The sequence below is a fragment of the Mercenaria mercenaria genome, chromosome 10 (assembly GCF_021730395.1).
Source record: "Mercenaria mercenaria strain notata chromosome 10, MADL_Memer_1, whole genome shotgun sequence".
Classification (NCBI taxonomy): Eukaryota; Metazoa; Mollusca; class Bivalvia; order Venerida; family Veneridae; genus Mercenaria; species Mercenaria mercenaria.
Window position 1 is genome coordinate 71,222,210 of NC_069370.1, and position 126,249 is coordinate 71,348,458.

The 126,249-nt window shown below is 35.6% G+C and overlaps 1 protein-coding gene across 10 annotated transcripts; it reads left to right on the plus strand.

The window, feature by feature from the left end:
- Positions 1-6,922: 6,922 nt before the first annotated feature.
- On the plus strand, positions 6,923-114,334 carry LOC123560650 (serine/arginine repetitive matrix protein 2-like). 10 transcript variants are annotated; one of them, XM_053553319.1, is made up of 21 exons: positions 7,004-7,028; positions 14,692-14,781; positions 58,037-58,174; positions 60,610-60,703; positions 61,951-62,051; positions 62,947-63,031; positions 68,975-69,196; positions 69,697-69,789; positions 70,620-70,742; positions 75,673-75,750; positions 80,305-80,401; positions 84,333-84,482; positions 85,278-85,380; positions 86,041-86,185; positions 86,743-86,927; positions 89,624-89,766; positions 92,089-92,281; positions 93,133-93,248; positions 95,203-95,379; positions 100,425-100,577; positions 101,811-114,334. In XM_053553319.1, exons 3-21 carry the CDS (start codon positions 58,074-58,076, stop codon positions 108,293-108,295), a joined length of 8,844 nt encoding a protein of 2,947 aa, XP_053409294.1. In that variant the 5' UTR covers positions 7,004-7,028; positions 14,692-14,781; positions 58,037-58,073; the 3' UTR covers positions 108,296-114,334. The 10 variants fall into 10 exon arrangements, with proteins under 10 accessions (XP_053409299.1, XP_053409294.1, XP_053409301.1 ...); XM_053553324.1 differs by lacking the exon at positions 58,037-58,174 and having other exon boundaries at positions 6,923-7,028; XM_053553321.1 differs by lacking the exons at positions 7,004-7,028; positions 14,692-14,781 and adding an exon at positions 21,123-21,512.
- The last annotated feature ends 11,915 nt before the right edge of the window (positions 114,335-126,249 follow it).

A 126,249-nucleotide genomic window follows, 5' to 3' on the forward strand; every position in this document is an offset into this window, starting at 1 on the left:
CAGTTAAAATGTGATACAGGGCAATACACAGTACATATATTTGCAATACAACAGTACAACCATTGACGCTGTTTATCATCGATTTTTTCCGTCATTTGAACATTTACACAGCTGAAATTTTGCAACATGTTTTCTTTGTTACGTAAACTAAATAAACATACGATTCAGAATTTTTTTTCACAAGACAAAATTTGTGACAATATCGGGAGAAATGTGGGCCCCGACCTGAATTATCAGATGATAAAAGTTGCCATTTTTTTACAAATTTTAGCGTTCCCTTCATGAGATTGACTCATTTTACCTTGTGAGAGCATATACACAGTATCTAGTTATTAGAAGTAATGCTCTTTTCTTCTATAGTGGTATAATACAATAGTAAATAGCTGTTTTACTTACCTTGTTGACGAAAAATAAACACGTTTTCGGAAAATACCTTATCACTGGCACTATCCGGTGTACGCATCCTCACCGTGTATATGTAATTAGAAGTAATTGAAATGTAACTGTCAGTTTCACCCCTATATTCCATTGTAATTAATCAAATTACAGTCAAATGTAATTGAAAAAAAAAACTCCCAATTACATTTTATATTCAATTAATCAGGCAGGAAATGTAATTAAATTCAATAATGTTTTGTTTTTAATCACCCCAGGTCTCTCTAGACCAGATCGGTTCAATAAACCGTAACTCAAAGCCAAAACGGTAAACTTCAGTTCATAAGCGAACAGAAACACTCACCTTAGTGATGCAAAAGTATGCTTTACTCTGACGATTATATCCTATTTGGCCTAGTTGTGAAATTCTAAAATATGGAAAGTAAAGACATTAATCTTTTCTCATTTGTTACCATCCTTGCACTGTAAACTAACTGCTGCATTATATAAACCTGATATGTACATGATCAACACGACATGAGGTAACAGTGTCGATCTTTGCGATCACATGTATAGCAATGTTCTTAAAAAATAAATGAATTTTAAATGAGGTAAATAAAGTCATAGGACTTATTTTGATAATTGATTTATCAGATTGTCTGTTATCACGCTTAATGTGTTCAAGGCACTGTTCTTTTCATTTAATTGGCTTAAACGATGATAAGGTCCTTTGAAGAAACTAATTAATTGAAGAGTAAGGGGTGTGTGTGTGGTGGGGGTGGGGGGAACAATTATGCAATTAACTGGATGAAAACAATCATTTTGTCTTTGAATGTCTGTTATATTAGCGTGATTACTGTTACTTATTGTTGACAAATTATCAACATTTATCTACTTTTTGCATGGTGATCTAGTAATCATACATTTTTACATCGCAATTGATGGTTTATAGATCTGATACAAATATTGTTCTTGGAGGATAAAATTTCATATTATATTTATAACCTTCAACATTAAAAACTGGAAGCAGATTCGAGAGTGGTTCAGATAAGCTTAAGCTTTCATCACAGTCGAGCTAAAATATATTAGTATAAACTGAACTAACATTGAAATTTGTATATTTCAAACTCTTTTACGATTGCTACTGATTTGATTTTTATACACTAGTACCAATTATTGTGATAGACCTAGACCATTTTTGCGAAAAGTATCACATCATCCGAAATGCATCAAGCGCTACCATGTCGCGGGGACTTGATCTGTTCAAGGCACTGTTCCTTTGCATTCAATTGGCTTAAACGTACCACAAAATATCCATGCAAGGGTGGAGTGGAATGCCATAATAATACTTACATAATAGGTAGTCCTGTCAAAAGATTTAGTCTTGTTTACGTAAACGAATGTGTGTCTATGGGTTTAGATTCAGTGTCATATACACAATTCTTTGAAATAGTTTCGACAATGGAATTACAGTTGTTGATTTGTGACATGTTTTAACTTTGAGCATATGTACTTTTTACATCACTGTCAATGTAGTCTTGAACATTTTGATGGGACATTTAACCTGCTTCCGTACACAGAAATAATTACACAGATATTGAACAATAATTATATAAATCCATTTTTATGGACATAACTACGATGGATTTTTGCAAAAGATGATTTTGACATTTTAAGACATAACATTGGTTATTTTCAATTTACAAAATGATTAAATCATTCGACGCCTTAAAACAGCAGGAGTAATAAAATCTGTAACAAGAACCATGCATTCAACTTGGTTTAATTGAATTTATTCATGTCAGGAAATGTGCCTTTACGCCCCGGTCTACACTTTTGGCCAAATGCAACAAAGACCATTGATCAACATCATAACAGCTCCCAAAATAACAATTTAAGGTAGTTCTGCACGTTTGATAAACCGGAAGTGATGGCGTAACGTCATTTATCCGGAAAACGTAGAATAGATTTGGCATATGGAAATGAAAATCAGTTTATGAATTCAATGCAACCTGTGAATAAATTTATTAAATCGTAACAGTCTCTATCTTTGTAAAGTTGAAATATGATATTAAAACATCTGGCACGTTAAATAATTCAAAATAATGTCTTAAAATTAGCTTCAAATAGGCGGTTCACTTTTATCATGGCTAAATATCTCAGAAATAAGCACACGGACTTATATATTTTATTTCACTATGTTATAGGTCATATGTTTATATACGACTGTGAGAAGTTTTATTAAAATCTACATTGTGGAAAATTTTCTATTCGGGAAAATGTTATGAGAGTTGCTATTTTCCCATAGACTCCCATTATGAAAATTTGCGTGAGGTCCAAATTTTTCAAATCAGTCTAGCAAAAAATCAAGCACACGACCCTATCATTTCTATTTGCTGAATTTTCTAGGTATATTCTGAAGTTTTGCAAAATCAGAGTTTAATCAAATTCTATATTGTAGAAAAAAATTCGATCCAAACGTGCAGAACTACCTTAATCAAAATCAGTTCACGTTTTTAAAATCATAGAAATACCCACTGATCTCTTACCTTCTAGACCGGGGCAGGTTCGGAGCTGGTCCACATCCCAAGTATTTGTGTTTACACCCCTAACACCAGATCACAGCTTCACTCTCAGTATAAGCTCAGTGAGACATTCTACGGCCACGTAACTGATGTTTTTATAGTAATTAAAAATAATCTGGCACTACGACCGGCTAGAGAAGAAATCTGTTGTACATAGAATAACTGAATGGACACAATGATCCATGATGAGTAGAAAAACTAAGTATGGACCACCATACGACATTATCGCCATACGGCACTTAATTAAAGACTGTTGTGTGATAATTACTAAAATCTAAGTCTCATCTTGACGGGTACAATGATGAATGAATTATAAGCACACCTTAGAAATTTCAATATCATTGTTAAATTTGTTAATGAAGTGATATACCACCACTGGTGTTGCTCTTCGGCTATTTTCGGCATTCCAACTATTTTCCAACTTCTTAAAATATTTCGTCAGTTGAAACACATTTGAAATTCAAGTTCTTCCACACAGTCAGTTGTTGTTTTTGTGCACCCCCACCTCCCCACCACACACAAAAAAAGATAGTTTAGAGTAACCCTTAACCGTACGTCTGTCCCAGCAAACGAGAGAACATTTGTTGTGTACTGAGGACAATAGGTAACGGTAAATTCTATATTTTCCATAGTGCTTATTGGGTACTTTCTGTCGCTTGTTGGGTACTTTTTATCAAAAGAAAGAACAACAAAGGTCCGTTCGTAAGAACGTCCGTTCGTCCGTCCGTCCAAATTTGTATCGTGCACATCTCAAAATTATTTGATCCAGTGTCATCAAACCTCACAGGACTGTCATTCAGCATGAGAGATTGTGCACTTGGTGTTTTAATTGTGATTTCTCACAGCCACACCAGAGTTATGGCCCTAAACTTAGTCAAAAGTATGCATAAAAGGGCCTCAAAGTTTATGAAGCATATATATTAAAAAGTATTTGACCCAGTATAGGAATATTATTCAGCGTGTAGAGTTGGGCACCTGTGTTTTTGTTAGAGATTTCACTCCGCCAGACTTAGAGATATGACCCTTGATTTAGTAAAAAATCTGTATAGAAATTTGTGTCGCACGTATCTTAAAACTTATTGGACCTAACGTCGGATATTATTCAGCATGTGAAGTTGTGCACCTGGGGTGTTGTTTGCGATTTCTATTGGTCAGACGAGAGTTCTGGTCCTTGATTTAGTAAAAAAAATGCATAAAGTGCATGCAAGCTTGTAGCATGTATCTCAAAAAGTATTTGACTTAGGGTCGCAAAACATGAGATGATTATTATATAGCATGTAAAGTTGTGCACCTGAGGTTTTGTTTGAGGTTTCACTCCGCCAGACCAGAGTTATGACCTTTGACGTAGTAAAAAATATGCATAAAGTTTGTGTCGCACGTATCTTAAAACTTATTGGACCTAAGGTCATGAAACATAAGCGGAATTTTATTTAGCCTGAGAATTTATGCACCTGAATTTTGTTATGGATTTCACTCTGCAGCACCAGAGTTATGGTTCTTGACTTAGTCCAAATATGCATTAAGGGCATGCAAGTTTTTGTCCCATATATCTCAAAGATTTTATGACTTGCAGTCATAAAACATTAGAGGATTGTTATATAGCATGCGAAGTTGTGCACCTTGTGTTATGTTTGAGATTTCACTCAGTCAGACTAAAGTTAAGATCCTTGACACAAAACACATAAAGTGCTTAAAAGTCTGTGTTAAATAGTTCACCTAGAGTAATGAAACCATGTACAATGACAGGAAGTGGGGGCACCAGTGTTATATGGACACACATTTAGTTTTCGTTGACATTATTCAGGTAGTAATAATGATTTTGACCCACTTTCATCCTAAGCAGTCTCGTACTCTTTGCATTATGTCAGTATCGAAGATTTTTCTAAGAAACAGTCTCATGGAAAACGTTTTCATTTTCATATATACTAGCTATAGGTATTATCTCTGTGATAGCTGTAAAACACAGTTTAGTTTTTTAAAAGGAAAGGCAATGTTGTTTTGATGTTAATTTCATCTGCTAGAATTTCTTTAATTATTTAAAGAAGTGAAAGAATTTTCAAAATTGACTTAAAAATGAGAAAGTTATGAGCATTTAAATATTTGATTATAAATGGCGACCATTTTGTTTCCATGGCAACAAAAATCAAAATGGCGGATTTAATAAATTTTAGACACATATTTGAACTGTATTTACTTATTTCTGTAAAATAATTTCTGTATTTTTTCCAGCTATAATGAAAGAAATTACCATGTTTTACATCTTACACGCAAGAAACATATAAAATCAATCTATTTAAAAGGTTATTTGCTAAATAAAGAATTCAGCAGTGTGTAAATGACGTCATAAACACACAAAATGGCTGCCTCCATGACCAACAATTTTCTTAAAGTTTTAAACTGCCATATCTTTTATAATAGTGGTCCGATTTTGAAAAAACTTTTCAGCGTTATGAAAGGCTTGAGGATGGCTTTCATATGGAAATAACTTATTGTCAGGATTTCCTTGTCCTTTAAGTTCCTTTCTACTACCATTTGAAAACATAGTTTTGACTCATTATTTTATCCGACTGTCAACTACTAATTTTTATTGATATCTATTTATTTGTTCTTTTTACGATTGTATCATTATCATAGTATGTTTATTCCCTATTTGCTTAGCAGGGGAGTAACCATGTCAGTAATTTATATCTACTGTAACAGGGTTACTTCCCTTGCGTTTTATGCCAAAACAGCCGCTTTTAAGAAATAACACTATTTAATAATTTATGCACGATGAGCGTTTATACGTTGAGCGTAATGATTTGACGAGGGCGCAGCCCGAGTGAAATTATTTGTACGACGTATTACCGCCCGAGTGTATAAATAGTGTTAAAACACTCTTTTTGCTATAAATTATTTCGATTAAAATATCGTAGCGCTCTTTCTTGGTCGCAACAAAAACTTTCACGTCACCGCACGTTAACGTGACGTCATTCTAGCGTAAGTGTGTTTTAACAGAGACAAGTATATTAGAATGTTTGTTAAGCTAATGTTATTTGTTATATGTAATATCCGACGTTAAATAAAGTTTCTTGTATCTTGTATCTAAGTCACAAGAATACCAGACAAAGTGTGGAATATAGTAGATTCTAGTACCGACACGTTCTAACTCAGAAGTTTGCACAAGTTTGCGATCCAATGGTCAAAACTTGAATGATATTATTATTAAAATCCTATAATTATTATAATTTTGAAAATAAATGAAATTGTTTGCAAAGTGAAGTAGCGTTAATAGACGGTGAAAGACTAGTTTTAAAGTTCTATTCTAACATGGCTCAATTTGATTGCCAGTTAACCAATTCAAGCTCTGTATATTCTGCGATTTATAAACAACCGGCTGATGCATTGACCGGTGAGAGAGCATTATGACGTCAGACCCCCCCCCCCTCCCCCTGGAAAATCCTAAAGAAATGAAAGAAGAGAAGAAGGGAAAAAAAGGTTTTTCGAAAAGGCAATATATCAGGACCGCATTCTACCACTTTATTTCTACCACTTTATGGCCAACATCGACAAATTGATAATACTGCATTCAAAGTGTTACATACTGCTACATACGACCCCGGCGTAATTCATATTTATGTTAATTATCTCAAAGAAACAAAGAATTTTACCTTTGAGAAAACTTAGTTTTATTATTTTTTCCCAAATTTAACATGTGAGCTCATATAAATGTGAAAATAAGGGGTATATTATATATAAAATTGCAGTGTCCCGTGAGACCAAGATTCAGGCATGCTCTATTCACTGTTTAGTCAGTAAACTTTCTGTGAACACCCCTTCGAATGTCAAATGGTACTGTCAAAACTGAATGACAAACCAGTCCATTTTAGCAGGGCTGGTCGTGATGATGACAAAATTAATTTAACGTTGTAGTCGTAAGTACCTTAGTTTATCACGTGATCAACATTTGGTTCAACTTGGATAGATAGGTACGTTTTACTTGGAACCTAAAATGGAAATCTTTGTTGACAAAAAGTAGGAATTTACATCTTGATTTCTGAAAGAATAAGTCTGACTTTACGAAGAAAGGTAAAGAAGAGCTAAAGTAATAATTTCTGTTATATTCAACCCAACTTCTAACCAGATTGCTTTCTGAATTGAAATTTGGTGCAGCATGCACTGCAGGTTGCAGTCTGTGATGAATAAATTCGATAACTGACTCATTCTGTTTAGAGTTAAGGAGTGAATTCTGCTTAAGTTACCGGCCTCAGACTAAGTCAGTATCTCAGATTTATTTATGTTGCCTGTGATTGGCTTGCACCCTGGTAATCCTGGCTGCCATACCATAACATAACTGACACTATTTTTATATTCTGATGTTGCGTCCATTACATTACGGCATAACCCCATTTGTTTACCTAACCATGTCGCACCACAACATGGGCGCACAGACTCTCGCGTGAAACTGATGACATCCAGGGCCAACACTGGGCTGCAAAAGTTTGAGCCACTTTTAATTGATCAGTTGCAAGTTTTGGTGCAGGTAGTCCAAATAATAGGACATTTCGGGACAGCATGATAACTTAAATTGACTGTCGTAGTCTCCATCACGTCCAAACTTATTCTGCATATTTCTGTTAGGAAATCCCCTATTAAAATCTGGGAACGTTTTCTGGTACATGTAATGATTACATCTCTGATAATGAATTTATGTTGACATTAAAGCATAAACTTGCAGTGTTCGAAATTCACGGTAGTCCGACAGCCCGTGGCTACCAAATTTCAGCTCAGGCTACCGATTTTCCACAGATACAAGCCCGACTGGGCTACCGAATTTTCCTCATTTGTTTAAAAAAAACATGCTAATTAAACGAGTACTGCATTGTGATTTTCCAGACTGAGAAACGCTTATGGAATTATTGGTTTTTGCACTCTTACTTGTTGACAATCAAACACAGTGCCAAAGACGTAACCACAGCTCTAATTGGCTGAATACAATCACCTCTAGCGTAACGGATAATTTGATTAGCTTTCACACTTCTCGCGAAAATCTCACAAGTACCTGCAGTAGGTGGAGCTTAAATTATGCTATCAGCGTGTGTGTAATGTGTATTCAGCACTCGGTATTACATCTTACAAATTGTCAACAGTCCGAGTTGCAGTAATTGGCGAGTGCGGATCCTTAAAATTGGGCATAACAGTTTAGATTTCGTTTTAGCAAGGAGTGTTATGTCCGATGCTTTTGGACTCTGACGATGTTGATCTGGACTGGAGTGTTTCGAGTTAAAATTTTTCAAAAACATGGCAAACATGTATGTCTTTTTTATTACTTCAAACATGCATAGAGATGTCTGTAAAACAAAATGTTATATGGTGCAAAATTATGTATTTTAAGGTGTTATAGTTCGGGCTAGTGAAATTGATGTCGGGCTTGGAAAATTTTTAATCTGGTAGCCCGAACGGGCTATTGGATTCAAATCTGAATTTCGTACACTGAACTTGCCTCGCTGACATTTTATGAATGTATATTTTGTGTTTTATTTCTGTAATTTAGTATCATATCGGCAGTCTGCTGTTATTCAAACGGTGTCAGGATAGATATCTCTGAGCACCGAAGATTTAAGTGTCTTATTTAAAATTATGGATTAAATTCAACCCATATGAAGTTTCTACATGAATATTAATGTTTAATTTATAAAAGCAGTTTAGTCTGACCAGTAATATATTACAGGGCTTGAGTTAGGGAGCGACTTGAGCGAAATAGTCGCTTTGTAGCTCCCCACTTCGCTTTAATCTAACATCAAAGCAAAATTCAAGTTGCCCGATTTTTTTTATCCACGCTCCAATTATCCGCTATCGGCCTGTTGACATTTGACTGGAATACACGATGGCATAATTTAAGCTCCGCCTACTTCAGATTACGGAGAAGTGCTAAGGTGACACTTGTTTTGATAATAAACAGAGCAGCAGGGATTTATATTACATAAGCTTACACATTCTTTTTTGACCATTAGAAAGTATCTTACCGTGTTTGGCTCCAGTAATTTCCTTAAATCCACTTAATTTTACTCCTATTTTTCAAAACCCAAACTTTAGAAACACAATAATATCACTGACACTTTCTGTGACTAAAATAACGTAACTGAAATTTACCCAGATTTTTGACACCTGCCATCAGAAACTGGGTTAAACCTGTTTGACAACTGTTTTCTTTTAATGTGTGCCGACACCAGCCTATCAAAGAGACACCAGCAGATCAAAGACAGCCCTTTTTTTATAAATTTGGGGAAGGGTACCAGGTCCCTTTTGGAGGGGAAAGGGGGGGTCCCAGTTAGGTGTCTGCGCAAAATGTTTTTTGATTTTATTTATACTTTGTGGTAACATACCTACATGTATTGTTGTTACTAGTTTTGACTTACTTCTACAGACGGATTGACGGACGGACGCGCGGACAAATGCAAATCTATATGCCCCCACCACTCTTGGTGGCACAATTAAGATAGTAATAGACAATCTGAGGCCATTTCCTAACAACTGCACAATTTTTGTAGTGTTGCTTCGAATATTTATTTATCCCACCCACTTTTTCCCAGTTTGAGAGTGTACCACTCAACCAATACTAATCAGAATATACTGACATACTGTCATTTTAATGTTTATTTAGTTTGCAATATCTGCTGAAAATAACACCTTAATATCTCAACTAATGAAAAATGTTTTAGCTTTTTGGTAAAGTTCGTCCATTGAAAATCAGTAAATTTGATTAGACCACTTTGTGGCTCTGTGATTAAAAAAGCATTCAGTACAATTTAAAATGCAACATGTTGCGTGAATGTCCATTGCATAGTTATTTTATCATGAAAGTTTCAGGTAAAAAGTTAGAACCATTTTTAAAAGAATAACAGAAATTGTGTTCCTGGCTGGTCACATGTCAGATTACCCCACCCACTTTAAATGTGAATATCTATAGAAGTAAGTAAAAACTGGTAACAATAATACTTGTTAATGAAACTTAATACATGTAGGTATATTACCACAAAATATTAATAAAATCAAAAAACATTTTGCGCAGACACCTAACTGGGACCCCCCCTTTACGTCGCGAAATCATTGGAGGAATATATTTGCTGAAAAGTTGTTAAAATCAGGACTGAAAATCAAAACTAATTTTTTTTTTTTGCATGGGGAATTTTTGGCCAGGGTGGGGAAAAAAGTATACTTTTTAGATTGGGGAATGGGGCCGAATTTCAGCCCTAAAATCAGCATAAAAAAAGGCCTGAAAGAAGATGTGTATTCCGTGTGATGTCATAGTGATGTCACTGCTATTGACATGTATTTAATTCACATACTTGTTATTTAAAGTGACTGACTTTGAGCGTTGAGTGAATAATTTTTTTTCTGCTGATATGGAATTAACTTTTTTTAATTATATTCATATTTAAAGGGTTTTCTTGGTTTGGACAATAATTGCAGCTTGAAAAAAAACTTGAATTTGCAGTTTAATCACATTAGATTCACAAGGTTAAAAATGATAAGAAAACAGAATCACTGACATTTTCAGTGAATTTGTTATTTACTTTAAATTAATAGACTTTGTAAACAAAGACAGGGAATAATAAAAATAGTAACGTTATATTAAGCATATTTAGTTCCTTTTTCAGCTTGCATGTCATGGTGCTAAAATCTTTCCACGTTTTCCCTAAAATCTCGCCACTTCTCCCTAAAATCTCTCCACTTCTCCCTAATCTTACCTGAGAGAGAAGTGACTTCTCCCTAAACTCATAGCCTAGCTTAAGCCCTGTATTATGACTTTTTTATTTTTTAAAGTCTTCGTTTTCCTAACAGTAAAATGCAGATACGAGTAAGGCTTAGAGGGATGATAACTATAAAATATCAGATCATAAAATAAGTCATCCCGATAAGCCAGATGAGTAAGTGCACCCCTATTCTCTTCCGGACTACATTACGTGAACTGGAACAATTTTTTGACAATAACGTGTTCGGTGTACTCAGGATTATCTGTGTATTCGCTTTATTACCTTTTGGCAATTTTCGTGTAAAGAAAAAATAAAATCTAATTTTACCAAAGTTTTAATTGGTCAAAACTGCCCAAATTTCTCTTACATGTTTCTTAGAGTATGAACTTACTAACTGGTAGTACCAGTGAAATATTACTTACACAGAATCTTTTATATTTGCCCTTTTAGCAGCTGGCGAACAGCAAAGACAGCGAGCTTTGTCCAAATTTAAGCAATCATTTTACAAGTTTCGAGAGGATTTCAATTGAATGGAAATTACAGTTACAAACTAAATACCTTTCAGCATCACACGAAGTCTTTAGCATTCACTGTCAATCAGTATAATGACTAAGATCGACTGTCATTCATTCATTCCAATGATTCATAGACATAGTCTGTTGTTTACATTTTTAAACGTAACAGGTGCACTTGTAAAAACCACTATATTTTGAAAAATCGAAGTATGCAAAGAGCTCAGGTACAGTCTCTAAACAATGCTCAGGTGAGCTTAAAAGGTAAAGACAGAATAGATGAATACTTTATTTATTAAAACATTTGGTCTTTTCTTAAACTGGTCACAGTCCTTACATTTGCCAGTCATAGTCGTTCTCATATTTTATGTTAAATTACTTCTCTTCATATTTATAGCATGGTTACCATTTCCTGCTGCCGAATGTAATACAGCCAGATATTCAACAGAGAGCAATCTATAAATGAAAGATCTCTGACTAGGAAATACGAGTATATAAAAAATAAACATTATCTGACTAGTAGCTAGTCTAATCTTTTCTGGGATACAAGAATGCACAGTACATTTCATCTCAATTTTGCATGTCACTATTGTTCTCAGCGTCCCAGGATTCACTTGTATCGTCAGTTTTTATGCCCCCGAAGGGAGACATATTAGATTTCAACTGTCCATCCGTTTGTTAGTTTGTTCGTCACAACGTTAACTTTTTGCATGAAGGCACTTTACTCGCGAACCGCTGCACCCAGGACCTTCAAACTTCACATGTTGATAGTACTTATTGAGTACACGACCCCTACTGACTTTGGGGTCACCAAGTCAAGGTCACCAGGTCAAAGGTCAAGGCACTGCGGGGGCATTTGTCACCATTAGTGACAGCTCTTGTTCTTTTTACCCCTACACTAAACAATGTTTGCTGATCCGGCATTGTAGCAAAATTTGGAACTAACTCTTTGCAATTTTGCAGAGAAATAATCATGGTAAGACCACATCGACAGCATCGTAAAATTACTCAAAGATTCATAACTAAGACTTTTCTAAAATGTTAAATTTTGCCAAGTAGTAAGTATGTGAGAAAACAATCGAAGTTACTTCAAACAGTTTATAAATCACCTATGCAAACACGCAGACAGTCACATGTAATTGCGTAGATCATACATATGCTGTCCTGTCTCACATTGTACTTGTAGTGCAAATGGGCAACGCTGATTGGCTATACATGACTATTGATGACAAGCAGGTAACTCCACATATAGTGGACGCAACTTGACCCCGATGGTTGACCTTTATATTATAATACATAATGAGGCACAGCCTATTATTGAAAAGGAGTGTACGTAACACACGATCTGCACGAGAAAAAGGAAATAAAAGTTTGTGTAAATATGAATTACTGTATTGGAAAGTTTGAACTGATCAAATGTAAGTGTATATACTTTGAAACTGCATTATATACAAACTAATTCCATATAAATATGTACAGCTACCCTAAGCACCCTTGATTTCTATAATGAAATAATCGATATGAATAATCAGCCTAAGGTCAACCATCGCGGTCAAGTTGCGACTACTATACTAATATTGAAACCTTGTTTGTAAACAATTGATTATGAAGTTTGCATCCCACTGCAGAATCTTGCGTTTAGGGACTTAATCGCGCTTATACCAGGACCAATTATGTGTACTGGGACGCAGAATGAACCCTTCTAGCAGTTCATTTCTGAAATATTTTTTAAATGGCCCTCCTTTTTTCTTACCAAGGGGACATGTGTCCCCACTGTTTTTTATCCATGACAGAACACTGCACATAATATGTATTGGTAGCTCACCTGAACTTTGTTCAGGGTGAGCAGTTGGTGTATATAAATAACTTATTAGAAGTGCATGATTTGGTGTCCATCATCCTACGTCTGTCGTTCTGTGTCAACATTTTTACTTACACATCTTCTCCTCTGACACTACTGACCAGAATTACACCAAACGTGGTATGTAGCATCCTAGCAGGGACCATTGTCAAATTTGTTCAAATGGTTTCACTTGGTCCCTTTTAAGGGCTACTAGAGTTAAAAATAGAAAAAACAACTTTGATCAACTTTTTTCCTAAAACCACTGGTCTGTAGTATCACTGCATGGACCTTTCTCAAATTTGTTCAGTTAATTTAACTTTGTGCTTATAGAGACGGCCAAAGCCAAAAAAAGAAAAACTTCTGATTGAACGGCATCTTCCCGTGAACTACTTCATGGGTCTTCATGGAACTTGATCTGTAGCCTTCTTGTATGCACACATTTGTTCAAATGGTTCAGTTTGGCTGCTTATAGGGGCTGCCATAGTAAAAAAAGGAAAAATCTTTAAATAATTTTTAATGAACTGCATAATGAATGTTCACCAAACTTAGTCAGAAGCATGGTCTAAAAGTTATGGTCCTCCACAGATGAGTGACCTCTTGGAAAAGTTTTTGTTGGAAATGTATTGAACAAAAAAAAATTGTTTAAAACAAATATTTTCCCAACCTCCCTAAAAAGCCCTAAACAGCATTGTTTTTTTGGAGAGGGACAAAGATATATTTGTTGGTCTACATGACAGGTATACATTGTATACCTGTTTACTATAAACCAGATCACCTTCTTGTCGCTAATTATTTATCTTTAGATAGGGGTGTAATGATATGCTAGTCTCACGATACAATACATATCAGGATAAATATGCAACGATACGATACATATCACGATACAAATTGGGTACCATCAGTAAGCATTCATGTGGCAAAATGAAAAAACAAATTCAATGTTTCTACACTTGGAAAGTACTTGAAATTTTGTTTAAATGTTAAATAAACTGTTATAAATGATATATTTGTTTAGTTACTATCTTTAACACTAATAATAAAAGTTTTCATTCAGTCTTTCTACTTTTCACTGTATCGTTCTGTATCGTGAAACAGGCCTGCGATACGATACACGTATCGCCAGACTAATGTATCGTGATACAGTGAATTTCGATATATATCGTTACACCCTTATCTTTAGACATCATTTCATGTATAATTACTGAAAAATGAACATTATAACCTCGACTAGCAGTTTTTCTCAATACAGCTATAGGTAAAATGTGTGTTACAGTTATCACAAAAATCTTAATATCAAAGTTACAAAATGTTTATAATACGATTACCGAAGTAATAGAAAATATTAATTTTCAGTCATTGCTCTGCTAAACCTGGAAATGAATAGTGTGAAATGGACATACTAGAATTTCCAAAAATTTAAACCAGACATCAGTTGATATTAGATAGTGCAAAAAAATTTATGTATCATTTTTGTTTAAGTAGATATTTTGTTGTGTATGAAAAGGATTAATTAATCATTGCAGATGACATGTCCAGCACCGGCCCTTTCACAGGGTAATTTTGATACATAGTAGTGATATTTCTTATTGTTCTTGTTCTGTATTTAATTTTTGTCTACTTTAGTACCTTTTATATTTTAGAGTATTAAAAAGAGCGCTAAGCTGAAAAGAACATGTGACGAAACAGAGGTTGAAGTTTACGTAGGGCAACATGGCGAGCTGTGCTAGAAGGTAAACGAAAATAAATAGTGATTACAGTATTTAAATGATAGTTATAATAAGATAATTTAGAAATAGTCTCAAGTCTGTCAGTATATAAATGATCTGGCCAAAGACTTTTATTTTACTTCCAAACACTTTGCAGCATAGACTTTAAAAAAGTGAGTAGCAAATAATTATTTATTAAATAGTCTTGTGTTATTGAAATAAAAATGCTTCAACTTACAGAGAACAAAGGGAGATAACTGCTGGAACATTTTTCCAATATTTCAGTTGTGGGATAAAGTGTTAATACTTATACCACTGAAAAAGCATTCATTTAGGAAATGCTTTATGCAAAACAACATGTATGATACCTGTAATGGTAGCCTTATGGTCACTGGACTGATAAGCCCAGCATGATATATATCCTCTCCCTCTCTGTGAGCACTGATAATTAGCTGGTTATTCGCTTCAGTTACTGATTTATAGAGGGTGGGAGTTTTTTCACCTTGTACTTTTTGCTGCTATAGTTATGTCTAAGGAAATATGTTCTGGATATATGTTTGCTAGTGGAGGCAGTTCTAAACTTAAATAGTCAGTTGGGATTTTCTGCTTGAGGACATTTAGGTCAATGAACCTTTTCTGTGATGTAATAGTATTTAATTAATAATATGAATTTTATTCTGATAAAGTGAAGGTTAGAATCTTTTTTGCACTTTAATATATATGAAGATGTACATGTAACAGGATGACGCAGTTTTAAAGATCTGTGTATTAAACCAGAATTCATATTTGAAAATATGAACATTTATACATAGTTTCTGTGTAAAGGTAAAATTAAGATGTATATGTGTATAAAAAATACTGTGCAGTTAAGTTTAAAATATAGTGAAAATTTGATAATTTGGTTTCATCTGCCAATATCTTCACAGTGGAAAAGGTCACTATAATATATACAAAAAAATGTAAAATGATTATCATGAACATGCAGCCTCTGTCACTTGAATATAACATGACAGAATAAAATTAAAGTTAGTACTTGTCTAATACATGTATATATATAGGTAAGCTCTGAGTAAGTAAACTACCACTATAAAAAAAACTGGAAGTTTTTTTTAACAAATGTTTTATAATTGTGACTGTAGGTCTGTTCAAACACAGTTACAAGTAGTTTGTATATTTAGTCAAATTAAATACAGTTGATGATGTTTTTCTCACTTTAAGTTAGTGTCTAAAAACTATTTTAGTGAAATATCAAGGGGGGTATTCGATCTACTCCTTACCACCGAAACAAAATGGCGGCCAAAACTGAAAATGTGAGTTTTTCTTACTTTTTTTCTTTTTCAAGGATATCTAGACAATAACACATGTCTATCAACCTGCTCCACTGTTTTCTCTATCAACCGGTACCTTTCACTTTGGAAACAGTGCTGTAATTTGTCTGGAATGCTGGTCATGAGATTCGAATCGATGGAAAATCCTCCGTTAAACACGGGATAAGGAATAGTGCGATTAGCAAAAATGGTCTTTTTTCCTAATATACCGCAGGTTGTAAGCTATTTTTCTGACTGAGAGGAATATTTCCACATACTTATCTAATACTGTTCGTTTTGTGCAGATCACAGTTCGTATTTTCAAAAAAACACAATTTTTGTCCGATGGTAAGGAACAGTGTGCGAAATCAGAGGATAAGGTGCAGTGCAATTTTTTTAAACGGATTTTACAGTTTTCTTTCATCGTTTCTGAGATAACCAGTTGACATTTCTCTACCATGTAATAACTGAAGGGGTCGGATTGTGGAGTAGAACAGTAACATAATCCCTGAATGAACATATTACCAGACAAGATATGTCAGTAGGTAAGCACACTTTTTCAGTGATTGTCGATTAAACAAAACTGTTGTTCTCTGTTCTTCGTGGTGTCTTATATCACTTTTGGCCTAGATATTTGGCCAATCAAACATTTTATAGGAACTTATATTTGGCCATTCAAATGCTAAATAGGTAGGGAGCAAATGTAACCGATGTTTCCATTGGTTAAATATACAAAGCAACCAATTTCCTCTTCAGAAGATATACTACAAAGTTTGATTTCCACTTCAGAAGCTTTTCACGAAATATAAACAAGAACGATTCTTCTGGAAATTACAAATCGGTTAGGTCTCTTGGTAGACTTTTATGATTATTCATGACGGCCAAGAACCGTTGCTTTTTATTTCACAATCTCATTTGCATATTTAAAGTGAAACTCTGACCATCTTACTGTAATTCGTGTAGTATAATACTAGTAGCAATTTTCAGTTGCTGTGCATTTCCATGTGTAAAATGAATGATATTTCCGCATAAGTATTTGGTTGTCGTGCTTTTGAAATATATAAACCAGGCATTCGGAACAGGACAATGCTCTATTCTGTATGCTAAAACATACTAGTACGGTAATCCAATCTCATTTGAAAGACTTCCAAGTAGGATGTCTCGTTATCAGCCTGCATGAAAAAAGTGAAAAATGTTAACATTTTCATAAACATGGCTATAATTATGGGGACTCGGATTCAGTCTTCATTTAAAAATGCAAAAGGAATTATTCACCCAAAATCACTAGTGACGCGCATGTGTATGTTACTGTTTACTATCTTATTCACAAATCAATAGAAGAGTAATTTGTCTCCATGTCATATAGCACTAAGCTTGTTTGATTTTTATACCGAATCTTTGACTGTTACCTTTGTCTGTTAGTAATTTATGAAGCTTCAAACTACCGTAAACAATACATACGTTACTGTCGCCAGCTCATTTTTATGTTTAATGAACGTTCTTGTAGTTAAAATTCATCAGTAGTCAACGAAATCACATATTTTTATGACGTAACATAGGAAGTTATTTTATAATCAAACATAGATACAAATTTTTCCGGACTCCTTTGGTATCAGTCATCATTTAAAATGATGCCAAAGAATATGATAATGTGTTTGCCGTTTCTGGGTAGAATAAACATTCACACATGTCTGTTTGTAAATTATATAACTATTATGCTTGCTCATTCATGCTGTTAATTCGGGTTACATTTTATACCATATCAGCGTGGAAAACCTTGCCCAAAAACGTATATAACAGATTGATACATCCGTTACCGTATTGTAGAAATATCACAATTTAATTCATTTTTTAATGCTCTTAAAGACGAAGATCATTGTCATATCTGATAGCTGATTACCCTTTAGGCAACAAATATCTATCTATGAATATTTTTTATGAGCATCAAAGAAGGAAATGATACATACGTGATCGATACATACGTTACTGAAATATTTAAAACTAACTCCTACGTCAGCATACGTCAACAGTGACGCAGGGTTTCATGTTTACAAGCTTTTTAGGTCGCCAACTATTGATTTTGATAACCTTTTATCACGTACACATTGTAAACAAATTCAGTTTTGAGAATTCTATGCTATAGATATGATAAGAGAATAATATCACACCGTAATAAATTTTCATATCTAATAATTTTTAAATATAGAATATGTTTATTATTTTCAAATGAAATCATTACATGTATATTAATGTATATAAAAGTAAAGATACAGTGTTTACGAGTGATACATACGTATCCAATAGTAACGTATGTATAATTTCAAATAAAAAAACATTTCTTTTTTTGTGGCATTCATAATGTAGTAATACAATAATTTGAATATCATGCTCAGAATATACAGGATATGAATAGATAGGAAAGTATTTTCGCATTATGTTCAAAACGGGTGCCATTATTTATCTCCAAAGTTGATTTGACAATGTAATTCAAATTCCATTTGATCTGTAATTCATTTACATCAATACTAATGCTTCAATTCAGTCGTACAGGATGGATTTTATATCGTTTCGTAGAATTTTGACAATTACATAACGCAGATTCTTACTTTTGTACAGCAGGAGGTTACATGCCAGTGTAATTGTGCGGTAACGTATGTATTTGCTTTGAAAAAAAGCTATTTGTTATCGCGATATTGTTTATTCTTCTTTTCTGCAATTCACATGATATGCATAACTGCCTTGATAGTGATTAAACATCTTAAAACATTTCCTTTATTATAGTTTTGGACCAATATACTAGAAATTTAGGACGTACATAAATTTCAGGGCAGTATCATAGATGATTGAATTCAAATGAGAATACACTATTGCCCATAAACAGTAATACAAAATTTAATGTGATCGAAACATATTCAAAGGGCATATAAAAGATTTTATTGAATTAACGAAAAGTGGTATCGGTAAATACATTGTATATGCATAATTTACTTAACTGGTACATACGTTACCTTGAGCATACTCATCGATTTTGTGTTATGTATGATGAAAATATGATAGAATGTTCTCAAAGTTGTTAGAATGACTGTAAATATTCCAGGACTTTTCCTTCAGACAAAACTATTGTTTGTATTACGTTTAAATTACATAGAAAAAAAAAGAAAAAACTGGTTTAGTTCACTCTGAATGTTTAAATAAAATTTGATTTCAATTCATCTTGTTAGTTTGATATACGAAGCCGGAAAAAATAAATGCAGTTTGTATAATCAGTATGTAGCTAAAATGCTGGTATATTTTCAGCTATTCTACTAAACATACCGACACAGTCAACCGCGCAACTGTTCCCGAAAACAGTTTGTTTTTTAAACACTGGTGTAGTCACGTATGTATTTTGAAAACCCTCAAGGAAAAAGTGGTGATGTTTTTTAATGTATCATAACTTTCTTCAGAGAAAATTTTCATGGTTGTTTTTTTTTTTTGTGTTTAATCTAGGTATCTTTTATTTTGGAAATGAAAACACCTCACTTGTATACCTCATTTTTTTCCAGATTTTTTACGACCTATATGCGCCTAATTTGTAATTTTGGGTGAATTACTTCCCCAAAAAAGCTTTTAAAATGTTTGAATTATTATATACCATTAGGAGAAAGGCTTCTGGAAAATAAGGTTTAGTCCTTTTCATAAATAGATGTCAGCAGTAGTGTTTTCAAATCATAATAGTAAGATTTAGATTCGTTTATTTATAAAGCTTATGGAACTAGATGTGTTGATAAACGTATTTTATGATACTGCTTTCACCCCTGAAATTAACATGTATGCTTTAACACATAGTTGGAACTCCAAAAACATTAGAAGCATAAGCACCACTTGCCAAAACACAAATGTAAAAGCACATAGTGTAAACACTCCTATACCAAAAAGAAATTTACAGATAGTTAAATGTTGGCAAGGGATACTATATTAAATACTTGCTAAACTTTTGGCTTTCAGTACATCACGTGTCTGATAGACAGGCGGATACCTTTTAAATCTTACTACATTGAGCAAGAGATAGTTATAAATGATCCCCAAAATATTATTTTAACAGAATTTTACTTGATTGTCTCTGAAAAGAGCGAAGGAAAAAGTCGCTTGAAGAAGTGAACTGCACCTTATCCTCTTATTTTCGTACACTGTTCCTTACCATCAGACAAAAAACTGTGTAATTTAAAATTACGACTTATAATCGGCTCCAGACTAACCATGAAGGAAATATATATTGATTATTTACTTCTAATCAAAAAAATAGCTCACAGCTGTTTGAATAATTAGGAAAAAAGACCATTTTTGCTAATCGCACTATTCCTTATCCCGTGTTTAACGGAGGATTTTGCATCGATTCAAATCCCATGACCAGCATTCCAGACAAATTACAGCACTGTTTCCAAAGTTAAAGGTACCGATAGATAGAGAAAACAGTGGAGCAGGTTGATAGCCATGTGTAATGGTCTAGAAATCCTTAAAAAAGATAAAAAGTAAGAAAAACTCACATTTTCAGTTTTGGCCGCCATTTTGTTTCGGAGGTAAAGAGTAGATCGAATACCCCCCTTGAATATGCCTGTAGGATATGCACAGACTTGTTAGTATTAATGTAGACTTATGTTTCATGTACTGTGTTCACTTGTATCGAAAATCTCAAACCTCTCAAATAGAAGAAATTCTTTTAAATTATAAAAATAATGCTCAAGGCAAAATCATTTTTTACCAGTTTTTTGAACTACTTGAATTAAGTAGTTAAAGTTGTGGAAGTACTTGTCTTGGAACATAGAAAATCTTAAAACATAGTAAAAGTAAACAATAGCAATGGTTTGGCACAAATTGTTTGGAGAACAGACACTAAGCAGCTGGTCTGGAATCCAGAAATTTATATATACAGTCTATTTATTGAGTCGAAATGAATTTGTGTAACATTTTCTTGTCAAGTGGATAGTTTTTTTTCCTCTTTGGTTACAGTAGAAACTTGAGAATTTTTTTCTTTTGTCAGAGTCATTGTTTGATGTCATGTGTTTATTGAGGCCAACGACAGAAAGCCTTATGTCAAAGTAAAGTTTCGGAATTGATAGTTTATTTCGGAAATAACTGAAAGAAGATGTTCCTATTGTATTGGTTTGTTATGAAAGTTTGAAAGTGTTTTGCAAGTTTCAAGGAAATTAAATCACTTTTTTCTGCCTGGTATTGGAGCAGGAAGGAGACGGAAATCAATATTAACGATTAATACCAGTTTCGATAGATCAGCCCATGATATTGCAGAGGTATTGATAATTATTGCACTTTAACAAGCTGTTTTTGCCTCAAGGAAATATTGTGGAGATTTTAATTACAAACATTGTACATGAAAAACTGAAAACTGAAATTTTGTTTGAAAATTTATTGAGCGCTAACTCTATCGGACGTTAAACTATGATGATACAGGTAAGTTTATTATGTTTCTGTCTAATGTTTATTGAATTGATATGCAACGATAGTTTGAAATATTCAACTCAGGGGTTAAGTTTCCCATTAAATTGATACAGCTATTATACATATGAATCTGCAGATCTTCTATTTAAACTGACTTCTAATGGACTGTCATAGTAAAGTTCTTACTGTATGTTTAATAATATGTGATATTACTGTCATAGTTTAGTTTTCACTATGCATGCAATGGGTTTAATTGTTTATAATACTGTAAAATCATTTAATTTCATGGGCACGAAATTTTGTGGTTTTGGTGAAAACGGCAATTTTATGGTGATATGAATTTGTGGATTTCAACTTTTGAACAAAAAAATGAATAGGAACTTGTTCATTGGGATTAAATTTTGTGGATTAACTCAACCACGAAATCCAGGAAAATTAATCCCCCACGAATATTAATGATTTCACAGTAAAATGACATTAAATTCTTATTGAAATCTATTGAAAGAACCATACCTTGCTCACACAAAGAGCAGCATGCATAATTTATGAGCATAATCAAAAGTTGGTTATAAAGTTAGTGGTTTAGTCATTGTTACCTTTGGAAAAAAGTAATATGCATTTTGGAAAAAAAAATGAAGGAAATTTATCATAGTGCCAAAATCAAGGTAAAATATTTCTACAAGGTCAGAGAAAAAAACTGACCACAAATCTGTTTAGCATTATCAAGTGTTAATGTTGCTCTGTGTGTTGTCCATCCATCAATCACACTTCCTTGTGCGGAGTTAATGCCAAAAGTGCTAAAGAAATTTCAATGAAACTTGGAACATAGATATAGATATATCAACGGGAGGCAGTGCAGTGCCTACTTTTTCATGAATTTTGTACAAGTTCATACTGACAGAGGAGACTTGATTAATGTATAGGTGTAGACAATAGTTTGGAGTAGTGGAATTAGGGAAGCTTAATGTTTGCATATTATCAGTTATGTTCTGAACAATAACATTTAGGGTAGAAATGTTTGGTATGTTTAAGAATAAAGAAATCAATTATTGATGGAGCCCATTCATCTTTATCAGTCAAGCTGTTTTATGATCAATCAATACCTGTGCATTAGCAGATTTTTAACTTCAAATGAACCCAGAGATAAGGCTGACAGATTCTTTGTTTGGCCAGTCTGATTTCAGATAAAAAAATTACATTGGCATTGAGTCACAGGGTAAGACTACCTCTGCACATAGGTGCATGAATTAAAACATTTAAGTAAAATTTATTGCTTAAAACAAGAGCATACTTTGAACTCTGAGGGGATACAGAAAAAAGTTATAAAATGACAGGTTGTCAGTAATGTCAAGAAGGGCTCATTGTAGTCTCAAAAATATTTGTAGAAAAAAAAAATTAATTTGGTGATATATGATTCTGATTTCAAGTATGCATGACACCCTGCCAAGCCCAACTAACTATCAATAGCTGTCAAGTGTGGGGCCCTTTGCTAAGTTATATCTCATACTAATAAATTATGTGATGTGAAGTAATTTCTTCAAAATAATCTGACCATATCAAAATCTCATGTCCAGAGTTATTCATCCTCTAGCTTTCATGTTACACTAAATTGATACGTTTATTATAGTTTTGCAAAGTTCTAAGAATGAAAGAAGCCTGGCCAATTTCTTTTTGTATTTTCACTAGCAAGGGTAGTGCGTAGAAAACACTTTTCCAGAAATACTTAAATTTCTTGGTAAATCGGGGTGTTTACATGCCTGGATTCCAATTTCTCACTTTCTTCTCTTTTCCTCCATTGATCTTAACTGCTGGAGAGATTCCAGTAATTAACCAGCCATTCATCATAACTAGCATGCATGTTTTTCACTTGTGGTTTCCTATATCTGTTTAGTAGGATAGGTGTTCAAAGTCTAAGTTATATTCAATCTCTAAGACTTTCACATGCAGCAGTTGTTACTTTTCTTATTAGAATACATGGATATGGCTGATCAGCCAGCAAGTGGTTTTTCGTAAGAAAAAAATCTATTTCAGACGGTTTTTATATGAGGCATTTAGTTACCCATTTATATTGGGTGATATTGAATTAATACACATACCTACATCATTATATCTGCACAGTCACATTTAACTAATATTATTAAGCAATGGTGATTGAGGTTCTTACATGAAAGAACTCTACAGCACACTCAAGCCAGGTTTGAAGTGATGGGCAAGCTGTTCACAGTTAACCACTCAGACACTGGAACTACCAGCTTAAATTTCCAGGTCTCTTGTAAGCAGACTTTAATCTCAAAGAGTAAAAGTAATCACATAAATTTCAAAGTTTGATGGTAAAAACAAAGTCAATTTTCCTAACTGGCTGTGATTCATGGAGGGAAGTTGTATGTTATATGTGGATAAAAAATTCCTCTATTAAATCTAGGACCAGAAGCTCTGCAAGCTTGTGGATCGACCGGTACTGACAATTAGCCATTCCCTTGAGATTATGTATTTTCATTTGTTTGTTGTTTCGGCATTTCTGGCTACAACAGTAGGTGGGGGAGCAATGGTTTTCATAACAAAAAAAGAAATGTAGGTTATATTATACCAGATTTATACAGCGCCCTTTTCATGATAAACACGTTCAAAGGCACTTTACATAGCACAGAGGCAGCCACTCGGGTGCCAAATTCATCCTCTACTAGTACAGACAGAGCAATTTGACCAGAGGGACAGAGTGAGACAAAGTCCCCAGAACAGAGAGAAATCCTTTTAGATACAGACCTGTCTGGTTAACTTAGCCTAGCTCTTTGCAAATAGACAGTCTGCCGTGGTTCTTTAACTTGCCCAGTGTATAGCACTGATACATGCAAAGCTGTCTTTCCAGGGAAAAACCATGCAGTACTGGCCTGTAGGTAATGAGAAATGTAATGTAATGGAAAATATTAATTGTCATTAGGGGTTCACTACCTTTAACTAAGTAGATATTTGTTGAAGTTGAACATTTTGTTATTCAAGGATCCCCCTCTTGTGATGATTTCCCTCTAGTATAATGTTTGACTGAGCTGACCACAGAGATTGACCATTTACCATGACCTGAGTGGACACAATTGAAAAATTCATTGTTTCACATTATTAGGGACAGAATGTGACTGTGAATATATCATTGATATCAGTCAGCATGCTGTATAGTGTATGTGACATTTTCTCTGAAATTAATCACTGCACATTGTTGATTTCAGACCAAAATCTTGTCATCCAGTTTATTTTTGTGTATCAGATGTGATTAATTTGAGAGAAAGTAGAAAATCGGATATAAATATTTGATTACTTTTAGAGAAAACCATTTTTTTTTTGCTGAATATTTGATTTCTCTGTTATGTTTTATACACCTACACACACGCTGGTACTTTACCTCTAGGGGCCACATGAATCAGAATTGAACTGTATTGTCTAGAATACAGAACTAGCGTTGTTGTAAGACTGGGAATAATTTTTTATTAGCACATTCATTGTCAGGATTTCTTTAAGTCATCGTGCTGTTGTGCTGTATACTGGTGATAAGTTGCGGAAATACATTGTAACTTGCTTGTGATACGTGATACATGCAGGAAGTTCACGTTTGTGGTCTAGTGTGTGGCCTTATGTCTCTTTGAGTTGAAGCTTTTGAAAGAAACACATTAGCATTTTTAAGTTCAGCCATGAGTGCAGATATAGTAAGTGTAAAAAGAAATGGTAGACTGATGTGGAGGAGGATTGAACAGCAGTAAACAGTTGAGCATTAGTCCATCCGCCCTAAAGCATTTGGTGGTAAACTCTGTAAGGATAATGATTTTAACAACAGCAGCTGTAACTGCAACTACAACAGCAATTCCTACATGAGTAAACCCTGTGGATTGGTGGAAACTTTAATAATGCCTTTAGAATACATTGTCTTTATTGTAAAACTTCACTGTCCCCTGATCTGTAATATTAAACAAAGTAACTTTTGTAGTGGCATGGTCTTTAGTGTGTTATTTCAGTGTAACAATGTTATTAACATGTAAGAAAATCTGTAGTACTTTTTCGTGCGTTGAAATGTGTCCTGAAGATAGTAAGTTATAATTAGTAAACTCATTAGGAATGTTACTGTTTTTATATCAAAAAAGTATTAAAGCATCAATCCGGTAATTTCCTGTTTTGCGGAAGCTGAAATTGGTTCGAGGTTTTGAGCGACACTTGAACAGTTTGATGGGCTTTGTTGTGACTGAATGACAAACAGCTTGAAAAAACAACAACAACAAGGGCAACTTATAAGTGGTTAACTTTGAAGTTAGTGTGGATTGAGTGAAAATATATATATAACATATACTGATATTGTTCCAAATATATAATATTAAGAGAATGTCCATTGGATTTCTGAATGATTGTTTTCCGAAGAAAGATCCTATAGAGGAGATTGAAGACGCTGAACTTGAGAGCAGTGACAGGTACACTTTTTTCAGCATTTTTCAGGACAAATAGAATTATTAAGAATTATGTAATATCAAGGCCATGATTCTTTGGGTATTTTATATGCTGTGCAAATGAGAAGGTCATAGATGGCTGTTAGATACAGTCATACTGTATGCAGTAAATATGGTGACTTTTCTGAACACACTACATTATTTTTCAGTGGTTCACAACTTTGTTATGGAAATGAAGGATGAATATTCTGAAACATGTGCTAAGTGTCTAGTTATACTATAAACTGGTTGATTGTGAACAAGTTCAACATCTTATATTAATCACTAGATTGTCTTTTCATTCCTCATCCCCTCAAGGTTTAAGAGAGAAAAGAAGCCAGATTCTCTTTTAATGCTGAGTGGTAAGCAAGGGAGTCACTGCATGCAGCTAGGTACCATTTTTCATGTCTTTGGTATAATGTGGCCAGGGAGCGAACCTACAACCTTTCATACATGAAACCAGGCTACCTACATGCACCAAGTCTTTGGAACATTAGTTCTTTGATACTTGACAAACTTGTATAGAACAGTTTAAGGCAGAATTTAGGGCTGATCATATTAAATATACATGTATTTGAACTATATTATAAACTAAAAGTACAGCAGGTTTGTTACTAAAAATGCAGCCTGCTGATTAGTATTCGTAACACTATTTTTTTTTACATTACAATAAACATTTATTTTTAAAATCATGATAACCACGTAATGGCCTTTGTTACTTTTTTCCAAGAGGGCGGCCCTAATGTATTTTATCTTCATTTATATCAAAAACTGTATAATAAATTGTTTGATTTGGTAAGTTTTTATGTATGAATAATCAGGGGAAATTGAAGTGCAGGATTGTATGAGTGTGTACAGAATTTTGTTGTTTCATATGTAAAAATTGGATCATATAATGAATTTATTCAAATATTTTTCCTTGTTTTTGTTTTTGTGGTTCACATAAGAATTCATGGGAATTGATCTTTATGATTTAAAGGTAAATAATATTTCTGCTCAAGTTTTCAATCTTTCATTGTAATAAATATATGATGTACTGAAATGTTACAAGGCGACATTTATCTGATTTATATGACTCCTCGTAGGTGGGGGAGACATATTGTTTTTGCCTTTGCCGTCTGTTTGTCTGTCCGTCCACATTAAGCTTGTCAGGCTTTCACAGGACAAACTGCTGGCCGGATTTCGACAAAACTTCACAGGAGTGATCAGTATCAAGCCTAGTTGTGCATATTGCAGACATGTTCCACATCGCTGCACAAAATGGCCGCCAGAGCTAAAGGTATACATAGGGGGGAGACATGTTTTTGTGACAAAAACACCTTCTAGTTGTATTATCAGTTTAGTTATAATCATTCACACTTGGACTCTCAGAAACTTACTCTTCTGTATTTCTCCTCCGAGTTTCTTGAATCATTAAAGATTTTAGCAAAGGGAAATAAGATTAATATAATTACTATTGAAGAGTCAATGTATTGTGAAAACTGTTTATAACATTATGTCAGCTTCCCAGCTGGGCATCAGGACTGGTGTCCCTCGGGAATTTTTTGAGGGCTGACTCCCGAGTAGAACCACTGACATGCCACAAGCTAGCAGGACTGCTTGCTCACATGATGACCCAGCCATTGCTCCAATACACAGATTTCAGGCTTTACCAGAATCAACTGTGTTTTCACCACCTTGAGCCTGTTATAATGTGCAGCATACTGTACCTGGCAAACCTGGCATTTAAGTTTGTGAAGCTAAAAAAGTGGAACATTTGTTTGAGGTGCAACATGACTTTTACAATAAGTCAGTTCAGTTAAAGAGTTTGTTTTTTTTTTCTGTGTGTTACTTATTTAAATGAACTCAGTTTAGAGGGGGAAGCATTATGTGTTTCCTTCAAGGGAATGGTGGTAGCATTTCAGTATGCTCATAATAAGTATTTCATGTAATTATGCACAACGTGAGAACTTTGTGGCTGGGAGTTAGGAAATGGCTACTTGTTATTATCGAGTATGACTGGCGACGATATTTCCTTTGTGTTTGTTAAGGTATAAAGTGATAGTGATCAGTTTTAAACTGCAGCTGAGGTGCAGTGCTGGGGTCATATCTTAATTCAGTATTATTCTGCAATAAGTTTATAACCTAAGTAGCTTGGAAGAAAAAAATGAAAAGTTCTGTGAATTGTTATGCTCAAACAAACAGTTATTACTTTACCAGTCAACTAATGAAGTTTGTGCTTAGCTATTTATAGACTATATTTGTATTAATAAGATAATTGTCCAAGTAAGTGGTTGTAAGTTTTGTCTGGAAAAGGGAATCGGTATGTTTTTAAGCGTTTCATTCTCTTAGGATTTCATTCCCAAAATTATAACATAATTATTTTGGTTTGGCCAGACTTTATACATTTTTGCACTTCAAATCTTCCAAAGGAATTTAAAAAAAAATCCAGTCCATAGTATCATAAAAAACATGAGTATTGCATTCTACATGTGTTTCTGAAATTATAACTTGAGGAAAATATTGAAGTAATATAATGCTATCTTTTTCAGGGAAATAGAAAAGTGTGTCATTTGTTTACATTTCTATTCCATTTTGCATTGAAATTTGCATTTCTCCTACAGAATTTATGAATTTTTGTTTGCATAGCCTGTAATCAGTGATCAATAAAAGCTTTACAATGCATGTTTCAACTCATCTGCACCAGGAAATTATTTGAAAAACCAATATTTTAGCAGGTTAAAGGTTGTTAATCAGATTTTGGGCAAGTTACAGATCTGTCAGAAACTTTAATATCTAATCATGTTCATTTAGCCCTTCATACAAGTTAGAGTTTTTAAATTTTTTATTTTCCTGTCAAGGTTAAAGGCTTATAATGCCTTTGTTTCAAATGAGGCTGCCACTTTTTCCATTATGATTGTAAAATATATTAATTTCTTGTTAAATTCTATTTCCAGTAATCAGATTTGCGACAGGTTTGAAACTGATGAATATAGTAGAATTTAAATTGAATCTACTGTTTTTTATTACCTCCCTTTATGGCTCTAACTGTAAAAGTACATGTTCAATATTAAAAGTAGCACTTTTCTAACCATGTAATTATGCATAACATCTATTTAGATAGCTGTTTCATCTGTTTTAAACATATAATTTAAAGCCTTATGGAACTTTAACTTATTTGTTTGATAAACATACATTGCTAAAGAAATTACAAATGTATAAAGATATAAGACCCACTGTATACAGTTTTAAAATTTGTATGATATCTATCAAATGCATATTTAAAACTAGAAATTTTATTGAAATAAAAAGAAATATTCAGTATTTTGAATATTTTAATAGTAAAGGGAGGTAATAGCAAAATTTGTAAAACATACATTGTAATTGGGAACTGTATGTAATGGATATTTTTGTTCCTTTTAAATAAATCTCTAACTAAAAATTACTGAAAGTGAAAAAAGGTTTTTATAATAATGCTTATATGTGATTGACCACCTTGAACCCAAAGTATGCAAAAACCAATATTTCTATCCTGCAGTTTAAAGTGATAGTCAATCAGATGATATAACACAAAAAGATAGAACTATTGATTATGAATGTTAGCAATGGTAGTGAGTAATTCTTGTAATCTCACACTGTCATGTTGGAGCTGACGGTCTTTGTCACCTGCTGAGAGCCATGATCAGGTATTTTTCTGGTGATCCTTGCATAGAAATAATTGATCCTTTTGTTTATAAATGCTTGCTTCTTTTGACATTGATATTGTAACAGATGATTTTTCATATTGATCCGTTTTTCTTTATAATAGAAATGCTAAAGACATGGTTTGTGTATGCTTGGGTAGCTTGAATGTTGTCATTGTTGAGGTTAGTCTTTGGTTGGTAACTGGCCTGTTGTGCACAGGGGTTTCCTTGCATTGACATGTATTGACTGTAGGTCTACATGCATGATTGAAAGCATGTGTCATGTTCCGAATGGTCAGTGCATGATCATGTCTGTGTGTTCCTTGACAGACCATGACTGGTAGGGAAGGCTGTGACTACAGATGTTGTTGCAAGGAAATGTTAATTTTGTTATAATATATAATTTTCTGTGATGAAAAAAAGACATTTTGTGTTGATTTTAAAGAAGTGTTACACATTCACTTCACTAAATGACTGCTTAATGAATTTCTGACGAGTAAAGAATTATGGAGTTGCTACCATCTCTTGCCCCAGGTTTTCTGACCATGCAGCTCTTGACCAGCAGTTTAGGAGTTAGATATTTTTATCCCTCAGTAACGCCTCTTTGCCTTACTTATGCTTTCTGTGCATGTAACAGTGTTCAGTGAATTACCAAAATATTATGGTGAAATAGATCTTGTATTTTTACATATATTAGTGAAAAATGTCAAATGTATTTTTCTCTGAAAAGAAACTATAAAAGGGGTAAATTTAGTCAAAACATGAAATAAAAAGAAAATTTGTTTGTTTTACAGGTAAGATCAAAATATATTTCACTCATGAACGCCATATTTACCTAAGATGCTTGTGTATAATGCACAGTTTTTTATCCCCGGGACCACCCTCAAATCTTTGGTGCGTATTATACACAGGTACAGATGATTTTCCTGCTTCAAAACAAGTTTGTTACGATTTTCGCCTTTCCAATAAAGGGAAACTACTCACTGCACTAACTGTCTAGGCAAAAAACTACAATTATTGCCGTTGCGTTCAGTAATAGATGAGTAGTTAATTTTTCCTTACACAAAAATTTAATCATATTTTGAAGAAAGAAATATCAAAAATCGTAAATATTAAGATCAATTTTTATCTTTAACCGAGATCAAACTGTAAACAACAAAACACACAAGGCGTCACGCTAATTGCTGATAATTACTGGCCATTTGATCTATAACGTTGAAACAGCAAATATAACAATATTTTATTGGTTTTATTTTCAACAAAACAAAAATCGTTCCTCTCTTGACCACGGCGGTAATTTATTACTGCTGTCGATGTAAACTCAACTTCCGTTTTCTATACTGCAAAATTGACCTAAATTATTTTTTTTCCAGGATTTTGGGCGAAAATCAGGGGTGTGTATTATACACGGGTGTGCATTATGCATGGGTATCTAACGTACACTTGTGGCTGGTGGCTCATGAAAATATTTATCTGATGTTCACTGGTGAAAGATATTCAATCTCAGACTGAACAAACAAAATAATATCCTCTATATATTATTTCAGTTATCAAAATGGATTTTTTCATTTCTCATCTATTCCCAAAACTGTTTACTTTATTTCAACTTTCTGACCTTCACAGAATATATTTATATTCTTCTTTAATAACTGTGTCAGACTTTCCAGAGAATTTGTTCTAGTCAGTTGTAATTACAAAAAGGAAGTCATCAATAACGGAAAGTGTGGAGGATGGTATCCTAACAGTTTAGGATGGTGAGATATTCCCTACAGAGAACCTCTTCGTAAAAAATCAATGTCCGACTTCTTTTGCCTTTTCAAGAGGAAAATGAAGTGTGACTCAGTTACGAATATTTGACAGTATCATAATGTACGGACACTGATGCATGCAGCGTAATGCATGTTTAACGCTGAATGTCTTCTGGTATAACAAGGGATGATTTAAGACGATAGTCATTCATCGTGAATATTTGTGGAATTTCGAACTGTTTTCATATTGATTCCAGTGCCATAAATGGAATAAAAGAGAATTCATAATGGGATTTTTCAAGGAGATATTTAAAAGAATTCTTGTTAAAATTTGTGAAACAAATTAACAAATTGTCAGAATAAATGGTACTATTCAACGTTGCTGATTAAATGCAAAGGAATTTTACTCACTGATTTTCAAGATATTGCACAATGCATATTTACCACAATTAAAACAGTGAAAAAATGTATAAAATGGAAACATGGGTTAAGTTCAGAAATGGGACATATGATAATATTTAATAGTGTTGGAGTAAGTAGAATGCAGCATGAAAATACAGTGTAATGATTAATTCAGAAAAGATATACGTCTGATTGTCTGGTAAGGTATCAGGGATAGATCAATACAGATATAGAAAATTGTTGGAAGTCAGATACTGCTGTTGGTCAAACATCTCGTAAAACACGTTTTTATACCGTATTTAGTTACCTACAGTGTGTGTATGTGTTTGTGAATGCCTTTTTCTTGATAACTATAAAACTAATATAGGTTGTGATAGTAAATAATTTGAATTGATAGAAAAAAGCAGGTGGGATATCAGATTTTGCGCTCTTCGTAAACTGAGTTGCTCAAATACTCTTTCATGGAGTTTTAAACTGTTCACTCTTAATCCTAAATGTCACCAGTTGTTATGAAGTTAATTGCGATTATTCAGAGAATTAATTGATCAATAATATATCAGATGACGGTAATAGTTTCCGCTGGATTTACTTGGAAATAATTCCATGAATTTTTCACAGGCTAAGATCGTCAGATAAGTTACTTTAATAAGCCTTTGGCTGTTACACCGTAATCAGTATTAATAGTGATGATATGTACATATATGGATTTAGTTAAAATGGGAGCGCTTTTATTTCCATTCTGCAATAATGTGAGGTGAGTATTTCTATTTTTCTCTTATTTAATGACGTATTGTTGTATTAAATCATTTTGCTGGGGAAGTGTATGAGGTGTATGGGAATTGTGAAGTATGCAAAGATGAGAGTTGTATGAGAAACCTCTACAACAGCAGCCATTCTCATGTGCCCACAATCATGTGGGAGATACTTCAGTGTCTTAATATGCCAGTTCAGTTATCTCCGGACACCAAACCCAATCAACTGCCTGATATTGTCATGGTCATCTTTGCAGCATGACGGGTGAACACATACTTGGTACAGACATCAATTTTTTGGGCCAGAACAAAATGCAGCTTGACTGTGAAACATACTAATTCTCATTTTAAGACTGCTGGAAAAACGGCCCTTATGTGTCCGTCTTAACAAACATACATGAAGACACCTTGAAGGTTGCAACAAAATGTATAGAGTATTAATATAATCATTTTCGACTTTGGTCAATAAAGAATCATTGCTGTTGAAACAGTATACTGTCAGATGCTTCTTACACAAGCACAATAGCTGTCTTTTGAAGCTGTTTTCATTACCTTTGCAATATCCGGCGTAACATATTGTTCAGCCATAAACTATTGGTGACACATGTTGCAGAAAGAAATACTAGTGCCATCAATAAATATTGTACATGCATCATTGTCGTCTGCATTATTTGCCATGCCAAGTTTAGTTGTTTTTTTGTCCAGCTGAATTATTTATTGTCTTTCCTTAAAATGTTGGGATGAGATAATGCAGTGGAAGATAAATAAAGTGATCAAGGGGCAATAACTCTGAAAAATTATCAGACCAGAACAGGAAATGTTGCCATTTCCACGGACTCTTGATTTTAGCAGTGATACAGATGAAGTGTTTTTGGGTCAATTCAGATGATTTTCAATGAAGTTGTTAATTTTGATTAATTTTTTCTGACATTGTCTTAACAACTGTGTTAGCCGTGAAATGTAATTTTGTAGTTCTTTGATGCCCTTTTGATAATATAAGATATAAAAGCTTGCAATATCGTTTTCTTCTTGTCAAATATTGATGAAATTCAGTGCATCTTGTCATCTGTATGATTGTGGTTACACTCTATAGCTGTGGTTACACTGTATGATTGTGTTTACACTGTATGGTTGTAGTTACACTGTATGATTGTGGTTACACTGTAGTTACACTGTATGATTGTGGTTACACTGTAGTTACACTGTATGGTTGTGGTCTGTATGATTGTGGTTACACTGTATAGTTGTGGTTACACTGTGTGATTGTGGTTACACTATGATTTTGGTTACACTGTATGATTTTGGTTACACTGTATGATTGTGTTTACACTGTATAGTTGTGGATACACTGTATGATTGTGTTTACACTGTGTGATTGTGCTTACACTGTATGATTGTGGTTACACATGTATGATTGTGGTTACACTGTATGATTGTGGTTACACTGTATAGTTGTAGATACACTGTATGACTGTGTTTACACTGTGTGATTGTGCTTACACTGTATGATTGTGTATACATATGTATGATTGTGGTTACACTGTATGATTGTGTTTACACTGTATAGTTGTGGATACACTGTGTGATTGTGCTTACACATGTATGATTGTGGTTACACTGTATGATTGTCTTTACACTGTATAGTGCCGCTACACTGTATGATTGTCTTTACACTGTGTGATTGTGCTAACACAGTATGATTGTGGTTACACATGTATGATCGTGGTTACACTGTATAGTTGTGGTTACACTGTAGAATTGCAGTTATACTGTATGATTGTGGTTACACTGTATAGTTGTGGATACACTGTGTGATTGTGCTTACACTGTACGATTGTGGTTACACATGTATAATTGTGGTTACACTGTATAGTTGTGGTTACACTGTATAATTGCAGTTACACATGTATGATTGTGGTTACTCTATATGATTGTGGTTATACTGTATGATTGTGGTTACACTGTATAGTTGTGGTTACACTGTATGATTGCAGTCACACTGTATGATTGTGGTTAACATGTATGATTGTGGTTACTTTATATGATTGTTGTTACACTGTATGGTTGTGCTTACACATGTATGATTGTTGTTACACTGTATGATTGTGGTTACTCTGTATGGTTGTGGTTACACTGTATAACTACTGTTACACTGTATGACTGTGGTTACACTATATGATTGTGGTTACACTGTATGATAATGGTTACACTGTATGGTTGTGGTTACACTGTATGATAATGGTTACACTGTATGGTTGTGATTACACTGTATGATAATGGTTACACTGTATGATTGTAGTTACATTGTATGATAATGGTTACACTGTGTGATTGTGGTTACACTGTATGATCATGGTTACACTATGATTGTAGTCACACTGTACTATTGTGGTGATGCTGTATGGTTGTGGTTACACTGTATATTTTTGGTTGCACTGTATAACTGTCATTACACTGTATGATTGTGGTTACACTGTATGATCACTGTATAGTTTTGGTTACACTGTATGATTGTGGTTACACATGTCATGTATGATTGTGGTTACACTGTATGATTGTGGTTACACTGTATTATTGTGGTTAGAGAAGAGACACCTGAACAGATGCTGATTATTACTGACACTTAAAACATAAATATTATTGTAATATACTGACTGTACATTATCAGACAGAGTTCATCAGGTGGCTGGAGCCTATCTACTGGGGCATGATTCATACCTGGTCAGTCTATAATTAATGAGGCATGATCATTTGATATTGGCTGCTGGTACTGGCTGCCATATTGAAATACAGAATGGTCTGAACAGTTCGTTTCTACCTGCCTTATTGACAATGAATGTGAATTATTTACGTTATTCATACCGGAGAAGAATAGGTGTTATTTATTATGCTGAAATTTTAGACAGTTGGAATTTTAGATGCTTATGCTTGCATGTATTCACATTACTGTTTTTTCCTGTTTATTGAACACTTTGATTCATTATGATTAGTGTGGAAGTTAAATTTCTTCAATCCTACCAAAGCTGATCACCCTCCACATTCATTGCGTGTTTGGAATTATTATTTTCTTGTTGAGAAGTCATTAGCAGTGTGATATTATCAATTAATAAACCTTTTGCTTTTAACAGTAAAATGAACATAGATGTTGTATGTTTCATAAAACCTGGTCCAAAGATTATAAAACTGAATTATGACATCAATCATCAGGAGATCCAGCATCTGATTGGTTGTTTCAGAGCACAGATTTTGAAATTAACCAATGGCAAGGCTACAGTCTCAGGCTGGTCTCCACATTCAGCTTTATAAGTTATGACCCATATCTATTAACATTTGCAGGCCACTTCACAAAAAATAATATATACTTTGTTCTACTATATTTTGTCCTGCCTTCTTTATTAGCTGAATATAGAGAGTGCAGATTTATGGAGCAGTAGATTTTGAGTTTGTTCCCCTGATGAGGCATATATTCTCTTTGACGATTTGATAAAGGACATTGTGTCTCTAATCATATGTCTTCCATCTCTGGTTCTTGTGGAAAAGCTGACAGTTACTTGCAGAGTAAAGGTTACTTTCCATCAACTTGAGTAAACAATTTCTTTAGCACTTAGTATTCTCAGTCTTCTGTTGACCATTGCCCTATGAGTGCCTGCTTTTACGTTACTAAAATACTTTGGAGAAACCGCACAAAACCACCCACAAAAAACAAACAAACTTTCCTTCAACTGGCAAAGCATTTCTCTAACTAACAACCTACTGTTTAACAACCACAACTGACCATTGTCCTCTGAGGCTTACATTTCCAGGATGCCTTGAATGATTGGTATAATTACAGCAGTTTGGACAGTTTATTCAATACTTATAAAAGTACTGGCGGCCAGAAGTCTTTTTCTGTTTTATAACTTCCTGGTGTTGTTTTTTGGGGGAAAGAAACAATAGCTGTTTGAAGCCTTTTATTACATTATTTTAAACCTCATGGGAGCTATTACTTTCTTATTTATGGTGATTGGTTCTGCTTTCTTGTATATTAAAAAGCTTTTAGAGGTTTTTTCTTTCCTCTCCTCGGCACAAGAGCTCATACTTTTCAAATGACGGAATAAACTTAGTTCAATTGATCTATGATAGATTATGTATGTTGACTATATATCTGAGAAATTACTTAAATAATTTCGTACTTTTATTATTTATTTATTTATTTTTCTTTAAATACTTAGAAATATACTCAGAAATGTAAGTTTTCTTGCGCCATTAAAGTTAATAGAGCACAGATTGCTGTGGTTACATGACTTTGAATAGTGTTGACCATACCAATAAAATCTGTAAAAACCTATGTCAGAATATTTTAAGATCTTGGATTTGTAAGTAATTACTGTGTAAAATTGGAGATAAAAGATCTCTATTTTCAATACTTGGTGGCTTATAATTTATAATATCACAATTCTCATTGTTATGTAAATATTATGTTACATCAAACGGCAGGTTTCTAATGGAAGGGAAATGCTTCTTGTTTTCTTCGACAGCTTGCAATCTTAGTTATTACATGCAAGACAATTGTCTCGTTTCTAAATGATACTAAGCTCTTTTCGGCATTCCATAAATAGATATAATTAGACTAGAAAGAATTTATGACGGAATCATAATGCCCTGGAATGAGTTTGTCAGTCCGGGAGTCTACTGTAATTCTGATTAATCGATATGGATCATTTTTATGTGGATTTTAGTATTGTTTATATTGTCCACTGTTTAATTGAGCAATTCACTGAGAGCCACTTTTATTCCTTATGTCCAGATGTGCCCCCATATAAACTATTGATGTTTATGATGAAAATCTGATGAGAAGATCAATGTCTTATAACTTGCTGCCAGAATTCTAGTTTTGTGAATTATTTTTGTATTTGGGCTATTTTATGTATTGGTAAGTAGATATAAATTTTGAAAGATTCAGTTTTAAAAATAATATAGATGGCTGATTTTATAGGCTGGTGTCAACCCAAGAATGCCCTCAGTAGAACTGAAAAAGAATGAAGTATATGCGAAGGGAGATAATACAGTGATAGCATTTTCCTTCTGTACGCTAGTTTGTTTTATACTGTGCAAGGAATTTTATTGAAACTGCACAAATGTTAAGCATGGTTTAAATTAGTCAAAAGAATCTCTGCTTCAAGGCACTTAAATTAATCCCTGAATCCACTGGTAAAGGAATTCCATTTGGAGTGCATACGATGTTTCTTGTGCTTGACCTGCATCATTCTGTCACTACCAGTTAGATCTTCATTCTGTACCAGTTAAATCATTCCTTCATTTCAAACTTACATACTGTTGTATTTAAAATTGTAACATGGTAGTAACCTGTTACTCATTAGTCTTCCATCTTACAATTGCCAACTGAAGTGGTCACATTTACTATAGCTGTATGAAACATGATACATTTATAACTATAAAGGGCTACTTAATTAGACATAGGACACCTGCCCATAATCAATTGTCATCTTGCTGTATTTGTCACTTTTTGTAAATTTATGATATATTATATTACCAAATCATTTTAACAATATTTTTGTTGTGTGATACCTTGTTAAAGTTGTTTCTGCACCTATACAAGAAAGACAGTGACTGTATATTAGCATTTATTAAAAAATAAAATGCTGTAACAACAATTATAGTGCAGTGGATTGTGTTGAAAGTCCATCTAGTTAGCTCCAGCAAAATCTTCTGTTGAAGTCTTACTATCAATATTTTTTGAGCCCCATTCTCCACTCCAAAAAGGATGTTTTCATCCACCATGACATTAATTCTCCTCAATTTGTTGTTTTTACGGTTTTCAATGAAGTACATATTTACTTATTTGTTCTGTACCTTGTCACCCCCAACACTATATTAAGTTTTCAGTTATACAATGAGCCCCCTTTTCTATTTTTACTTTTAAAAATTATTTTAATCTTTTATTTTCATGTTATTATGTTTCTCAGTATTGTTTCTTTAACTCAGCCATCTCCCACCCACCAAACAGTCCACACTCAAAAATACATGCCGAAAAATACCTCCCCTCTTTCAGAAACTTTTCATTTTGTTGTCCCCTGACAACTCTTGTTTTATGTACCACATTGTCCACTGAAGATGTTGGCTAAAATGTTACAATATTGCATTTTATTTAATTCCTGATTTTGTTACTATTGTTTTATGTAATTACTGGTCCTGGGGAATATTACCCTGTTGAAATTGACGGTTTATTACCATGGTATTTCATGGTTTACCATAGTAGTTCATGGTCATGAGACAATGGTTTACCATGGTTGACCATGGCTGTGATAATTGGCACCACAGTCATAAAACATGATATCAGAACATGGTCAAAAACCATGTTCAACCATGGTTGTGGACCACAGTCAACCATGGTCGGCCAAGGTCCACAGCCATGGTCAACCGTGGTGATTACTGACTATCAAAAAAGTATAACTATGAATTTGAAAAGGTGAAAATACATGACAGTTGCAGTCTGTATCTATTTTTGCAAGTCAGTCATTTATTTGTCATATCCTTTCTGCAGCCTTAACGTAATAAAACGTATTAGCGTCTGATAGCCCTTTCACGCTTCCGTAGAATCAACATTTATTACACAAAATTTATTTTGAAAGTATTTCTGAAATGTCTAGGTCTGCAGCTCTCAAATACAGTTATATCTTGCATCCGAGGCAATATTATACTGACACTCTCAGACAACATCAAAAACGAACTATTGAACGATTTGATGAAGTTCCAAAATTATCAATGTACCCTTGGTCCGTTACAGAACCCTATGGGATTTGTGTTTATCCCGAGCTCAAAGATCTTTTCGTAGATGAAAAGCTGACATGCCATACTAAAGCCCAGGTAATTTCAATTCATAAGAAAGTGCTGAAAATTGACTCTCCAATAGCAAAAAAAAAAAAAAAAGAAAAGAAGTCCGCGCGCAATTACATTTAGACGGGATGACCCCTGCGCGTGACCCCTGACAATCTACAAATCAAAATACGGCTTTTGTTTGCAAGTTTAGCATTTCTACTTTCATTTTCTTTACTTCTGGAAATAGCTGAAGGTCGAGTAATGTCATTTTCATGTTGTCAAAAACATATATATGCCTGGCGAGATTGAATAAATATGTGCTGGCCGTCCTAAGGATATTGCTAAGATGACAACACTATAAAATTTTACCTTTGAATCTGTCTATAAATGCAGGAAAACTATTCTATAACTCGGAAAACTTTATGAGCCAAAATGCAGTCAGGCGTCTTTCAAGTGCATTGTAAAACTTGATTAGTGTGAAAATTACTAACATGACCTTGGTAGTCTATGGTCAGCCGTGGTTGAAAAAGGCCATGGTCAAACTGGTGATTGTCTTTTCTGACCATGGTCGTCCATGGCCAATCTTATCTCCCATGGTTGACATGGCCGACCATGCTCCTGACCATGTTTTCACCACATGGTATTTGATGGTTGACCATGTTAAAACATGGTCATATATCAAAAACCGATGTGACCATGGTCAACCATGGTCATCATTTCGCCAGGATATTCTTAGTTCAAACTGCACTTATCATCTGCTATAATACATTGTTAATGTTTGCCTGTAGAAAATTGTAAGCTGAAAATAAACAACAAAAACAACAAAATGTTTGCAGCCATAATAAGTAACATTTTATAGTCCAATACTTCCTAGGATAGAAAATTTTGATTCATATCCAGCTCAGAAACTATTAAATTTTTTCTTTTGAAAAATGAAAATAATCTGGCTGCCGTAAGCAATTGGTTACAATAGGTAGATATGTAGTTATGACAGTGTATGAACTTGTTTACCTACTTACTCATATATAATATACAATCTCAGGCTCTTTATGATTGGCTACAATATATTATCACAGCTACATTGTAGGATTTATTTACATTGTTTATAACATAGCTGGATGTACATACATGCATTTTTTGTCTTGTTACAGTTTTATGGATATATTTATATATGATAACATTTGGAGTAAAACGTAAACAAAAAGGAATTAAGTGTTAGAGATTGTAAAATATCAAAATGAACTGGATTTAACCGATTAGCAACATATGTGAATTGTATGTCACAACGGAAGGAAGTGGTTTATGCGGATAATTTGGATGTTAAGTGTTTGTGGATTTAGCTAGGATATTAAAGTATAGGGCCTGGTGTGTTTTCTTAGGAGAACTATGAAAACCAGGTACATATAATTCTTGTGTAATATTGTTATATTTGCTTTACTGATAAGCCCGTTAGGCTGATTGTTATTAATGTCAGAAACTCTGTTTTGAAATGATACATTTTTGTTGTTTGTACTGTTTCTAGTGTTTTAAGTATGGAATTCCTAGTTAATAAAATATAGAATATAGTTCAGTGTTTTGGGGTGTGTGGATATACTAGATTATAGTATTGCATTAAAATTTGAAGTAGAAAAAACACACACACACAACACTTGGGAATAAGTATTTTCAAGTATTTGGAATTACTGTGTTTAAATTTAGTGTTTAATACAAGAAGAAAATGTTATATAACAGCAAAAAATGTTGTTTTAAACTGTTAGAAAAAACATTAGCATTTTGAGTGGGAGAATAGTCAGTTAAAATATATTTACAGGTTTTTGACAGTCTAATATGTCTGTCCATCCATCAGTCAGAAATACCTTGTCTCTCAGATCAATATATTTAGGTGAAACTTTACACAAATATTGAACATGATTAAAAGGTTTGTTGTGCTCAAGAGTGAGGTCTCTACCTCCAAAGTCAAGGTCACTGGTAAGTATCCTAAGCCAGAAGTTGAATCGATGACATCACTTCCTGTTGTTTTTTGGTGACGGGTACAAAATATATATCATCAACCCTGCAGTAATTGGCAATGAGCACCATAGATTAGTTGGTCTTAGTACCTGGTTTCAGTTCACCTGCAACAGTACAGTTAAAATGATTCTGACTGATTGAATGTGATTGTTACAGGGATTTTATGATGTTTGCATGATTATGTAGATAATGGTGATACAACAACAATCATGCCAATCTCTCCTCATGATAGATAGCTGTGCAAGTTTTCAGCTGTAGAAACTAACTTTACAACTGCATCAAGTTGAATATTGAATTCATTTCAATTTTGCAAGGTTTAGAAAGTTACATTCCATATCTAAATAACACTTGTCATCTTTTTCTGTTGACAATTGTCCCTGTAAGAAATTAGCTCATATTGTTTCAGACTGCTGATAGCTCAGGAGTACTTGGCTGCATAGTTTTCATAAATGTTACTGAGCACATATTGTCAAGTGGAAAGGCCCAGAAATAAAGAACATACTTCACAAATACCAGATTTTACAGTACTTAGTAATTTTTTTTTCAGAAATGTATAGCAGAAACCAGCCTGTTCTGTTTTATGGTTGACAACCCCAATTTTATTTAAGCTTAAAACTCTCCCTTCAGTAAATAAAATCTGAAAAGTAGATCCCTCGGAAGCACCGAGAACAAGGCAAATAGTGAAAATTGCAGACTCGGTTTGATTGAGTCTGTTCATGAGCAGTAATGGAAAATGCAACACTGCCCATGCCCCCCAGCACTGGCCCAAGCAGGACTCAATCTTCAAATCTAAATGATTAAGTTGAAATCGATGATCCCGAAGGACAAGAAAATATAGGCAAAAGTAAACCAAACTTACTTAAAGTCATGGTATTGGGATTGCCCTAGTAACTAGCTTACTTGATATGTAGGAGAAAAAAGCATTCCAATTTTCTTTCTATCTGCCTGAATAGAACATACAAGCACTTGTTTAATTAGGTTTTGCTGCTATTTCCCTTACGAAAAGCCTTCCCTATTGTCAGTGTATGGTCAGTTTATGTCCAGTGTGTCAGGGATCGAATTTAACTTTTTTTTCCACTAGCAATTTTTTGCTAGTGCCATTTTTTTCCACTAGCAAAATGGTTAATTCCACTAGCAATTATTTAGAGGTTGTTTGCTCACTAAATTGTATAACCTAAAGTGATATTTTTTGTTGTTTTATGTACAGCTCTGCTGTTGTGTTTACTGACTGACTTGAAAGTAAACTATAAAAACCTCTAATGTTTTTGTTATTTATTCATACAAACTTATCCACTGTCTATTACATGAAAATTTCTAACAATAAAGCCACAAGGTACCAGTGTAACGTTTCTACTTATATTGTCATCATTTTCTTTTGTTTCATACAAAAGTTTTATATTTAGCTCGGATTCCCATTTTTTTACAGTTTTGACAGATGCCGTGGGGTTAGACCGGGACTTTGTGGTTTGAGCGGTACGAACCAAAGTACTCGTCGTCGAAACGGCCGATGTTGCTTTAGGTTCTTTTGGGTCACTCCCCTTGCTTTCACTGTCATTGTCAGCCTCCGCGGGCCTTTTTCTCCCGAAGAAACTAGTTATTTTATTCATTTTCCATCCATGTTGCGAACCACGGGAGCAAATCGTAAACAAATATCGTATAGACGCTTACTTAAATATCCGATAATTACATTTGTATAAAACGACAAGCGTCTACAATCGGTCACGTGGTTATCGGTAAAATTACCCTAAAGTAGTTTTAAAAAGCACAAAGGACAGTTTGAGCGAATGCGTTGATTTTCGGACGCGGTCGCAAAAATATTCGAGTGCCATTATTTTCTACTCGCATTTTTTGATTCTTACTCGAATTTCGCGAGTTAGCGACCGTTAAATTCGATCCCTGTGTGTTTCCAGTGAATAATACTCTTAAATCCAGTTACTTGCCAGCCTATTTCCAGAGCTGACAATAAACTGACCCAGTGTGTTGCCACTGAATAACCATCATGTGTCCATGTACTTGTCAGCTAATTTCCAGATCTGAAAACCAGCTGTACAATTTAACTTCCAGTCTGCTGTCAGTTTATATACAGTTTGTTGTCAGTGATGTTTGTAATGACCTTTTAACAAAATTTCATTGATTTTTCATATAAAATTATTTGAAGGAGCTAAATTATATAGATGTATCTGGAAATAAAACACTGACAACAAACTGGTATGCAATGCCAATCTGGCAACACACTGGATACACAACTGACAACAAGCGGCTTTTTGGACTTTCCAGTCTGTTGTCCTTGTATTGTCAGTGCGCAGCCAGTCAACTGGAAACATTTTTCTGTCAACACACTGGCATATTGCCAGTGTGTTGTCATTGTATTGTCAGTGTAAAGTCAGTCACAACATGCCGGGCTCTCTAACATGGACAAGAGAAACACTTTAGCAAACTGGAATTATTATTTAAAGTTTTAACTAAATTCCTTCATGCAGTACAAAGTTATGAGCACTTATACATTAGTGTGGCAGATGGACTAGTTTTGTTTGTTTGTTTCTGGTTTAACGTCGTTTTTCAACAGTATTTCAGTAATGTAACAGGGGGAAGTTAACCTAACCAGTGTTCCAGGATTCTGTACCAGTACAAACCTGTTCCCCACAAGTAACTGCCAACTTCCCCACATGAATCAGAGGTGGAGGACTAATGATTTCTAACACAATGTCGTTTATCAAATAGTCAGGGAGAACATAAGCCCCGTCCGAAGATCGAACTCGCGACCCCATGATCCGTAGATCGACGCTCTACCTACTGAGCAAAAGATGGACTAGTATCCCAATATATCGCTTGCTTACTCAGTATTACTAATCTTATTTATTTCCCCCTAGGAAAATTGTCTTTATTACCATTGTATTGTCATAGCACTGTCAGTGTATGGGAAGTTTGTTTCCAGTTTAGTGTCAGTATATATTTTTCTCTATTTATCTTTATTAATGTTTAATATGAATTTTAATGTGACTTAAAACCTTCATTTGCTTGTGACTCAATTTTAATTACAATTAAGATTTGCAATATTTCAGTTATCAATAACATAATATTGAAACCAAAGGAAATTATGGTAAATTTGCAACTTTAATTTTACAGGGTAGCAAAAATACATGACTTCTGAATTTTCTATATCTGTTTAGCACAAATACTTGTTGCGGACAGAATCTGTGTTACAATGAAAACAATAACTGTAAAATGATGAAAAAGTACCTTTACAATGTGCCCATCAGTGCTGGAAAACTATTGAAAACTGAAAATAATTTTGGAGGGAAAAATGCAATACTCGGCCATTTTGATAAGGTGTCTTGTAATATTTGTTTTGCTGTGAAAATTGCTAAGATGGGTATATTGCCAGTGTATTGTCAGTGTGTAGCCAGTGCATTGCCAGAATCTGCTCTCAGAGTAAATTTATATCCATTGTACTGTCAGACAGACAGAAAATTCATACAATATTGTCACTTATGTAATTTATATCTCAACTATTCAAAGAATAGCCGAGTTATTGGACATGCCCGTATGTTTTTTTTTTTAGAAAATTATGGCCTTTTTTCGACTTAGAAGGTTAAAGTTTTGTATGTAAGCTGGTATCTCAGTACTCACTTATGGGAATGGATTGAAACTAATTACACGTTTGTTCACTGTCATGATCTGACATGCACTAAGCAGGTCCTATAACTTTTTTTTTTCAAAATTATGCCCCTTTTTCCACATAGCATTTTTTGCTTAAGTTTTTGTATGTAAGCTGGTACTCACTAATAGAAATGGATTGAAACTTCACACACTTGTCCACTGCCATAAGCTGATATGCACTGTGCAGGTTCCATAATCCTGTTTTGCAGTTTTACAAGATTATTCCTCTTTTCCGACTTTTGTCTTCATTCAATTGACAAGGCTGTTGAGGCATTGCTGTCCTCCAACAGCTCTTGTTTACAATTCCAGTGTGTTGCCATATCAATTTGATTATAGAAATTATGTTTTTTATTTCCAGTTCCTTGCCATTTTCCTGCCAGATTTCTTCCAGACACTGGAAACAAGCTGACAATATTGTCAGTGTGTTTACATGCTGATTGTTATGAGCCAGTTTATTGTCATATAGTTTGCAGGTTATTCCCAGAAACTGGAAATAATATGGAAATAGTGTCCATGTTATTTTCAGATAGACTTTTTTTCTTGGAAGTTTGTTCCCCTGTAGGAGTCAGATTATTTCCAGTTACCTTTTTTTTTTGACAGACTGTTACCAGATCATTGACAGTTACCTTGCAGCTTAATGCCAGCTTGTTTCCATATTTCATTTTCGTAAGGGCTAATTGGATGTTTCTGACACATGAGAAACCAATTTTAAAGCTCTACTGTTATGTAAGCTTACACAATGGGAAGCTGGGGAGATTGTAAGGGAGCTAATTAAGCTTTATGGTGTTTGCTCAAGTTGTTTCTCAGAGCTTCTGAAAATTTATGCCCATAAATTTCCTAGATATTGCAACTGCTGGATAAATTATGTACATACATTATTTTATATCCTTGTTTTTTTATGCCCCCGAAGGGAGGCATATTAGTTTTCAACTGTCTGTCTGTTTGTTTGTTAGTTTGTTCATTAGTTCGTTCGTTCGTCACGTTAACTTTTTGCATGAAGGCACTTTACTCGCGAACCACTGCACCCAGGACCTTCAAACTTCACATGCTAATAGTACTTATTGAGTACACGACCCCTGTTGACATTAGGGTCACCAGGTCAAAGGTCAAGGCGCTGCAGGGGTGGGGGGGCATTTGTCACCATTAGTGACAGCTCTTGTTTGCTCATAATGTTACTGTAAGGTGACTGAAACTTAATCAGTTGTAAAAATATTTAATTGATGCATTGTTTAGGACCAAACACAAAAATATATTTTGTTGCATGCAACAATATCATTGTTAAATGATTTTTAGACAGTTTAAACAATTTTTGTTACAATTTTCAGATTTTCTGATTACTTCCCTTTTATTTGAATGGATACAAGCTACAACTTAATGGCTATGTTTACACACACAGACTGCAGGTTGTACATGTGTGACAACAGCTTTAATAGTCCAAGGAAGACCCCAAGTATCTCTGCACATAGAAAGAGAACTTTCAGAACATTCTTAGCTGATTGGCTTCCTCACATGAAATGAATTCTACATTCTAAACCTGGCGAAGGACATTTTGCATGACTGACCTTAATCATTTAGCCATGGGTTGTAATCTTTGCATATAAGGTCATTTCTGTGTTGGCATTGTTACTTTGCTAGAAAAGCAGTCTCCTTGGTTTTCCAGTATAGTAGAAGGTCAGTGACATTCTCACTTCTCAGGTGTTGAAACATTGTAAAGTTCATTTTGCATATATATAATGGTTACATTCCAGTTTACATTTCCTCCAGTGTTCAAGGCCAAGTGATAATAATGTTTTAGTTGAGGTTACAACTCATCAACTCCTAGCAAACTCTGTATGTATCCTCACTCTGGTGCCAAAATCATTTGCTAACAAATTGGGCTAAAGTTACCCATAACTTTCTTTGCAAACAAGGGTCACACAGAGAAGTTTGAAGTTTGAAAACAGTCAGGTCATTATAATGATACAGTCATACTGTATTATACAGCCAGCCAAGGGAACAACACAATCTGGCTGCCTTTGTTTGAATTAGAATGTCAGTTTAACTTTTGGAAGTTAGCTGACTGACAGCTTAAGGCAAGTTGCTGCTAAATACAGGTTGCCTGACTACCTCCAGTGTGCTGTTAATTTGCATGATTGCTGCCAGAGCATCTTCTTCAACATTTTATTCATCTACAAAATGAAAAAGGACAGAAGATTTAAGCATGCACAAGTCTGTTTGCCCACTATAATAGATCAAATGTAGGAAAAGATATAAAAATATGATTTGCCACTTAGATGATGTGCGACATTACAGCTGTAAATGACTAAATAATGACAGAGGTAAGTAGCAACTGATTGGTGTCTCTTCCTTCATTTATATGGGTATTTTATGACAGGGGAATTATTTTTATACTCCTACTATATAGTCAAATACATGAGTAATTGTTGGTTTAAGCAGAAAAAATTCTGATACAAAATTAATATTAATGCAATATTTTTTTAAAAATTTTGATGGATTGTGCTGTATGGTTCGCTTCCTTTTGTTCCAAGTCACAAGTGACTCTGATGACTTAATAGTTAGTTGATAAAGGTTAATCCCAGCGGTGCCCCTGCTTTGGTAAGGGCATCTGGGTTCATTGCAGAATTATGACTATTTGGTTGAGGAGTTGTTGTGTATTATATAAAATTGGAACTGTATAATAACATTGTCTTAACATTCCTTTATCATGCAAATTTCAGCTTCTCAAAATACTACCATTCGGTGGATAAGTCGTTCAGTTGATTATAGCAGAGTGATAGACTTTTGGCTCATCTTAAGATAGGATCGTTTGGTTGAGGAGTTTTTCATTTGATCATAGCAGAGTGTAGACTATTTGTTCGTCTTAAAGTAGGACCATTTAGTGGAAGAGTTGTTCAATTGTGCTGGTGATAATAATGAACTACAACATTATAGAATGCTGTGATGTACTGGCATGGATTGGATCATTTTGCAGAATAGGACAGCACAATGATTTCTGTGTAATACAGATTATTGATGACCAAGATAAATAATGAACTAATGATGGATTGATATGCCCTATTTTCTCTCCCAGTGATAAAAAAGACAACTGATGACTAATCCTGCTGGAATGTTGTAGTATACAAGCTGATGAACAATTATTTATTTCACAAGGTCGTGACCCCCAGCTGTTGATGTATTATGGCCTTCATCAATACTAAATATAACAATCTTATTTATAAATGTTGCTCTTTGAAGTAATTTTGAAAAGTAAAAAATGCAATACAGTACAAATTGATACAGTAGGATACAATGCAATACAATAAAATACAAAAGATACAGATTCACCTTTCCAGTGCAACAACCCCTTGTATGAGTGGTTGCTCTTTGAAGTTGCACTTAATTAACATTATGATTGTAGCCTGGACATAATAGCATAGATATGAAAAATGACAGGTACCACAGAATCCATATATTGGAGCTATTCATACTCCTTTTTTCAACATTGTTCAGGTTATAGTTAATGTTACAATTCCTAAAGTTTTCCCTACATGGATCAGGGCTGTCTTCTGTCATAATTATTAATATCATCATGGAAAACATTTCCTTGCTGTGAGCATATTGTTGTCTTGTGGGGAGAATACTGGTGACTTTTTGGGAAGTATACTGATGTCTTTCCTGGGAGCATTCTGGTTTCTTGTTTGGGTGCATACTGCATGGTGTGTTGCCAGGGAGTATACTTGTGTTTTGCCAGGGAGCATACTGGTTTCTTGTTTGGGTGCATACGGGTGTGTTGCAAGGAAGTATATTTGTGTTTTGCCAAGGAGCATACTGGTTTCTTGTTTGGGTGCATACTGGGGTGTTGCCAGAGAGTATACTTGTATTTTGCCAGGGAGCATACTTGTTTCTTGTTTGGGTGCATACTGGTGTGTTGCCAGGGAGTATACTTGTGTTTTGCCAGGGGGCATACTGGTTTCTTATTTTGGTGCATACTGGTGTGTTGCCAGGGAGTATACTTGTGTTTTGCCAGGGGGCATACTGGTTTCTTGTTTGGGGGCATACTGGTTTAATGCCATGGAGTATACTTGTGTTTAGCCAGGGAGCATACTGGTTTCTTGTTTGGGGGCATACTGGTTTAATGCCAGGGAGTATACTAATGTTTAGCCAGGGAGCATACTGGTTTCTTGTTTGGAGCATACTGGTCTCAATGGTATCTTGTCACACTCTTGTGGAAGAGCTCACTGATGACCTTGGCAGTCTTGTGTTCAAACTATAGAGCTAACTTTCCAAAAACCCTAAGTGTTACAAATTCCAACATCACATGCAGTGATATACTTTAAATGATGCATTTAATGCATTTAGCAGCACTTGCATATCTTGCATATAGTATGGTAAATGTAATAGTAAAATAGAGCATTTTAGATTTATCATTCTGATTCTTGAAAATACAAGAGGCTGTATAAATCTTGAAAATATGAGAGGCTATATGAAGGTAGTGGATTAGATGCTTCATAGAGATATATTAACATGTTATAATTAACATGGGCTTTAATTAGAAATGTTAATTAGCTGTAGGCATGGTAGAAAGTACCAAGACCTGTCTGAGATGCTAGGTCAGATAGCAGATAGGTCAATATGTTCAGATGGTCAACTATAGAAAGTTTTCTTCAGTCTCCAAATTCAGTTTCAGAAGTTAAGCTGTTGGTTATGGAGCAATTTTTTTTTTGTGTGTGTAGAAAAGTGAGTTATGTGGTATCATAAGTAATGAGCATTTCTTCTTTGAAATAAAGACAGAGCAAAAAAGATTGACAAATTTCTGTATGATAAAGATATGTAAGATGTTTTTGTTCTACAAGAATTGTTTTCACAGCTTTTCGTGCTGTTGATTGGCATAATGCATATTTGAATATGTTCTGATAAAAGGTTTGAAATATTTGCACTGGAATTCGATGTTTTTGCATTATTATATCTGAGTCAATCTTTTGTGTAACTTTGAAAAATGTTTTTAAGGTATAGTTCTACATGTTTGAAATAAATATTGTTTTACAGTGTAAAAATTTATTGAACCGTATTTTTTCAAAGTGTGATTGTATCCTAAGGAAATCTGGCTAATAAAAAGGATAGGGTTGCGTCCTTGATTTTGTGTTACACTGATTGGAAAATACTGATCCTCTGGTCAATTTTTACATCGGTCCTTTTAGAAAAACAGAGTTTTAATGACATTTTCCAATATAGAAAAAGTTCCACAGTGTAGATTTTTATGAAACTTTTCATAGTTGTCAAGTTGACACAGTGTAGGTATAAGCACTAGACTGTCTTGAGTTTGATCTTAATTATAAAAAGCAGTTGTCAAGTCATCAGTTCTCATTAGAAATCATTTGTGTTTTACCTATGACCAATGTGTGGAAGTTGTCAGTTACTGGTGGAGAACAAGTCAGTACTGGTACTGTGAATGCTCTAATTAACATAATAAACTGTCATAAATAGCTTTAAAATCATAAACCCCTGGGCTCTAAATAGCTTTAAAATATCATAAACCCCAGGCCCAGATGATGATTTACTTGCTCAGGTAAAGTTATACTGTAAAATCTTGAATATTTGTTGGGGACTAATTTTGTGGCTTTTGTGGTTGAGTTTAAAAAAGAATTTAAATTCCAGCAAAACAAATTAAATTCCCCATTGTTTTATCATAAAAGCTCAGATCTATAACTTTTTATACCCCATGTCATAATAGCCATTTAAGTCAAAACCAAGAAATTTCATGCCAACAAATTTAAATGATTTTGCAGTACATTATTTCAGCTGACAGCTGCAGTGCTTGTTTAACTTTCACCATCATCTGCAAAGCATACTTAACCTAGAAAGATTAATGAAAGTCTGCAAAAAAATTATAAATCTCAAGGTCAATAATAGGCATGTAAGAGTTTTAAATTGTTAAAACAAGGTTGAGAGATTAATGGTATATAGAAGCTATAAAAGAAATACCTCTTATATGATGATTGATTCATTAGGCAAAGGTAATAGTGGATTAATTAAAGTGGAAGTAGGATTAAGGGTAATATAAATTTGGAATTTTTCATGGTGATGCTTGATTCAGTACAGTAAATACTTTATAAACTTTCTGTTATTTAAGTAATATAATTTGAACATTATGATTTTGGTAAGTTCGTATCTCATACGTGGCGGGTGGTTTGGTTGGCGTCCAAAGCATGTTCGCTCTCTAAGTCAAACAGTTTTCATCCAATCTTCACCAAACTTGCTAACAATGTTTGTGAGCATAATATCTCTGCCAAGTTTGATAACCAGCCAAATTGCCCTAGGCACTCTTGGATTATGGCCCTTGAATTACTCGAAAAACTGCAAATTTAGCCTTGTCCGCTCTCTTAAGTCGAACAACTTTCATCCAGTCTTCACCAAACTTGCTGACAATGTTTGTGGGCATAATATCTCGGCCAGATTCGATAACCAGCCAAATCGCCCCAGGTACTGTCGGATTATGGCCCTTGAATGTCTCCAAAAACTTTGAATTTAGCCTTGTCCGCTCTCTAAGTCGAACAGTTTTCATTTGAACTTCACCAAACTTGCTGACAATGTTTGTGGGCGTAATATCTCGGCCAAATTCGATAACCAGCCAAATTTCCCCAGGCACTCTTGGATTATGGCCCTTGAATTACTCGAAAAACTTTGAATTTAGCCTTGTCCCCTCTCTAAGTCGAACAATTTTCATCCAGTCTTCACCAAACTTGCTGACAATAGGTGTGGGCATAATATCTCGGCCAAGTTCAATAACCAGCCAAATTGCCCCAGGAACTCTTGGATTATGGCCTTTGAATTACTCAAAAAACTGCAAATTTAGCCTTGTCCGCTCTCTAAGTCGAACAGTTTTCATCCGATCTTCACTAAACTTGCTGACAATGTTTGTGGGCATAATATCTCGGCCAGTTATGATAACCAGCCAAATCGCCCCAGGTACTCTCGGATTATGGCTCTTAAATTACTCCAAAAACTTTTAATTTAGCCTTGTCCGCTCTCTAAGTCGAACAGTTTTCATCCGAACTTCACCAAACTTGCTGACAATGTTTATTGGCATAGTATCTCGGCCAACTTCGATAACCAACCAAATCACCCCAGTCAGTCTTGGATTATGGCCCTTGAATTAGGCCAAGTTCGATAACATGCGTATTTTGTGACAGTCTGGCACTCTTGTTCGTGAAGTAAATTTATGTGCTATATAAACCAACTTAACACAAATCTTTATTTTCAAAATCAAGCCTATATAATATCATTTTGGTATTTGAAACCTTTAATAACTTGTGTCACTTTTAATAATTACCAAACAATTAATAGTCCTGGTAAGTATAAAACCTGGAAGTCTTTGGTGATAAAACTTATATTTGAATCCATTAAATAAAGATGTCACCAATTTAGATCATCAAATAATTACTTTTGACAACTTTTTAAAGAAACTGGACAAAGTTTCATAACTATATAAGCTTGGCAACTTTGACGATTTGCATTGATTTTGATTTTAAAGAAACAATTTTTCAAAATTACAAAATTTTAAATGTCAAACATTAAAATAATATTTAGGTTACAAAATTGAGATTATGATTTTCCGAATCTGCAGTTTTTACCAAGAGATTTGATACCAAACAGAATATATTTGTATCTGTTCTTAAATGTGTTACATTTTATACAGCGTTCTGTAACTGAAGATATGCCTCATATTATGTGGATTTTATTTTCATCTGAAAGATTTTGACTGTGATGTAAGCTGCCATTTGAAACAAACGCCTCCTGATCAAAAAGTGATACTGTTATATGAGAGAAGTGTTTTATGCTGTAAGAACACTTTCATTATCCCTGTAGCTGGGAGTGCATTACAAACACATGGTAACAATACTGACTGGAGGCAGCAATGTTTACTATTTAAAATATGATTAATTAGCGGCAGTGCGGATACATAATGAGAACAGTACATGCCTGATGCTGCCGTGCTTCCTCATTGTTTGAATATTTTAATGCTACAATGAGAAAATATTGTTTTTTTGGTAGATCAAAGTCAGATGCAGCAAATTCTGAAAATGCAAGGTTACTCCATGGTTGTTGATTAATTGAATGCAGATGAAACATATAAACAGAACATACAGTAAAACCTTCCTTTCTAACCCTTAGCCTGCTAAATTTCTATAATGGACTGGTCCATCATTCAGTTTGGGCAATACCATTTATTATTCGAAGGGGTGTTTACTGAAAATTTACTGACTGAATAGCGAACAGTGCAGACCATGATCAGACTGCACGGATGTGCAGGCTGATCTTGGTCTGCACTGGTCGCAAAGGCAGAATTACTGCCGCCAGCAGGCAAAGGGCTAAAGAACTTTAAAGTGGTCTTCTTGAGCATTTGGTCTTAGTCACAGGTTAAAATACACTGTAGTAATGTATATGAAACAAATTTTGTTTGATGTCAGGTGGTGTCTTTCTACAGGTGGTCTTTAAGCACAGGTGTGACTGTATATGGTATAAAACTTACAAGATCTGACATTAGACAGAAGAACTTCAGGTTTTACATTTGCTTTACCTGGTGTAAGTAGGTCAGTCGAAAGAAACCAAAGGTTTAAAACTGACAGTTACAAGCCCAATCATAAGCTGAAGACTGCCAAGTTTTGGTGCAGAAAAAGTAAGATATTTACATTGATAGTCTGATAGGCTAATGATGATTCTGTATGGTTTCATATATATTTACAATCAGTTAATGAAATGAACATATTTTAACACAAGACAGTCCCTACCAGGAATGGATGGAACAGTATCAGTTAAAGTTATCACCAGCACTAAACACTAGTCAGGATCAGCTGTGAGCAGGAATAGCACTAGCACTGTCTTCCAATGTTCTAAACACTGCACCACTGACAGACCCATCAAGTTTACAGGCTACAGTCTTTTAATAGTTTTGTAAAATAATTTTTTCTTGTATTTCAAGTAAATGGCTAACATGTGGACTATCATAATAAACAAATTTAATTTAAGATCATGTAAGCAAATGGATATTCAGAATCCATAGTCTAAATGACATCTACTTTATGTGTAGTCAAAAGTTATCAATAAAGTGATACCTAGATTGGTTAGATCAAAAGACCCAGTTAATTCCGCTGATGGGTTTTATATACTCATTTCTCTTACAAAAGTACTAGACATATCAGAAAATAAGGGGAAAAAAGAATAATAGGCCAGGGAAAAGTAGTGTGATATCCTGTACTACAGGAAACATTTGATAGTGACAGCTGTAATGGTCCAGTGTATTCCAAGATCAAAAGATAGTGATCTCTTTAATACTGGTCTATAATGATAGTTTGTTAGGACAACACCATAGATTGTTATGTTTGATTATTAACTGAATAATGTGGACTTGGAATACTTTTAAGCATATGATTTTTCAGAAGGAGCACATGTTGCCAATTTAGTTTTGGATGCCTTGTCTAGAGCCATTTGTTTTGGATACTTTGCCTCAGAAGGAGCATTTGTTGCTATCTGTTTTGGATACCTAGATACAGATGGAGCACTTGGTGCCATTTGTTCTAAATCTGTTGTCTCAGAAGAAGCACTTGGCGCCATTTGTTCTGAATCTGTTGTCTCAGAAGGAGCACTTGGCGCCATTTGTTCTGAATATGTTGTCACAGAAGGAGCACTTGGCGCCATTTGTTCTGAATATGTTGTCACAGAAGGAGCACTTGGTGCCATTTGTTCTGAATATGTTGTCTCAGAAGGAGCACTTGGTGCCATTTGTTCTGAATATGTTGTCACAGAAGGAGCACTTGGTGCCATTTGTTCTGAATTTGTTGTCTCAGAAGGAGCACTTGGTGCCATTTGTTCTGAATATGTTGTCTCAGAAGGAGCACTTGGTGCCATTAGTTCTGAATATGTTGTCACAGACGGAGCACTTGGTGCCATTTGTTCTGAATATGTTGTCACAGAAGGAGCACTTGGTGCCATTTGTTCTGAATATGTTGTCACAGAAGGAGCACTTGGTATTTGTTCTGAATATGTTGTCTCAAAGGAGCATTTGTTCTGAATATGTTGTCACAGAAGGAGCACTTGGTACCATTTGTTCTGAATATGTTGTCACAAAAGGAGCACTTGGTGCCATTTGTTCTGGATATGTTGTCACAGAAGGTGTTATTTGTTCTGATATCCTGCTTCACATGTTTTTATCTAGATATGTTGAGTCTGGCAAACTTGGAGATATGTTGAGTCAGGCAAACTTGGTGCGATATTTTGCGAGATTGTTTTTTTTTTTTTTTAATTAGCATGTTCCAGATATATATCTCAGAAGTAGCCCTTTGTGGTGGTGTCATACAACATTTTTAAAAAACATTTTTGGATTTTGTGTATAATTAATTTATTTTTAGCTCACCTGTCACGTAGTGACAGAGTGAGCTTTTGTGATCACCATTCGTCCGGCGTCCGTCCGTCCGTCCACAATTTCTTGTGAACAAGATAGAGACAACATTTTGTAAGCAATTTTGATTAAACTTGTACAAAGCCTGTATTGGCTTGATATCTCAGTTCCTTTCGAAAACTGGCCAGATCCCATCATGGGTTCTAGAGTTATTGCCCCTTAAAGGGCCGGAATTTGCTATTTTTGTGCGTCAACAATTTCTTGTCTGCACGATAGTGGTTTCATTTATGATTTTATTTTAACTAAACTTGCACACAACTTGTATCACCATAAGATCTTGGTTCCTTTCTTGAACCGGCCAGATCCAATTATGGGTTCCAGAGTTATGGCCCCTGAAGGGCCAAAATTAGCTATTTTGACCTTGTCTGCACAATAGCAGCTTCATTTATGATTTGATTTTTACCAAACTTGCACACAACTTGTATCACTGTGAGATCTTGGTTCCTTTCTTGAATTGGCCAGATCTTCATGGGTTCCAGAGTTATGGCTCCTGAAAGGGCCAGAATTAGCTATTTTGACCTTGTCTGCACAATAGCAGCTTCATTTATGATTTGAATTTAACCAAACTTGCACACGACTTGTGTCATCATAAGATCTTGGTTCCTTTCTTCAACTGGCCAGATTCCATTTTGGGTTCCACAGTTACGGCCCCTGAAAGGGCCAAAATTAGCTATTTTGACCTTGTCTGCACAATAGCAGCGTCATTTATGATTTGAATTTAATTAAACTTGCAGAAAACTTGTGTCAACATAAGATCTCAGTTCATTTCTTGAACTGACCAGATCCCATTATGTGTTCCAGAGTTATGGCCCCTGAAAGGGCCAAAATTAGCTTTTTTGACCTTGTCTGCACCATAGCGGCTTCATTTATGATTTGATTTTTATCATACTTGCACAAAACTTGTGTTACCATAAGATCTGGTTTCCTTTGTTGAACTGACCAGATCCCATAACGGGTTCCAGAGTTATGGCCCCTGAAAGAGCCAAAATTAGCTCTTTTGACCTTGTCTGCACAATAGCAGCTTCATTTATGATTTGATTTTAACCAAACTTGCACACAACTTGTATCGAACCAAGATGTTAGTTCCTTTCTTGAAATGGTTAGATTCCGTTATGGGTTCCAGAGTTAAGGCCCCTGATACGGCCAGAATTAGCTATTTTGACCTTGTCTGCACAATAGTAGCTTCATTTATGATTTGAATTTAATCAAACTTGCGCAAAACTTGTGTCACCATAAGGTCTTGGTTTCTTTCTTGAACCGGCTAGATCCCATTATGGGTTCCAGAGTTACGGCCCCTGAAAGGGCAAAAATTAGCTATTTTGACCTTTTTGGCATAATAGCAGCTTCATTCAATATTTGATTTTAACCAAACTTGCACACAACTTGTATCACCATAAGATCTTGATTCCTTTTTATATGCCCGAAGGGACATATTATGTTATCGCCTCGGTGTCTGTCAGTCTGTATGTCTGTTGGTTAGCAATTTCTCTTCTGCTCTTAACTGTTGAACCCCTTGAAGGATTTCAAAGAAACCTGACACAAATGTTCACCTCATCGAAACAATGTGCATAGTGCATTTGGATGGCTCACTTCAAGGTCAAGTTCACACTTAGGGGTCAAAGGTCATATGACTTTGTTTTGTGTGTATATTGCTCTGCATTTGCGTCGATTGCAGTGCTCTTGTTTTTATTTGGCAGATCCTTCTTTTGTTGACCTACAATAATTTTTTTCAGTTACTTCCCTTTTATGTTACTATAAATAGCTTATTAAGTAACTTTATTATTATTGGCCGTAGGGAAAAACCGAGACCACTTTTCTGTGGTACAACATGGATGGTACCTCCAATTTTTAGGTGTATTTTGACATATCTGTACCTTGTAAGAATTTTTTATTTCTTTTTGGTTAAATTTCGCCCTTTGTTGTTCCTGTCCTTTGGACTTAGATATTTTTTCTGAGGACTTAGATTTATTTTTAATTTCTTCCCTTTGTTGTTCCTGTCCTTTGGGCTTCATCAGTCAAAATTTTGCTTGATGTAATCCTTGGGGCATGAAACTACTGGCCTGATTTGAAAATAATTTTATTTGAAGTAACTTTAAGAAAATTTCAACTATATTTTCTCATAATTCTTTTGATTGATCTTGATTATGATTTTTTGACCTTCTTGTCCTTAAGTGCAATGATCACAGGTGAGCGATACAGGGCCATTTTGGCCCTCGTGTTGTGCATTTCTGAATTATTTACAGACTATGACATTTAAATCTTTTTTTCATTTTGTTCAGTTCATGATTCCATAAAAATATATCAGGACCTTCATTTTGGTTACATTGTTAGATGAAGTTTGTTTTCAGTTGGGACAAATTTTCGCATTTGGAATCCAAACCCCATTTAGAACTGTGTTTACTGATAGATTGTTAAATAACTGTGTGCCATTAGAAGTATTTTGATGCAGTTTACTCAATGTTCATTTGATGAATAAAAAAGAAGAAGAAATAATCATTGAAAAGAAGCAGTACCATTTTAGGACCGTTTTTTACCAGTAAGATGTATACAAGTGTTATTAGCTGATGTATTTTATTTCCTCCTAGTTGCCAGTAGTGCAGAGGGCCAGAAGGGTTATTGGCAATGTTTGAGGTTCAGAATCTGTACAGGAGTCCACAGACAAGACGTAAAAACCCAGATTCTTGCCGCCGTCCTCCGCGTAATTTTACATGGTTTGATCTGAGGTATAGGCATGATTTCTGGCCTACCTATCCAATGGTTTGTTTATATCCTATGCTCCTTAAGCACTGATTTTACTTCTATTCCACCAGTATGCAGTGTATAGGACCTACCTCAGATTTATTATTACATGCACTAACTGCTGCCCCCTACCCTCCCAACTATATCTATATTGTGCACGTTTCGGAGTGACGGGAGACACGTCTGGTACAGTTAGAATATCAGTTATCAACTTAGCTTAGGGAGAAAGTTTTCTTAAAAGTTAAGTCAAATTCTCTGATATACTTTTGCTGTTTCTTTAAATTATCCATAATGATTGCCAAACTGACCCATTTACCAGAATTATTAAAATTATCACTTTCAACATGAATTTTTGAATATCAGGAATTTGCATTCTTTTGGTATTTCAACAGAAAGTACACTTGCTGGTGTTTTGGCAGGATTTGACACAGTATTAAGAACTTCTCCCTAAGGATGAACATTCAATGTATGAGTTCTGAAGTATTGGTTACACATTTTCCCATTGGGCTTGCTCATAAAGGCACTCTTAATGTATCCTTGACTTTTTATATATGCTATTCTTGTGTATCCTGGAATAAGCACTATGTTTTCTCTATTTCTGTCTATATTCATAGAATCATAATTATCTTCTATGTATTGGCACAGCATAGGGCACAGTATATGTTTGCATTACGTAACGTATCCTAAATACGTTAGTCCAGCGATGCAAAAGGATGGGTGGTTTGGGAGAGTGTTACAGTATTTAGGGGCTCATTGTTTTATTGGGTGAGGAGGAAGCATAATTATAGAGGAATAATTGTTACTTCAGAAGTATTTTGTCTCAAACAAATTCATAATTTTTACTCAGTTTGATTAAAGTGGAATTATGCACATTTTTCAAGTAAAAATCCAGCTGAAATAGATGTGACTGTGTTAAAAGGGTGGAGAAAGCTATAAAAGGGTGGAGGAAGTTATAGCTTTCAACCCAATAAAGCAAATTCTTTCTGTTATCAGTACAAAAATATGACTTTTCTTATTTTGACTTGGACAGTCTGTTTAAGAAAAGTCGAACTACACGCAGGAGTTGCTTCCCTTCAACTTCAGAAATCTCTGCCTATAGGTAAGGGAGATCACTGCATAGAAGATTGAAGAAAAGAACTATTAATTTATTAGTCTGATTTCTTTATTTCTAAAGCATCAACTTCAAATACTTATGCAGCATTTAAATGCACAGCAACCGAAAATTGCTTTTATAAAACATTCACCAAAAACACACTATGTGCAGTAAGATGTGCATAATGCCACTTTAGGGAAACAGAACATTTTGTTTTAGCCAATAAAGTTTTATTTTTTGGAAAAAAAAAAATGTTTATGAAATAATGAAAACATGTCAATTTTCCAATTATAGATTTACTATCACATTGTTATGGGCTGGTAAAATGAGAAAAGTGGTAGATTTGATTTGGTAATATGGCATTATGTCGTTCCTATCAGCTTGTAGAGTCTTGAAAATTTGTTGGTGCAGATATGATCATCGTAGAAAAAAATTGTACTTCTTTGCCTTGGCAGGAAACATTTGCAATATTTATATATATATTGGCAGATACAGTAGTTCCATGATGATTCTTCTTTACCATGCTTATAAATAGAATGTGAAAAAATCTGAAATTAAAATTTTTATTTATTCTCCCTTAAATTTCCATTAAAAGTCATCCTTTTAGTGGTTTATCAACCTGGTTTAAGTCTAAAAACCTGTGAGAAACTAAGTTTAGGATTTTCAGATTCAAGTTATGAATTTATGAAGATGCTGCTAGCCCTAGGGAATCCTAAGATGAGAAAATAATGTATTCTAATACAGGTAATCTATGTAGTCTGCATCAGCAAGATTGCAGACATCCTTTAGAACATAACGCATTTTGATGATAAATTATTTTGCAGTGTATTGTTTGATTTATGTTTTAAAAAAATTGTTCCTTAGTTACAAATAAAAAAAGAAAGTAAAAACAGAAATACACTAATTGTCTCCCTTGAATCCAAATTGCCCTATGTTTGTACATTACAGGTGTTTTTTCCCCCTGTTTTAGCATTGTTTAGCTAGAGAGTATTGTCTCCCTTACTTTAGGATTTTATTTAGTACAAATTGTAGCCCCTGTATCAGAATTGTAGGACTTCCTCTACATTATGATTTGTATTTTACAGTAGATTTTGCCTGTGTTTCAGAATTGTTCAGATGGAAGTATATTACCTCCTGTACTGTACCATTTGTATTTTAGAGGAGTTGTCATTCTTGTTTCAGGGCTGTTAAGTCATAAAAGTATGACCCCTACAGTATGGTTAGTAAATTACAGAAGTTTCCACTGTATGTAACAATAGTTGTCTTCCTTGTTTCATCATTCACTGTTAAATTTTTATGTTACACTAGTTGTCTCCCTTGTTCCAGAACTGTTCAGTTGGAAGAGGATGACCTCCCCTACAGGAAAGGCAGCAATGCTACAGTTCGTTCAGAGGGCACGGGCACTGAATATTATGCCAAGGTAAGTGCACATAATTATTTCTTTCATATGCACTCCAGTTTTGAAGTATTTATTATTCAAATATTAAGTGTAACATCATTACTGCATAGTGGAATTTATTGGAGCCTGAAAATATAAGAATTTTCTGATGTCAAAAAATTTGATTGACTATAGATATTCAAATGAGGTCATTCCCTGAAAAAATGTAGTATGTTGCATGATGTCTTCACTAATAGGGCATCAGTGGCCAGATTGTTAAAAGCCTTTTTCAGTTTGAAACCCCACTTTATTGTGAGAAGTTGCTTGTTCCTGGTAGGTATCTTCCTGTATCTGAAATAATGTCTGGAGGGGCACCTGAGGCCAGGTCCTCTGTAGTTTTAGTTCAAAAGTTACCAGCCTACTTATACTGTTGGTATGATTCAAAACCCTACAAAAATTGTTTTGGAATTTGGATGAACAAACAAAATTAGAATTTGAACATGATTAATTACTCTGAGGTTCATGGTGAGCTATATTGATAGACCTGTGTCTGTCATCTGTTGTCTGGCATTAGCTTTTCATCTTAAAACAACTACTACTCATGAACTGCTGGATGGATTATCATCATATTTGGTCTGTAGCATCCTTGTAGGGTCCTCTCTCAAGTTTATACAAATGATTTCACTTGACTGATTTTAGGGGCCACCACAGCTGGAAAAACCTTTTAAAGAATTTTTCTCATGAACAGCTTGATAGATCATCACCAAAGTTTGTCTGTAGCATCCTTGTAAGGTCCTTTCTCTAAAATGTATTCAAATGGTTCTACTTGACTGGTTTTAGGAGCCGCCAGAGCTAAAAATAGACAAACCTTTAAATGACTTTTCATAAACCGCATGATGGAATGTCACCAATCTTGATCTACAGCATACTTGTATGGTACTTCTCTCTCAGAATTGTTCAAATAGTTCTGCTTGTCTGATTTCATGGGCTGCCAGAGCAAAAAATAGTAAAACCTTTCAGCAACTTTTTCTCATGAACAGCTCGATGGATCATCACAAAAATTGGTCTGTAGTATCCTTGTAAGGTCTTTTCTCAAATTTAGTTAAATGGTTCTGCTTGACTGATTTTAGGGGCTGCCATAGCTAAAAGTAGAAAAACCATTAACCTTTACCTGTCTAAATTTCTAAAAGATCAAGATCAAATTGTCAGTTTCAGCTGAGTGATTTAAGGCCACTTTGGCCCTCTTGGTTTTAATGATATTTTAAAAGTTTTTGTTGTTGTTTTTTCAGCGTGGAATGTTACCATCATATGACAGTCAGGAAACAGTTCGAGCCTCACGCCCAGTCAGTACAGCCAGTAACAGTAGCATGAGAGTAAGGAGACTGTCTAGGTATGATGCTCTGTTTTACTGTCTATAAGATGCATTATATATCATTCTGCCATATAAGGCAGTACCGCCAGTAACAGTTATAGGAGAGTGAGGAAATTTCATAGGTGTTATACCATAAAGGGGAATTTTTCACCGAACTGCCTTTTTGTCAGGGTCAGGGTCTGAGTTATACCATAGGGTGACAAATGTTTCTTTCTATAAAAGCAGTTTGCTATACATGAACAATGAGTAAGAACTCATTCATTTCCTCAACTACGAACACATCATTCAATTTTGAAAAGTGCTTGTTTAGAATTAGAGAAAATGTGAGAATAAGAGCTAAAATATGTTTTGCAATATGGAAGGCTTTCTTTATTAATTCAAAAGATGAAAAAGGAAACTGTGCCCTATTTTTTCTGTCTGCTAAATTAGTCATACCTTATCTGTCTGCATGTATTTCTGTTTTAAATTCCAATTTTAAATTTCTCTATGTATGAAGGACATATTTCTAAATGAGACATGATGCTGTATTTCTTAATTGTATATGTAAATATGTTTCTTTATAATATTATGTTTGTGTACGAAACACACATTTATACATCCTCTTGGTATGTTGAGTACACTTAAAACATTTAAATTCAAGACAAGTTTGATTTCTTTTAAAGAATGCTATTAATTACAGGTCGGTTTAAATATCATTGTTTTTATTTATACACAACAAAAAAAAGAACACACACAAAATAAGTTGTTAGAAAGATTGGTGCACTTTCTAGAAACCTGAAAATTTTCTTCATAATTTCATTTTACTGTGCAGTAGTATTTCATTGTTATTTGAGGTTATTGAGTGTTTACAGAAATCTTCATCCACATTTTTTCCATTATTTGGTTAATGCTGACAATTGTTTGCCACTTTCAGTCTGACAGATGACAACACAAGATTTCCAAAGTTACAAGATTGTGCACACTTCCACTACGACACTGTAGACATCAATTCACTAAAGGTATCTCCATTGGTCCTAGTATAAAACTCGAGTTTTGAGACCAGTCTGAGAATGCTGCTTTATGATTGGTTGATTTCAAGTTTGAATTCTAAATCAACCAATCAGATACATCAGTGTATAGACTGGTCTCCAAGTTCAGCTTTTTAACTTTGGGAATGTTGATTGCAGAGGTTGTTTGTCACATTGGTGAGGAAGTAACTTGTTTGATTTCAGTCAAAAGAGTAATTATGCCCCTCCTTCGAAGAAGGTGGGGTATATTGTTTTGCAGATGTTGGTCGGTCTGTCCGTAGACCAGTCCGTTTCCGGATGTAAACTCAAAAGCGTTTTGGGCCTAGGATCATGAAAGTTGATAGGGAGGCTAGTCATGACCAGCAGATGACCCCTATTGATTTTGAGGTCAGTAGGTCAAAGGTCATGGTCTCTGCGACCCGAAACAGTTAAACCATTTGGACTCTAACTTGAGAACACTTGTGCCTATGGATCATAAAATTTGATAGGAGGTTGGTCATGACCAGCAGATGACCCCTATTGATTTTTAGGTCAGTAGGTCAAAGGTCAAGGTCACAGTGACCCGGAACAATTAAACCGTTTCCGTATGATAACTTCAGAACACTTGGGCCTAGGATCACCAGCAGTTGACCCCTATTAATTTTGAGGTCAAAGGTAACAATGACCTGGAACAGTTAAACTGTTTCCGGATGATAACTTGAGAACGATTGGACCCAAGATCACGAAACTTAATGGGGATGTCGATCATTACTAGCAGGTGTCCCCTATTTATTTTGAGGTCAGTAGGTCAAAGGTCAAGGTCACATTGGCCCAGAACAGTAGAACTTTTTTTACCAAGTAACTAGAGAATGCTTTGGTTTAAGATCTCATTTGATATGGAGTTTACTTATGACTGGTAAATGACTTATAATTATTGATTAGTGGTCAGTATGTCAGACATCCAATGCACAGTGACCAAATAATTTCTGTTCCTTGTGCAATTACTGAATGCTTCAAGGGGGCATTTTGTGTTCTACGAGCTCTTGTTTTAGCTTGGACTGAACAAAACACTTTCCTTGGCTTTAAAACTGGATACAAGGTTATAATATTGAGTTTGGCAACTAGTCTCATATCTGCGATTTGTTGCTTTCGAGTTCAAAATTTCAAAAAAGGAAACAGTGACAGGGCAACATCATGAGACTGGTCTCAGACCTCATGTTTTATGACCTTGGAGCCTGGAAGCCATTACCATATATAACTGATAAGAGACCTTTCTTTACAATGCATGTAAAGAAATAGGTGTGAATATAACTAAGCTAATTCTTCAGGAAAACATTAAGTGTTTGTCATAGTAAGTTGGGAAAAGGCGATACTTGAAAAAACATGTAAGGGACCTATCTGACTAAGCGGTTAAGGTTGCTACATATGCTAGTACTTTGACATTCTTTAGCAGTTAACGTAGCTCATAAATCAAGGCAGTCCATGCTGTTGGAGAAAGACTGAAATAGAAGATGGAGAATACATAATCAAATTGAGCCCGCCCGCTTAGCTCAGTAGGTAAGAGCGTTGGTCTACGGATCTCGGGGTCGCGAGTTCGATCCTCGGGTGGGGCATATGTTCTCCGTGACTTTTTGATAAACGACATTGTGTCTGAAATCATTAGTCCTCCACCTCTGATTCATGTGGGGAGGTTGGCAGTTACTTGCGGAGAACAGGTTTGTACTGGTACAGAATCCAGGAATACTGGTTAGGTTAACTGCCCGCCGTTACATGACTGAAATACTGTTGAAAAATGGCGTTAAACCCAAAAACAAACAAACATAATCAAATTGAGATTTCCTGGATGAATGGATTTACTGCCTTAAATGCAGTCAATAATAAGTCACTGTAGGAAGAAGTCCTTGTTTGTGCATAGCCTATAGATTTGATATTGTTTGTTCCTATTTAAATCTGAGATTTGGAAAAACACATCGCTGTGTAAATGTGGATTTTGGTTTGTGTATCACAGTACGTAGGTTGATTGCAAGTATAGATGGATATTCCAGTAAGTGCTGTTTGTGTCAAAATTTAAAACATACAGATATTTTAAATAAATTTCAGCAAACAGATTAACAAGCCAATCTAATTTTGCAGTTCAAAACTGCACAAATGAAGAAAGCTGCTGGCATAACTAATTAAAATTTTAGCAGACACTGTTTTAATTAAACATGGGATTTTCCTACTGCATGTATACATATGCAAGGATTTCCTCCTGTATGTATAAATATGCAGGGATTTCCTACTGTATGTACACATATGCAGGGATTTCATACTGTATGTATAAATATGCAGAGATTTCCTCATGTATGTATAAATATTCAGGGATTTTCCTAATGCATGTGTACATATGCAGGGATTTCCTCCTGTATGTATAAATATGCAGGGATTTCCTCCTGTATCTATAGATATGCAGGGATATCCTACTGTATGTATAAATATGCAGGGATTTTCCTAATGTATGTACACATACACAGGGATTTCCTACTGTATGTATAGATATGCAGGGATTTCATACTGTATGTATAAATATGCAGAGTTTTCCTCATGTATGTATAAATATTCAGGGATTTTCCTAATGCATGTGTACATATGCAGGGATTTCCTTCTGTATGTATGAATATGCAGGGATTTCCTACTGTATGTATAGATATGCAGGGATATCCTACTGCATGTATAAATATGCAGGGATTTCCTACTGTATGTATAAATATGCAGGGATTTCCCACTGTATGTATAGATATGCAGGGATTTCCTCCTGTATGAATAAATATGCAGGGATTTACTACTGTATGTATAGATATGCAGGGATATCCTACTGTATGTATAAATATGCAGGGATTTCCTACTGTATGTATAGACATGCAGGGGTCTCCTACTGCATGTATAGATATGCAAGGATTTCCTGCTGTATGTGTAGATATGCAGGGATTTCCTAAGTTGTATGTATAAATATGCAGGGATTTCCTACTGCATGTATAGATATGCAGGGATATCCTACTGTATGTATAAATATGCAGGAATTTCCTACTGCATGTATACATATGCAGGGGTTTCCTACTGTATGTACACATGTGCAGGGATTTCCTACTGTATGTACACCTAGGCAGGGATTTCCTTCTGTATGTACACATATGCAGGGATTTCCTACAGTATTTACACATATACAGTGATTTCCTACTGCATGTTTAAATATGCAGGAAATTTCCTTCTGCATGTTTAATATGCAGGTACTTCCTTTTGTATATACACTTGCAGTGATTACCTACTGTATGTATGCATACGCAGGATTTCCTTTCTGTATGACCTATACAGATATGCATGGATTTCCTACTGTGTGCACACACAGGCAGCGATTACTTAATGTATGTACACATGTAATAATAACCTTCTGTGTGTAACGCAGGGATTTCACACTTGTTATTGCGGTGCACTTATGTGCTTGACTATGGTAACCACTTGTTCCAATTAATATAAGTGGGCTAATTATGTTTTATTGTGTGTTGTATATTTAGAAAACAATAACAGTGTGCTGTTCTTCCTGGGGACTTCCATTTTTAATCATTGGCTGAGGAAGTTTTGTGTTTTTAATATCATTTTTGAAAATTAGAGTGAAGTGGTAGGGTCATTTAAAAAAAATCTGGAGAAGGCTGTTAGAATGTAGATGATATTGAAAGTAAAAGCATTTTTGAACAGGAAATACTGCTTGGAATTGAATATAATTGGTGTATTAAGTAGGAACGTATTGCTAATACAGTATAACCTTGGTGAAAAACACTTCTGACAAGCAAATTCTGCTGTATCACAGCTTAAGGTATTATTTTTCTTGCAATTTTTAGCTCACCTGTCACATAGTGACAAGGTGAGCTTTTGTGATCATGCAGCGTCCGTCGTCCGTCGTCCGTGCGTCCGTCCGTCCGTCCGTCCGTCCGTAAACTTTTGCTTGTGACCACTCTAGAGGTCACATTTTTTGTGGGATCTTTATGAAAGTTGGTCAGAATGTTCATCTTGATGATATCTAGGTCAAGTTCGAAACTGGGTCACGTGCCATCAAAAACTAGGTCAGTCGGTCTAAAAATAGAAAAACCTTGTGACCTCTCTAGAGGCCATATATTTCATAAGATCTTCATGAAAATTGGTCAGAACGTTCACCTTGATGATATCTAGGTCAAGTTCGAAACTGGGTCACATGGGGTCAAAAACTAGGTCAGTAGGTGTAAAAATAGAAAAACCTTGTGACCTCTCTAGAGGCCATATTTTTCATGAGATCTTTATGAATATTAGTCAGAATGTTCACCTTGATGATATCTAGGTCAAGTTCGAAACTGGGTCACGTGGGGTCAAAAACTAGGTCAGTAGGTCTAAAAATAGAAAAACCTTGTGACCACTCTAGAGGCCATATTTCTCAATGGATCTTCCTGAAAATTGGTCAGAATGTTCATCTTGATGATATCTAGGTCAAGTTCGAAACTGGGTCACGTGGGGTCAAAACGTAGGTCAGTAGGTCTAAAAATAGAAAAACCTTGTGACTTCTCTAGAGGCCATATTTTTCATGAGATCTTCATGAATGTTGGTCAGAATGTTCACCTTGATGATATCTAGGTCAAGTTCGAAACTGGGTCATGTGGGGTCAAAAACTAGGTCAGTAGGTCTAAAAATAGAAAAACCTTGTGACCTCTCTAGAGGCCATATTTCTCAATGGATCTTCATGAAAATTGATCAGAATGTTCACCTTGATGATATCTAGGTCAAGTTCGAAACTGGGTCACGTGCGGTCAAAAACTAGGTCAGTAGGTCTAAAAATAGAAAAACCTTGTGACCTCTCTAGTGGCCATATTTTTCATGAGATCTTCATGAATATTGGTCAGAATGTTCAGCTTGATGATATCTAGGTCAAGTTCGAAACTGGGTCACGTGGGGTCAAAACGTGGGTCAGTAGGTCTAAAAATAGAAAAACCTTGTGACCTCTCTAGAGGCCATATTTCTCAATGGATCTTCATGAAAATTGGTGAGAATGTTCAGCTTGATGATATCTAGGGGAAGTTTGTAACTGGGTCATGTGCGGTCAAAAAACTAGGTCAGTAGGTCGAAAAATAGAAAAATCTTGTGACCTCTCTAGAGGCCATATTTTTCACGAGATCTTCATGAAAATTGGTGAGAATGTTCACCTTGATGATATCTAGGTCAAGTTTAAAAGTGGGTCACGTGCCTTCAAAAACGAGATCATTAGGTCAAATAATAGAAAAACCTTGTGACCTCTCTAGAGGCCATATTTTTGAATGGATCTTCATGAAAATTGGTCAGAATTTTTTATCTTGATGATATCTAGGTCACATGTGCTCAAAAACAAGGTCACTATGTCAAATAATAGAAATAACGACGTCATACTCAGTTCAGCACTGGGTCATGTGGGGATAGGTGAGCGATTCAGGACCATCATGGTCCTCTTGTTTCTTAAAAATTCCACTCTAGTACATTAAATTGAGATTTAAGATTTACCACCATTTTATTGGAACATAAAATGTTTATTGTACTGTTGACTGGCAGTGCTATTGTTCTCTATTAATTTTTCAAAACAATCAAAGGAGTATTGTAAATTCATTAAATTTGACTGGTTTAAAATTTCCTGGTTTTGGTTTAAATGAACTTTTTGGACATTCTTGAATATCACATTTTAAACAGAATAACTATTTACTTATATATGTTCAGAATTAAAGTTGTTGATTGATGTATTCAGAAAATCTGCGAAAGTTGATATGCGAAAAAATCATGTTTTTACTCATTAAAGAACTTTCCACAGTGTTTTTTACAGAAAAGGTAAAATTGTTAGAAAGCTTTGTCATGTGCAGTGATATGAATTGTATTTTACTTTGTCAGTGTTATTACTTTCCAATCAGAATATTTTCATTATTTTTCCAGGTATGTTTATGCGATGATGATAATGAACAGTATCACCATAACGGGGAATCCACAAAATACTTCTATGTAAAAATTACGTCCAACGATAAAACCTGGCTTGTAAGACGCACACTACAAAACTTCCGTATGCTTGATCAGAAATTGCACAGATGTATATTTGACCGGAAATTCAGTCACCTACCAGACGTTGCACTCATTGAACCGGATGTAAACACAGAACAGGTACCATTATTACCGAAAAATTGGTATTTCATTATTCCAGAACAATCATACAAATTAAACAGGTAAAAGTTTCCATTTAGGCTGCCCCCGCTGCTGGGGTAGTAAACTGAAAGACTCAATTTTGATTGGCCATTGTGCAGGGCTGATTTTCACTCTACAGTAGAAACAAAAACTGTGGGTGACCTCTCAGTTGGTAAATTTATTTGCCATGTTTTCTTACCTGAGATACTTTTAGTTTACCTTGAAATGTATTTCAAAGCAGAAGTTTGCTGTCTAAAAAAAGCTTGTTATTTTTATCAAGAAATAAGAAATGAAGCAGTACTGTACTGTAAAATACTGAAAATATATAATTTTGTTGTAGTGATATCTCCTGCCTGATGATGTAGGCAAAATTATTAGAATGCATCAGGAATGTACATGTTCTGTATTACCACATGTATAATGACTAGAGAATATCAATGATTTTCTGTTGACAATATAAAGGTGTTATATTTTTTCAGGAGGTCTATGGTATTCTAGGAGACTATTTAACAAGGTTTTCATCCCTGGCTGGTAGCATGTTGAATTGTGGATCCGTCCTTAATTGGCTTGAGGTAATTATATACATGTATACCTGGTAATAATTAGAAAATTTCCTCTCTTGAATGAAATTTGTTTTAGGTAGAGGGTTTGATATGAGAAATGTGCCTACTGGTATATGTCAAAATAACTGTTAATTTTTCTAACTTTTTAAGTTAATTTTATGAGTATTTATTTTTGCTGGTTGGTTTCATGCCATTTTGCGACAGCATTTCAGTTATGTTTTGGATGTCAATTGACTTAACTAGTGTTTCTGGATTCTACACCACCGACTCAACCAGTACTGACTTTTTCTCTGTATATAACTAAATAAAGCATGGAGGAAAAATGATTTTGTACACGCTGTCATTAGTGAAAAGGTTACTTATGCTATATCTTGTGATCCTACGTGCAACCTCCATTCATAGGCTTCCGCTGTACCTACTGAGCTATTTGGAATGAACTATTTTTATGTTACATTTATACATAAAAGTATGGCATTTAGCTAAGACATGCATAGCTACCTTAAGTGTACATAATAATTTTGTTAAGAAAGGAAATCCTGCACAGATTGTCCTTTGTGGTTGAATGTACTAACACTTTTACCACACTTGCCAGGCCAGGAAATGACCTGATACATTGTATTAAAGAAAGGTGAATGTGCTTCTACAATCTTGAAAGTACTTGAATCTTTTGATGAATGACATACAACGACAAAATAAAATATGGGGTTGACAGAAAAATAGAACTTATGTAATATATTAACTAAAAAGATTAGTAAGTTGAAATCTTTTGAATTAGTAACTGTTGTTTTCCAAATTAAAAAAAAAAACTACACTGGTAATGTTGTCTTTCTGATTTTTAGATTGACAATCGAGGAAATCGTATATTGGCAGTAGATGACTCTGGTATCAACACGCCCGCTATTGCTGCAGCACATGCTGTAAAACGATATACTGCACAGGCAGCTGACGAAATCTCTCTTGAGGTAAGATCAAATATCTTTCATATATTTTGGGTTACCTTTGAAATCTTTAATGTTAGTGGGGGACTAATTTTGGTCAATTTCATGGTTTTGTCAGACTACAACATTTAATCCCTATGAACAGTAAAGTTTCGTTTTTAGCTTTGAAATGGACAAACAGAAGCTCCCCAGAATAACTGTTTTTGAAAAAAAAAAAAATATAAAAAAAAGTAAACAGCAAAATGTTATTCTGATGTAATTAGATTAATAGTATTTATTCTATACCTATTTTATCTATCCAATCGCGAACGTTCATTTGCAACACGTGAACGTACAATATATTATGGAATTTGGATGCACGTGCGTACAAAAATCCTGTATTTTCTGTATTTGGACGCACGTGCTACAAAAAAATCCGTGTATTTTCTGTATTTGACGGTTCAACAGTCCCATTTAAACATACGAAAAGCCCGAAACGCGTGAAAATTTCCGAATGTAAATCGGATGAAGTAGTGCCTCTATGTACAGGGTTTGAATCTGGATTTGATTTGATTATGTTTTATTTGTTTACAACCACAAAAACGATTCAAGGATATAATGCTATCTGATTTAGATATTAAAACGTTCGTTAATAATCAAAAAACTTAAAACTACAGTAAAAAGGTTCATAAGATGTTGGAATATTAAAAAGTCGCTTAAAGAAGCCGTTCCGACGAAACCTAGAAATTGGTATCAGCCCTGACTGTCTGAAAAGCTACCTCAGCAGTTTTTATTTAACGGTTAAGAAACAAAATGGAGAAATTATGAATGGCAACGACGGGCGTCAGCATCCAAAACATGTCTGCTCTATAATTCAGTTTTGGTCGATCTTCACCAAACTTGCTGACAATGTTTGGGGCATTACATCTCGGCCAATTTCGATAACAAGCCAACTTGTACCAGGCACTCTTTGATTATAATCCAAAAAACGGGGAATTTAGCCTTGTCCGCTCTTTTAAGCCGAAAAGTTTTCATCCGCTCTTCACCAAACTTGCTGACAATGTTTGTTGGCATATAATATCTCAGCCAAGTATTATTACCACCCAAATCGCCAAATAGCTGTTGTAGGAAGGTTGCACCAATATTTTTTTAATGACGATACGCAGAAAAAAACAACATTCAATGAATTACGTATATTACGTATGAAGTGAAATAAATATAGAATAAAAAGGTTATTTAAGGTCTAACATTGTTCTGTATAATATATATTTGCACTCATACCAAGCTGGGAAAAACTAGAAAAGGCAGTGAATACAATATTCAGTGAAACATTTTTAATTTAAACTATTATTATAGTAAGATAAAATAGATATAGAATAAAAAGGTTATTTAACATTGTACTGTACAATACGAGATATATTTGGACTCGTACCCAGCTGAGAAAACCATATTGAACTCGCCTAGTGGCTCGTCCAATATGGTTTTCTCAGCTGGGTACTCGTCCAAATATAGCTCCGTATTGTACTGAACAATGTTAAATAACCTAATAGTATTCATATTTACTAAAATACATTATATTCAACAAGGTATATCCCTTTAACAGACAAAATAGTTTAATGTGTGGATATTAGATTAAATATGTGGATATTAAATTAAATTTGTAGATACTAAATTAAATGTGTGGATATTAAGTTATGTACATGGATTCTAAGTTAAATATATATGGATGTTAAGTTATATAAATGGATTCTAAGTTGAATATGTAGGTATTAAGATATTGAAATGGATATTAAGTTGTATTTGTTGATATTAAGGAGGTAGGTTACCTTCATATTTGTATGTGCGCATGTCCGACCGGAAGCTAACGTGACGATTTACGATGACGTTTACGACAAACTAAATGTGTTTGTATATTCATTCTTCTGAAAACAAATCATGAACCTGTCTTCGATCTGATGCTTTATGGTTTAATAATGCAGAAATAAAGAAAAAATTGCCGCAGAAACGCTTCAAAACAATGTTGTCTTAAAATGACGTCATTGACGTCATAACGTTACGTGTCAGTTACCGCGCAAAATTTATAGCTTTTATCTAAAAAGTCCGTAATTCTGTGCATTTTCTTTATTTTAACTATTTTCAAATAACCATTATTTGCTGAAAATTTTTTATGAGTCTTTTGCTCTGAATAATATCAATATTTTGCTTCTTTTATGTAGTTGTATTGAAATGTTATGTGGAATGTAAGAAAATGGATGATGGCAACCAATGTTATTTGGAATATAGTTTGGTGAAAGGTTACTTGTTACGGCCATTTTCAAATAAAAAATCTCGCAGTTTGGTTTGTAATACCTATTTTTCCGGTTCCGTTGATAATTTGTTACATATATACTAAAAGTAAGATCTAAAATTGTTCAGATTTCAGCAGAAAATTGTGGTGTCTTGAATTGAATTGATGTTACCATGGAAACGAAGCCCGTGACCTATGTATCTAAATGTAAATTTCAAAAGCGTTGACATTGGTCTATTTAAGAAACACAGCTTCGGCTTTTTATTTTCATTTTTAACAATATCTAGGAGAATAATAGCAGCATGCTTAACGATTTTTCCATGAAAAATGCCAGACAAGGGGTTCTGCTGTAAGTATTCTAAGCTGTGAAATTTGTTTAAATAAATGCAAATAACACGAAAATATTACTTACGTTAGAAATTATATGTTTTAAAGCTAAATCAACTAGAAAGATAATCTTATTCAATATTTTTATAAGAAATTACGACAAAAAGCAAGATATAAGCTATTTTAAACGTCTCTGTTGCCGTGGTTGCTGTAAACTTTAAGAAAAATAGGGTACCATGTAAAGTGCTTGGTATTTTGCTAATAATATTACCCAAATATTCCATGTTGGTCATTAACAGAATGGCACTGAAGCCGTCGAAAACCCCTATTTTGAGACATAGTTGTTTAAAAATGAGAGAAAATGCGTTACCATGGAAACACGAGCCCCGTGACATATACATTTTAAGCTTATATTAGAAAGCTAACGTGCATACTAGTAAAATTATCAGTTATGCAGACTTCTACGGATATCAATGAAACTAAAATACACTGAAAAGTGTTAAATATCCGCATTTTCCTTCTTCTTTCAATATGAAATACCTTTGGAGGGTCATGTTCTTCAAACCTGGATAAAATTGAACTTGAAGGGACAGAGACAAACGAAATTGAAATTGTAGCAGTTAAAACTTCATATTACACGAAATACAAAATAATGCTGCGTTTCAACTAATTTGAATTTACCCTTGTAACAAGGTAACCTACCTCCTTAAGTTAAATATGTGGATTAAGTTTTAAATATGAAAATTAAGTTTTATGTATGGATGTTCTTTTATCAGACAATGTATGCTTGAAAATGTTGGCACATCAATAACTTAATGCAGTTTAAAGCAAATGCATAGTAGTTTTAATGTTATTTTTATCTGATAGATATTCTTGATTCATTTGGGGATGTAAAAGAAATTTTTGAAATCAGCTGAAATGAGAAAGTTATGAACATTTCAATAATTTATCAAAAAGACACCCACATAAAACAAAATGATGGATTTCATTTATTTTTAAATATTTATTTAAATTATTTCCTTAATACTTAAAATAATTTCTATACATTCTCCAACTAAAATGAAACTAGTTATCATGTCTTCCATAATTACTGAAGATACCGTAGAAATTAATCTATTTAAAGGCTATTTGCTAAATATATAATTCAGCAATGTGTTAATGACACCATGAACTCACAGAAATGGCTGTCTCCATGATCAACCGTTCTCGTAAATTTCAAACTGCCATATGTTTTTTAGTAGTGGTGTGAAGATTCTTTCAATGTTATGAAAGGCTTGACGATGACTTTCATATAAAATCAACTGATTATTAGGCAATCCTTCCCCTTTAAACATTAGTTTGATTATAGATGGCTGTTCCATTTTAATTCAGCACTAGTGTTTTAGACTAAATGTTGTTGGTATCCCTCAGAAAAATCAATAGTTCTAATATTCTTCTTAACAAATTAAGGCTGACCTGACTGCCTACAGCTGTCACTTAAATTGTGTTTACTAAAGATAGATTAAGCACAGCATAAAAACTCAATTCGCATATCATTTTTATCTCCTACAAAATGTCAATGAGATGTGTTTCAGATACTAGCTTATTGACATATTAAGGCAGGAAGAATTTTCATGGTTTAAATATTTTGTAATATAAAGAATTTTAATATTTGATTATGCTATTGGCTTTAGTTGGGGGTGAAAATTGGAATATCTTTAAACAGTAATTTCCGAGGGAAATAACGAAAAACGAAATCTACGTTCACTGAATATTTTCATTCACATTTAAACCTGCCTTAGTGGCTACCCTGTATTAAGCAACCACTTCAGCTAACTTACCAATTTGTTCTGCTTTCAACTTCTGTTAAGCAGCCACCTGCCTAAAGTAGCCACATTCTGTTATTCACTGGCAGCTTTATACAGGTTTCACTGTATACAGGTTTTGATACAAGAAGTATACCTGACATTGAGAAAAAAAAGACAAGTGAGAACCTATTGTAAATATTTGTAATGAAGAGCCATATAAACTTAATTTATTTTCATCATTTCAAACATTTTCCAGACACATTTCTCTCTAAAACAGTTTTTGTATGCTATGGGAATTTTGTGCAAAAATTTGATAAAGCTCCTGTAGCAACACCTCTTTGCAAGGACAGATAGTTTCTTTCCTATTACAGCAAATTCCACTCTTAGTAAATTAACCCCTACAGAACAACAGCCTCTGTATAACAGACACACTATAATTTTCCGACTTTTGTCTACTGTAGAGAGGCTGTACTGTATATCAGAAAAATAATACTAAAAGCTTGTACATAACTTGTCTCTACAGCTGGATAGGTAAATGTACATTTTGAAGTGAAGATACAATTTTACATTGTAGGTCGGCGATATTATTTCTGTGATTGACATGCCTCCAACTGAAGATACAATATGGTGGCGAGGAAAACGTGGATTTGAGGTACATATACATTTCAGTCTGACAGTTAAACAAATTTGGTCTGACATTTGATGTCTTGTATCTTAAAGTTATTTTGCAATCTGATAGCATGCTTTAACCTACAGTGGTTGATTTGTTAAGGTGACTTCCGTCGTATGAATCTCACAGCTGTATGTTCAAAACCCCAAGTTTGGATAGAGAGGGCACTAACAGGCTTGTTTGTCGAGGGTCAGTTGTTCTACCTGTGTGGCTGCACTATCAGGCTGGTTTGTTGAGGGTTAGTTGTTGTTCTTGTGTGGCTGCACTATCAGGCTGGTTTGTTGAGGGTAAGTTGTTCTACCTGTGTGGCTGCATTGTCGGGCTAGTTTGTTGAGGTTCAGTTGTTCTACCTGTGTGGCTGCACTTTCGGGCTGGTTTGTTGAAGGTCAGTTGTTCTACCTGTGTGGCTGCACTATCAGGCTGGGTTGTTGAGGGTCAGTTGTTCTATTTGTATGGCTGCACTATCAGGCTGGTTTGTTGAGGGTCAGTTGTTCTACCTGTGTGGCTGCACTGTCGGCTGGTTTGTTGAGGGTCAGTTGTTCTACCTGTGTGGCTGCACTTTTGGGCTGGTTTGTTGAGGGTCAGTTGTTCTACCTGTGTGGCTGCACTTTTGGGCTGGTTTGTTGAGGGTCAGTTGTTCTACCTGTGTGGCTGCACTATTGGGCTGGTTTGTTGAGGGTCAGTTGTTCTGCCTGTGTGGCTGCACTGTCAGGCTGGTTTGTTGAGGGTCAGTTGTTCTACCTGTGTGGCTGCACTGTCAGGCTGGTTTGTTGAGGGTCAGTTGTTCTACCTGTGTGGCTGCACTTTTGGGCTGGTTTGTTGAGGGTCAGTTGTTCTACCTGTGTGGCTGCACTATCAGGCTGGTTTGTTGAGGGTCAGTTGTTCTACCTGTGTGGCTGCACTTTTGGGCTGGTTTGTTGAGGGTCAGTTGTTCTACCTGTGTGGCTGCACTTTTGGGCTGGTTTGTTGAGGGTCAGTTGTTCTACCTGTGTGGCTGCACTGTCGGCTGGTTTGTTGAGGGTCAGTTGTTCTACCTGTGTGGCTGCACTGTCGGCTGGTTTGTTGAGGGTCAGTTGTTCTTCCTGTGTGGCTGCACTATCAGGCTGGTTTGTTGAGGGTCAGTTGTTCTACTTGTGTGGCTGCACTATCAGGCTGGTTTGTTGAGGGTCAGTTGTTCTACCTGTGTGGCTGCACTTTTGGGCTGGTTTGTTGAGGGTCAGTTGTTCTACCTGTGTGGCTGCACTATCAGGCTGGTTTGTTGAGGGTCAGTTGTTCTACCTGTGTGGCTGCACTATCAGGCTGGTTTGTTAAGGGTCAGTTGTTCTACCTGTGTGGCTGCACTTTTTGGCTGGTTTGTTGAGGGTCAGTTGTTCTACCTGTGTGGCTGCACTATCGGCTAGTTTGTTGAGGGTCAGTTGTTCTACCTGTTTGGCTGCACTATCGGGCTGGTTTGTTGAGGGTCAGTTGTTCTACCTGTGTGGCTGCACTATCAGGCTGGTTTGTTGAGGGTCAGTTGTTCTACCTGTTTGGCTGCACTATCAGGCTGGTTTGTTGAGGGTCAGTTGTTCTACCTGTTTGGCTGCACTGTCAGGCTGGTTTGTTGAGGGTCAGTTGTTCTACCTGTTTGGCTGCACTATCGGGCTGGTTTGTTGAGGGTCAGTTGTTCTACCTGTGTGGCTGCACTATCAGGCTGGTTTGTTGAGGGTCAGTTGTTCTACCTGTTTGGCTGCACTATCAGGCTGGTTTGTTGAGGGTCAGTTATTCTACCTGTTTGGCTGCACTATCAGGCTGGTTTGTTGAGGGTCAGTTGTTCTACCTGTGTGGCTGCACTATCAGGCTGGTTTGTTTAGGGTCAATTGTTCTACCTGTTTGGCTGCACTGTCAGGCTGGTTTGTTGAGGGTCAGTTGTTCTACCTGTGTGGCTGCACTATCAGGCTGGTTTGTTGAGGGTCAGTTGTTCTACCTGTTTGGCTGCACTATCAGGCTGGTTTGTTGAGGGTCAGTTGTTCTACCTGTGTGGCTGCACTTTTTGGCTGGTTTGTTGAGGGTCAGTTGTTCTACCTGTGTGGCTGCACTATCAGGCTGGTTTGTTGAGGGTCAGTTGTTCTACCTGTTTGGCTGCACTATCAGGCTGGTTTGTTGAGGGTCAGTTGATCTACCTGTTTGGCTGCACTATCAGGCTGGTTTGTTGAGGGTCAGTTGTTCTACCTGTGTGGCTACACATGCCTGAAATAATGCTTAGAGGGGCACCTTGGGTCTTTCTGTACTTGGAAAGTTGCCATATAACTTGGTATCTGTCAGCATGACTTTAATTTTTACAAACAAACAAGTAGCAGGTCCAAGATGTGCTTTAATCTTGTTGAGGTAGTAAAGCCTTTAACATTGACTTCATCATAAATGCACAAATAAAGATATATTGAAGCAAAAGTATAAGTGCTATAGATCGGAAGTATAATATCGTTTATGTCTTAGGACTTTTTTTTACTTGACATTTAAATCAAACACTTGTTTGAATACTAACAAAAATTTCCTGAAAGTCCATAGTGAAAACTTTGTTGTTCTTACAACAGGAAAATAAATAAACTTGAAACTATAGCTCTGACTGGGTTATCAAGAGTAGATTTGTTTGTTTGGGTGTTACGCCTTCTTTTACAAGTATTTCATTTATGTAACAGCGGGCAGTTAACCTAACCAGTGTTTCTGGATTCTGTACCAGTACAAACCTGTTCTCTGCAAGTAACTGCCAACTTACCCACATAAATCAGAGGTGGGGGACGAATGAGTTCAGACACAGTGTCTTCTATCAAATCATCACAGAGAACATACAATCTGTCTTATGATCGAACTCGCGACCCAGAGATCCGTAGATCTGTGCTCTCCCTATTGAGCTAAGCAGGCGGGTCTTATCAAGAGTAAAGGACTTTTTGTTGACACAAATATATAGAAATTATAATACACATTATAAAAGTTGTTTGATCTATAAATATACATTTACAACAGTCATCATTGTCTGTATGATGTGGGTATTACAGTATGTTTGTTTATTTGTTTGATATTGAGTTGACACGCTTTTTCAAAAGATAACAGTCATGTACAGACAGACACTTAACATAAACACTATTCCAGTTTTTTAGTACAAGTGTAATGGTCAGTAGGTTTTTTCCCAGGGAACTTTCCCACATGAATCAGAAGTGAAGTATGAATATTTTCAGACATTCTATCGTCTGTTGAAACACATAGCACAGGGATCCAACTGGCAGCCTCATTTCACAGCTTTATGGCCTACCTAATAAGCTGACAGTGTAGACTATTGATATTTGTGTAAACATAATTTGTGTTTGCGTGATTTTTTTCTTATTAAAATGTCTGCAGAATCCCAAGAGAATGGTTTGTGCCAAAGAATATTAGGGAATCTGCATCTGCTAATTCAGGAAACAAACATGCAGTGACATTAGTCTAGCAAAACAAAGCTAAATTAAGTTGACTATTATGTTATGAGCATACTTTTTCTGTCAAGATTGTTTTAATTATGCATTACAGGGCCATAATATGCTAACATGTTAACAGGATGTGATCTCCTTGCTTACAAACTCCTCTGTTATGAAACCCCATAAAAATGATAAAAACAGCATTTTTATGCCAGAAAAAATTCTTACACCTTGAAAATCTCACTGAAACTACCTTTCAGTTCAGTTCAGTTCTGTTTTGTTCTGTACAAAGTCACTTTAATACAAACTAAAAAAAAACTCCCAGTACACAAAATCAGGTTCATTAACTGAACATTTCATACTGTACTTTAAGAAGATTATTATATAAAGAAATAGAATTGTATGATGAACAAGGAGTCACAATTTCAGATCAGAGTATGTCATTAGGTATGACTTATACATGAGAAAATTCCAATAATGCTGGATCTTTTAACATTTCTGTTGCGAATTTTCCTCAATGAATTGTTTGAGAATGACAACTTAGGCGAATAATACAATCACAGCTGTAACAGGGAACTTTGATAATTATTTGTTTTGTTTGAAGGGATTATGTAGAACAGGGAAATATTACAAAGAGCTATTAGAATGAAATATTTTACAAGTGTTTCTTGTAGATCAAACTTTATTTTGAACCATGCAATAAATATCAAAGTATTTCTCATACTTCCGTGGCTTAACTTTTGTTATAAAATAACTGTTGTAACCAAATTTGCAATGGTTTGATGTCTTCTCTCACATAACTGCCATGTTGAAAAAATGAAGAAAAAAACCCACAATTTTTATGAAAATTTCAAGGGAGAAATCTCATCCCAATGTTAGTAATTTTGACTTTGAGGAGCGGGGTTAAAACTCAGGTCCATGGTTTCATAGTCAGTCAGTGTTACCACTGGGTCACTTTGTCCACTCTAAAACTGGCTTATTTATGGGCACTTTTAAAGTCCTTTCTTACCACAGTTTGATATGAATTACAGTATAAAGGTTGTATGATAGTAATCGATTAACCAGTGACACGTTAAGGACATTATATAACAAATATTTATATTTACAGGTTGGTTTTTTCCCATTTGAATGTGTAGAGATTATAGGAGACAAGGTTCCCCAGGCTGTTGTCAGTGGTATACCAGAAACTCCGCAGAATAGGGCATGTAAGTATATTACAGGTGTGGAGAATTACAAGAAATCATTCAAATAGTTTCGCAAATCAGATCTGGAATAGTGAGGCAGTTATTTTCTGACTGCGGCCAAGATTGAAGATTTTCATGTTAGGAAGCGATGCAGTTGGATAACAGAATGTTAGTGTTTCACCCATTGTCCTGCCCTCCTGTATATGAAATAAAGGGGAACTTTCGGTTATCTTGCATCATCAAAACCTAAAAAATGGCCATATGACATAAATTGTGTGAGTATGACTTAAAACTGAACAAAAAATGAACTCTTTTATTATGTCCAATGCTATTCATCTGTCATGCAGAAGTAATGGTTTCATTGGGTAACAGCCACTGCATGAAATAACACCAAGATGAAGTGGGGAATCCCTCCTGTGAAATCATCATGATTCATTTGGGACTCATTTTCAATGATTTTGTGATTGCATCAATCAACAAAATTAAATGATAATTAAAACATATAATTCCCATTGGTATGACCTTTGAATTTTGAAAGTTATGAATTTATGTCTGTATGAAAATGCCTATTTTGACCGAATTTAATGAAACTTTAAAGCTTTTGATATGATTTTACATCTTTCTGCCCCCATCCGCTCCACAAAAACTACTAGTATTAGATACATGGAGGATTGGCATTGAAATAAGATAATGTTGAAGTTTCATGAATATTGAAGACACTCTGCTTGTATCACAGGTTTAACATCTCAATTGATTTTAAGCCTGAAAGCAGAGAGTATTATGCAATTTCCTTAACTGAGAGACCTTTCAAGCTTGACTCATCAATTGCAAGTTGGTTCTGTGTGGAAAAAAATGGAAAATTGAATGAAATTCAGTAGAATGTCATTCAGTGTTCCAGATAATTTTTTGACAATGGGGGTAATAACCCCCAGTTTTGAAAGAGGATGGGTAAATTGAAAATATTAAAAAGGTCCGCGTAATTGAGATGTTTAAACAATGTGCCAGTCATGGCAGTTTTTAACAATAACATCACCTCTGTTGGCCCATACTTTTTCAGCTTTGTTTTCCTTACAAATTGTAAAAATTGTGTTACTCTAGCCACAGAAAGAAGAGGTCCATTTTTTGCTCGACTGTTAGCTATTGGACTCACCCATGTGTCGGCGTCCACATCGGCATCAGCGTCCTGATTTGGTTAAGTTTTTGTACGTAAGCTGGTATCTCAGTACCCATTAATGGGAATGGATTGAAACTTCACACAATGACATCCCACTGTTAGTTGTAAAAACCGTGACATCCCAGTTTTAGTTGTAAAAACTATGACATCCAAATTTTAGTTGTAAAAACCATGACATCCCAGTGTTGGTTGTAAAAACCATGACATCCCCGTTTTAGTTGTAAAAACCATGACATCCCAGTGTTAGTTGTAAAAAACATGACATCCCAGTGTTAGTTGTAAAAAACATGACATCCCAGTGTTAGTTGTAAAACCATGACATCCAAGTTTTAGTTGTAAAAACTATGACATCCCAGTGTTAGTTGTAAAACCATGACATCCTATTGTTAGTTGTAAAAACAATGACATCCCAGTTTTAGTTGTAAAAACTATGACATCCCAGTGTTAGTTGTAAAACCATGACATCCTAGTGTTAGTTGTAAAAACAATGACATCCAAGTGTTAGTTGTAAAAACATGACATCCCAATGTTAGTTGTAAAAACCATGACATCCCTGTGTTAGCTGTAAACACCATAACATCCCAGTTTTAGTTGTAAACACTATGACATCCCAATGTTAGTTGTAAAAACCATGACATCCCAGTGTTAGTTGTAAAAAACATGACATCCCAGTGTTAGTTGTAAAACCATGACATCCCAGTTTTGGTTGTAAAAACCATGACAGCCCCATGTTAGTTGTAAAATCCATGACATCCAAGTTTTAGTTGTAAAAAACCATGACATCCCAGTTTTACTCTTAAAAACTGTGACATCCCAGTTTTAGTTGTAAAAACCACGACATCCCAGTTTTAGTTTAAAAAACCATGACATCCAAGTTTTACTCTTAAAAACTGTGACATCCCAGTTTTAGTTGTAAAAAGCATGACATCCCAGTGTTAGTTGTAAAAACCATGACATCCCTGTGTTAGTTGTAAAAACCATGGCATCCCAGTTTTAGTTGTAAAAACCATGACATCCCAGTTTTAGCTGTGTGTTATCATGTCTTCAGAATACAGGACATACTATGGGTTTTTTAGCTTACCTGAGCCAAAGGCTCATTGTGAGCTTTTGTGACCGCTCAATGTGTGTCTTCCATCGTCAGTTGTGCGTCCGTCAACATTTTCTAAAAAAATATTCTTCTTGAAAATCACTGGACGGAATTACATCTAACTTCAAAAGGAATGATCCTTGGGTGGTCCCCTTTCAAAATTATTCAAAGCATTGAATTCCATGCAGAACTCTGGTTGCCATGGCAACCAAAAGGAAAAGCTTCAAAAATCTTCTTGTCCAAAATTGCAAGGCGTAGAGCCTTGATATTTGGCATGTGACATCATCTTATGGTCCTCTATAAAGATTGTTCAAATTGTGCCCCTGGGGTGAAAAAAGGCCCTGCCCCAGGGGTCTCAAGTTTTACATAGACTTATATAGGAAAAAACTTTAAAAATCTTCTTGCCTGAAACTGCAAGGCCTAGGCTTTTGATATTTGGTATGTTGCATTGCTTTGTGGTCCTCTACCAAAATTATTCAAATTATGCCCCTGGGGTGAAAAGAGGCCCTGCCCTTGGGGTCCCAAATTTAACATAGACTTATATAGGGAAAATAATCTTGTCTGAAAGTTCAAGGCCTAGGCCTTTGATATTTGGTATGTAGCATTGCCTAGTGGATGTCTAATAAGATTGTTAAAATTATTCCCCAGGGGTGAAAAGAGGCCCCGCCCTGGGGGTCACTTGTTATATGAGTTATATAGGAATAAATTCTTAAAAAAATTATCAGATCTTATTTCCTAGACTGTTTAATTATAATTACCTGATGACCCCAAGTGATTAGGGGTCACCTGACTGTGACCTTGACCTACTGACCTACTTTCTTGTTTTTTAAGATACAACCTTGAAATTTGGGTGACATGTACAGTTTTGTACACCGATCTTAAAACTGACTCAGTGACTATGAATATGGCCCACTGACCTACTTTGTAATATTTTAGCATCAGTTTGCCATTTTAAACATGTGGCTCATATTACTCAGGTGAGCGATTCAGGGTCATCATGACTCTTGTTATACCTTAGATAAAAAGTTTATAGAATTACACAAGTTAAACAACTTGTATTTTCATCTTGCTGTGTGATATAAGTCTTGAGTAAATGGTTGTTTATGTATTTAGCAAATTCTTTTTTATTGACTTGTTTTTCATTAATATAGCTCTTACAGTGGGCAGATAAATTTACTGGCTACGGAGTTACATATAATTATGGTAAATGCAATATAACAATAAACAATAGAATAATAATATCATTGTCTAGACAACATTGGCTTGGAATTCTCATAATTACATCGTTCCCCAAAACAATATTACCATATTGGGACCACTTATGCTGGGATGTCTTGGATTTAACTATAAGATAATATTGTATAATAATCATTTTCAGTTGTTATAATAATATGCTATAATAATATGTCATAATGATATATTGTAGCAATATATATTTCAGAAAGTCTGAAACGCAGTTTAGTGTATACATGCAGCATCCTTGGGAAAACTTCTGGGTTAGAGGTTATAAAACCAAATTTGGGGACTTGAGCAGTTTCAAGCTTAAATTGAAATTAACCAATGACAAAGCTGCATTCTCTGACTCATCTGCAGACAAAGCTGTATTACCTTAAGTGTCTTATAAAAGTATGCAGACATTTTATCAAAAATACTTCTGCTGCCTTCAACAATTTTGTTGATATCTCTTGCAGTACTAAAGAAGCATGGAAAGTTTATATCATTTCTCCGATTGTTTTTCAACACACGACCGGCTCGTATACAGCTTAAGCAGTCTGGAATTGTCAAGGAACGTGTGTTTGGATGTGATCTAGGCGAGCATTTACTCAACTCTGGACATGATGGTAAATTGTCTCCATATTTTTTGGGGGGAAATATTTAAAGCTACTTTCCACAGTTGCAGTGAAATTTTTCAGTATGTTCATTTGTGCCAAGTTTGACATAGAATGTATATATGACACTGAAAAATGATGAAGTGAGTGAAAGTCCATTATTTCAAAAGCGTTGCAACTGTTTATTTCCTTTTGCACAATATTTTTGGTTATCTTTTAGGATATCTTGCAAATATGTCAGAAAGTTTGTACTACCAGACGCCTTCACAGTACCCACATTTAAAGGAGTTTTTAGAAAGTAATTTTGGTAAGGCTGTATTGTAAATGTAGGCAGAATTACACAATTTATCTGCATTTGAGCACACAAACTGTAGTCAGGAGTGCTCCACCCTTGCATCGCTTCTGACACCATCACTCCATGGAGTATTGGCTAGTGCGCAATAACAGTGCAGAATCATTTGCCCCTGACAACAGTGGGTTCACGGCTTCTGCACAGTTGGAAAATTGATTCATCTGAGAGAGTAATTTTTCTGACATGTGGAAGGTCATTGTTTTTACTATGGTGCTCATCCCTGCTTAATGTAATGCAGAGGGGCACCTGTTGTCTTCCTCCAACATTAAAGCTGGAAAGTCACCATATATGATATTGATGTGATTTAAAATCCTCAACAAAAGGAAAAAAACAATGATTGAAGATACTCAACATTTCATAAATACCTTTCAAAAAAATGGCATCATATCAAGCTGTATATTTTCTTAGTTGCTGAGGAGAATAGTTACATCATGGTTATGGAAATTGTGTTTCAGTACCTCTAGTGTTGAAGAGCTGTGCTGATGTGATTGAGAGTCATGGTCTGGTGGACGGTATATACCGGCTGTCCGGTATCACTTCTAATATACAGAAACTCAGGTAAACATATTTGACGTAAATATCCTTTACAAAGCATCTGATCATATTAAGCTTTGAGTTTGAAAAAAAATCTGTAATTTAAACACCCTTAGAAAGCATTTGATATCACTTTGCTGCAAAAAATTCCATGTGGCAAAGTTAAATTTCTGCTTCCCATTTTCTGAAGAAATAGGATGTTTTGTAGTTGTTGCCTAGAAGTTTTTGTGAATGAACAAAATCTTTGACAGTATTACTGATAGTGAAATACATATTCTTAACTCTGTGGTTATACATCTGAGTTTATACATCTGAGAATCTCGATCAGTTGAATTTGTCATAAAAAAATGATTTTATAGGATATTTACTGTTTTTATATCCTTGAATTTTTGGCCATAAAATTATCTCGGTTTAGACATGGTCATTTATAAAAGTTTGCAAATAGTAATTTTTTGTGCAGTGGGCAAAAATTAACAGGATTTTTATTGGAAAATAGCAGCTTTTCCCATAGAATTAAAATGGCTCAAGATACCTTCAAATTTCCTACTATCACCCCCTTGAGACCTGTGGAATGATCTTGCCAAATGAAAATAAAATTCATGAATATACTGTTGTTGATTAATCAATATATAGTAATGAAATATTGTTAAATGTATATACAGAAGTCATATATTGATTTTGCAGACTAGCATTTGATGAAGATCGTGTTCCAGATTTGACCTCGGAAGAATATTTACAGGACGTTCACAGTATTTCCTCACTACTCAAGATGTATTTCAGAGAACTGCCCAACCCTTTACTCACATACCAGCTGTATGATAAATTTGCAGTAAGTTATTTATTTTGTACAGTCAAACTTCAGTCGCTCAAACTCAGATAATTCGAAAACCACTCTTTGCTTGAACTCGTCCACAAAACTCACTAAAATCAGTTACTTGTAGACTGTTTTGAAAACATTTTTTAGCTGAAGTTTGACTGTATTTATAAGTACACATTGACAGCCACATGTAAAACATGGACTTTTTAATAGGATTTCTGCATTACTATCAGTGAAGTTTTCCCTCATAATTTTTTTCTGAATTGTAACTGAAAGGGTGCATGCATCTGTTGAATGTAAAACTTGCCCCTTGTCTCTGTTGGTTGGTCCAATTCTTCCATGTGAGTGAGTCATCCAAGGGTGGTCTCCCTTAGCTGGTGCTTAACTTTGGTTAAACTGATGGCTGAAGGGGCTGATTGTGTCTTTTTCTACTGTTAGACCTGTAAAGGTCTTGGCTGTTTCCTTTATTTTTGAAGCCTAACCAAAAAGCAAAATAAAATTGTGGGCAATTCCTGCAAAGAATAGATTAATTTATCACTTACGTATTGATCCATTCTTTTTTTCTTCAGAATGCTGTTAAAGACGAGGACAACAAATTATTACGTATCCATGATGTTGTACAGCAGTTACCTCCCCCACATTATCGTACAACTGAGTATCTGATGCGTCACTTGGCACGCGTTGCTGCACATGGACAAGAGACCGGCATGCATTCAAAAAACCTTGCAATAGTCTGGGCTCCTAACTTGTTAAGGTTTGACATTTAAATCAGTTAAAAAACTAAATACCTGTACATGTTTATTTTAATACTTCTGCTTAAACTTCTGTGTAATGATGAGGACAGAGATAAAATACACAGGTAAATAGAATGTTGACTGGAGAAAGAAATTATTTCAAAGTCTGATTATACGGAAGTATATATTTTCCATATATTTTGATGATTTCCTAATATTCTAATGTATTTTCTTGCAGAATTTGTTTTTAGCTCACCTGTCACATAGTGACAAGGTGAGCTTTTGTGATCACGCAGTGTCCATCGTCTGTCCGTCCGTCCGTGCGTGCGTCCGTAAACTTTTGCTTGTGACCACTTTAGAGGTCACATTTTTTGTGGGATCTTTATGAAATTTGGTCAGAATGTTCATCTTGATGATATCTATGTCAAGTTCGAAACTGGGTCACGTGCCGTCAAAAACTAGGTCAGTAGGTCTAAAAATAGAAAAACCTTGTGACCTCTCTAGAGGCCATATATTTCATAAGATCTTCATGAAAATTGGTCAGAATGTTTACCTTGATGATATCTAGGTCAAGTTCGAAAGTGGGTCACGTGCCGTCAAAAACTAGGTCAGTAGGTCTAAAAATAGAAAAACTTTGTGACCTTTCTCGAGGCCATATATTTCACAAGATCTTCATGAAAATTGGTCAGAACGTTCACTTTAATGATATCTAGGTCAAGTTCGAAACTGGGTCACGTGCCATCAAAAACCAGGTCAGTAGGTCAAATAATAGAAAAACCTTGTGACCTCTCTAAAGGCCATATTTTTCATGGGATCTGTATGAAAGTTGGTCTGAATGTTCATCTTGATGATATCTAGGTCAGTTTCGAAACTGGGTTACGTGCAGTCAAAAACTAGGTCAGTAGGTCTAAAAATAGAAAAACCTTGTGACCTCTCTAGAGGCCATATATTTCATGAGATCTTCATGAAAATTGGTCAGAATGTTCACCTTGATGATATCTAGGTCAAGTTCGAAAGTGGGTAACGTGCCTTCAAAAACTAGGTCAGTAAGTCAAATAATAGAAAAACCTTGTGACCTCTTTAGAGGCCATATTTTTCATTGGATCTGTATGAAAGTTGGTCCGAATGTTCATCTTGATGATACCTAGGTCAAGTTCGAAAGTGGGTCACGTGCCGTCAAAAACTAGGTCAGTAGGTCAAATAATAGAAAAACCTTGTGACCTCTCTAAAGGCCATATTTTTCATGGGATCTGTATGAAAATTGATCTGAATGTTCATCTTGATGATATCTAGGTCAAGTTCGAAACAGGGTCATGTGTGGTCAAAAACTAGGTCAGTAGGTCTAAAAATAGAAAAACCTTGTGACCTCTCTAGAGGCCATACTTGTGAATGGATCTCCATAAAAATTGGTCAGAATGTTCATCTTGATGATATCTAGGTCAAGTTCGAAAGTTGGTCACGTGCCATCAAAAAGTAGGTCAGTAGGTCAAATAGTAAAAAAACGTTGTGACCTCTCTAGAGGCCATATTTTTCATGGGATCTGTATGAAAGTTGGTCTGAATGTTTATCTTGATGATATCTAGGTCAAGTTTGAAACTGGGTCAACTGCGATCAAAAACTAGGTCAGTAGGTCTTGAAATAGAAAAACCTTGTGACCTCTCTAGAGGCCATACCCTTGAATGGATCTCCATGAAAATTGGTCAGAATGTTCACCTTGATGATATCTAGGTCAAGTTTGAAACTAGGTCACGTGCTTAAAAAGACTAGGTCAGTAGGTCAAATAATAAAAAAAACCTTGTGACCTCTCTAGAGGCCATACTTTTCATGGGATCTGTATGAAAGTTGGTCTGAATGTTCATCTTGATGATATCTAGATCAAGTTTGAAACTGGGTCAACTGCGGTCAAAAACTAGGTCAGTAGGTCTAAAATTATTAAAATCTTTTGACCTCTCTAGAGGCCATATTTTTCAATGGATCTTCATGAAAATTGATCTGAATGTTCACCTTGATGATATCTAGGTCAGTTTCGAAACTGGGTCACGTGCAGTCAAAAACTAGGTCAGTAGGTATAAAAATTGAAAAACCTTGTGACCTCTCTAGAGGCCATATTTTTCATGAGATCTTCATGAAAATTAGTGAGAATGTTCACCTTGATGATATCTAGGTAAAGTTCAAAACAGGGTCACGTACCTTTGAAAACTAGGTCAATTGGTCAAATAAATGAAAAAGCTTGTGACCTCTCTACAGACCATATTTTTCAATGGATCTTCATGAAAATTGGTCAGAATTTTTATCTTGATAATATCTAGGTCAAGTTCGAAACCTGGTCACATGAGTTCAAAAACTAGGTCACTATGTCAAATAATAGAAAAAAAACGACGTCATACTCAAAACTGGGTCATGTGGGAAGAGGTGAGCGATTCAGGACCATCATGGTCCTCTTGTTAAAGGTCATATTGTTAATTTTTTTCTCAAGCCTGTTTATCTTCCTCAAGTTAGTTGATCAATAGTAAAAAGACTTTCTGAAGTCTTTTAAACATGTTCATTGTGGAAAACATTTTTTTACGAATAAGCAATCAGCATTATTGAAAAATTTGTGACATGAAATAAATATTCTCTTAGTTTTAATTATACCTTTTTGCTATGGATATACAGTTACTTTATAATTTGAGTTTGTAATCAATGATAATACTATTTCTAAACTTGTATGTTACAGGTCGAAGGAGTTGGAGACAGGGGGTGGGGCAGCAGCTTTACAAGGTGTGGGTATCCAGGCTGTGGTCACAGAGTTCCTCATTCTCTATGCTGACATTATCTTCAGTGACAAAATGCCTTCTTATTCCTCTCCAGAACTTAAAAGTAAGTAGTTTGTTACTTAAGAAATAATAAGTTCCCAAGAGTGGTTTATCGTATTCCCAAGAGTGGTTTATCGTAGAATAACCCGTGTTTTGAGTTCTTATGCGTAAGAATATATCACAAAGGCTGTAGGCCTGAGTGATATATCATTTCGTATAAGAACTCAAAACATGGGTTATTCTACGATAAATCACAATATGGAACTTGATATTTCAATTCTAACACGACATACTAGTATCAACAGTGTTTGAAAAAATAGTAACTACTTTTTTATGACCGTGCTACGCACTTGGATCGGATGAAGTCATTGCACGCGGGTAGTTTATTGCAGAATAACCCAAGATAGATTTTGCTCTACATGTATGTAGGTTATTCGCTGGTCCTGTTAGAATGTGTAATAACCTATGGTTACAATAGTACATTGTATTTGGAAAGTTCTGAATAATTTTATGTGATAAGTAAACTGTTAAGTGTAATGAATTTCTATTATCTGAGTATGTTATTCATGAGTTATAAGTTTTAGAGGCTTTTGTAGTTTAGGGTTGTATAGCCAGTTTTTGTAGTTTAGGATTGTATAGCCAATTTTTTTTTACAATGGTAAGACTTCTATATGGACTCAAAAAATATTAAAATTTGAATGTGTGTAAATTGGAGTAAACTTTTTCTAAAATTTGTCCTGACTAACATTGTTCAGCATTTACACCTTCTCATATGACAACATTACTGGTTTATCCAGGAAGGGGACTTGAGAATGGTTCAAATAAACTTGAAGCCTTCATCACATTGCACCTAAAATAAATAAGTTTAAGCTAAGTATTTCAGTTGTAACAGAACTAAAAATGTATGCTCTGTACATATAGAAATGCAGTGTTGCAGTGTTTCGCTGGATATTCCATATGGCATGGAGATATTACACCGCATATGTCTTACAATAGAGCATTTTTGTCAAAATTAAATTATTCTTTTTAGCTCATCTGATTTTTTGAAAAAAAATGATGAGTTATTGTCATCACTTGAGCGGTTGTCGGCGTCGGCGTCTGCGTCGGCTGGTTAAGTTTTATGTTTAGGTCAGCTTTTCTCCTAAACTATTAAAGCTATTGCTTTGAAACTTATAATACTTGTTCACCATCATAAGCTGACCCTGTATAGCAAGAAACATAACTCCATCTTGCTTTTTGCAAGATTTATGGCCCCTTTTGTACTTAGAAAATATCAGATTTCTTGGTTAAGTTTTATGTTTAGGTCAACTTTTCTCCTAAACTATCAAAGCTTTTGCTTTGAAACTTGGAATACTTGTTCACCATCATAAGCAGACCCTGTACATCAAGAAACATAACTCCATCTTGCTTTTTGCAAGAATTATTGCCCCTTTTGGACTTAGAAAATCAGTTTTCTTGGTTAAGTTTTATGTTTAGGTCAGCTTTTATCCTAAACTATCAAAGCTATTCCTTTAAAACTTGCAACACTTGTTCACCATCATAAGCTGACCCTGTACAGCAAGAAACATAACTCCATCCTGCTTTTTGCAAGATTTATGGCCCCTTTTGGACTTAGAAAATATCAGATTTCTTGGTTAAGTTTTATGTTTAGGTCATCTTTTTCTCTTAAACTATCAAAGCTATTGCTTTAAAACTTGCAACTCTTGTTCACCATCATAAGCTGACCCTGTACAGCAAGCAACATAACTCCATCCTGCTTTTTGCAATAATTATTGCTCCTTTTGGACTTAGGAAAATCATTTTCTTGGTTGAATATTATGTTTAAGTCAACTTTTCTCATAAACTATCAAAGCTATTGCTTTAAAACTTGCAAAAGTTTTTCACCATCATAAGTGGACACTGTACATCAAGAAACATAACTCTATCCTGCTTTTTGCAAGAGTGATGGCCCTTTTTAGACTTAGAAAATCATGGGTAGGACAATATTTCTATTATAAAAAAAAAATCAGATGAGCGTCAGCACCCGCAAGGCGGTGCTCTTGTTTTAAATTTTACACATAAACTTCAGGTGTTCAGATCATGGTGTGCACTTAGTCCGTTTATTTTGCATAAAAACACCATGATACTTTAAAGCTTTTGCTGTTCTTACACCTTCAGAAGGTAACAGAAGTAAAGTTCAGTTCCAAGACAAAGTCTTAATTTTAGAAAAAACTAATGTGGAATAATAGATTCATAATGATATTCTTAATTTAAAAGCATACAATTCATGTTATATGAAATATATAGCAAAACATTACAAAGTTGGTTTTCTATATGTTCTAAGTATATTTTACAATTACCAGAAAATAATTTTATTCACTGTTAATTTACTGTTTTATTCTTGCAGAAACTCACAAAAAGCCAAGACCAAAATCGTTAGCCATCTCTACACCAACTAGACTTTTATCATTAGAGGAGGCTAGAGAGAGGGCGCTGCTTGGGAATTTTGTCAAGCCAGATCAGCGATACATCGATGTTGGTGGTGGACCAAACAATCTCCCTGCCAAATATCACACTGTTCTAGACCTGCCTGGATACAAGTAATGCATGACTCTGATTGTTGATACTGTGATATCATTACTTTTCTGGGGAACTACTTTTTGTGGTTTCATTAATCCACAAAAAGTCAAAAATTCTTGTATATATGTTATATTTGCAGATTCCTCACAAAAAAAAGCTGGTTGGGTTGAAACCACAAAATTTCATGTCAATGAAATTCAGTGATTTTTGTAGCTTTAAATAAATCCTTAGAAAATTTTATTTTTAGCTCATCTGATTTTTAAAAAAAATCTACGAGGTATTGTCATCACTTTATCGTCGCATCAGCGCTGGTTAAATTTTTTGTTTAGGACCACCTTTTCTCAAAAACTTTAAAAGCTGCAGCTTTGAAACTTTGCACACTTGTTTATCATCGTCAGATGACTGTGTATGCCAAGAATCATTAACTGATATGCATTTTGTCAAAATGCCCTTTTTGTACTTAAAAAATTTGTTTCTTGGTTATAATTTTTATTTAGGTCTACCTTTTCTCAAAAGCTATAAGAGGTACAGCTTTGAAACTCTACACACTTGTTTATCATCATTAGTTAAATATATGAGCCAAGAACATTAACTCTGATATGCATTTTGTCAAAATAATGGCCCTTTTTGTACTCAGAAAATCTGAACTATAACTTTCTTACATAATGTCCAGCACTTGCAAACAAGCGATGGCACCGGTAGGGGGTGCTCAAGCTAAGTTAATAGGGTTACTTTTAAGAGTGTATGTATCAGTATGTTTTATACAAAAAAAATTAGATTTATTGTAAATGGTTAATACATTATAAAATTGATATACCTTAAGTTTAGTCAGTTCATGTTGTAATTTGTTTACATTATTTATGACTTACAGAAAGAAAGGTTCTAAAGAGTTGAAGGGGAAGAAATCTCCAGGAGGACTGAAATCTCTGTTTACAAAGTCGCGATCTGGTAGCATCAGACAGAAGGGCCGCAAACCAAGCTTGCAGGGTATGTTTCCATACATTGTACTTTTTCTTATTAATGTAGGTATGTAACTTTGCATGGGTTTGAAGTCATACTGACATATTGTAGATCATATGAAATTCTGTAGCTCTAAATTATAGAAGGAGACTCTTGATGCCCCTGCGAGCATTGGATTAATTTAATTTCAGGGATAGTCTCACCATCACAACTTTTCTTTTCTACTATAGATTGGATAATATTTGCAATGACCTAATTTTTGCAACAAATGCAAAGATTCAAAAGTCTCGAGAATACTAAAAAGCTTTATCTCCAACAGTATTAATTAGGAAATGTGAATTATTTTAGTGCGAATGTGTCTTGTTGTCCACAAAATTGCAACATAAGAGTGACCCAAGAATTGCCTAGTTTACAGTAATATCATGTTTAGGTTATTTATTCTAAAATAGTAATATAATGTTGTCAGCATATTGCTGAGTATTTAATGTTTGGTAGATGTTAATGATGGGTTCAGACCAAATTATGGAGGAAAAATTTAAAATCATTCTGATATTATAGAAATATTTTTTTTACCTTTTGAGGCAGCCAAGTTTATGTTGTAATTACCAATAGATTATATACCTTTTGTAACTGTCATGAATCTGTTAAGTTGACTTACAAATGCCAGGTAAGGATAGCGCCTGAAAACTACCATATTCTCCTTTCAAGCTTCAGATTTGTGTCAGAGTTTTCAAATTTAGTAAAGGTTTTCTTTAGTTAGTAATTGAAGAAACTTTTTATCTCAGTAAGGCTTTGTTAATCAGTTAAATATGTAAAAAACTCCCAAAAATGTTACTCACTCTATTGATATAGAATATAAGGAATTTACATATATGTTATATCATAAACATTAAAATATCTATTTAAACAAAGTTGTTACATCATATTCAATATCTAATATCAGTTGCTGTCTGTTATAAAGTTTTAGAAATATTGATGTTGATCTGGAGGAATGTCCCTTAACAAAGTTTCGCTAGTTTGTTTATTCTTGACTGGATAAATTGGTTTTGTGTTTAAGCATTATTAAGGAACTGTGAAGACTGATACTATGAAATCATTAGTCTTTTTATGCCCCCGAAGGGAGGCATATAGTTTTTGATCCGTCTGTCCGTCTGTCAGTCTGTCCGCAATTTTCGTGTCCGGTCCATATCTTTGTCATCGATGGATGGATTTTCAAATAACTTGGCATGAATGTGTACCACAGTAAGACGACATGTCGCGCGCAAGACCCAGGTCCGTAGCTCAAAGGTAAAGGTCACATTAGACGTTAAAGGATAGGCATTGATGGGCGTGTCCGGTCCATATCTTTGTCATCGATGGATGGATTTTCAAATAACTTGGCAAGAATGTGTACCACAGTAAGACGACGTGTCGTGCGCAAGACCCAGGTCCGTAGCTCAAAGGTCAAGGTCACACTAAGACGTTAAAGGTCATATTTCATGAAAGTGCATTGATGGGCGTGTCCGGTCCATATCTTTGTCATTCATGCATGGATTTTAAAATTATTGGGCATGAATGTATACCACAGTAAGACGACGTGTCGCGCGCAAGACCCAGGTCTGTAGGTCAAGGTCTTAAACTCTAACATCGGCCATAACTATTCATTCAAAGTGCCATCGGGGGCATGTGTCATCCTATGGAGACAGCTCTTGTTTATAGGCTGGAATAAAATTTCATGGTTTGGACCAAAAATGTTGTTTTTTGTTGTTTTTTTTAATTCATATATTTCAAAGTTGAAATTTAAATAAAGAAAATTTGTATTAATGGAAATTTAATTTCCCAGATTTACGCAACCAGAATTAGTCCCATATGAATATTAATGATTTCAAGGTAAATAATTTTCAAAACTGAATGGTAATATTGATACAATTCATGACATGCTAGTGAAGTTACTGTTTTCCTATATAGTTGACTAACTGTTTCTTTCTTTCTTTTAATCTAGACTTTGAATCTGGTGAGCGGAAAGCGATCACAGAGGAGGATGTACAGCACTGGAAACGTCGCCGTATACGTAGCGCCAAGAGTGCCGAGTCACTGCTCTCGCTCCCTATCACAAGTCGACTCGGGAGTCCTCTCTCTGAAAGCCTTGATCCCAACAGGCTAATGAATATTCTTGCAGGTGGGGAAAAATTTTATTTTTAGTAACGGTAGAAACTTGTTGGGATATTGAACATCTCTTCCATATAAACGATGTCTGTTTGTTCTGTAGAGCGAACAGGTTGTTGTGTATATGAATGTAGTACATACAAATTCATAATATGTGTGGTTGAATATCATTTATAGTCGGGGACTAATTTGGTTCATCATTGATAAATATAAGTGATATTCTGTAGTAAAATCAGCTGTTTTTACTGAGTTATATCTATTGTTTCCAAGTGAGTACTTACATTATATTTCAGAGACTTTATAGGATTTTTTTTCATGCAAAATATATTTTAACAGATTTAGTTTTTAACGTGTCAGTATGAAAAAGAACTGAGCTCGGGTCCAGATCATGTTGTGCATTGTGGGATTAGGAAATAACTTGGCACATATGGCCACCAGAAAAGGACAATTTGTCACATGTAAGAAGAATGTCAGCGACTGAAATGTCAAGGTCAGGATGCAAGACTGAAGTGCCATTAGTAGAGGCATTCTTATCTATGGACACATTCCTTGTTTCAGTTTTAGCTCAACTACAAAGAATAAGTAGAGCTATCCTACTCACCATGGTGTTGGCATACCAGTCCACGTTTTGAAGACCTTTTGAGATAAAGCTTTAAAACTTTCAACACTTGTGTATAATCACCATGTCCAGTTTTAGGCAAGAGTACATAACTCCATTAAGGATTTTGGCTGAATTATGGACCCTTTTCACTTACAAATCTTGGTTATGTTTTTCATACCAGTTCATATTTTGTGTAAGCTATTTGACATAATTATGGCTTTGAAACTTTTACCACTTGTTTATTATAACAGTCTCTATCTGTAGGCAAGAGTTTATAACTATAAATTATGGCTCTTTTTAGACTTGGAAATTGGTACAATTTTCATACAAGTCCACGTATTGTTAAAACTATTTGACTAGTGGCTTTGAAACTTTGAACACTTGTTTATCATCATGATTTCCATCTGTAGGCAAGAGTACACAACTCTGTCAACTATTTTGTCTGAATTATGGTCCTTTTTGGACTTGGAAATTGGTTCAGTTTTCATACAAGTCAATGTTTTGTCAAAACTATTTGACATGTAGCTTTGAAACTTTGAACACTTGTTTATCACCATGTTCTCCATCTGTAGGCAAGACTACATAACTCTGTCGACTATTTTGGCAGAATTATGGCCCTTTTTATACGCCCGTCTCTGAAAGAGTATGCCCGTCTCTGAAAGCGGGGCGTATTATGTGAACACCCGTGGCGGTGGCAGGCAGCGTCCAAAGCATGTCCGCTCTATTAAGTTGAACAGTTTTCATCTGATCTTCACCAAACTTGCTGACAATGTTTGTCAGCATAGTATCTGGGCCAAGTTCGATAACCAGCCAAATCATCCCAGGCATTCTTGGATTATGACCCTTGAATTACTCAAAAAACAGTGAATTTAGCCTTGTCCGCTCTCTAAGTCGAACAGTTTTCATCCGATCTTCACCAAACTTGCTGACCATGTTTGTGGGCATAATTTCTCAGCAAAGTTCGATAACCAGACAAATCACCCTATGCGCTCTTTGATTATGGCCCTTGAATTACTCGAAAAACTTCGAATTTAGCCTTTTCTGCTCTTTAAGTCCAACAGTTTTCATCCGATCTTCACCAGACTTGCTGACAATGTTTGTGGGCATAATATCTCGGCCAAGTTCGATAACCAGCCAAATCGCCCTAGGCACTCTTGGATTATGGCCCTTGAATTACTAAAAAATTGCAAATTTAGCCTTGTTTGCACTCTAACTCTAAGTTTTCATCCGATCTTCACCAAACTTGCTGACCATGTTTGCGGGCATAATATCTCGACCAAGTAAGATAACCACTCAAATCGCCCCAGGCACTCTTGGATTATGCCCCTTGAACTAGGCCAAGTTCAATGACGGGCATATTTTGTGAGAGTCTAGCAATCTTGTTGGACTTGGAAATCTGTTAAATTTTTCATAACAGTCCATATTTTGCCTAACCTGTTTGTCATATGGCTTTGAAACTTTGACCACTTGTTTACCATCATAGTCTACATATGTAGGCAAGACTACAAAACTAGGACAAGGACTTAAGCTCAGTTATGGCCCTTTTTTACATAGAAATTAGTTAAGTTTTGCATACTGTTCCATATTTTGTCTGAACTATTTGATATATGGCTTTGAAATTTTGAACACATGCTTACCATCATGGTCAAACATTGCCATATAGATAATAGTGCAAGACTTATCCAAATCCACAAATACAGGTACATTGTTTGTCTTATCTGTTTTCAGCTCACCTGAGCCAAAGGCTCATGGTGAGCTTTTGTGACCGCTCAATGTCCGTTGTCAGTCGTCCGTTGTCCGTCTGTCAACATTTTCTAAAAAAATCTTCTTATTGAAAACCACTAGGCAGAATTACACCAAACTTCACAGGAATGATCCTTGGGTGGCCCCCTTTCAAAATTGTTCAAAGAATTGAATTCCATGCAGAACTCTGGTCACCATGGCAACCGAAAGGAAAAACTTTAAAAATCTTCTTCTCAAAAATCAGAAGCCCTAGAGCTTAGATATTTGGTGTGAAGCATTGCCTAATGGACCTCTACCAAATTTTTACAAATCATGACCCCGGGATCAAAATTGACCCCGCCCCAGGGGTCACTTGATTTTACATAGGAAAATCTTAAAAAATCTTCCTCTCAAAAACCAGAAGCCCTAGAGCTTAGATTTGACGTGTAGCATTGCCTAGTGGACCTCTACTAAAATTGTTCAAATCTTGACCCCAGGGTCAAAATTGACACCGCTTTAGGGGTCACTTGATTTTACTTAGGAAAATCTTCAAAAATTTTCTAAAAATGAACCAGAAGGCCTAGAGCTTAGATATTTGACATGTCGCATTGCCTAGTGGACCTCTACAAAATTTGTTCAAATTATGACTCCCGGGGTCAAAATTGACCCTGCCCGAGGGGTCACTTGATTTTACATAGGAAAATTTTCAAAATATTTCTAAAAATAAACCAGAAGGCCTAGAGCTTAGATATTTAACATGTAGCATTGCCAAGTGGACCTCTACAAAATTTATTCAAATCATGACTCCCGGGGTCAAAATTGACCCCGCCTGAGGGGTCACTTGATTTTACATAGGAAAATTTTCAAATAATTTCTAAAAATAAACCAGAAGGCCTAGATCTTAGATATTTGGTGTGAAGCATTGCCTAATGGACCTCTACCAAATTTTTACAAATCATGACCCCGGGATCAAAATTGACCCCGCCCCAGGGGTCACTTGATTTTACATAGGAAAATCTTAAAAAATCTTCCTCTCAAAAACCAGAAGCCCTAGAGCTTAGATTTGACGTGTAGCATTGCCTAGTGGACCTCTACTAAAATTGTTCAAATCATGACCCCAGGGTCAAAATTGACACCGCTTTAGGGGTCACTTGATTTTACTTAGGAAAATCTTCAAAAATTTTCTAAAAATGAACCAGAAGGCCTAGAGCTTAGATATTTGACATGTCGCATTGCCTAGTGGACCTCTACAAAATTTGTTCAAATTATGACTCCCGGGGTCAAAATTGACCCTGCCCGAGGGGTCACTTGATTTTACATAGGAAAATTTTCAAAATATTTCTAAAAATAAACCAGAAGGCCTAGAGCTTAGATATTTAACATGTAGCATTGCCAAGTGGACCTCTACAAAATTTATTCAAATCATGACTCCCGGGGTCAAAATTGACCCCGCCTGAGGGGTCACTTGATTTTACATAGGAAAATTTTCAAATAATTTCTAAAAATAAACCAGAAGGCCTAGATCTTAGATATTTGACATGTAGCATTTTCTAGTAGACTTCTACAAAATTTGTTCAAACATGACACCCCCCCCCCCACAGTGGGTCAAATTGACCCTGTCCCATGGGGTTACTTGATTGTACATAGAAAAATCTTCAAAATTAATTTTCTAAAAATAAACCAGAAGGCCTAGCGCTTAAATATTTGACATGTAGCATTGCCTAGTGGACCTCTACAAAATTTGTTCAAATTATGATCCCCGGAGTCAAAATTGACCCCGCCTGAGGGGTCACTTCATTATACATAGGAAAATCTTCAAATATTTTCTTAAAACAAACCCTAAGGCCTAGAGCTTAGATATTTAACATGTAGCATTGCCTAGTGGACCTCTACAAAATTTGTTCAAACATGACCCCCGGGGTCAAAATTGACCCTGCCCCAGGGGTCACTTGGTTTTACATAGGAAAATCTTCAAAAATTTTCTAAAAATAAACCAGAAAGCCTAGATCTTAGATATTTGACATGTAGCATTGCCTAGTAGACTTCTACAAAAATTTTATCAAATCATGACCGCCCCCCCCCCTCCCCCCCTCAGGGACAAATTGACCCCACCCCATGGGGTCACTTGGTTTTACATAGAAAAATTTTCAAAATTTTCTAAAAATAAACCAGAAGGCCTAGAGCTTAGATATTTAACATGTAGCATTGCCTAAAGGACCTCTACAAAATTTGTTCAATATATGACCCCCCCCCCCCCCTCCGGGTCAAATTGTCCCAGCCCAAGGGGTTGCTTGATTGTACATAGGGAAATCTTCATAGATTTGCTAAAAATAAACCAGAAGGCCTAGATCTTAGATATTTGATATGTAACATTGCCTAGTAGACTTCTACAAACTTTGTTCAAATCATGACCCCCGGGATACAATTGGCCCCGCCCCAGGGGTTACTTGATTGTACATCGGAAAATCTTCAAAAAAAATTCTAAAAATCATCAGTTTGACATTTGAAACATGTAGCTCATATTACTCAGGTGAGCGGTCCAGGGTCATCATGACCCTCTTGTTTTTCTTTTGTCAGAAAATCTTTTGTCAGAAAATTTTGACCCCATATTTCCATCAATTCTTCCAGTGCGCTGTCAACAGACAGCTCTTGTTTTATAAGCTTGTAATATTTACAATATAGAAAGTCTTGCTGCAGTTCGTATCTGTTACATTATTGTTACTTATATATTACAGATAAGGAAAATGCCAGTCCCATCAAATACCGATCAATGTCTGTGGAGTCGCCACGACCAATGGCAAGCTCGCAGGAATACTCCATATCGTACCCGAGTTTTGTGCTCGAGGATGAGGGCAGTAGGGAAATGGCCATCGATGTAAACCCCAATGGTAAGTGTTAACTCCATAGAGTTCTTTGAACAGATTTTTATGCCCCCAAAGGGAGGCATATAGTTTTTGAACCGTCTGTCAGTCTGTCGGTCTGTCAGTCTGTCCGCAATTTTCGTGTCCGGTCCATATCTTTGTCATCGATGGATGGATTTTCAGATAATTTGGCATGAATGTGTACCACAGTAAGATGCCGTGTCGCGCGCAAGACCCAGGTCCGTAGCTCAAAGGTCAAGGTCACACTTAGACGTTAAAGGTCATTTTTCATGATAGTGCATTCGTGTCCGGTCCATATCTTTGTTATCAATGGATGGATTTTCAAATAACTTTGCATGAATGTGTACCACTGTAAGACGACGTGTCGCGCGCAAGACCCAGGTCCGTAGCTCAAAGGTCAAGGTCACACTTAGACGTTAAAGATCATTTTTCATGATAGTGGATTCGTGTCCGGTCCATATCTTTGTCATCCATGGATGGATTTTCAAATAACTCGGCATTACTGTGTACCACAGTAAGACGACGTGTCGTGCACAAGACCCAGGTCCGTAGCTCAAAGGTCAAGGTCACACTAGACGTTAAAGGCCATATTTCATGATAGTGCATTGATGGGCGTGTCCGGTCCATATCTTTGTCATTCATGCATGGATTTTAAAATTATTGGGCATGAATGTGTACCACAGTAAGACGACGTGTCGCGCGCAAGACCCAGGTCCGTAGGTCAAAGGTCCTAAACTCTAACATCGGCCATAACTATTCATTCAAAGTGCCATTGGGGGCATGTGTCATCCTATGGAGACAGCTCTTGTTTAACCTGCTTCAATACAGGTTTGTTTCAGTATTTCATAGCTAGTTGACTTAGAGAGTGACATTTGGGACTTGTCCCGTTGGTTTAGTAGGAAGAGTGTGACACTTTGAATTGAGACATCAGAGGCTCAATTCCAAGGCGTAGCGTATATTCCATGAAATTTTGTGTTTGATGTAATTTGTTCATTACCTTAGGTACTTGTGGAGAAGTACTAGATTATTTGTGAAAAAATTAGTACCAGCAGTCCAGGAACTCGGGTTAGGTTAGCTGACCAGTGTTATATAAGTTAAATACAGCTCAAAAATGTGTTTAAACTGTTACATAAAAACTGAAAAAAAGCTGATGTTCTTGATCATTGACTTCAGATATGTTGGAGGGAGGGAGGAAGTGTTTAAAACAATATTTAACACACTTGTATTGTTCACTTTCAGATATTGAACTGGATTTAAGTGAGGCCTACAGAGGTGAAAGGGGGTCATCTGAGAGTCCTGATGGTGTACAGCGAAAACAATCATTTATACGAAATGATCAGAAACGCAAAGTTATTTGTCATCGAAGAACTCCATCTGCTCCAACCACCCCTCGACGTGAGGGGCATGAACATAGTAGTGGTTGTAGGGACGTAGATGAGTCTTTACAGCAGTACACTGATAAATCTGTATCTCAACCTATGTTAGAAGTGACCTTGACCTCAAAACCTCCAAAGGGGTCATCGGGGAAAATAATTACGAGACAGGACTCTGAAACAGAGAGGTTTTTAGTTCATAGTGTATCAAGTGAAAGTGCTAATGAAATGATTAGAAGTGGGGACGATTATGGCTCTGAGAAGCGAAAAGGGTCCAAAACCCCACCGAAAGATAGGAAAAAATTGAAAGATGGGAAGGAGAAAAGCCCTTCAGTGGAAAGACATGTTGGAAGTAAAAGAGACAGGAGTAGACGAGGAAGTGAAAAAGAAAATATTCCCTGTGACTCGCATGATCAGGAAACTGAACTGATTAAACAGCTTCCTGAAAGTCCAGGAAGCAGACGTAAACTTTGGAGTAAATCGAAAAGTGAAGAGCAAACAAATACCTCCTCAAATACACAAGTGTCACTACTTTTTAAATCGCCATATTTTTTCTCGCGTTACCATGACTATGCAGAAATTAATGACGATGATTTAGATGATGCTGAATCTCATGTTAATAAAAGTGCTGAAGAAGGCAATAGAAAAAGTGCGCCTGTAACTTCCGAATGTGCAATACCAAATAGTTCTGATAAAACTCACCGATATCCAGTTGAAAGTATTAACAATGTGCAAGAAATAGAATCTCGTAGTAGTAGAGAAAGTAAAAATGTGCTTGAAACAGATTTTCCTGCCAAAAATACTTCAAAAAATAGAAACAGTGTTGAATTACAAACAAAATCAGGTGCTACAAAAGACACATTGAAACAAAGTCAGTCTAGCGATTTTGCTAGTGAAATTTCAAAAATTGAACACAACTTACAAAATATTCAGCAAAGTTATTCCAGTGCAAAACCTATGTCAAAATGCATAAGTATTCCATCAGACATTCAGAAATCCTTGGAAAATATTCATAGTGTTAATGGCAGTCATTCAGACATAATGTCATCAATTACAATCAGTGAGTTGTCAGTGTCGCAGGACAATATTTACCCTGGAAATGAAGGGAACGGTGTAGATAGGAGGCGAAGAAGTACTTCTCTTGATGGGCTGCATGATGAATCTCCGCTTAGTCGAACTTTAAGAGAAATAAATGCACAAATTGACCAGGCTTTCAAACATGAGAAACATAAAGCTCAGTCTCTGCATGACATACAGTCCTCTCAAACGCTGTCAGAACGATCTAGTGAAGAACTGTCCTCCGAACTTGTTTCTTATGAGGATGAACTTTTGGTGACCCCAACAGGTCAAAGGTCGTTTGGAAGTATGAGAGATATGGATAGCGACAGAGATGATCAGATCAATCAGAATAAATTTGTAGACCGCCCAGCTGCTGAAATTCATATTGCTGAAGCCCCGAAAGTTATACGTGCTCCCTTGAGATCTGGGCGACAAGGAGAAACTGCAACAACTTCAACGACTCCTACACGACCCTCACCTCCAGCATCCTTAGACATTGTTTCCCCTTCAACTTCCTCTCAGCCATTGGTTGGTTTTACAAGTTCAAGGTCAGAATCTGTCAAAGACCAAGGTAATACAAAACTAGAAGATCACAGTCCATACTCAAATGTACCTTCTAAAATTGGAACCAGAATTAGTGAGGAAGATTTTCAGAAAATTTTGATGTCCGACCCAGATTCCCTTAAACAGTTTGAGCAGAGTATGATGTATAGCCCAGTTAGGGCAAGAGGTAAGGGATTTCCTGATGGGGACAGGTCAGGGAGATCTAGTGTAGCAAGCCCACTTGAAGGCTCGGCACCAAGGTCGAGGTCAAGTAGATCAAGTCTGACTAGCCCGGATGCTAGTCCTGGATCACATCGTGGTCTTGGGCATAATAGAAGTTTTGGTAGCCCAGAAACCAGCCCGTTGACATCACGCCCACCACGTAATCAGAGTCTGAGCAGTTTGGAGGCTAGTCCACAATCTAGGCAGAAACACAGCCAGTCATTAAGTAGTTTGGACAGTAGTCCCCAGTCAAAACAGAGAGGTAAATTAAAAGGAAGTGCAGATATAAGTCCAACTACAAGACAGAAGTTAAACAAGTCTTATGGCAGTGCAGAAGGGAGTCCACATTTACGTCAAAAACAGAGCCAGTCTTTAAGCAGTGTGGAAGCCAGTCCACCATCTCGCCAAAAACAAAACCAGTCTTTCAGTAGCTTAGAAGGGAGTCCACATTCAAGACAGAAACAAAACCAGTCTTTTAGCAGTGTTGAAGCTAGTCCACCTTCCCGCCAAAAATTAAACCAGTCTTTCAGCAGTTCCGAAGGGAGTCCACAGTCTAGGCAAAAATTGAGCCAGTCTACAAGCAGTTCAGATGCAAGTCCTAGACAGAGGCATAACCAGTCATTTAGCAGTGTAGAAAGCAGTCCACGATCACAGCAAAAACATAACCAGTCTTTCAGCAGTTCAGAAGCCAGCCCACAGACTGGAGCAAGACAGAAAAGTTTGCAGTATGGAGCCTCTAGTCCTCAAAGAGATGTCAAAAAGTACAGTCCAAGATCAGGGAAGAAATCCTCAGAAAGCCCTCAGCATGACAGACGGTCTTTTATACCTCAGTTAAAACTTGAACAGCGTAGAAGTGGAAGTTTGGTCTCGAGCCCCATGTCACCAGAACATAAACAGCCTCGCTGGGAAGACTTGGCCGGCCTGAATGACAGTTTTAATGAAATAGACATGGCAGTCTTTAACGATAATTGGAAGAAATGTCTTGCACCTACAGGTGATTCAATACGACTGTCTGGAAATGCTTCAGATTCCACGGAGCAGTTGTCATCTCACACAGAACCGGAAGTCAGTACAGGCACTGACACTGTTGTGCTGGAGAGACCATCCATTACTCGGAAAGGAGGTTCAAACCTTACACCAGGAAATCTTGAAAAAGCTGCTGCAAAGTCGAAAAAAAAGGAAATTGAAACTTACGATAATGTCCCAGAGCATGAGGCCTTTGAAATCCAGCACAAAAGTTCCAGAAATGAAGATAATAAAGTAACAACAGAACGACCCACTATTCGCCGAAGTCAGACTTTACCAGCTGCATCATCATTACCACAGTCTCCAGTATCAGCAGTTACCTCACCTGGAGGTTTTCTGGAACATTCCAGTAGTTTTGAATCAAGTTCTTCGGTATCTAGCCTGTATCATGGATCTTCTTACGAGTCTGCAACAGGTTTTGGTACTTCTGGTATAACAACAGATAGGTCTGGTGCATTGAGGAAGTCAAATACAACTCCTGTTCTTACCAGACAGACATCATTTGATTCCTCTTACAAGAAATCTGTGAGAGTTATGAGTCTTGGTTCATCACTTGAGGAGTCTGATGCAGAGTGTAGATCAAGCAGATCAAATGTGATGTCCCAAGGCCAAGGGTCTTATGTGGCAAGATCATCAGGTCATAGGTCAGCCTCCCATCAAAGTAGCCAGTCATCTGTCCTTATGAGATCAGAAAGTAACCAATCAGCTGATTTCCCTTTTCATGACGTTAGCCAATCAAATGCAGAGCTGAATAGTAGCCAATCAAGTATAGGAACACTTCTGCCTCAGATGCTGGAAGAGATGGATGTCAATGAGAGTTGTCTTGGACTGGCTTCACATCAAAACATGTCTAATGAAATGAAAGAAATGATGCAAGAGCAGATGAAAGAACATGCAGGCATTTTGTCTCCTCTTGATGAAGTCATGGCTCCATTTCCAAATATGAGCTCGCCCCGCTTACAACAGAGGTCGTTCTTTGATACAAATCCCTTATCTGGTTTTGACATGGAGTCCTCAATTGAAATTCCTTCAGATGTTGGCTTATTGAGTCTTCCTGAGATACATTTACAAATAATCTCTGATGGCCCAGTTGTTATAGCCACTCCCATGGTACTATCCCAGCTTACACCAATTGCCCCAGAGGTCCATCATCCGATTGATAATACAGAAGAAGCATTCCAGAATGCTGTTAATGATGATTTAGAACGTAACATGGCCAGTCTTCAAAATTACCAACCCCAGCATGTCAGTGTCTGTGAACCAGCTATAAGAATACATGACCCAAATTCAAGAATGCAGAATGAAAGTTTCGTAAATGTCGCTGGTTCCCGTATACCAGAACATTCACCTGGCTTGGAGCATCTAGTTGCAGTATCAGCTGACTCGGTACAAGTTATGGATACCCCGCCACCAGTGATGCAAGATTCGATGTCATCATCAACATCCTCACAGGTCGACCTGATGAGTACAAGCTTCACCTACCCACAGAACTTTGATTCTTGGCACTACTACAGTCCTATGGTCAACAGTTTAAGTTTACCGGGTGATCTCGCCCCACCACCTTTGGAGATGATTGAACAATGCAAGTCCACACTTGTTTTGTCTAAACCAAAGTCATCACAAGAGAAGAAACCAAAATCTAAACAGGCAAAACCAAATGAAATTCTCATCACTTGGGAATATCCAAAAATTCTTGATGAAAATGGTAAAGAGAAAGTAAAAAAGAGAACTGAATCATTAAAATCTGCACCAACTACTCAAGGTAATATAAGTTCTGAAAGAGGAGAGGAAAAGCTGGTGTTAGATAATAAGCCATGCTTTAAAAAATCTACTGCAGCAGATAAACAGTCCAAACCAACCAACTTACACATAGCTGATTTAGTGGACTCTGACCATGCTGAAAATTCAGGTTCGGAAGATGATGTTTTTGTTGATCCTAGTGAGGTTACACCTGAGACCAGCTTCTATGCTGCAGGGTCGAAGTACTTTCAGAGGAGGGATTTTTTAAGCTATGGACATATGCCATCAAATGATCAGGGGGCAAATGGGGAAACAAGAGATAATAGAGTATTCAGCTTCGAACTGCCATCAAGAAGTTCATTTGATGAAACACTGATAATTGCCAATCGTCAAAAAGATGCTGGTAATAAGGAAAGTGATTTTGCAGGTTTCCATGATGACTTGATGGATATTGGGCATGAAAATTCGGAAGATATTAGGTTCAGTAAAGCCCATAGGTCAAGTAAACTTTTAACTCTGTGCGAAAAGTTTGAAAAAGAAACTGGTCCTACTTCTCCAGCTGAAGTTGACGAGAGTGGCAAAAAGAAAACTATTACACCACCAGAAAAGAATATAGTTTCCTCAATAAGACAGATGCATGAATCACTTGAATATGATGGCAAGGATGGTAAAACTGAAAATTTTGGAAAGACTCAGAAAGTAAATAAAGTTGATGAGAATAAATTGAAAGCAGATACTATTTGTCTGAGTCCAACTGGAAATGCCCCTGCAGGTCAGGGCAGACTGGTTGTGGAAAATGTTGAAACCAGTCAAAAGAGTCCAAGTGTTCCGTCTGCTGCAAGATCTATACCTACCCTACAAGGAAAACCACCATTATGTAGAACCAGTTCAAAGACTCGAACGCCAAGTGAATCGTCACTTGGTGAAATAGAAAATGTAAAAGTACCAGTAAAATCTAACAAAACTGAAGGATCTCCAAAATCACGCTATGATGGATCTCCAAAAGGACAAAGACAGTCAGTCATATCATCAGAAGATGGATCACCAAAGCTTTTACCACACAGTAGTTCACCAAAAGGGCAGAGATACTCAACTGAAATTTCTCCAAAACTTGCACGAGGCAAAGAAGGGCCGCCAGTGATGCCACGCCAAGGCGGTTCACCTACAGCTTCAAGAAGTGAAACATCATCAAAGATTCCTGTGTTTAGACAGAGCAGTTTTACTAAAGATGATGCAAAATCAGATTCATCTCTGAGAAAATTAAGTAGTTCTCCAAAGAATTTACGGCATAGTTGGTGCTCGTCAGAAAGTGAACATTCAAGTAAATATAGTAAAGACAGTGATCATAGTAAAATGACACGCAAAGAGCATCATACTGGTCAAAGTAAACAAAAAAGTGAAACTGTCGGTCAAAGTAATGGTCAGAAAAAATATGAAAAATGTGATAAAGCTGAAAAGAAAAAGCGTAGAGGAAGTATTAAAGAATTGACAAACATTTTTGAAGAGAAAATTGAAAATCTCGGTAAAGGTGCAACCAGTCCGTCTCCGACTCAAGTGAAACTTCGGTCTCGAGTGCGTAGTGTGTCACCAAATAGTGCTGTAAATAAATCTCCAACCTTACCAACGAATGTTAGACATAGTATGGAACTGCCAAGCAGAGACATTGCCCATCATTCAGATGGGACGTTTAAAGGTGCAGAAGCAAACATTAAACTCAATTCAGTACGAATAGGCCCTAAACCTTTTTATGGTGCTAAATAGTAATGCATTTTTTGTTGTTAAACAATTTTAATTTGAAACTGTAAGATGTCTTTCATACATTTTGGAACATCCTAAACTTGGATACTGGGAAGGATGTTTTGACTTATTTTCTTGAAATTAGTGTTTGGCTTTTTTAACACTTGTTAACAAAAATTTTGTTCAACTACCTAAACACTGTAAGATTTAAACATGATTTTCTGTGAAGGTTGTTTTTTGTGCTAAAATGTGATTTATAAACAAAGCACTTTTATGTTGGTCAATATGTGGCATAATATTTCCATGCATTTACAATAAACAATTAAAAAAAAGCAAAATGATGGGGAAAAAATCAAGATAACAGTTTTACAATAAAGATACAGGGTATAAAATGAATATAAAGTTTAAAAAGACTGTATGAATAGATATACCGATAAGATATATAAAAATGAGCAATTGTTAACTTTATAGCAGAAAAAAGCACAGAATGCCTATATATTGTGCTATATTCATTTTTATTTTGTATGTGTAGGTAATGTGTTTTTTCTAAACTGTATAAGAAAAACGTGTAAATTTATTCTGTATATACTGAACATTATGTATTGTAACAGTGTTTTTTCTAGTCATGATAGTCATAATAAATGTTGTGGTCATAATTATGACTTTAAATTGATAAATTATACAACCTCTTTTTAAGGTAGTGACAATTGGCATTTATCTTCTTTTTGCATTTTTGGTAATGGAAAACCGTCTGCTCTGCAAGGCCAAAAAATGCTGAAAATGCCTACTAGAACACATAATTGTATGGAAAATAACCAGTCATTTTAACGGGTCAGCTACCTCCATTATAGTTTGGATAACTTGAGTCTCGATTCATATATTTTCAGGTCTGCCTGGATATCTTAATAGAATATTATGCTTCTTTTTTGCTTATCCTATTTTTGTGCACACACAGTACATACATCTGCAGAACTGTCTCTTTGTTTGTCACAAGATATGAATGTTCCCTGAAATTAAATATAGTTTGTGATGACTTTTTGTTGGCATTCTATTGCAGTGTGATTTTTGTTCATTGACAAATTTAATTTTCATCTTTAAACAAGATTTTATTAGGACATATTAATTGCTGTATATTGTGTTGCCTTTGTGATTTTGAAATTTTTACAAAGACCTCTCAGATGGTTAAGCCAAAAAACTTTTTGTTTTTTTATGCTCAAGATTATTTCTAAATCATTTCGAGAAAAGTGTTCTTCTTCAGTACACATCACAGCTCATTAGTATGACTACAAACTAGATAATACCTTTAACAATGTTTTTCTCAAATTTGAATTTTTCGCTTTTGATATCTTGGCAATTTTTTTCTTTCTAGCTCAGATTATCTTGTACACTTTGAAGAGAAAAGGGTCATGATTATATCGAATTGAATAGCATTCAGAGTTATCTCATCTCTTATAAACAAAACAGGGTTCTGAATACAAATATACTACACAGCTTCTATACCTAATTGCCAAACAATTGAGTGGTTTCTTATGTTATGTGTGACAGCAAACAATCCCTTAAGTGGTGAACGTCGTGAAAGTCAGTAAATATGTAAATATTTATTCAACATTTTCTCTGCTGTTGATATTTTAGCATCTATGTGTCAAACATGGTATGCTAAATCTACTGTCAGTCAAAAGGTCCAGAGTCTGTGTGAAGGTTTTTTTCCTCTTTAAATGCAAATATGACCTCTTTCATTGCACTTTTTAATTAAACTTAGTCGTGCTGTGATATGATTTTCTATCTGGCATCAGTGTAAAAAGCTCTGTCTGTCTGTCTGTCAGTCAGTTCTGTAAGCAAATCATAAACTCAATGCAAAAAGTGGATTATCATTGACATAAGGAAATAGTTATTATGTACTTCTTGCTCTTATGTGAAGAAATGTGCTACATTTCTGCTTCATGTCAAATATAGGGTAAATGCAGCAATTAACATGTGCCTCGTGACAAAAGAAAAATGTTCTCTTTATGTTTTATGCTAATCTTAATTTGGCCAGTTACATGAATTCCGGTTTTATGTTATTTTGTTTTCAATATTTTAAGGATACAAAAATGGTTTTGAGAAATGGATCTCTTTTTTTATCTCCATTTTTTACCACAAAATGCATTTTTATCTTTTTTGGTGCTTTGATTTTTATGTTTTAAATTTGGTAATTGTAAACACATTTATTAACTCTACACATTCATTTGTTAATGTACTACACATTTTGCTTCGTTTTTTTTGTTCATTAAAACTATTTCTAAGTTTCCGGTTGGCTTTTCTGTTAGAAATGATAATAAACTCAAAAACGATGTTGATAATCTTTGGAAAACATTAAGTGTCAGTGTTGTACGAAGTATTAATTTTGGTCTTCATTCTAGGAAAATTGGGTTGAATATAAAGGCTAGTTCTTAAATAGAAGTTTTTAGTAAGGTGTTGTGTTAGAAGGATTTTCTTAGGGGATCTTCAGTAGAAGGAAAAAATATAGAACTGAAACATAATTTTGGTAAATTTACAGGGTAACCTGAATTTCCAAAGTTCTGGTTAGGGATGGTTTGTCACTGTATGCTTTATTTTCTGTTTCGTTAGTGAAGAGATCTCACTGTTTTCGTTAATCCCAGATGAAATTACAGATCAAATTTTGTTCCTGTGGTTCTCCCTCCCCCCCACCCCCTACTCTGGAGGGGTGGCATATTATAACACTCCATCAGTGTGTTAAAACAGTTCATCCATCTTTCCTTCTGAAAAATTCAAGGAATTCCAATGAAACTTTACCTAAAGGTTTATCATGATAAGGTATGTTGCATTCCAGATAAAGGCATGCACAGACAAGGTCAAAGGCAAGGGCACTCCACTTCTGGGGCAGTCTTCACTTACTACCGAAATACATAGTATAGCACAGACAGATGGACTATATTTTATAATATGTAAAACTAGAAAGTAATTTTTAGATATACAAAGCATACCTTTGACAGGGGTCTGTGGACAGTTGGAATTTGCAAATGTTTTTAGCTCACCTGTCACAAAGTGACAAGGTGAGCTTTTGTGATCGCGCAGCGTCCGTCGTCCGTCCGTCCGTGCGTGCGTAAACTTTTTGCTTGTGACCACTCTAGAGGTCACATTTTTCATGGGATCTTTATGAAAGTTGGTCAGAATGTTCACCTTGATGATATCTAGGTCAAGTTCGAAACTGGGTCATGTGCGGTCAAAAACTAGGTCAGTAGGTCTAAAAATAGAAAAACCTTGTGACCTCTCTAGAGGCCATATTTTTCAATGGATCTTCATGAAAATTGGTCAGAATGTTCATCTTGATGATATCTAGGTCAAGTTCAAAACTGGGTCAACTGTGGTCAAAAACTAGGTCAGTAGGTCAAATAATAGAAAATCCTTGTGACCTCTCTAGAGGTCACATTTTTCATGGGATCTTTATGAAAATTGGTCAGAATGTTCACCTTGATGATATCTAGGTCAAGTTCGAAACTGGGTCACGTCCGGTCTAAAACTAGGTCAATAGGTCAAATAATAGAAAAACCTTGTGACCTCTGTAGAGGCCGTATTTTTCATGGGATCTGCATGAAAATTGGTCAGAATGTTCATCTTTATGATATCTAGGTCAAGTTTGAAACTGGGTCGACTGCGGTCAAAAACTAGGTCAGTAGGTCAAATAATAGAAAATCCTTGTTACCTCTCTAGAGGTCATATTTTTCATGGGATCTGCATGAAAATTGGTCAGAATGTTCATCTTGATGATATCTAGGTCAAGTTCGAAACTGGGTCACGTCCGGTCCAAAACTAGGTCACTAGGTCAAATAATAGAAAAACCTTGTGACCTCTGTAGAGGCCATCTTTTTTCATGGGATCTGCATGAAAATTGGTCAGAATGTTCATCTTGATGATATATAGGTCAAGTTCGAAACTGGGTCAACAGCGTTCCAAAACTAGGTCAGTAGGTCTAAAAATAGAAAATCCTTGTGACCTCCCTAGAGGCCATATTTTTCAATGGATCTTCATGAAAATTGGTGAGAGTGTTCACCTTGATGATATCTAGGTCTGTTTTGAAACTGGGTCACGTGCGGTCAAAAACTAGGTCAGTAGGTCAAATAATAGAAAAACCTTGTGACCTCTCTAGAGATCATATTTTTCATGGGATATGCATGAAAATTGGTCAGAATGTTCATCTTGATGATATCTAAGTCAAGTTCGAAACTGGGTTACGTGCAATCAAAAACTAGGTCAGTAGGTCAGATAATAGAAAAACCTTGTGACCTCTGTAGAGGCAAGATTTTTCATGGGATCTGCATGAAAATTGGTCAGAATGTTCATCTTGATAATATCTAGGTCAAGATTGAAACTGGGTCACATGTGGTCAAAAACTAGGTCAGTAGGTCAAATAATAGAAAAAACTTGTGACCTCTCTAGAGGCCATATTTTTTCATGGGATCTGCATGAAAGTTGGTCTGAATGTTCATCTTGATGATATCTAGGTCAAGTTTGAAACTGGGTCAACTGCAGTCAAAAACTAGGTCACTAGGTCTAAACATAGAAAAACCTTGTGACCTCTATAGAGGCCATATTTTTCAATGGATCTTCATGAAAATTGATGAGAATGTTCACCTTGGTGATATCTAGGTCAAGTACAAAACTGGGTCACATGCCTTCAAAAACTAGTTCATTATGTCAAATAATAGAAAAACCTTGTGACCTCTCTAGAGGCCATATTTTTCAATGGATCTTCATGAAAATTGGTCAGAATTTTTATCTTGATGATATCTAGGTCAAGTTCAGAACTAGGTCACATGAGCTCTAAAACTAGGTCACTAAGTCAAATAATAGAAAAAACGACGTCATACTCAGTTCATGTGGGGACAGGTGAGCGATTCAGGACCATCATGGTCCTCTTGTTTTTAATATAGTGTATATGTATGCAAACAGTTGTTTATGTTCTATACTGGTTTATATTTTTGTTTATAAAAGCTTTTTAAGGGTCCAAGATATAGTTTTATTACACACACAAAGGACAGTTGAATTTTAATTGGACCACATTTTTCAGTAAATTTTTAGTTGTTTTATTTTAATTTTCATCAGGTCTTAGCTATCACTTAAAGTCATTCTGTAAAATATTGAAATCCCTTCATAAGAAGACATGTTCATTCCCTGATAGTCTGTTTTGCAGTATGAACATACCATATTTTGTACTGGTACACATGTACTGAAGCATCTCATATTCTGACAAGGCTTTTGCAAATATGTGAGTGTTTGTTAACTTATTCTATGCTGTAATTAAATTCATACCTAGACCATCAGGAATTGGTGATGTTATAAAAGATTTGAATGTACGGTACAGTGGCAGTATATAAACTTATCCGGATGTTTTCACCTCTTTCTACTTATACAGCTAATTAGAAGGTGCAGAAGTTTTGCTTTGAAGTGATGAAATTTGTTTATTTCATATTTTACAGTGGTTTGTTTAAATATAAATTACTGTGGATTATATTTAAAAATTATCATAATATAAGTACCAACAAGAACATAAATATAGTACATACCACCATGTCAAAATATATCAAGAACTACTAGTATTTGACTTTTCCAACTTAAACATTGTGACATCATAAATTTCTGTTCAATTAGCACAACTGGCATAGCATTGTACAGATAAGATTTTTGTTTAAAACATTGAAAAGCTGAGAAATATAAAGAAAATTTGCTTGTTTTACATTTTTAGTTAAAAAGACCTGAATATCTTTCACTCATAAACTCATTTTCAGTTGTGACTATACCACTTGTTAAAGTATTCCATTGGTTGTTCACTTAGTGAATAATATTTTGATCTTGTCTTGAAACAAACAAATATCTCGCACCTCTCCTATATAATCCAAATATTTCAAATGAGATTGTTAACCTGTTTATAAAACATTTTCATTTGATTATACATGTACTTAACTGATAGATTACATTATTCTGTATTTATATAGGGTTATATTCCCTTGCGATGAAAAATATTTAATATGTATGTGCAATAAAAATGTAATATCAAAACTAAAATATCTCTGTTGTGTTTTTGATTAAACTACTTCTGTTCTTGAATTTTTTATTAGTGTTCTAACAATAAATGCCAAAGAATTTGCATTCATAGGTTAAGAAACTTGCTGTGAAATGGTTTATTTTGGCTTGCTGGTATGTGGCAAAATGGCACCCTTCTATTATTTTAGATATTTTTAGCTCACCTGAACTTTGTTCAGGGTGAGCCATTAGTTTAAGTGGATGGTCCCATGTCCATCATCTGCCACCTTTGTCCTACATCAACGTATTACTTAAATATCTCCTCTGAAACTACTGGTCATAGTGACATCCAGGCATTGACCTCTATCAAGTTTGTTCAAAAGGTTCACCTTAGCCCCTTTTAGGGGCCACCAGAGCTAAAAATAAAAAAAACCTTTAAAGAACTTCTTTTGATGAACCGCTAGATAGATCTTCATCAAACTTTATCTGTAGCATCATTATAAGGTCCCTTCTCAAATTTGTTGAGGGTCGATTAGTCCCATTTAGGGGCTACTACAGCTTAAAATATAGGCTTAGGAAATACAGATCAGTATAATTGCACCTTTACTGTCTGGTTGGATATTACAACACCTGTTGATAGATGTGACATTTTGATACAAGCAAAACTGTAATATCTTCACTATAATACACTCAGTGATATTTCATTTTTAGCACAGCTATATGAAGTATATGGAGAGCAATCCTACTTGCCCCAGCGTCGGCGTCCTTCCACATCCACACCTTGGTTAAAGTTTTGATACATTTTTAGCTCGACTATTAAAATTTCTTTCTTCCACATCTTTAAAACCCCTGATGCGGACCACAACTAAACGGTTCTTCCAAGCTTTCCCCAAAATTAATACTTTCAGACGTTAACTTGCCAAGAACTTTAGCCTTCAGTTATAATATGCCCGGCGGGGGGGATTAGCCATGTCTAACATGGCTCTTGTTACTGTTGTGTTGCACTTCTGTTCTATCTCACTTATTTAAGTCAAACTTCAAATAATTGTTCCACATTATTAGCCACATGAAATGACATATGACGCATTACTTTTGCAGGAATTTTCCATGAATTGTGTCCCTTTCATACTTATTTGATATTTTGATACTCTTCTCTATCTCTGTAATTACTAAATACATTTGTCACAGACTATCTTTATCCACATTTTAAACATTTCAGTGACAGCTCCAGCTTCCTCACATGTACCCAGTTTCATTATCCAGCATCGAAATCATCGAGCATGCTGTCTCCTGTGACAGCTGTTATATTATCAGCTATTATACCATGAATAAGCTATGACTGAAACATACCAGCCTATAAAAAAAAGCTCCATACAAGATAAAGTTGCATCTGATATGGTATTTGACCCCTTAGTGTGACCTTAATGTTTTATAAATGGAGATGTCCTGTGCCAAAACTTTATTTTACTGTGGGAATTATTTCTACCAAATGAAACAAAGATTGCTCAATGCATATCAAAGTTACGGCTTGACAAGATATTGCATGAGGTGTGACCTTGACCTTTGAGATAGCGACTTGGGGTTCATACTTGATACACTGCTTCACTAAAGCAAACTTTTCTTCCAAATAAAAGGATTATGCTATGCATGTCAAAGTTAACAGCACAAACTAGTTTTAAAATGACTTTTTACCTCGCAGTGAGGGATAAAGACCTGGGGTTTGTGTATGGCACTCAGTCTCATTGAGGCAAATATTTCTACCAAATAAAAAGATTGCTTCAGAGGACCCAGACAAGCTCTAAATGACCTTTGAACTGTGACCTTTACCTCTGAGAAAGGGGCCCTAGGTTTATGTGCAACTCTGTCTCATTGTGGGAAATATTTCTGACAAATAAAAATAAAATTGCATCATGCATTTCAAAGTTATAGCCTGAACAAGCTTTAAAATGACCTTTGACCCTAAAGTGTGGCCTCAACCTTTGAGACAGAGCCCTTGAAGTAAAGTAAACATTTATGCCAAATAGAAATAAGATTGCTATATGCATGTCAAGGTTACAGTCTGGACAGTCTCTACAGTGACCTTTGAGGCCAAAGTGTTGCCTTGAACTCTGAGGTAAGGGCCTTGGGTTTGCATGCGATTCTCTGTCTTTTTGAGGCAAACATTTATGCCAAGTAAAAATAAGATTGTTCCATGCATGTCAAAACTCTGGACCAGGCGAGCTTTAAAATGACCTTTGACCCAAAAAATGTGACCTTGACCTTTGGAGATAGGGACTTGGGCTTTAGGCATAAGGCTCTGATTAAGGGTAATATTTATGCCAAATATCCTTTCCACAGCCTTAACGTACTAAAACGTATTGGCGTCTGATGGCCCTTTCATGCTTTCGTAGAAACAACATTTATTACACGAAACTTATTTTGAAATATTTCTGAAATGTCTAGGTCTGCAGCTCTCAAATACGGTTATATCTTACATCTGAGGCATATACTGACACTCTCAGACATCAAAAATGACATTTTGAGTGATTATCAATGTACCCTTGGTCAGTTACGGACCCCTGTGGGATTTGTGTTTATCCAGAGCTCAAATACTTTTTCATAGATTAAAAGCTGACATGCTGTACTAAAAAAAAAAAAAGAAGTCCATGCGCATACATTTAGACGGGGTGACCCCTGCGCGTGACTACGAATCAAAATGCGGCTTTCGTTTTCAAGTTTAGCATTTCTACTTTCATTTTATTTACTTTCGGAAATAGCTGAAGGTCGAGTGACGTCATTTTCTGTGTTTTCAAAAACATACATATACCTGGCGAAGTTGCATAAATATGTGCTGGCCGTCCTAAGGTTATGTAAAAGATTGCTCCATGTCAAAGTAACTGTATGGACAAAATGGGATGAATGTACTGATGAACACTGATTAGCCATATTGACAACTATGTCAAGCCCACTGCAAGCTGGCTCAGCAAAATTGAATTAAGTTCTATACTAACATCAGTATACTGATATTACTAAATTCACAAAGATAAGGATGCCTAGATATTAAGGTTTTGCAGTATATCACTATTAGTAGATGAACAACATCTTGACAAACAACTTATCTGTCCAATACATGTTTTACTGTTCTGTCCCATAGAATTGGATATTTAAAATATTCTAAAGGAGTTGCCCCCCTTTAAAAAAGAATGCCATTTGTAAAGAAATAAATGTTAACAACTGTAAACAAAACACTGTTTTACCTAGTTATGTTAAGTTTTAGCACTGGTACATTGTTGCAAATGCATCAAAATGAAGACCTGACTAACAGCTTTTTAAAAATGGCGAGTTTTTAAAGGCGCTTAACTATCCAGAAGTGTTGCCCCTTCATGCAGTACCTTCCAGAAATCAATACATATATGAGTAAATTGACAATGGTTTTGTAAAATAATATACTGTAAAATCATTTAATTTTGTGGGCATGAAATTTTGTGGTTTTGGTCAAAATGGCAATTTCGTGGGGAAATGAAATCATGGATTTCAACTTTGGAACATAAAATGAATGGGAATTTTACTTGTTCATAGGGTTTAAATTTCGTGGATTGACTCAACCACGAAAATTAGTCCCCCACAAATATTAATGATTTCACACTACATGTTTTACATGCTGTTCAATTTTCCTTTAAAACAATGCTTTCTTTCTATGATTGGGTGATGTTCAAACTTTTTTCTCCGAAACATGGACCTAACTCTTAAGTAAATGCTTGACCGTATCTTCCTTTTGGGATATTAAGAAAAGTTGATAAAAAACACTCCCTGTCTTGTATACTTACAAAATTGTCTTCCTTTTACATACAGCATGTCTTTTATGTGAAGAAATCCCTGGTGGAGCCCTCAATACACATTTGAACATTTTTTGTTCACATGTTTTTTAATCAATTGAAAGATTGCCTGCTTATGGTTCAACAACAGCTATTGAGGGTTTAATTTCAAACTACTTGAAATGTGCGGTAAACTTTTATCTAGAAAAAAATATCGAGAATAATCAAAATTTGATAGTTTATCAGTACAAAAACTCTTCAGTACAAACCATTAAAGATTGCTGCTTGCTACGCAGATACCTAAAGTAGTTGGAATTATCAAACTGATTATTGTAGTCAACTAGACGGCAGGAATAACCTTTGTCAAGTGCGAAATGAGAAAATCGTTGGTCAAGTACCGTTGAGTAACCACAATGAGAAATTTTTCCAGTAAATTACTTGCTACACTATTTACTGTTGACTTAGTGCATGGATACGATTATGAATGTAAACAAATCCAAAATTGGAAATCTATCTGTTTGTTTGTACTTTAACTACATTGTGTTATGGTAAGGTTATGTATGAAATATTTGAATTGGCGCTGTAAATTGATTTTGACAGGCATAAAATAGTGCATGGCTGGCGATATATATCATTTCCCTTTCTGTACAACAATGGGCTTGACCAGTCCTCCTCTTAGTCAAAGGAAATACAAACTTATGAATAGACCACTTGAAATGAGATCATTTTTTACGAGGCTGTAATTATCGGCAAACTGATAAAATGAAATTGTATAAAATCAATGACCTAGATATTTCAATCAGTGACAAAACCCAAGTGCAATGTTTAGAATTGAGCATGTCAAAATTAATTATCAGGCGCTATTATAATGACAAAATCAATGTGCAACATTAAAAAATATTTCTTCATTTAATTAGAAAATGCATAAAAGCTGTAATTCTATGCAGTATGTAAAAGTTCTTTTTTTAGTTCCCGCTGCATTTCATAAAAGAAAAATTTGCATTGAAAATACATGATACTTCCACGGTTAAGATATTCACACAGTAACACCTCTCCGGTTAGATCCATTATGAGACTGCAGTGTACTGGAATCCATTGAAATCAAACAGACTTGGGGACCAAGGAAAACATTCAGTCTAGCATTTTCCTATTGAGAGAGGTTATTTTGAACAGGATGAACCTATTCCAAACAATAACAAATGTTCACTTTGGTAGGATTTCCACTTTTCATGGTTCCAGTCTAAGAGGGATTTGTGTACTATTGATGAATGCAGAAGAAGCAAGCTTTAGTACAGGATTAGGCAAATTCTAAAGAAAACAAGAGGGCCACGAAGGCCCTGTATCGCTCACCTGCCCTATTGACCTAAAGATCATCAAGATAGTTTCATTAAGATATGGTCATAAATGTGGCCTCTAAAGTGTTAACTAACTTTTCCTTTGATTTGACCTGGGGACCTAGTTTTTCAACCCACATGACCCAGATTCGAACTTGGCCTAAAGATCATCAAGATCAACATTCTGACTAAGTTTCATGAAGATACAGTCATAAATGTGGCCTCTAGAGTGTTAACAAGCTTTTCCTTTGATTTGACCTGGTGACCTAGTTTTTCACCCACATGACAGAGATTCGAACTTGACCTAAAGATCATCAAGATTAACATTCTGACTAAGTTTCATGAAGATACATTCATAAATGTGGCCACTAGAGTGTTAACAAGCTTTTCCTTTGATTTGACCCGGTGACCTAGTTTTTGACCCCACCTGACCCAGATTTGAGCATGACCTATAGATCATCAAGATTAACATTCTGACCAAGTTTCATTCAGATATGGTCATAAATGTGGCCTCTAGAGTGTTAACTAGCTTTTCCTGATTTGACCTGGTGACCTAGTTTTTGACCCTACATGACCCAGATTCAAACTGGACTTTGAGATCATCATGAGTAACATTCTGACCAAGTTTCATGAAGATACAGTCATAAATGTGGCCTCTACAGTGTTAACAAGCTGTTCCTTTGATTTGACCTGGTGACCTAGTTTTTGACCCCAGATGACCCAATATCAACTTCATCCAAGATTTTATTGAGGGTAACAATTTGACCAAGTTTCATTAATATTGGGCCAAAATTGTGACCTCTAGATTGTTAACAAGCTTTTCCTCTGATTTGACCTGGTGACCTAGTTTTTGACCCCAGATGACCCAATATAAAACTTGTCCAAGATTTTATTGAGGGTAACATTCTGACCAAGTTTCATTAAGATTGGGTCAAAAATGTGACCTCTAGAGTGTTAACAAGCTTTTCCTTTGATTTGACCTGGTGACCTAGTTTTTGACCCCAGATGACCCAATATAAAACTTGTCCAAGATTTTATTGAGGGTAACATTCTGACCAAGTTTCATTAAGATTGGGTCAAAAATGTGACCTCTAGAGTGTTAACAAGCTTTTCCTTTGACTTGACCCGGTGACCTAGTTTTTGACCCCAGATGACCCAGTATCGAACTCGTCCAAGATTTCTATGAGGGTAAGATTCTGACCAAGTTTCATCAAGATTGGGCCAAAATTGTGACCTCTAGAGTGTTAACAGTCAAACTGTTGACAACGGACGAAGACGGACACAGGGCGATCACAAAAGCTCACCTTGAGCACTTCGTGCTCAGGTGAGCTAAAAACTTGACGGGCATCATCGCAGTATGTTGGTGCATGTTTATTTCAAGTTTAATGAAATTCTACCTGATAGTTACTGAGAAATGGCTGCAGACGGACATTTTTCATTAAATCAAGGGCAATAACTCTAAGGGAAATTGACCAATCAAAAAAAAAACTTGACGAGCAGCATCGCAGTGTGTTGGTTCATGTTTATTTCAAGTTTCATGAAATTCTACCAGCTAGTTACTGAGAAATGGCTGCGGATGGACAACGCCATTTCAATACCCCCCCCCACCCCACCCGATTTCATCGGCGGGGGATAAAAAGTAGGAACTAACAAAATCTTTTAGATAATTCAATGTGACACAGTAAGTTGTATGGTGTTTTGTCCATTTTTCTACCTGTATCACTCTTTAAATGAAATACCATAAGACAGCCATCATAGCAAAGGGTAGGTACTGGATACCTTTCATCCACTCATGTTTTCTATGATAACCATTTACACAATAAATTAACTGTTCAATTGTATGTTTTATTTTTGACCTGACAGAAAAACTTTTCAGGTAGGCTGCTCCGAGTTTTCTCGCATAATGAATATTAAGAAGTGTGACATAAAAGTTTTATGACAGATGGACAAGCAAAACTTCCCCAACCAATTTTTAGGGAGCTCAGCAAAACAAAGGCATGATTTCAATTTACCAAATATCTGAAAATAAGTAACCTGGAAAGATCAATAAACTACTATGCAGATGATCTTACGTTGTTTGAGAGCAGTGTTTTGTAGGAATGTATCACAAAGCCTCACGAAGCCACCTAACTCCGGGATCTTCGACATCATCTTGACACATTTCCTCGCTGTCTCTTCTGACAGACCTCTCGGCAGACACTCTGCATACATGTAGTGGAGTGTAGACTGTAGTACATCCTCAGGTAAACCAGTCAGAGGTGTCGGAGACTTGGTCCAGTCTATAGCTGGTGTTGTCAAGTTCAAAATGGTTGAGTGAGCTTTAAACTAAACAAAACAAGAACAAAGGAAAACTTTACTGCTGGATCTTGACAAAGGAAAATTAATCTGGACCTGCTGAAGACTCTGGTACAGTAGAAATCAGACTTCAATGCATTAAATATAACCATAGGAAGAAGTGGACTGCACTGCAATTTGAACTTTTAAATTTGACAAATGTTTGATTTATAGAGTTTCAGCCACATGTAAATTATATTACCAAGTTTAAACACATGCAATTACATTCTTTCAGATCTGAACTCCCCAAGTTGTGATGTCTCATACAGCCTTTTTTTTTTTACTTGTCATTCCTTTAAACATAATTTTGCAAATTGAAGCCAATTATACCAATGTGAACAATGTAACAGCAACTAATGGTAAAACATACATGATGGTCCTGAATCGCTCACCTCTTCCCACATGACCCAGTTTTGAGTATGACGTCGTTTTTTCTATTATTTGAAATAGTGACCTAGTTTTTGAGCTCATGTGACCCAGTTTTGAACTTGACCTAGATATTATCAAGATAAAAATTCAGACCAATTTTCATGAAGATCCATTGAAAAATATGGTCTCTAGAGAGGTCACAAGGTTTTTCTATTATTTGACCTATTGACCTAGTTTTCGAAGGTACGTGACCCTGTTTCGAACTTTACCTAGATATCATCAAGGTGAACATTCTCACTAATTTTCATGATGATCTCATGAAAAATATGGCCTCTAGAGAGGTCACAAGGTTTTTCTATTCTTATACCTACTGGCCTAGTTTTTGACCGCACGTGACCCAGTTTCGAAACTGACCTAGATATCATCAAGGTGAACATTCAGATCAATTTTCATGAAGATCCATTGAAAAATATGGCCTCTAGAGAAGTCAAAAGATTTTAATAATTTTAGACCTACTGACCTAGTTTTTGATCGCAGTTGACCCAGTTTCAAACTTGACCTAGGTATCATCAAAATGAACATTCAGACCAACTTTCATACAGATCCCATGAAAAGTATGGCCTCTAGAGAGGTCACAAGGTTTTTTTATTATTTGACCTACTGACCTAGTTTTTTAAGGCATGTGACCCAGTTTCAAAATTGACCTAGATATCATCAAGATGAACATTCTGACCAATTTTTATGGAGATCCATTCACAAGTATGGCCTCTAGAGAGGTCACAAGGTTTTTCTATTTTTAGACCTACTGACCTAGTTTTTGACCGCACATGACCCTGTTTCGAACTTGACCTAGATATCATCAAGATGAACATTCAGACCAATTTTCATACAGATCCCATGAAAAATATGGCCTTTAGAGAGGTCACAAGGTTTTTCTATTATTTGACCTACTGACCTAGTTTTTAAAGGCACTTGACCCACTTTCGAACTTGACCTAGATAACATCAAGATGAACATCCAGACCAACTTTCATACAGATCCCATAAAAAATATGGCCTCTAGAGAGGTCACAAGGTTTTTCTATTATTTGACCTATTGACCTAGTTTTTGATGGCACGTGACCCACTTTCAAACTTGACCTAGATATCATCAAGGTGAACATTCTGACCAATTTTCATGAAGATCTCATGAAATATATGGCCTCTAGAGAGGTCACAAGGTTTTTCTATTTTTAGACCTACTGACCTAGTTTTTGACCGCACTTGACCCAGTTTCGAACTTGACCTAGATATCACCAAGACGAACATTCAGACTAACTTTCATACAGATCCCATGAAAAATATGGCCTTTAGAGAGGTCACAAGGTTTTTCTATTATTTGACCTACTGACCTAGTTTTTGACGGCACGTGACCCAGTTTCGAACTTGACCTAGATATCATCAAGATGAACGTTCTGACCAATTTTCATGAAGATCTTGTGAAATATATGGCCTCTAGAGAGGTCACAAGGTTTTTCTATTTTTAGACCTACTGACCTAGTTTTTGAAGGCACGTGACCCAGTTTAAAATCTGACCTAGATATCATCAAGGTGAATATTCTGACCAATTTTCATAAAGATCTTGTGAAATATATGGCCTCTAGAGAGGTCACAATGTTTTTCTATTTTTAGACCTACTGACCTAGTTTTTGACAGCACGTGACCCAGTTTCGAACTTGATCTAGATATCATCAAGATGAACATTCTGACCAACTTTCATAAAGATCCCATAAAAAATGTGACCTCTAGAGTGGCCACAAGCAAAAGTTTACGGACGCACGCACGCACTAACGCACGGACGGACGCCGCGCGATCACAAAAGCTCACCTTGTCACTTTGTGACAGGTGAGCTAAAAATGTGTTCAACATGAGCTCCACCAGGCGGGGCAATATATGCCCAAAGAGTTATATCAGAGGAGGACAGAAGCAGAATTTAAAGACAAGAGGACCATGATGGTCCTGAATCGCTCACCTATCCCCACATGACCCAGTGCTGAACTGAGTATGACGGCGTTATTTCTATTATTTGACATAGTGACCTAGTTTTTGAGCACATGTGACCTAGATATCATCAAGATAAAAAATTCTGACCAATTTTCATGAAGATCCATTCAAAAATATGGCCTCTAGAGAGGTCACAAGGTTTTTCTATTATTTGACCTAATGACCTCGTTTTTGAAGGCACGTGACCCACTTTTAAACTTGACCTAGATATCATCAAGGTGAACATTCTCACCAATTTTCAAGAAGATCTCGTGAAAAATATGGCCTCTAGAGAGGTCACAAGATTTTTCTATTTTTCGACCTACTGACCTAGTTTTTGACCGCACATGACCCAGTTACGAACTTCCCCTAGATATCATCAAGCTGAACATTCTCACCAATTTTCATGAAGATCCATTGAGAAATATGGCCTCTAGAGAGGTCACAATGTTTTTCTATTTTTAGACCTACTGACCTTCGTTTTGACCCCACGTGACCCAGTTTCGAACTTGACCTAGATATCATCAAGATGAACATTCTGACCAATATTCATGAAGATCTCGTGAAAAATATGGCCTCTAGAGAGGTCACAAGGTTTTTCTATTTTTAGACCTACTGACCTAGTTTTTGACCGCACGTGACCCAGTTTTGAACATGAACTAGATATCATCAAGGTAAACATTCTGACCAATTTTCATGAAGATCTCGTGAAAAATATGGCCTCTAGAGAGGTCACAAGGTTTTTCTATTTTTATACCTACTGACCTAGTTTTTGAATGCACGTGACCCAGTTTCGAACTTGACCTAGATATCATCAAGGTAAACATTCTGATCAATATTCATGAAGATCTATTGAGAAATATGGCCTCTAGAGAGGTCACAAGGTTTTTCTATTTTTAGACCTACTGACCTAGTTTTTGTCCCACATGACCCAGTTTCGAACTTGACCTAGATATCATCAAGGTGAACATTCTGACCAAAATTCATGAAGATCTCATGAAAAATATGGCCTCTAGAGAAGTCACAAGGTTTTTCTATTTTTAGATCTACTGACCTAGTTTTATATCCCATGTGACCCAGCTTCAAACTTGACCTAGATATCATCAAGATGAACATTCTGACCAATTTTCATGAAGATCCATTGAGAAATATGGCCTCTAGAGTGGTCACAAGGTTTTTCTATTTTTAGACCTAATGACCTAGTTTTTGACCGCACATGACCCAGTTTCGAACTTGACCTAGATATCATCAAGGTGAACATTCTGACCAATATTCATGAAGATCTCGTGAAAAATATGGCCTCTAGAGAGGTCACAAGGTTTTTCTATTTTTAGACCTACTGACCTAGTTTTTGAACCCATGTGACCCAGTTTCAAACTTGACCTAGATATCATCAAGGTGAACGTTCTGACCAATTTTCATGGAGATCTTATGAAATATATGGCCTCTAGAGAGGTCACAAGGTTTTTCTATTTTTAGACCTACTGACCTAGTTTTTGATGGCACGTGACCCAGTTTGAACTTGACCTAGATATCATCAAGATGAACATTCTGACCAACTTTCATAAAGATTCCAGAAAAAATGTGACCTCTAGAGTGGTCACAAGCAAAAGTTTACGGACGGACGCACGGACGACGGACGCTGCGTGATCACAAAAGCTCACCTTGTCACTATGTGACAGGTGAGCTAAAAAAGCAAAATTTAAAGATTTTTTTTTGGTGGGATGTGTGGGGGTGGGGAGAGCAGTGTGTGTGTTTGCATTGGTAGTGACAGGATACTAAAGGGTAAGAAACTAAATGAAATTTTTTTTTGTGGGGTTAGGGGGAATCTGGGTATGTATGTGTGTGCGGTGGTTGTGACAGGATACTATAGATTAAACAAGAGGTCCAAGATGGCCCTAGGTCGCTCACCTGAGTAACACACCATAACAGTGTAAACATGTTTAACCTAGTGATTTTATGGAGACAAATATTCTGATCAATTTTCATCAAGACTGGACCAAGCATTTTCTTTGATTTGACCTAGTGACCTCATTTTTTACCCATGACCCAGATTTGAAATCATCCAGGACTTTATGATAACAAACATTCTGACCAAGTTTTAT

What these genes read in the sequence shown, in the direction of transcription:
- LOC123560650 (XM_053553319.1), top strand. Translation starts at nt 58,074, where the DNA reads ATGTTTGAGGTTCAGAATCTGTACAGGAGTCCACAGACAAGACGTAAA. An exon ending in CTGACGAAATCTCTCTTGAG is followed by an intron (nt 70,743 to 75,672) that starts GTAAGATCAAAT and finishes TTTACATTGTAG; the next exon opens with GTCGGCGATATTATTTCTGT. An exon ending in GCTAATGAATATTCTTGCAG is followed by an intron (nt 95,380 to 100,424) that starts GTGGGGAAAAAT and finishes TATATATTACAG; the next exon opens with ATAAGGAAAATGCCAGTCCC.